This window comes from Stomoxys calcitrans, chromosome 5, assembly GCF_963082655.1.
Source record: "Stomoxys calcitrans chromosome 5, idStoCalc2.1, whole genome shotgun sequence".
In the NCBI taxonomy this organism is placed as follows: Eukaryota; Metazoa; Arthropoda; class Insecta; order Diptera; family Muscidae; genus Stomoxys; species Stomoxys calcitrans.
In genome coordinates, this window is record NC_081556.1 from 52615156 (window position 1) to 52747104 (window position 131949).

Below are 131949 nucleotides of genomic sequence, written 5' to 3' on the forward strand. Positions count from 1 at the left end.
GTCGGTCGATGGTGGGAATGACGGCTTGCCAGGATACGCCACTCAGAAGATCAGGGGATGAAAAGGAAATGTCTGGTGAGCCCTCAATCTGCTGTGCCACGCTGGTCGTTACCTAGGGGAAAATGCCATGAAGAGTGATGCGTATTAAAGTCCCCTAGAACCAGACGATTATGACCAGATAGTAACCCACTTATGTCGGGGTTGTAAGCTTGGCCATTCAACGAGACACAGCTACCAACCGGCGGTATGTACACGTTGTATATCTCTATCTCGGCAGTACCAGACCTGACTGCTACCCCCATACATTCCATGTATGGGTCACTAGCGTCAAGCGCAGGCGAGATAGGTCTATACTGCACGGAATGGAGTATAACGAAGGCCAATCCCCCACCTCCATTCCTTGAGCGATCCTTACGTAGCACATTGTAGCCGTGACAACTGTGCAAGCTGCAGGTATTAATCAGCTTTGTCTCCTGGATCGCTGTGACATATATATATATATATATATATCTTTCCGACTCATGAAATCCACAATCTCATCGATCTTGCCACGGAGTCCGTTGCAGTTTAGTTGCAAAAACGATACATTTCCCGGCACTGGTCTGGCATTATTTTGGCTGGGATGCTGCCGTTGCGTATATTGTCGTACGGGAGACGTCGGGGGGGTCCCAAAGTCCGACGACGAGGAAGCAGAAGGCGACGACGACGACGCTTGTGACACACTGCTGCCTATGTTCGCACAGCACCTTGCGACATATTCAGTATGACTATACCCGCGTAGTGAAGTGAGGCCAGAGCAAGATCGGAAATGTACCTACTCCATGCACCGGTTACACCTCACCGACACCTACCGATGATGAAGGCGGTTCTGGCAACGCGAACAGAACCAGGGTCCGGGGTTCTTTTCAATCCCGGCACGGACCAGAAGCGTGAGGATAAGGTACTCCGGGATGTCCCTCTCTGCAGCCAAAAATTTCAGCCGGACGAACATCACTAGATCGACTCAGAACGTCGAGATGATCAAGAATTCATATTCTTTATGGGGACTTAGGGGAATATTTCGAGGTGTTACAAACGGAATGACACGATTAGTATACCTCATATTATAGTGGTGGGTATAAAAAGCTTACATATACAACTCACATCTCTATACGTGTTCGGGAATTTTGAGGAATTATATGACACTTGACATTGTCCGTGAATAGTGTAGTAGATTTTAGGATCACTCAAAGAGTGTTCTTCGCAAATTCAATTTATCGTACCCAGGTATAGCTCGAAATATGTTAAGGTGCAGACATTTCTTGTTAAATTTGAAAATTAATTATTATAATATATTTGTAAAATATATCCTCACAAGAAATAGTAAAAAATCGGAACAACAATGCAATGATAAATATTCCATTAAAGTACAGTGCAAAAAAATTAAATACCTATATATTAATGGTGGGAATACAGCCATTTTATTTGCTAGACACAATTGCACGCAAATTTATTTGATTGACTGTATATATGTAAATATCAACCCTACGAGTATTTCCCTTGACCCGAAGCGCCGTTCTTTAAAATATTGTTTTCGTTCTAAGAGACTGCGACTTACAACAATCCATATGTTGCCAGTGGGAAATTTTTGCCTTTTCCTGTTACTCCTAATTTCTATTTTTATGTCTTTTTTGTTTCAGGAAAATTCTGAAAAATTATGGAAACTTTAAATCCACCTCAGCCAGATCCAGCAGCAAGTACGTCTAGCAATTTACTTTCAGCACAGTTAGAAAATTCGCCGCAGCCAACTGAAGATGTAGAGACAGAAGATTCCTGTTCAAATACACAGAACTCGACGGAAGATTTGTCTGAAGAAAATAGCAATAAAATCGAGAATGTGGAAGATAGTCAAGAAGCACAAAGTGAGACCACAATTGAGCAAAGAACTACAAACCAGCTGTCTGCTGGTGACACTGACCAGCAAGAGGAGAAAGAGGAAAAAACAAAATCATTGGATGTAAGTGGCAACGATGAGAATAATGATGACCGCATTGGGGGCGATGACACGCAACGACAGGTGGAGGCAGAAAAACCTCAAGTGTCGCATAGCCCATATGTTGAAGGGGAATCAAATCTTGTAGATCTTATAATGAAAAATGGAACAAGAAATGAAATCCAAAAATGCCACTATGATGGCGATACCGAAAAGGAAGAAGAAGAATTATTGAAATCTGATGACGACGATGAGCAAGGAAAAAATTGCAGTGTTCCGGACAAGGACGGTAACGTAGGCTTTGTGTCTATGGAGCAAGAAGAAGAATTGCTAAAAAGCGATGAAGAAACAGAAATGACCGACAAACTTGTGCCTTGTGACAAGGGCAGCTCTAGGGATAAAGAAGCCTCAAATGAGGAGATTGTGTGTAATGCAGATAGTTCTGGAAAGGAAAATGAAGCTGACTTTGAAACTAATGAGAATACAGCCCAAGAACTTGAAGTTCCCAAACATGACAATTTAGTCATAAGTATTGATGATGAAAACAGCAATGCTTGCACCAGCAAAAAAGTCAAACGACGCAAAGAGAAGAAAAACAGTGAAAATCATCGCATACTCTATCAATTTGATATCGATGATGACTCTAGCCAAGAAAGTCGGGAAAGCAAACGTCTCAAATCAGAGGAGAATAAAGCAGTGCCAATGGAAATAGATGGCAATAGAGATGAAGTACGTACGACTGAAGAAACAGCTACAGAAAAAGTGGACGGCGATGAAGGCGCAATGCCAACAAATACCCAGAATGATGATACTAAACAAAGTTTGCGAGATTACTCTTCGCCCATTAGGTCTATTCGTGAAGAGAAAAGTTCTCCTTATAAAAATGCGGAGGAAACAGCTACAGAAGAAGTCGACGGCAATGTGGACGCAATACCAACAAATTGCCGGAATGTTGATACTATTCAAAGTTTTCAAGATTACTCTCCACCCATTGGGTCTGTTCGTGAAGAGAGAAATTCTCCTAACCAAATTCAGTCAACTGAGCAAACAATCGCTGTCGCATCCTCGTTTCGGGAAGAGAAGGAGAATAGCAGAGAGAGCAGAAATCCCTCAATGCCTAGCCAGAAAAGCACTTTCGGTAACGAAGCTGATAATATGAGTGACACATCCGACCATCATAGTGTATCTGAGACAGCAGATGTGCAAGATATTAATGAAGAAGAGAACACACAAGAGGCTGAAGATAGCGAAAAAGATGATATCGCCGAAATCTCTTCCATGTCGGCAGTCAAAGAAGAGCAGGCATTGCAGGGTGACGCACAATCGACTCAAGATAAGAAATGTGCCTTGAATTTGGTTGAAATACCAAAAATTTGGAATACATTTGCAAATGTTTATCCGACGGGAGAGATCGACACTCCTATAGAGAAAACGAACGAAGAAATCGAAGAAGAGAATAATGGATCTTTTCATTCCACTAAACTTAATGGCAATCATAGTGGCAATAGCGGCTTGGATGTATATAACGAGAATAATTCGAACGAAAGTATTAGAAGCAGAACAAATCTATCCAAATCGCCAGATTTATTTTGCGCCCAAGACTCAGGCGATGCATATTTGCCCCAAAGCGAAGAGGCGAGAATAGAATTTCCAAGCGAAACCACCAGCCGAACTCCTCAAGCATCTGCGCATGCATCCTCTCAATCTTCGGAAAGTATTCAGTCTCCTTTGCGTTCACCAGCAAGTGGTGAAGCCAAAACCATTCCTCTTTCGGATACAACACCAAACAGAGAAGGTCACGTCTCGTCGCTGACGTTGGTTGAAAATAATTTGCCTCAAAACGAGGAGGCTAGAACCGCTTTTCATTTTAATGCCAGTCAGGAGGAAGGCTCCTACGAAGATTCCCCAAAGCAAACAAATGCTTTGCATACGAGTACACAACAAACGGAACGCCATGAGTTCTTTCAACATGACTCGGATAATGAGACCGAACTTAAAATTAATGAGGAAACCCAAGAAGTACATCGGAATACTAATCACTTAAATGGACCACTTGCTGGAAGTGACTTTACGCCTTTTCGCGGGAAATCTTTGCTCGATAATGTAGATGAGGCTAGCCGCACTTCAATGGCATCGGCAGCTTCCTGTTCTACCAATACTTCTTCTTCACAACAATTGGTTATCGATCATCCCTTGGAGGATGTGAAAGAGGAAAAGATTCAACCTTTGAGGATTTCATTAAAACGCAGAATCTCCCGCACCAGCGACGATGGTTTCTTAAATGGTCCTAAACAAAAACAGGTTCATTTGAATGAGGAAAATGAGGCGCCTCAAACTTTCTCGTACAAAATTACTGACAACCCCAACTATGACACCATCAGTATGTCAATGTCGAAGTCGTTGCAACAGACTCCCATTGAACCCTTCGGCCAGGAAATTCAGCGTTCCAGCAGCGTAAATATCGTTGTAAAAATGGAAACAAATGACCCTGAACAGGTATGTCTTATGATGATTGGTATTATTTTGCGCTCTCACTACATCTTTGTTTTGTTTTTGTAGACTAACCTCTCACATATGCCGCAGATGGAAATTGCAGTACCGCCACCCCCTCCAGCTTTTAAGTCATTACTGTTGCAACAGCTTGAAAGGCCCATATCTTCACCCAGTGTAACTAGAGCCCAATCATATTCACTTACCACTCAGGCATCGCTTATGCCCATGGATGTACCACCTCCATCTCAACTTCCGCCTGTCCCTATAATAAATGTACCTTTAATGCAACAGCCACCGCCACCGGCAACCATTGCTGAAATTCCTCTTCAAAGCCAATTTCACAGTCCACCTTCTCAACAGCAAATGCCTGTGACAAAGTATCTTTGTTTTAAGTGCAAGATGGGTAGCTTCGATTCCCTTGCCGCTCTCACCGAACATCAAACTGTGTGCTTGTCCTCGAATAGTTTCTTTCCATTTCATCCACCACCACCTCCGCCGCCACCACAGATTTCACCAGCGGCAGTAACGCTTCCGCCCAATTCCACCCTACCAGCGTTCTTAGAACCCAAATCTGCAGCCGCCTTACCTTTGGTGAGCGTTAAAGAAAGTGGTTCTGGTCCTGTGGTAAACAAGAAACGCTTCTACAAATGTTCCAGTTGTAGCACTTATCATGAGAACTGGAACCTTTTTCTGCACATTCACGAAATACACAACCGGCATATGTGTATGTATTGTGTCCGTTTCTTTCCGACTGCTGAAAAGCTGGCGCTGCATTTAGAAATCAAACACGATTTGGAGCAAACGCATTTCAATTCGGAGGAAGCTTTGCGTAAGAGCATACCACAAATGGAAAGTTATCCGCTTGAGGCAAGAATTCTTATGTGTTGTACGTGTGAACATTTTTTCGAGGCGAGCGAACAATTCTCGCAACATGATTGTGCGGAATACATCAAGCCTTGTGCATTGTGCGGCCAAAAGGGCCGACATACCAATCACTGCAAGGCTCATCCGGACAGTAAACGTTTTTCGAAGCTCAAAAAGAAAAAGGAAAAGACACCTAGCGCTTCCTTAGTTCCCATAGGCCAAGAAAAGTATAAAGAATACCTCCTTATATCTAAAGTATTTTCTATTTATTTTTATTTGCTTTTTTCTAGGACAATTGTGGAAAATATTCCTCCAGAATCTTTTGCTCTAGGTAAGCAACTTGCTGCAAATCCTTCTTCCTTAAATTCCAATTCCAATTTGAACTGTGATAGTGGCCGGAATGTACAACGCCCACCAACCCCAAATGCTTTGCATAGCGAAGATAGTAACAGTAGTAGTAATATGGTCATCGACGAATCCTGTAACACCAGTAGTTTACTTCCTCAAGCTGCAACTTCCCTTCCGCCTACGGCTCCGGCGGAGCCGAGCGATTCTATAGGACACCAACATTCTACTAGTGCACCTATAGAGCCCGATCTACCGCCAGATAGACCAGAACTAGAAGAGGAAGAAAATGTCATTAGAAAAGTGCCACCGTTGAGGTTGGTAGTTCCCAAGTTTTTGCTGCGAGTACCCAAGGAATTTCAAAAATCTGTGGATGATGCCCTTTCCTCCTCTGAGAGCGAAGAACCCGACGAAGAGGAAGGAAGTGAAGATCATGAAAAGAGCATTGATAATCCTAATGACTCATCGGCTACCAATGAAATCCCCACAGAGGGAAATTCAAGTGTTAGCCTCTTTGTCGAAACTACACCCGCCAATTCTCAGGACAGAGACATCGAACGAAATTCTGCCACGGAATCTGCTACTGAAGCTACAAATTCGCAAGAGGATGAAGTGGCCTGCGACGAAAGCGGCGGAAACAGCATCTACCAAAATCGCACACAATCGCAGGACGATGACGATTCGTTGGATGAGCCAAATTCGAATTTGGTTCGCATTATGCAGGAGATCGAGCGAACGAAATTAGACATAAAACGTACCAAGAAATCATCATTTCGCCACAATCACAACAAACAATTTGCTGAACCACGACAGCCTACCATCTCCCAGAGCAGCATTCGAACTACGGATCATAATTGGTCCCCAACGCCTCCTGCCTCTCCCAACTCAAGATGGTTTACACCAAGGCGACCGACTGTGTCCATATCACACAGTGAGGAATCTCTACAGCAACGACTCGCTCAAAGAGAAGAGCCTCTTATGCGCCATCTTAGCATGGAGCAAAATTCCGTAGAAAAAGAATTGCCACCACCTCCAATAGAGGCCTTGCCCGCCATGGCAGTAAGTCCTGCAAAAATTCAAGTAACTCATGAGCGCAGGGACACAATAGGTAGCGATATGATGGACATCGATGAAGCCATTACGGCCCAACCAACACAAACCATTTATGGGTGAGTTACTAAAGCACTTTGTTATGAAAAACACTTGTAATAATTTTTGTATCCCTGTTTTAACAGAGAGGAATCGCAGCGACCTCGCGGCAGCGATCATTTGAATACTTCGATTGAAAGCGTTGACAATGAACCTATGGAGACAAATCAAGCATCGGATACTGAGACTGAAATGGACCCTGGTTATACTACGACGCCAACACAACCAAGCGCTGAGGATCAAGCGCACTACCAAGAACTGCCAATATCTCAAACAACTATGTCACAAACCGATGACGATAACGATAACGAGACAACACAGGAAGACGTAAATGTTTCACTCACACAAAGCTCACAACAGAGTAATGGGCCAGAGAATACCAGTGTCCAGCTGGAGGAAGATGATGACGAAGATGTGGACGTCGATGTAGATGTTTGCGATACTAAAGAACAAAATCATTGTGAGGACAATAGTGGTAAGGGCGTTGAAAGTGCAGAGCAAATGGAAAAACTGCCACCAGCTGATGGTATTGAAGTGGCTGATGAGGACACTATTACATTGGATCTACAATTGGATCAGCCATTGGATAAATATGAAACCGTGGAATTTGTTCGCATTTGCCTGAAGACAGTCTATCCAACATGCCTGTACTGCAATCATGCCAGACGAATTGCGGTCAATGGTAAAAGTTTGGTGTTGCACATGATCGCCCAACATCGTTTCACCGCCACCGTCGACAGCATAACCGCCGAAGAATTGCAGGCCGACACCATTGTTACCAAATTGAAAAGTTTTCTGCCAGAACTAGAAGAGCATTACTTTAATGCCAACAGCTATTGCACAGTGGGCAATGGTGCGTTCACTAAAAATTACAATGAACGTATTTTCGAGTGCTTTCAGTGCCGTGTTGTAGCGGCTACCCATAAGGAACTTTATTTGCACAACCGGAAAATGCATCTTCGCACAGCCATTCTGTGTTTTATGTGTCGCGCAAACTTTTTTAGTTTCAGCGAAATTCTATGCCACATCTGTCCAGGGGCACCGAATAAGGTGTCCGTATTCGATGTCCAATTTCGTTGTTGTTTGTGCGAACTTGAAAATATACCTTCGCCGTTTCGGCTTATGGTCCATTTGCGTAAAAAGCATTTCGCTTGCGACGTTTGCCTCGAAGATTGTCGTGATCAGAGTAAATTGTCATCCCATGTCTGGAAACATAAGTTGCATCATTTGTGTTACCGTTGCGGCATAGCGTATCGCAACAAATTGGACATTACCAAACATTTGTTCTGGAAGCATGGCACAGAGAGCACCATATGTAAAAAGTGTCTGCAAAAGAAATGGCCACATGTCTATCATTTTTGCATACCCCCTCAACAATTCATCTGTGAAGTGTGTAACCTGTGCTTCTCGAAGGCCATGTATTTAAGAGTGCACAAACGCATACACTCGGGCGACTTCCGTTATCCTTGCATAGAAGACGAGTGTGAAGAGAAATTTATATCGCGTAGACTTTTACTCAAGCACGCCGCTGTGCACATGCCGCCACCCGAGAAGCTGGAAAATGTTGAGGAAAATAAAGACAATCTGGGGCAAGAAGCCAAGGAAGAGGTTAAAAATGAAAACAACGTTTCGGAAGGTTTAACACTACAGGTGGAAATTAAAAAGGAACCTTTGGATCACACCGACTTGGAGACAAATACTCTGAAAAAGGAAAAGGAAGAACAGTCACAAGAAAAAATGAAAGAGGATGAGACTGAACATTCAGGAGGAGTAAATGAGGATCCAGCAAAGACAGATGAGAAGAAACCAGCCGAGGCGCTTCGTAAAAAGCGTAAGAAGAATAAAAGACGGAAAGAATTGATTGAGGATTTAAATTTGGCTGCACCCAATCTTTCTGAAACTGACTCCAGTGGTGGCGATGACTCGGATTCCGACTCTAAAACAAGAAGTGAAATTGACGCCATGCCCAGAGTGATGCTATCACCCCCTTCGGAGGCAGAAGGCGACGAAGACGACAAAGCCATGGATAGCACAGGTGTGTCTCAACCTGGAAAAGTTTTAGCAATATGGCAAAATTTCCTCAAAATGCAACAAGCGACAACACCGGAAAGGGAAAAGTCAGTCGAACCCAAAGAGGTGAACAACATAATGTATGGCCCTGTGCATATTGCTCTATCCGACCACGATTACTACAAGCTGTATGAGCCTCCTCCACCTCCACCTCCACCACCGCCGACGGCATCCAAAGATACAACCTTCAAAAGCCCAGAAGCAGAGGTAGGGTCAACGCCCGAAACTTCGCCCGTGAAGAAGAAACAAAACAAATCACCAAGGCGTACAACGTCGCGAAGATCGGATGGTTCCTCATCATCGAGCGATTCCAGTTCTAGTTCGGACTCCAGTTGTTCCTGTGGTTCCAACTGTTCTTGTTCCTCCTCTAACACAGGATCAGGATCTTCTTCTTCATCTTCTTCCGAGGATACAGATTCATCTGCAGCCTCTAATGCGTCTGTAAGAAAGCGGCATCGCAAGAAGTCTGAACGTGATCGCATGCGTAAACGAAGTGAAAGTCTTTCTCCTCTAAAGCAGGGTCATAAGCAATCCACTTCTGAAGTAATTAATGTGGAAGATGAAGATGGCATGGGCAAATCGCAAGAGCTTAGAGCTCCTTCGCCCCCCAAGGAACCGTTGTTCTACGAAAGCGACTTGGAAACCAACGAATCCGAAACCGATGAAGAGTTCTACGATGAACATCCCCAGAAGCTTGCCAGCGAGCTGTTAGCGCAGAAAAGGGCACAATTAATGGCACAAACAAGATTGTCGCCTTCGCATAACTATGATATTGTGGAAAATAGTCGGCCCTCCACTCCCTCACTGCCTGAAGAAGTGGCTTCTAACGAAAGGCCCAAGATAAAAGTAAAAAAGAAGAAACGCGATCGCAAATCTTCATGCAAAGGACACGCACATACCATGGACCAACAACAATCACATCAACAGGAAAATGCGCCGGCGCAACAAAATCTAAGCACTCCATTGACCACTACTGCTCAAGACCACCACACATTGGTACCACCGGTTGTTTTGCCAACAGTAGCACACAGTTTGGTCAATCCCACATTGGATGGAATGCAAAATACAATGTCCTTGCAACAAGGAAATGTCTATGCCGCTCCACCACAAACAGCTCATATGCACTTTAATGAGCAACCTCTAACTCCTAGACCTATTACCATGCCACCATATGGCGGAGGTTCGCATCATCGAATTAGTGATGGCAGCAGCTGTTCCGATGCGGATGGCTCACTAAAACGTTCGAAGCGTGCAAGAAGGCCAAACAAATTCTACGGCTACACAAGCGATGACGAGAATCTATTAAAAGGACCGCCATTGATGATAGGCACGAGGGCTTTTAAGCCGCAACCACCGCCTCAGCTAACATGGCGCAAGGAGGATTTGCCTACGCCCTCGAAAAGCATACTCAATAATAAAAACAAAAGCCACAAAACATTAAAAGCTCCGGCAGGTGTAACAAACAATTTATTCAACAGTAGCATTACCACGCCCAGCGGCAAAAAGAGATCCCGCCTATCTCTGTTAGGAGGAGAAAAATCAGCGAAGAAAAGGCCTTCGAAAAAGAAAGACCCTAAGGCAAATAGTAAACTACCGCCTATACCGACGCTAAAGATAAGGCCCTCTGAGATAGGCTTAAATACTACCCGTAATCATGAGTCCCAAAAATCGGACGATCACTATAACACCACGGACACGAGCAGTGACGATGAACTAAATACTTCAACCTCACACATGCCCTCAACTTCTAAGATCTCCGCTAAGCCCATTCCCAAGAATGCCAACAACTTGAACATAGTCCTGCCCTCTCAACCACCTAGGCCTCCCACGCCCCAAACAAAAGCGTTCAATCACAAAATACCACCAGCCTTGCTTCCCAATCCCGACTTTGCAACTCTACAGTATTTTAAGGCCAACAATATTCGCTACCCCATACGGCCACCAGCCGGAGCCAGACAAGCACGAGAAGGCGAATCGGTATACTGCTATTGCCGCTGTCCCTACGACGAGGTGTCCGAAATGATAGCCTGTGACGGAGAGAACTGTCTCATTGAATGGTTTCACTTTGAGTGTGTGGGAATCATGGTGGCTCCACAGGGAAAATGGTTTTGTGCCGAATGTCGACCGAAATATTCGGAAGAGCTTTATCCTTCGACTGCACTCGGCCAGCATACCAATGTTTAGTACGCTTGGAGCCGTTATGCCCAAGATTTATGTAAATATGTATTTATGGGGATCGCTAGACATGCTCTCCCAATCTCTCTTCCTATCTTCTCTATATATATTTCACCTCTCAAACACGCACATTCACTTTGCCGTGTCTCTATGGAATTCTCTATGTAAATATTCTACGTTCCTCTTTCCTATTGTACTGTACTCCTCCTTATCGTGGTATATAACGAAATATAATCATCATGGCTCAATACACGGAAAGGAGTAAGGAAAAAAGGCTTCTACCAAGCCATCCGGCTTCTGCTCCATTTACAGGAATACTAAAATCGCCAAAATACGCTTACTACAATATGATGATAAATAAAAAAAAAAAAAAAAAAAAAACAAAAAATTAATTTGTTTACTCTCTGACTACTCTATAGATATGGTTTAGCTTAATTATTTCTTATGAATATCTAGATTTTTAAAAAATATAATGAAACCTTTCCAAAATCGTGAACGAAATTAAGTATAATAAACACACACACGCGTTTCAGCTCTGGGATATAGAAGCTCTTCTTTTCGTTATTTTTATTATTTTTTTTATCAATAACTATTATAACTGTGCTACATGTAAGAAAATTTGGAGAAAGAAACACAAAAACAAATTATTGAAATATTTTAAACATAAGCCTAGACTTACACATACATATATGGATATATTATACTTGAATAACTTTAGATACACCTAAGATCTTCTCTGTATATAGTATGTTTATTTAAACAAAGATAATATAAAATATGTATATTCTGAAACATAGGTATTACATCAAATGTAATATTGTTGTTTGATTTGTGTAACATTTTTTTAGTTTTCCCTATTGCCATTCATTTGTTTGAAGAACTTATGCAGCACTGAGAAACCTCCCAAACAAACACCATTGTAATTTTCTTATGTTCTATGTAAAAATAAATGACCGAAAATATTCAAATTATGAAAATTTCTAATACCCAAACCTAATCTACAATTACACACACACACACACCCAAAAATATAGCTATGATATATGAAATATATATTCTCTAAGTAATCCGTGTATATTTTATGCTTAAATACAACTTCAATTGCAAAATCTATGCAACAAAAGATTGAACCTGTGAATGTTTTTATGTATAATAGACTGGTTGAGCCCGGCCCGCTCTGCTGCGCCCGATAATCGTATGTTGGAGAAAAGAACTCTAAATTTGGAAATTTTTGTCTAATTTGAGTTGAGAATGTATTCCAATTTTCCTGTGGATTTTTCTGCTCTCAAATACCTCTTCTTTAAATCCCAAGTAAGTAAAAAACCTGTTTGGGGTGTGGTGGACCCCCAGAGACTTGATCCTAAAAGTGAAAGTCAATTTCGCTCGCTACTCCCAAAGACCTTTCATTTTAGATTCATACGGCTATGGTCGGTAAATATGTCCGATTTGATGGGTTTTTTGGGATACGTTTTCTACTCTCAAACACCTTTAATTTGATACCCATATTGTATAAATCCGTTTTGGTGGTGGGCGGCCCTCCTTGTCACTCACCCCAGCTTTTGATACCAAATTTTAGGTTACTGTAAGTGTTCAAACAAAATTTCCAAGATCAGGTGTTTTCGAAAATTATGGTAAGGCGATGGTGGAAAAGTTAAAAAACAAGTAAAAAGGCGTTAAATTCGGCCAGGCCGAACTTTGGATACCCACCACCTCGGGTATATGTAAACCACCTTTCATCAAAATTTGGTGAAAATTGCATACCTTATAGCAGTCCCATAGCAGTTATATCGAAATATGTTCCGATTTGGAACAAATACTAATAAGTACAAGTATAACAAAATATTGGTCTTTTTAGTAGCTGTATCTAAAAATAAACGGATCTGAACCATATACGACATGGATGTCGAAAATCCTAACATAAGTCACTGTGCCAAATTTCAGTTAAATCGGATTATAAATGCGCCTTTTTTTGGGGCCAAGACCTTAAATAGAGATAGCGGTCTTTATGGCAGCTATATGCAAATCTTGATCGATCTAGACCAAATTGCAGAAATATGTGGAGGGGCTTAACTTAACTCTCTGTCCCAAATTTCGGCGAAATCGGACAATAAATGCGCCTCTTATGACCCCAAAACATTAAATCAAGAGATCGGTCTATATGGCAGCTATATCAAAATCTGAACCGATCTGAGTCAAATTGAAGAAGGATGTTGAATGGCCTAACACAACTCACTGTCCCAAATTTCGGCCACATCGGACAATAAATGCGCTTTTTATGGCACCAAAACCTAAAACCGAGAGATCGGTCTATATGGCAGCTATATTCAAATCTAGATCGATCTGTGCCATATTGCAGAAGTATATCGAGGGGCTTAACTTAACTCACTGTCCCAAATTTCGGCGAAATCGGACAATAAATGCGCCTTTTATGGGCCCAAAACGTTAAATCGAGCGATCGGTCTATATGACAGCTATATCCAAATCTGAACCGATCGGGACCAAATTAAAGAAAGATTTCGAAGGGCCTTTGATAACTCACTGTCCCAAATTTCAGCGAAATCGGATAATAAATGTGGCTTTTATGGGCCTAAGACCCTAAATCGGAGGATCGGTCTATATGGCAGCTATATCCAAATCTGAACCGATCAAGGCCAAATTAGCAAAGGATATCGAAGGGCCTAACACACCTCACTGTCCCAAATATCAGCAAAATCGGATAATAAATGTGGCTTTGAAGGGCCTGGGACCCTAAATCAGCCGATCTGTCTATATGGGGACTATATCAAGATATAGTCCGATATAGTCCATCTTCGAACATTACCTGTTTATGGACAAAAAAAGAATCTGTGCAAGTTTCAGCTCAATATCTCTATATTTAAAGACTGTAGCGTGATTCTAACAGACAGACGGACAGACGGACGGACATGTCTAAATCGTCTTAGATTTTTACGCTGATCAAGAATATATATTGGGTCGGAAATGCAACACATCGAAATATCCATGGTCGGAAATGGATATTTCGATGTGTTACAAACGGAATGACAAAGTGAATATACCCCCATCCTTCGGTGGTGGGTATAATAATACCGCAAACAACCGCAACGAAATTTTCTTTATTTTTTTTTCGTTATTCAAAGGACCGATAGATTGTCATAACAAAGTTAAAGACTTTGTGGTCTATTTTGACCACTCTGCCCTCTTTCTGTTCATGTTGGTTTCGCTAAACTAGCGCCATGTAATGGCTGTTGGATCAACTAAATCCAATAGAAAACAGCCAGTAGATGGCACTTATTTAAATGTTAGTGCAACTACAACATAGATCCTCATGTGGTAGTTGACTTTATGACTACCTATTAAATAGTCATTATTTAGTCTTTTTTTTTAAATTAAATCACATTGCCATATTAAACGATTTTCTGTGGTAAAGATCTAATTTGCCTGTCAATATATTTGGTGCGGTGGCAATAGTTCTTACTATTAAACCATGTATAACTTTTGAACAAAAAGGTGTTGCCCAGCAGCACGTCGTTTGGTATTGTCTATCGATGAGCTAAAAATGGTTGCAAACCTTAACGTTAAGATGTTAGGGTTTACAATTCCTCCTATCACGCTGATCGCCATACCCCAAGGCCTACATTTATTTGTATCTCCCCATATTAATTAAATCACACAGTGTATTGTTAGGTCATTATGATTGATCGACAGTTTTGGAGTGAGGTGGTCCGCTAGATATATGAGCTGAATGAAGATATCAGATTCGTAGTCCACAATCTTTTACCTTTAATTTAATCCCGTATTGTCTTGATTGGTGTATACAGCCGTTTGGTGGAGGGTGTTTATGTGAGGGCTGTGCGCCACACGCCATATGCCACTTGAGCACAAATTTGAATGATCAAAAATATCTATCACTTGATTTCCCATTATATTAAACTGTCAAATAACCTATTGGAGGCGATTTTAGGAGGTAAAACACCACTTAGATTCTTGGACAAAAAGTTTAATTTTATATTCGTAATCTGCTCCTAAATGCCTTTTATTTGAGCTTCATCAAGCTATGATCGAGTAATATTTCCATTTGGAGGGCTTATCAATCACGTGGATCTCATTTTTTATGTCATATTCGTAATCTACTCTCGAATACCTTTCATTCGTGTCCTATATTGAGATGTACGTCCAATATACCTGTTTGGGATAGTTTTTGGAGCTGGGCGACGCGTTGGATACTTGAACCCAATTTTAATATCATATTCATATTCTATTCTCCAATAGCTTTCATATTGTCCCTATCGGTCTACTTTTAATTTTGGGTGGTGTTTTTGGGGTAACGGGGGAGGGTAAGATTAGAAAACGTATCTGATATCCAATTGTCGGACCAAATGTTTCGGGGCCGCCCCAACCCCCAAACCCCCCTAAACCCGACATATTTACCGACCATGGCAATATGGGACTCAGATGAAAGGTATGTGCGAGTAAAATACGAATCTGATATCTTAATTTGGGACAAACCTTCTGAGGGTGCACCCCTTCCCCAAAACACCCCTCAAACAGGACTTATTTACTGACCATGGCAATATGGGGCTTATATAAAAGGTATTTGAGTGTAGAATACGAATCTGATATCCAGATGTGGGACCACGTGTTTGAAGGGCCGCCCATCCCCGAGAACATCCCCCAAAGAAGACAAATTTACGACCATAGCAATATGGGGCTCAAATGAGAGGACTTTGTAAATATAAATGTTTAGGAAAAGTGTTTATGGGGCCACCCCACACCCATAACACCACCCAAATAGGAAGTTTTTGCTGACCATTGCAATATAAGTAGAACACGAAACTGATATATATTTCAAAGCCAAGTCACTGAACGACCGCCCCATCCCCCACAACACCCCCCAAACCGGTCATGTTTGCCGACTATGAAAAATTGACCTCAAATGAAGGGTATTTGGGAGTAGACCATGAATCTGACATCAACATTCGGGTCCAACTGTCTAGGGGACGTCCCACCACAATAACAACCCCCCACGTAGGACGTTGGGGTTGTTATGATGTCTCACCAAGACAATTTGGGTCTTCAAGACAGTGGAGCTCAATATTCATAGTTTTTAGGGCCCATACCCCAAACCGGACATATTTGCTGGCTTTTTCAATAAGGGGTTTAAGTGAATGGTATTTGAGATTAGAAAACGAATTTGATATCCAATTTTGAGGCCAATGGCAATATGGGGTTCAAATATATGAGCAATAGAGCACGTTGCTGATATATTTTCAGAGCTTAGTGATTTTCAGGGCTTAGATATTTTTTACTGATCATCGCAATATGGGGCTTAAATAAAGGTATTTGGGAGTAGAATACGGGACGGGCCAAGTGTCTGGGGGACCACCCCACCCCCGAAAACACGCCTAAATCAGACATCATGAGAATATCGGGCTGAAATAAAGTATTTTAAGAATGGAGTACAACTTACATTCAAACTTATATTCGTGGACCAATAAAGATCTTATGGGATTCAGATAATTATATTTCTAAACTGTTTGTCAAGCTATATACTATTTTCGTAGCATGGTATTTCACTAAAAGCTCTTTCATTGTCGAAAATAAATATTCCAAGGGAAATGTTGTGCCATAATAATGTTCCGGTCCAGCTAGTAATTTATATATATTCCTTATTGTCATGACATTTTACGTCGAACTAGCCATATCTGTTTGTCTGTCGAAAGCAAGCTTACTTTCGAAAGGAGTAAAGATAGCCGCTTGAAATTTTGCACAAATACTTCTTATTAGTGTAGGTCGGTTGGGATTGCAAATGGGCTATATCGGTCCACGTTTTGAAATAGCTGTCATATAAACCTATCTGGGGTCTTGGGAATTGTAAATGGGCTATATCGGTTCAAGTTTTGATATAGCTGCCAATTCTTATCCGATTTGGCGAAATTTTGCATGAGGTGTTTCATTATGGCTTCCAACAACTGTGCTGAGTATGATTGAAATCGGTCTATAACCTCATATAGCTATCTGGGTACTTGACTTCTTACGCCGCTAGAGGGCGCAGTTCCTATCTGATTTGGCTGAAATTTTGCACGACGTGTAACGTTATGATCTCCAACAACTGTGCCATATATGGTTCAAATCGATCTATAACCTGATACAGCTGCTATATAAACCGATCTGGGATCTTGACTTCTTGAGCCTCTAGAGGGCGCAATTATTATCCGATTTGGCTGAAATTTGTACAACGGCTTCTCCCATGACCTTCAACATACATGTTCAACAATTATGTCAATCGATCTATAGCCTGATACATCTCCTATATAAACCGATTTCTCTACTTTACTTCTTGAGCTCCTAAAGGGCGCTATTCTTACTCGAATTTGCTGAAATTTACACAATGACTTCTGCAATGGTCTTCAACATTCAATTCAATTATGGTCCGGATCGGACCATAACTCGATATAGCTCCAATATTAAATCAATTCTTTTTTTATCTTTTGTTTGCCTAAAAAAAGATACCGGGAAAAGAACTCGACAAATGCAAGCTACGGTGGAGGGTTTATAAGATTCGGCCCTGCCGAACTTGGCACGCTTTTAATTGTTTGATATTAAATTCCTACTCTACTCCTGAATACCTTTCATTTGAGTCCCATATTGTAACGATCGGTCCACTTTTATTATTGAGTCGTACTTTTGGGGTAAGGAGGAGGGTCCGCCCCTTTCCAATATTAACAAATTAGAAAGCCTTTACCTCCTTCCTGACCATATTCGTCCATCTACTCCCGAACACCTTTCATTCGAGTCCCATATTGTCATTATCGTCCAATAAACCTATTTTTGGAGGTTTTGGTGTCGAGGCGGCCCCCAGTTTCTTGGATCCAAATTTTGATATCAATTTTGTATTCTACCTTTTATTTGAGTCCCATATTGTCACGATCGGTCTACTTTTACGTTTGACGTAAGGGGGAGAGTCCGCACGCCTGCGATATCAGAAAATTATATAGCCTATTGCTCCTTCCGGACCACTCCCCACAATCTGTGAAAATTTTAAAGAAATCGGTTTAGCCGTTTTTGAGTATATACGGAACAAACAAATTTACAAACCCACAAACAAACACAGAAACAAACAAGTAAGCATTCCACTATCTGCAGATGGCAATCCACACGTACTCCATGAGTCATCATAGGAGTATGGCCTAATGGACCGGCGGCGTTATTATCTATGCCAATAAGCCAATGACGATTGATGAACTTCGTACGAATATCGAACGCGAAATTACAGCAGTATTGGCTTATTGGATTTATGATTGAAAACTGTTGAAAATTGGATTCATGGTGGCCATGCAAAAGAAATTGAGTTCTATACATAATGGCATCGAACGTAATGTCACAGAAATAAAGAATTTCATTGATATCTAACCGTTTTTGTTTTATTAAAAAAAAAAACTTTGTAGAGCTCTTATTGAAAAACCCGATATTTATCGACGACGGCATACCACAGCTCGCACAAATCGTAGTTCATACGGTTCTGATATTTATCATCTACGATGAGTTTTACGATGATTCTTTCACTCAAACATTCTAAATTTAGTGTCTGCTTCTAATTCGAAGTCAGCTTTTGCAAGTGCCATCAGAGTCTACTTTTGCAAAACCATGCCTGGCAGGGTAGTTAAACAGTAAACAGGTGACGTTTAATCCACTCGACACAAACCCAGATCCTTGTGGACGAACCCCATCTTAGTCCCAGAGTTTCTGGGTCTTGACACTCAACAGAATCAAGCAGACGAAAGGTAGAAAACAACAAACTACTACAACAACAACAACTATTAAACAACCCCATGGCAGCCGGTTGTGCGTAGCGAATAGACCCGATGGAGTTTTTCGTCGGCAAGGGCTGCCGCCTCAGTGTTCCTGATCGTAATTTTTTCGTCGTGGGAGAGACACATCCCGGAGTGCCTTCTCCGCACGCTTCTGGTCCGTGCTGGGATCAAAAACAAACCTGGGTCCGTTCGGTTTGCCAGAACTGCCTCCATCATCGGTTGGTGTCGGTGAGGTGTAACCGGCGCATGGAGTGGGTGCATTTCCGATCTTGCTCTGGCCTTACGTCACTATGGGAGTATAGTCGCTCTGAATATGTTGCTAGGCGCTGTGCGCACATAGACAGCAGTGGGTCACAAGCGTCGTTAAACTCTACGACCTCTTCCATGCGGCAATATAGCAACAGCAGTACCCCAGCCCCAATATTGTCGGGCCAATGCCGGTAAGTGTATCAATCTTGCAATTGAATTGCAACGGTCTCCGATCCAAGATCGACGAGATAGTAAATTTTATGAGTCGGAAGAACGTATTGTTTGCAGCGATCCAGGAGACAAAGCTGACGAACACCTCCACCCTGCACAGTTGCCACGGATACAATGTGCTACGAAAGGATCGCTTAAGGAGTGGAGGTGGGGGATTGACAATCGCGATACATCATTCCGTGCAGTACCCAGACTTAAACCGAAAAATTTAAGCTCCCCGGAATATCAAAACCAAATTTATATTTTTTAATATAACGGATACAATATTTAATAAAACAAATCAAAACCAACTTAGGTCGGCCGTTCCGAATCTTGAACACCCACCATGATGGATGCTACTAAAAATTTACAGAAATGTACATAGTTGAAGGAAACATGTGTTACTTTATGTACACAATTTGTACCAAATCAGCCACAAATTGCAGCTTCTAGAGGCCGTAGAAGACCAATCGGAAGATCAGATTATATAGAATTGGAGATTGCAGTAGCTAGGGGTCGCGGATGATCCGCCCCCTTTAGATATTAAAAAAAAATATATAGTCTATTGTTCTCTCCAGACCATATTCGGAATCTACTTCCGAATACCTTTCATTTGAGCCCCACTTTGTCCCGATCGGTCCACTTTTGTTATTGCAGTGCTTTTGAGGTCAGGGACCAAATTTTTTATGTAAAATTCGCATTCTGCTCCCAAATATCTTTTTTGAGCCCCATATTATGATGGTCAGTAAATAATTGCTGTTTGTGGGGTATTTTGGGAAAGGGGTAGACCCCCAGAACATTGGTCCCGAAAGTGGATATCACTTTCGTGCTTTACTCCCCAATACCTTTTATTTGAGCCCCCCTTTGACCTGGTCGGTAAATATGCCCAATAAAGTGGTGTTTTGGGGAGTGGGTTGGTCCCCCAAACACTTAGCACTGAAAAAATATCAGCATTGTGCTCTATTCCCTCAATCTAATATAATTTTTTTAACCCCATATTGCCATTTTCATTTAAACCCCCTATTGCAAAAGTCTGCAAATATGTCAGATTGAGGTATGGGCTCTAAAAACTTTCAATATCGACCTCCACTGTATTGAAGATCCAAATTGTCTTGGTGAGCAAGTACGTCCTATTTGGGGGTTGTAATGGTAGTGGGACGTTCGGTCCAGAAAGTTGAAATCAGATTCGTGGTCTACATTCAAATACCTTTCATTTGAGTCCCATATTTCCATAGTCGGCAAACATAACCGGCTTGGGAATTATTTTGGGGGATGGGGTGGCCACTCAGTGACTTGGCCTTGAAAATATATATTAGATTTGTGTTCTGCTCTTAAATAACCCTCATTTAAGCACCATATTGCAATGGTCAGCAAATACTTCCTATTTGGGTGGTGTTATGAAGGTGGGGTGGCCCCATAGACACTTTTTCCCGAATATTGACACCAGATTCGTGCTTAACTCCCAAAGACCTTTCATTTGAGCCTCATATTGCTATGATCATAAATGTATCCTCTTTGGGGGATGTTTTTAGGAGGGGCGGTCTATTTAGTAGGTTTTAGGTTGGGGCGGCCGCCCTAGGTACCCCATCCGAAATTTGTATACCCAATTTTTGTTTTTAGGTTACTATTTGAGACCACATAAAATTTTGCTTAAATCGCACCACCCATCTACGAGATCTGTAGTTTCTGAAAATAGGGAAAGGGGAGGGTCCGCCCTCCTTCAGATATAAAAAAAATTAAGTGCCCTATTTTCACCACGGGATCATTGTGCATTATCCGTGAAAATTTCAAGAAAATAGGTTCAGCCGTTTTTGAGTCTTTAAGGAACACACAAACAAACCGACAAACACAAATTGATTTTTATATATAAAACTAGCTGGACAGGGCCCGCTCGGCTGCGCCTTCTTTCGCTCTCTTATTTTATGAGCCCTATACGGTCACGTCAGGAAATAAGTCCTGTTCGGGGGGGCTGGTACGGCCTTTCAGATTTCTGGCGCCAATGTGCATATTATATTGGTGTTCTTCTCCCAAATACCTTTCATTGGAGCCTTATATTGCTATGGCCGGTAAATATATCCGGTATGGGGTATTTTTGGTGGTGAGGCGGATCCCCATATATCAGATTCGTGCTTTGATCTCAAATACCTTTCATTTGAGTCCTATATTGTCATTATTGGTTTATTTTTCATTGGCTGGTGGCTTTGAAGTTGGGGCGGCCCCCTAGATATCCCACTCTAAATAAGGATACAAATTTCTGTATTTAAGTTATTATAAACAAACTAAATTTCGCTTAAATCGCCCCACCAATCTCCGAGATCTGAAGTTTGTGAAAATAAGGTAAGGGCAGTGTTCGTTGATTAAAGTTTGGATGTCAGATCTACTTCATTCTCTCGCCCTGAAAGTGGATATCAGATTCATACTCCACTTCCAAAAACCACATTGGAGCTACATATTGCTATAGTCGGTATATATGTGTGGCTTAGGGGGAGTTTATGAGATAAGTCGTCCCTGAAACACTTGGCCATAAAACGGATATCAGATTTGAGCCCCTTTTTGCCATAATCCACAAATATGTCCAGTTTGCGGTGTAAGTAGGGTGGGGCGGCCCCCATGCACTTAGCCCTGAAAAAATATCATCATCTACTGTTAAATTCCTTTTTTTGAGCCGCAATTGCAATTGGTTTAGGGGGAGTTTATGGGATGAGACTCCCCCCAAACACTTGGCCTCAAAATTGGATATCATATTCGTTTTCTTCAATCAAATACCTATTATTTGAGCCCTTTATTGCCATAGTAGGCAAACATGGCCAGTTTGAAGGGACACTGAAATAATATCAGCTTCGTGCTAGAGCAAGATGTTAATTGACACCCATAATGTCAAGCATTTTGAAGGTGGCGATCAAGATATTCAGTCTCGTTCAGATCCACACTTATTATTTTTTTTTTGTTTTCGTTATTTACATTAAAGATCATATTTCAAAGCTGGCATTTGCGATACCACATTTTTAAAGATCCGTAGGTCCTCCTGTGTCTATTCCAATTTGTACCAAAGACCTTTTATTACTGTCGTATTCTATCCTGATCGGCCTTCATATATTATTTTTAATTCCTTTTCTTTGGGTAGGATAGGAGAAGGGGAAGATTGCACTCTGACACATCCCTTCATTTGTGTACAATATATTCTCAGTCGTCCTATATGACAGTTTGGTATTGATTTTATTGGGAGAGGGTCAATCCCCCATGCTAAGACCCATAAGACAATTAATTTCTGTCCTTTATTGTCGCGATATACATGTCCTGCTGAATGGCAGGACGGCTGGACGTGACCCAGATTCTTGAATCCTTATATCAACATTAGATTCGAACTCTACAGACATAGACCTTTCTTTAAATTTACAATTATACCGCTCGAACTACACGTCCTATTGAAGGTTATTTAGTTGATGTGCCAGTTCCAGACTCTATCACAAATATGTATACCAGATTCGTGATAAACTCCCAAAGACCTTTCATTTGATACCCATTTTGTGACGTTGGACATTCATGCCAGTTTAATGGATTTTGGGGTTGGGGGCCCCGTAGACACCTTGGCCAAAATTCTTATAACAGATGTGTAATCAACTTCCAAATACCTTTCATTTGATATCCATATTGTCCCAATTGGTAAATAAGCCCTGTTGGGGGTTTTTGGGGGGAGTGGAGAGGCCCCTCAGACACTAAGGAAGTACTTTGTACTCTACTTTTAAATACCTTTCATTTGATACCCATATTGCCCAAAGCGGTGAAAGAGCCCTATTGGCAGGTTTTTGGGGTAGGGGACCTCCCCCCCAAAATTTTGGTCGAAATTTGTATACCAAGTCCCTACTTTACTATTGTGCCAATCGGTAAACATGTCCGTGCGGGGGACAAACTCCAAGGAATAAATTTTTATTTACCTTTCGTTTGATACTCATATTGTGCCTATCGGTAAACATGACGTCCGTGTGGGGGGTTTTGGGTCTCGGGAGGCCCCTCAGATTCCAAGGAATATTTTTTTCAGATTTCTACTCTGCTTTTAAATACCCTTCATTTGATATCCATATTGTCCAAAGTGGTAATAGAGACCTGTTGGGGGGGTTTTTTGGGGGTGGGGGGCCCCCCCAAACACTTTGGGCGAAATTTCTTTACCAGGTTCGTACTCTACTCTTAAATACCTTTCATTTGATCCCATATTGTCCCAATCGGTAAACATGTCCGTCCGGGTGGTTTTAGGGATGGGGCGTCCCCCCATGTTATTTGAGCAAACAATTTTATACCGATTTCGTGTTTTTTGGCATACAAAAATCGGTGCATGCATCTCAGAGATCTGGCGTCTTGAAAATTGTCAATTCATTTTTATACCCTCCACTAGCTGACCCGGGCCCGGAACAAAAATTTCCTTAGAATATTTATTTTCGACAATTAAAGATCTTTTAATGAAATACCATGCTAACTTGACTAACAGTTGACCAATATAAGTGCCTTTATCTGAATCCCATATGATCTTTATTGGCCTACGAATTTAAGTTTGGATGTAAGGTGTACTCCATTCTTGAAATACTTCATTTCAGCCCGATATTCTCATGACGTCTGATTTAGTGGTGATTTCGGGGGAGAGGTGGTCCCCCAAAAAAAATATCAGCATCGTGCTCTTCTCTCAAATACCATTCATTTAAGCCCCATATTGCCATTAGCTTAAGAGAAGTTTACAGGATGAGACGTCCCCCAAACACATGGCCCCAAAATAGGTTATCAAATTAGTTTTCTAATCTCAAATACCTTTCATTAGCGCCACATATTGGCATGGTCGAAAAATTTTTTCACCTTGGGGGTGTTTTGGGAAAGGGATGATGCCCTAAATACATGGTCCTACATTTGGATATCAAATTCGTATTCTACTTCCAAATGCCTTTAATTGAGCCCCATATTGCGATGGTCACTAAAAAATTACTGTTTGTGGGGTATTTTGGGAAAGGAGTAGACCCCCAGAAAATTGGTCCCGAAAATGGTTATCAATTTTTGCTCTATCCCCCAATACCTTTCATTTAAGCTCCACATTGACATGGTCGGTAAATATGTCCGATCTAGGTGTGTTTTGGGGATTGGAGTGGTCCCCCAAACACTAAGCCCGGAAAATATATCAGCAACGTGCTCTAATCTCATATATCATTTATTTGAACCCCATTTTGCCATTGCCCTCAAAATTGGATATCCAATTCGTTTTCTAATCTCATTTAAACTCCTTATTGCAAAAGTCAGCAAATATGTCCGGTTTAGGGTATTGGCCCTAAAAACTATGAATATTTAGTTCCACTCTCTTTATGACCTAAATTGTCTTGGTGAGCAAATACGTCCTAGTTGGGGGTTGTTATGGTGGTCGGACGTCGGCTAGACAGTTGGCCCCTAATGTTGATATCAGATACGTGGTCTACTCCCACATACCTTTAATTTGAGCCCATATTTCCATAGTCGGCAACATTACCGGCTTGGGTGGTGTTTTGGGGATGGGCGGCCACTCAGTGAGTTGGCCTTGAATATACAATATATATCGGATTCGTGTTCCACTTTAAAAACCCTCTTATTTGAGCCTCATATTGCAATAGTCAGACAATACTTACTATTTGGGTGGTGTTGTGGGGGTGGGGTGGCCCCATAGACACTTTTCCCGAATATTGATATCAGATTCAAAGACCTTTCATTTGAGCCCCATATTGCTATGGTCGTAAATTTTGTCCCCTTTGGGGGATGTTTTTGGTGAGAGGCGGCTCCCAAATACTTGGTTTCATATTTGGATATCGGATTCGCATTCTACATTCAAATGCCTTTTATTTAAGCCCCATATTAGCATGGTCAGTAAATAAGTCCAGTTGTTTTGGGGAAGGGGTGGACCCCCAGAAACATGGTCCCACATTTGGATATCAGATTCGTGTTCTACTCGCAAATACCTTCCATTTGAGTCCCATATTGCCATGGTCGGTAAATATGTCCGATTTAGGGGTGTTTTGGGGCTTGGGGTGGTCCCCATAGCACTTGGTCCGAAAATTGGATATCAGATACGTTTTCTTATCCTAAATACCTTTCATTTGAGTCCCATATTGTCGTGATTGGTCTAAATATATGTTTGGTAGGCTTTAGGATGGGGCTGCCCCCCCAGGTACCCCATCCGAAATTTGGATGCCAAATTTTTATTTTTAGGGTACTATATGAGAGCACATAAAATTTCGCTTAAATCGCACCACCAATCTCCGAGATCTGGCGTTTCTGAAAATTAGGGTAAGAGGGAGGGTCCGCCCCCTTTCAGATACCAAAAAATTTAGTACCCTATTTTCACCACGGGGTCATTATGCACCATCTGTGAAAATTTCAAGAAAATCGGTTCAGCCGTTTCTGAGTTTATAAGGAACACACATACATACAAACAAACAAACAAACCTCCAAACAAACACAAATTGATTTTTATATATAAGATTGCTCCTGCCGGACCATATTCATAATCTACTCCCGAAAATCTTTTATTTGAGTCCCATACTGTCATGATCGTCCAATATGCCTATTTGAAGAAGTTTTGGGGTTGGTACTTGGTACTTGGACCCAATTTTTGATTGCAAATTTGTATTATACTCTCGAAAACCTTTCATTTGAGACTTATATTGTCCCGATCGGTCCCCTTAAATTTTTTTGGTGGAACTTTTAGAGTCTATAAGGAACAAACATACTTAAGAAAAACTAAATTCAGATTTGGGATTTGATATTAAGATCGGTGATAATTGTTTTCGTAAAATGATTTTCGACTCGAAGTTATTGTTGTAGCAGTTTGTTTATCTGCGATTAAGATGGGTCTGAGACGACTGAGTCTGGCCGGGCGTGTGGTCCCTAGTCTCAATGGGACATACATCCTGCACGTTGGCGTCAATCCTTGCTCTATAGGAATTGAGGCGGCTGCATCTGCCAGATCGCAATTGAGCCAGAACTACACTTGTTTGTCGATAGGACGGCGAAACGGTCGGTAGGACGGCGAAAAAAATGGGGGGATCCAGATCGTGACAAGACGAGGCCATTACTGAAAGGAAGTAAGAAGGAGGTCAATATAGCTATTGGAATTATAAAGGGACACACAGGACTACAAGCTCGCTTATGAAAAATCGGTGCGGCAAGTGATAGCATGTGTAAGGCATGCGGGGAAGATGATGAGACGTTGGAGCATTTCCTTTGTCATTGCCCAGCTTTCGCGTCAGACAGATACCGGCACTTAGGTGGGGACACAATACCAGACATGAACCAATTTAGAGGCGTGGCATGGAAAACAATTAAGGATTTTGTAAGTAGTACGGAATTCCTAACATCTTTTTCGAAGTTACTTTTTAGTTTTTAGAGCGCACAACAAGCCAACTACTGGCTTAGGTGTATGTCAATAGTGTCAGGGGGCAGATTAATATCTGCACTCTCTTTTCAACCTAACCCTAACCCAACCTAAGGCAGCTTTATTCTTGGGTATTTTTCGTCTTTAATGAGTTGATGCAATTTTTTAAAAGGCTAAATCGCAATGTTATTTTTTCAAAAGATACAATTTTTGTGATTGTTTTAAACAAAAAGATGTTAACATTTTCTTTAGAAAAAATCTTCATGGAATTTTTTCCAACAAATTTTTTAATGAAAATTGTTCCGAAAAACAAACATTTAACAAAATTTTTTCTGAGATATAATTCTATATGAATTTGAAACTTATCTGCAAAGAAAAATTATTTAGAAACTGTCTGTAAATGAAATATTTTGCTTGTTATTCTGAACAACTTTTCCAATGAATAACTATTTAGTTATATTTAATTGTAAGTTATTTGAATTACATCAGCAATGAAAAATTTTTAGGTAAGGTTGAAAGCGGTCCATAACCTCGTAGAGCTGCCCTATAAGCTGATCTGGGGTCTTGACTTCTTGAGCCACTAGAGGTCGCAATTCTTATCCGATTTGGCTGATATTTTGCAAAACGTCTTTTGTTCCGACTTTTAACAACTGTTTCAAATATGGTTTAAATCGGTCCCTAACCTGATATAGCTGACATATAAACCGATCTGGGATCTTGTCTCCTTCAGCCTCTTGAGGGCGCAATTATTTCTGATTTGGCTGAAGTTTTGTACAACGGATTCTCCCATGACCCTCAACATACATGTCAAATATGGTCTGAATCTGTTATAGCCAGATACACCTCCACTATAAACCAATCTCCCTACTTTACTTCTTGAGCCCCTAAAGGGCGAAATTCTTATTCGAATTTGCTGAAATTTTCCACAATAACTTCTTCTTTGGTCTCTAATATTCAATTTAATTATGGTCCGAATATTAAAGCCACCGTATTGCGTAGGTTAGCATGTTCGCTTATTACGCTGAACTCATGAGTTCGAATCCTGGCGAGAACATCAGAAACAAGTAAAAGCATGCTAAGTTCGGCCGAGCCGAAACTTATATGCCCTTCACCATTGATCGCATTTGTCGAGTTATTTTCCCGGTATCTCTTTTTAGGCAAACAAAGGATAAAAAATAAGAATTGCTATGCTATTGAACTATATCAAGTTATGGTCTGATTCGGACCATAATTGAATTGAATGTTGGAGACCATAGTAAAAGTCATTGTTTAAATTTTCAGACAATTTGAAAAAAATTGCTCCCTTTAGGGGCTCAAGAAGTAAAATTGGGAGATCGGTTAATATCGGTGCTGTTTCAGACTATAGACCGATTCAGACCATATTTGACACGCATGTTGGAGGTCATGGGAGAAAGCGTTGTACAAAATTTCCGTTTCCAAATCCGATAATAATTGCGCCCTTTAGAGGCTCAAGAAGTCAAGATCCCAGATCGGTTTATATGAAAGCTATATCAGGTTACGAACTGATTTGAACCATATTTGGTACAATTGTTGGAAATTCAAATTTCAGATTTCAGCCAGATCGGATGTGAATTGCGCCCTCTAGAGGCTCAAGAAGTAAAATAGAGAGATCGATTTATAAAGGAGCTATATCAGGCTACAGACCGAATCGGACAATATTTGACACGTAACGCTCCTGTATTGTACATCATTTCGTAGTACAATGACAGTGAGTTTCTTGGTTTTATTATTTAATTATTCCAAGAACTATGCGAATTCTAACCAAGTAAAAGTGTGCTAAGTTAGGCCGGACCGGATACTGGGAACCCACCACCATGGATTCCGCTAAAATATGGGAACTATATGTAGTTATAGACCGAATTGGGTCGTACTTGGCGCAGTTGTTCAGAGTCATAACAGAACACTATATGCAAAATTCCAGCCAAATCGGAAAGAAACCCCGACTTGTAGGGGCTCAAGAAGTCAAATCGGGAGATCGGTTAATATGGGAGCTATATCATGTTTTTGACCGATTTGAACAGTACTTTGCACAGTTGTTGGGAGTCATAACAGAACATCATGTACAAAATTTCAGCCAAATCGGATGAAAATTGCGGCTTCCAGGGGAGATCGGTTTATTTGGGATCTATATCAGGTTATACACAGATTTTAACTGTACTTGGCACAGTTGTAGCAAGTCAAAATAGGACACTATGTGAAAAATTTCAGCCAAATCGGACAAAATTTGTGGCTTCCATGGGCTCAAGAAGTCAAATCGGAAGATCGGTTCATATGAGAGCTATATCCAAATCTGAACCGATATGGCCCATTTGCAATTCCCAACGACCTACATCAATATAAAGTATAAAGTATCTCGAAAGCGTAGAGCTAGCTTTCGACCGATATCGTGATTTCGACAGACGGATGGACGGACATGGCTAATTCAAATCAGAATCTCCTATCAGAATTTTCGATCCTAGATCAATATTTCGAAGTGTTACAAACTGTATGACTACATTAGTATACACCCACCCTAAGGTGGTGGATATAAAAAATATAATTAATATTTGCCAAATATTTAAGTTGGGCTTCTTCACGCTTTTCCATACAAAACTTTACTCATTTTCAGCCTTTTAACAATTTTTGTTACGCTTTTTGCTGGTAAATTGTTGGCATCATTGCCCCCGAGGCAAGTCAAGAGGAGTACCAAATGTTTAGGGACGCGATACGACTAAACGTCACCGACCCATTCACAACCTACTCATAGAGAACGGGCTTGAAGGATATTCATTAGGTTATTGTCTTCAATACGACCTCATCGTATCATTCGAATATACTCCTTGGTGGATGTTCACCATCCACTGCAGATGATGAGACGGAACTGTCTATAAAAACCAGAGCTACTCTGGCCCAAATAAGATCCGGATGGTATAACAAACTCAAAGAGGATGACAATAGAAGAGGATTATAATTTATCTATGATTATGAATGATATTCTTAAATTTTATTTAGGTTACACTTTTCAAGCACTTATTGGTCTAAACTAAGAGTATAGATATAATTGAACGTTCGAATATATGAAACCCTTCAGAAAAGTTTATCCACATTGTTGCCGATAAAAAGATTTTAGGCTAGCATGCTGGAAAGGAAAGTGATAAATTGTTAATCGTTTCACTTGTGTACGTATAGAGCAACACTTACTCTGGCAAAAGACCATTCATTTCGACATTCATATCTGGAGGTTTGTGAGCCTTGGGGGCTCTGTCGTCGTTATTCTCCTCCAAGCTTCTTCGAGGAAATTTGTTGGCCATTTCAATAATATTTCGAGCAATGCGGTCCTGATCTATCTTACGCTGTTCAGCATCTGAGCGTTTTTCATTGTTCTCCGAAATACGACCCTGCAGATTGGAGGGCTGCAATTGTTTTGCAAACTCAAGATTATAATTGCACGCAATTAATAAGAAACTAAAGTTTGTTACTCGCACCACTTACATCTCTTTCGTCTTGAGAATCTTGGGGATTGGTCCATATCTCCGTTCCTGCTGTCTCACTCCCAGATGCCGATGATAAAGCGGGCCTGGCCGGAATCAAAGGAGAACGAACACAAACTCTTAAAAGTTTTAATACAAAAAGAGGTAAAATTAACAAAACACCAAAACACGGCTAAATAGAACTAGAGGTCTTTATTGTAAAATCCACATAAAAAAAGAGGAAAAACATCAAAAAGCAAGTTAAATCTCCATAAAAGTTTGTGTAAATTTTTCAAAAAGAAATTTAACGACATGACACCACACCAAACTGTGATACTTCTATACGAAAAATTCATTTCTATTGTGCGAGAATATTTAGATTTTGAAAAAGGGCCTTTAAAGCCCATTGCTTGCAGTTCAAATTGTTAGATTGCCACACTCATTATTCTCATTCCCGAGTCTCGATCTAAAACGAGAAAGCGATAACGGAATAATGTGTATTTTCATCGAACTTAAAAGCAAAAAGTTGTAAAATTATGGAAGGAAGGTATGCATCCAAGGAATTATGAAGCAGAAACAATCCAACATCTACTCATCAATTAAGGAAGTATAAAATTGGTAATCTGTTTGCTGTCATCGACCACACCCAGTTTCTCTGATCTTAGTTCTAGTTTCCTTCACAATTCCTTGAAAGGCTGAAAGATGAATGCAGTGACTATGACTTACTTATTAACATCCTCCAATTTTTTGAGCAATCGCTCATTCTCACGACAAACAATTTCCTGGTCTCTTAATATGGTCTCCCGTACTGTAAACAAATGATTGTTCTCCTGACGTAACGCCTCATTCTCTTGCATATATAATTTGACCAGTTCAGCTAATTCACTGCCATCCAATTCGGGCAAACGTTCCAAATTGATTTTCGGTATGGGTCCACCCTGATCTGTGGGAACTTCTACCATATTTGTATCTTCTGCATTAGTGCTGGACTCTTTAATGGTATTGTGATGATAATGTAGGGCTGCCTTGAGGTGTTCGTTTTCCATTTGCAATGCGTTTACATCTCTCTTCAGACTGAGGATCAAAGCCTCTCGGGGATCCATCATTATGACTGGTTTTGTGCGAATGCGTTTGGCCCGGGAGGCATAGCGCAGGGTGTTCAAAGTTTCAGCATAGTTGTAATTGGCTGGCGAGACACAGGCAATCATTAGGGTAACTCCGTTGCCGGCTAAACTATCGGCCAATAATTTGGTCAGTTGACTGTCTCTATAGGGTATGTGGCCAAAGCGTTTTTTGTTGTCACTCAATGAGGCAATGCAATAACCTTAATATTATGAAAGAAGAGCACATAAAAATAAAAGAAACTTTAGTTTTTGCCATAAGAACACCATACCTAAAACCATTAAACTTTTGTTAATGTTATTTGCCTCCTCCAGTGTTTTGCCCTCGCTAAGAGTCTTCTTGGTTAGCTCACTACCAGCCAAATCCACAAAATTGATTTTTCCCTGTTTTGAGAGAAATACCCCGCCATCTGTTTGCTGCTCTGATACTATGTGTACCGTAAGGATTGTATGAGATCTGGAGGAATGATCGTTCATGGCATGAGATCCGACGGCGCGATTTCGCATTCCTGCAAAACGAATTAAAGTGTTTAGTATTCAAATTTACAGAAAAACTTTAAGAGATAAAAATATAAATTTTGCCTGGCTGTGAGAACAGCACAGACTGGAACTTTGAATTCCGATCTATGTGGTGCTCATCGTTATCACGAGAAGCTTGGTGAGAAGCCACCGGGCGCTTCCACAGGTTGCGCCCTACGGAGTAGCTGCAATTGTAGTAGCGGACAATCAGCGGTATCAAGTGGAGAGTCTCAGCGAGGGGCCGGGCGGCACCGACTATACTGATAACCGTATTCACAAAACTTAATGAAGCCCTAATATAGATTTATTTGACAGTTCTATAAAGGAAATCTGTCAAATGCTCACTAGCCGAACGTGGAATATCGTTCCAAGTGCCTCGATCTTCTGCGCTCATTCTCAGAGATTTCTGATGATGATGACAAGGCGAGTTATTAGCGCCTTCAAATAACGAATGGCTAACATCAGCGTCTGTTCCCAGGTTAGAACTACTATGAGCAACAAATGAATAGTTGTTGTTGTTGTTGTTGTAGCAGTTTATTGTGTACTATCTTTCGTCTGCTTGATTCTGTTGAGTGTCAAGACCCAGGAACTCCGCGACTAAGATGGGGTGCGTCCACAGGGATCTGGGTCTAAGTCGAGTGGGTCTGGCCGGGCAGTTAAACAGGTGACGTGTATCGTGCGGTCCCTGGTTACAATCGGGACATACATCTTGCACGTCGGCACCAATCCTAGCTCTGTGGGAATTGAGGCGGCTGCATCTGCCGGAACGTAATTGAGCCAGAACCACTCTGGTTTGCCGGGGGAGGTCGATTTCTTCGGGTGCAATGGGTGGCGGTCGTTCTCCAAGGACTACATTCACCCGGTAGCCAATTAACGCGTCTGCTACCGTGTCTGCATGAATGTTGTTCAGACCTGCTTGATATGCCGCTTGATCTAGAGGTTCTCTCTTGTAGCGCTGGACCTCACGCTCTAGATCGTGTAGATCAACCTTAAGGCTTCTGGGCGGTGGGTATCTATCCACAAGATGATGATTTGGATGATTTCTGCGATAACAGCTCAAAAGGTATTGCTTAGACAGCATGTAGTTATGTCTTCGCACTGGTAGGATCTTTGTCTCCTGATGGAGGTGGTCCACATGAGAACTAAGGAGGCAGCCCGTCGCAGTTCGGAGGGCGGCATTCTGACAGATCTGAATGTTATTCCACTGCGTGTCACAAAGTTGACGTGACCACACTGGCGCTGCATAACTTACCACAGACCGGCCAATTGCTTTGTACGTGGTCAACAAGGTTTCTTTGTCTGCACCCCAAGTGCTGCCAGCGAGTGACTTGAGGACCTTGTTTCTACTTTTGACTTTATTGCAGATTGCTGTGGCATGTGGGGAGAAAGTGTAGGAGCTGTCAAATGTGACGCCAAGTATTTTGGGACACTTGATGGTCGGAATCATTTCTCCATCGACCATCACAGACAGCTCAGAATTCACCTCACGCGTATTTGTAGTGAACAGTGTGGCTGAAGATTTGGTGGCGGATATCTTCAAAATTCTTGCAGCGAAATATGAGGCAAGCTCGTTGAGGTAGACGTTCAACCTATCGCAGATGTCATCAATGGGTGGGGGGCCTGATGCCATGATCGTACAATCGTCCGCATATGATACGATCTCTATGCCGTCTGGAGGAGGTGGGATGGAGGATAGGTAGAGGTTAAACAGAGCCGGAGATATCACCCCACCTTGGGGAACTCCCTGTTTCACTCTACGGTGTTTTGACTTCTTATCCCTAAATTCCACAAATGACTGGCGGCCACACAGATAATTCGCGACCCAACGTTTCAGGCCTGGCTGGAGGGACGTGTTGGCGATGTCCTCAAATAATTTGGCATGGCTGACCGTGTCGAATGCCTTCGATAGGTCCAGTGCCACGAGGACCGTCCTATCACATGGCCTGGGTTGATTGAAGCCACGGCAAATGTGTGTGGTGATGGCATGCAAAGCTGTTGTTGTGCTGTGCAGTCTCCGAAATCCGTGTTGATGCTCGGCGAATGGAAATTCTCCTACGAGGCTCGGGAGGAGTAATGCCTCAAGCGTCTTAGCCACTGGTGAGAGAAGGGAGATCGGTCTGTACGACTCCCCCAAACTCGGGTCTTTACCAGGCTTCAGTAGTGGGATCACTCTGCCCATTTTCCAGACATCGGGAACTATAAGAGTGTTCAATGACAGGTTAAGGACAGTGGTAAGGTACTCAACTCCAGGTAAATCCAGATTCTTCAGCATCAATGTAGAGATTCCGTCGGGGCCCAACGCCTTGGAAGGTTTGGCGCCACGGATGACATTCGTAACTTCGCCCACGGTAAATTGTGGTGGCTGTTCATCGGCTCGGAGACCACGAATACGGCGAATGGCTCTCCTCCTTGCCCTGTCTCTCTCGGGATGCACAATAAATTGACGGTTGAACAACCTGGGGCATCTCTTCGGATCAGTCACGGTTAACTCGCCAAAAGTGACTGAGGTCCTGTCGTCCCGTCTACCGGGGTTCGAGAGAGACTTAACAGTGGCCCACAATTTGCCTGCACCGGTGCCTAAGTTACATTGCTCCAAGTGTTCCAGCCACAAATTCCGCTTATGTTCGTTGACTACCCTGTTTATTTCCAGATTCAGCTCGCTGATTCTGGGGTTAGCGGGGTCCATAGCACGAATCCCATCACGCTCGTCTGCGAGTACCACTGCTTGCGCCGGGAAATTGGGTCGCACTTGCGGTATTCGACCGGCTGGTATAAAGCGAGCGGCTGCTGCGTTGATGATGTCTCGGAATTTCCTCTCGGCCACAAGCACATCAGAGGGGGGTGGCAGTTCATTGAAGCGGCGATTGGTATACTCTCTGAAGCCAGTCCAATTGGCCTTCTTGTAATTGATGAACGTCCGGCGCTCAGAGGTTATGAAGTCGGGTGGTCGGTCGATGGTGAGGATTATGGGGAGGTGGTCTGACCCCAAAGAGATGACGGCTTGCCAGGATACGTCACTCACGAGATCAGGGGATGCGATTGAGATGTCTGGCGAGCTGCTGCACCTCCTCGTAATCCTAGTGGGGGCATCCTCATTCACCGTGCAAAACGTGGAGCTATCTATCTGCTCTGCCAAAGCTATGCCACGCTGGTCGTTGCCTAGGGGAGAATGCCATGACGAGTGATGTGCATTGAAATCCCCCAGAACCAGACGACTATGGCCAGATAGCAACCCACTTATGTCGGGGATGTAGGCCTGGCCATTAATCGGGACACAGCTGCCAACCGGCGGTATATACACGTTGTATATCTCTATCTCGGCAGTACCAGACCTGACTGCTACCCCCATACATTCCATTTATGGGTCACTAGCGTCAAGCGCAGGCGAGATAGGTCTATACTGCACGGAATGGTGTATAACGAAGGCCAATCCCCCACCTCCATTCCTTGAGCGATCCTTACGTAGCACATTGTAGCCGTGACAACTGTGCAGGCTGCAGGTGTTAGTCAGCTTTGTCTCCTGGATCGCTGCGACCGATATGCTCTTCCGACTCATAAAATCTACAATCTCATCAATCTTGCCTCGCAGTCCATTGCAGTTTAACTGCAAGAACGATACATTTCCCGACACTGGCCTGGCAATAGTAGGGCTAGGGTGCTGTCTTTGCATAAATTGCCGTACGGGAGAGGTCGGGGGGGTCACATAGTCCGACGACGAGGACGCCGAAGGCGACGACGGCGACGCTTGTGACCCACTGCTGGCTATGTTCGCACAGCACCTAGCGACATAGCCAGTATGACTATACTCCCGCAGCGAAGTTAGGCCAGAGCAAGAACGGAAATGTACCCACTCCAAGCACCGGTTACACCTCACCGACACTGACCGATGATGAAGGCGGTTCTGGCAAACGGAACAGAACCAGGGTCCGGGGTTCTTTTCAATCCCGGCACGGACCAGAAGCATACGGAGAAGGCACTCCGGGATGTGCATCTCCCATGACGAAAAAAGACGAACACGTACACTGAGGCGGCAGCCCTTGCCGATGAAGATTCCATCGGGTCAATCCGGTGCGTACAACCGGCTGCCATGGGATTGAATAGTAACAAGTAAGAGCGTGCCAGGTTCGGCCGGGCCGAATCTTATATACCCCCCACCATGGGTTGCATTTGTCGAGTCCTATGCCCGGTATCTCTTTTTAGGCAAACAAAGAATATTGAATAAGAACTGTTATGCTATTGGAGCTATATCAAGTTATAGTCCGGTTCGGACCATAAATGAATTGAATGCTGAACATTGTAGAAGTCATTGTGTAATATTTCAGTTCATTCGGATACGTATTGCGGCAGGAATATGGCAGCTATATCAAAACATGGACCGATGTAAACCATACTTAGCGTAGTTATTGGAAGTGATACAAAAACACTACGTGAAAAATTTCAATAAAATCGGATAAGAATTGCGCCTTCTAGAGGCTGAAAAATCAAAACCCAATATCGGTTTATATGGCAGCTATATCAAAACATGGACCGATTTGGCCCATTTACAATACCAACCGACCTACACTAATAAAAAGTATTTGTGCAACATTTCAAGCAGCTAGCTTTACTCCTTCGAAAGTTAGCGTGCTTTCGACAGACAGACGGACGGAAGGACGGACGGACGAACATGGCTAGATCGACATAAAATGACATGACGATCAAGAATATATATACTTTATGGAGTCTTAGACGCATATTTCGAGGTGTTACAAACAGAATGACGAAATTAGTATACCCCCATCCTATGGTGGAGGGTATAAAAACGGACATCCCCTAACGCAACTCACTGTCCCAAAATCGGATAATTAATGTGGCTTTTATAGGCCTAAGACCCTAAATCGGCGGATCGGTCTTTATGAGGGCTATATCAAGATATTGGCCGATATAGCCCATCTTCGAACTTGACCTCCTTACGAACAAAAAAAGAATCTGTGACGGACGGACATGGCTAGATCGACCTAGATTTTTCGCTGATCAAGAATATATTTACTTTATAGGGCCGGAAATGGATATTTCGATGTGTTGCAAACGAAATGACAAAATGAATATACCTCCATCCTTCGGTGGTGGGTATAAAAGGAAAATGATTAAAAAGCGTAACAAAATTTTTATACGAATTTTGGGTATATTTTTTTCTGCATAAAGCGACATATTTTTTTCCAGTGTACTCATCTTTACAATCTCTTCCCGAAAGTAAAATTAGCCCACTTTACCCTTTATGCAGAAATTATTGAGGTCATCCGTACACAAGGATAACTTTAGTTACACCAATGCACAAATGCCATTTATCGGTTGAAGTTTATTTAATTACATCACTGTCTAAAAGGAATTTGGAAAACGTAAGCTTCTAGTGTTTGTTGCATTTACTATATTCATTAGTGGCGCCGCAATTCGCAATTTAAGTATCTACTCATAACAAAAAGTATGTTTGTATAAAATTAGAAATTTATATCTCTTAGGTAAACTGCAGCTTGGTTCTTAATTAATTATTGCTGATAATGTTGTTTAAATTAACTATTGGGTTGCCCAAAAAGTAATTGCGGATTTTTTAAAAGAAAGTAAATGCATTTTTAATAAAACTTAGAATGAACTTTAATCAAATATACTTTTTTTACACTTTTTTTTTCTAAAGCAAGCTAAAAGTAACAGCTGATAACTGACAGAAGAAAGAATGCAATTACAGAGTCACAAGCTATATGAAAAAATCCGCAATTACTTTTTGGGCAACCCAATATTTATAAACTTTTTTCTGAGTTGAATTTTTTATATATGAGAGGCATATAAGGAAAAAATTGCATTATAAGCGCAAATCGAACGATAAATATACATGGGAGCTATATATAAAGCCTAACCGATTTTGAAGAAAGATGTGCGGATTAGTAAAACATCAATCCTCATAAAATTTCGTGAATATCGGTTGGAAATTAAAGATATTACCATTGTTATCTTTGTTAGTGCAAATCGGGCGACACTCATATCTAAAATCTATGGCTGAGCCGATTTTTAGTTGTTTGCGTAGTTATAGAGGAAAATATTGTGTAAAATCTTAAGAAGTTTGGCTGTTAATGCTTTTTCTATGTAGCTACAAAGAAAAAGAGGGCGGTACATACAGTGGTATGATAAAAATATTATTTTTCTTTAGTAACATTTACATATAAAAAATATAGAATCTAGTCATTCCGTTTGTAACACCTCAAAATATTGATCTGGGCCCCCATAAATTATATATATTCTTGATTGTCTCTACATTCTGAGTCCAACTAGCCTTGTCCGTCCGCCCATCTGTTGAAATCACGATTGCGGTCGAACGCGTAACTCTAGCCGCTTGATACTTTATATTGATGTAGGTCGTTGGGTGTTGCAAATGGGCCATATCGGTTCAGATTTGGATATAGCTCCCATATAAATCGCTCTCTGGATTAGACATCTTGAGCACCTGGAACCCGCAATTTTCGTCCGATTTGAAAATTTTGCACATAGTGTTCTGTTATGACTTCCAAAAACTGTGTCAAGTATGGTCTATATCGGTGTAGAACCTGATATAGCTCCCATATAAACCGATTTCCCGGATATACTTCTTGAGCCCCTAGATGGCTCAATTTTTATCCGATTTGGTAGAAATTTTGCACATAATATTCTGTTACGACTCCCAATTACTGTACTATGTACGGTCCAAATCGGTCAAGAACATGATATAGCTCTCATATAAACCGATCTCCCTATTTAAGTTTTTGAGCCCCTGAAAGCTACATTTTTCGTCCGATTTACCTAAAATTTTGCACATAGTGTTCTGTTATCACTTCCAGCAACTGCGGCACGTACGGTCTAAATCGGTATATATATAGCTCCAATATTTTAACTGAATCCATGGTAGTGGATTACCAAGCTTCGGCCCAACCAAATTTAGCACGCTTCTATTTGTGCAAGTAAAAGCGTGCAAATTGAAGATAACCATTGATCGCATTTGTCAAGTTCTTTAAATGACTTTTTCAAATATATATCAGCTATATCATGTTATTGACTGATACGAACCGTGCCATGGCTGTTAGAAGTCTATGAAAAACTCCACCTCCAATTTCAGGCAAATCGAGTAATAATTGCGCCCACCAGAGCATTAGAAAGTCAAATTGGAAGATTAGTTTATACGGCAGCTACAATATATCAGGCTATCAACCGACTTATACCATACTTCTTGAAACAGTTGTTGGAAGTCATACTAAAATGACATATATAAATTTTAGAGAGATTGGATAAGAATGGCGCCCTCTAGAAGCCCAAGAAGTCTAATCAGGACATCGGTTTATCTGACGGCTATATCAGGTTATGGACTAATTTATACCATTCTTGGCACAGTTATTGGAAGTCATACCAAAACGATATGTGCAAAATTTCATCCATATCGGATGAGAATTGAGCTCTCTAGAAGCTCAACAAGTCTAATCGGGAGATCGGTTTATCTGGCGGCTATATTAGGTTATGTACCGATTTAATCCATACATTGCACAATAGTTTGAAGTAATACTAAAACACCATGTGCACAATTTTAGACAAATCGGATAAGAATTGTAACCTCTAGAAGCTCAAGAAGTCAAGACCCAAGATTGGTTTATATGGCAGCTATATTAAAACATGGACCGATTATGACCATTTACAATCCGAAACGATCTAAGAAGTATTTGTGCAAAATCTCATGTTTCGACGAACAGATACGGGAAAGACGGACGGACATGGCTAGATCGACCTAATTAGTATACCCCCGTCCTATGGTGGAGAGTATAAAAAGGAAATCATAAATGAAAATGGTAATTTTTCGAAAAAAAATGGTTTTTCCTGCTAGAAAAGTTATCTTACTTTACTTTATTTTTCTTTAATTGGACCATTAACCGAACATGTAATTGCGTCCCAAGACGCTGTTATATATTAAAAAACTTTTTCGCTGGCGCATCTTCATTTACTTTGTTAACATCATCTAGCCAACGCAATTGTTGTATTTTGATACGTTAAACCATACTATCGTCACATAGTGGGCCAAATGGCGAACAAATTGGAAATTAGTCCACAACTTCTTACCTGTTGATCTGAACGGTAATAAATGTTCTAGATATTTGTAGATCAGGGTATAGACTTGGGCTATATCTTTAATAAATGGTGTCAAAATTCACAATTTTTCACTTCTTCAATCTTTTGATCTACTGAACCAATGTTCATGATTTAGAACTCTAAAGAAAAAACTTATCGAGATCTAACTAATCTATCTCTAAAAAACATATACAATGTGCTATGTCATCGTATACCGTTAATTAGATATGAATAGTTTAATTTTAAAATATCAAATTTGTGTCTTGTTTTTTTTTTCAGTGTTTTCTTAATAAGTCCGTAAATTTTTAGGCTATATACTGGAAATTTCACACAAATTGTGCCATTAAATGTATGGACAAAATAAACAAATAAAAGCGTGCTAAGTTCGGCCAGGCCGAATCGCATATTCACAGGTAAAAATAGGATAAAAGAAAAGATTTGCTCTGCTATTAGAGCGATACCAAGATATGGTCCAGTTCGGACCACAATTAAATTATATGTTGGAGACCTGTGTAAAACGTCAGCCAATTCGAATAACAACTGTGCGCTTTGTGGGCTCAAGAATTAAAAAAGAGGTGTATCACGCTATAGACCGATTCAGACCATAATAAACACGTATGTCGATGATCATGAGACGATCCGTCGTACAGGCGAATCGGATAATAATCGCGGCTACTAGAGGCTCAAGAAGTCAAGATCCCAGATCGGTTTATATGGCAGCTATATCAGGTTATGAACCGATTTAAACCTTATTTGATACAGTTGTTAAAAGTCATAATTAAATACGTCATGCAAAATTTTAGACAAATCGGATAAAAATTGCGCCCTCTAGAAGCTCAAGAAGTCAAGTCCCCAGATCCGTTTATATGACAGCTATATCAGGTTATGAACCGATTTGAGCCATACTTGGCACAGTATTTGGATATGATAGCAAAATACTTCGTGCAAAAATTTCATTCAAATCGGATAAGAATTGCACCCTCCAGTGGCTCAAGAAGTCAAGATTCAAGATCGGTTTATATGGCAGCTATATCAGGTTCTATACGGGTTTACGCCATACTTAGCACAGTTATTGGAAGTCAAGATCCAAGATTGGTTTATATGACAGCTATACCAGATTATGAATTGCTCTTAATCATACTTGGCAAAGTTGTTGGAAGTGATACCAAAACACCACGTGCAAAATTTCAATCATATCAGACGAGAATTGCGCCCTCTAGAGGCTCAAGAAGTCAAGACCCAAGATCGGTTTATATGGCAGCTATATCAAAACATGGTCCGATTTGGCCCATTTACAATACCAACCGATCTACACCAACAAAAAATATTTGTGCGAAATTTCAAGCGGCTAGCTTTACGCCTTCGTTAGCGTGCTTTCGACAGACAGACGGACGGACATGGCTAGATCGACTTAAAATGTCATGACGATCAAGATATCCATTGATAAGTATATCGATCGACTCAGAATCACCTTCTGATTCGATTTAGCCATGTCCGTCTGTGAGTCCATTTATTCTTGTAATCAAGTGCTGGTCGTATTTGTTGTCCAATCATCACGAAATTTTGCATATATCGCTTTTTTGGTCCAAGGACGAACGCCATTGATTTTGGTAAAAATCGGCTCAGATTTGGACATAGCTCCCATATATATGTATCGCCCGATTTGTACTTAAATGGCCGTAGTAGCTACAATTTTCAACCGATCTGCACAAAATTTGGCACGGATTGTTTTGTTACCGATCTTAACATATCTACGAGATTTCACTAAAATCGGTTCAGATTTGGATATATATCTATATGTATCACCCGATTTACACTTATAAGGCTGTAATAAATATAATTTGTAACCGATCTTCACAAAATTTGGCACGGATTGGTTTGTTACTGATCTTAACATATCTGAGAGATTTCATTAAATTGGCTCAAATTTGGATGTAGCACCCATACATATTTACCGCCGGATTTTCACTTTCATAACAATTTTCAAACGATCTGTTTGAAAGTCGGTTCAGATTTAGATATAGCCCTCATATACATGTATAATTATATATTGCCCGAATTTATAATTGTAGGGTAGGTGTAGGGTATTATTTATTCGGCACCGCCCGACTTTTTCCTTTCCTTACTGGTTTACATTACAACAATGCATAATATGCACAGTTAGATCTCTGCGCTCATTCTACGTAAAATCTTGCAGCTGTTGGGGTTTTTAACTTTGCAGTGAAGTAAAAAGTAAGCACTGCCGATAATATTTTATTGTGCCAAAAAAAAAACTTTCCAACATGAAATAAACCTGAGGATACGCGATATTTCATTAGAATTTCATAATCTAACAACACATCTTCACATTTTTAGGAGCATCACGAACTAACTATCGCCTATATGAGGAATTGAAGCGTAAAAAACTTAGTACATAATTTGCAAAGTGAAGCCATGGAAACTAAATATCCAACCTTTAGTTTTATTTTTCTTTTTATACCCTCCACCATAGGATGGGGGGTATACTAATTTCGTCATTCCGTTTGTAACACCTCGAAATATGCGTCTAAGAGCACATAAAGTACGTATATTCTTGATCGTCTGTCGAAAGCACGTTAACTTTCGAGGGAGTAAAGATAGACGCTTAAAATTTTGCACAAATATATTTTATTAATGTCGTTATATCTTATAAATGATGTGATATAGCTGCCATATAAACCGATCTGGGGTCTTTACTTCTTGAGCATCTAGAGGTTGCCATTCTTATCAGATTTGGCGGAAAATTTCCACGTGATGTTTTGTGACAAGTATGGTTGAAATCTGTTTATAACCTGATATAGCTGTCATATAAACCTATCTGGGATCTTGACTTCTTGAGCCACTAGAGGGCGCAATCCTCATCCAATTTGGCTGAAATTGTGCATTAGATGTTAAGTTATGACTTCGTATTACTGTGCTATGTATGGTTCAAATCAGCCCACAACCTGATATAGCTGCCATATAAACCGATCTGGGATCTTGACTTCTTAATTTCTTGAGCCACTAGAGGGCACAATTCTCATCCGATTTGACTGAAATTTAGCATGATGTGTTCTGTTGTAACTTCCAACAACTGTGTCAAGTATGGTTCAAATCGGTCGATAACCTGATAAAGCTGCATATATATACCGATCTTGAACCGATGGAGGGAGCAGTTTTCATCCAATTTGGCTAAAATTTTGTATAAAGTTATTTATTATGACTTCCAACAACTGTGCAAAGTATGGTTCAAATCGGTACATAACCTGACATAGCTGTCATATTAACCGATCGGATATCTTGACTTCTTAAGCCCCTAGAAGCCGCAATTCTTATCCGATTTTGCTGAAATTTTGTACAACGGCTTCTCCCATGACCTTCAACATACTTGTCCAATATGGTCTTAATCAATTTATAGCCTGATACAGCTCCCATATGAACCAATCTGCCGATTATGCTTCTTGAGCACCTACAAGCCGCAATTCGTATCCGAATGGCTGGAATACTACCCAATGACTACTACTGTGGTCTTCAACATTCAATTAACCTATGGTCCGAGTCGGACTATTACTTGATATATCTTAAATAGCATAACAATTCTTATCCTTTTTTCTTTGTTTGCCTAAAAAGAGATACCGCGCAAAGAACTCGACAAATGCGAATGCCCGGCCGAACTTAGCACGTTCTTACTTTTTTATAAATGTAATGAAACATTTTATAAACAGTAAAACAGGGTTCCATGAGTATAATAAATATTATTATAAATTTTATGAAATTTTTTTCTTAAATGATATGAAAAATACTCATAAATCTTATGACAACTTTTAATAAACTATATGTTTGATTTTAATAAATATTGGGTTGCCTAAAAAGTAATTGCGGATTTTTTAAAAGAAGGTAAATGCATATTTAATAGAACTTAGAATGAACTTTAATCAAATATATAATTGCCATTTTGTTCGATAACCTTTTGCCATTTTCCTGGCAAATTTAGTATTCCACGCTCATAGACCTTCTGGCCTTTATCTGCAAAAAACTGAACCAAGTGCGATTTTATAGCCTCATCATTGCCGAAAGTTTTACCATTTAAGGAGTTCTGCAAAGATCGAAATAAATGGTAGTCTGATGGTGCAAGGTCAGGGCTATATGGTGGATGCATCAAAAGTTCCCAGCCAAGCTCACTCAGTTTTTGGCGAGTGACCAAAGATGTGTGCGGTCTAGCGTTGTCCTGGTGGAATATGACACCTTTACGATTGACCAATTCTGGTCGCTTCTCCTTGATGGCTGTATTCAATTTGTCCAAATGTTGACAGTAAACATCCGAATTAATCGTTTGGTTCCTTGGAAGCAGCTCAAAATATACCACACCCTTCCAATCCCACCAAACAGACAGCATAACCTTCTTTTGATGGATATCAGCCTTTAAAGTGGTTTGAGCTGGTTCACCATGCTTGGACCACGATCGTTTTCGACTAACGTTGTTGTAAACAATCCATTTTTCATCTCCTATGATTCGTTTTAAAAACGGATCGAATTCATTGCGTTTAAGGTCAATATCACAAGCGTTGATTCGGTTTGTTAAATGAATTTCTTTCAATACATGTGGTACCCAAATATCAAGCTTTTTCACCAGTCCAAGACTTTTTATGTGATAATGAACAGTTGAACGCTCAGTTACATGACGATCCAATTCGATTAATGCTTAAAATTTGTCAACGCCGACTATATGAAAAATCAGCAATTACTTTTTGGGCAACCCAATATTATGACATGTTTCATTAAATTAAGAAATATGAAACGAGTTTTATAAATGTTATGAAGAGTTTCATTGAGACGTATTTAAACATTTTTTTTCATAAATGTTATGACAAAATCATTAATATCATGCACATATTTTTTTCTGTGCATAAAATTCACCAGTAACCTCAAGGGTCGTAAGAGAATCCAAACTTTGAGAAAATAAGTTGGAAATTGACCACTTTATTTCAAAAAGGATCAAAACTGCGTACACGCATTAACAGGCATTAACAGGATTGACGGACATTTGCTAAAGGAAATCAGTTGAAACAAGTAAAAGCGTGATAAGTTCGGCCGGGCCGAATCTTATATACCTTCCACCATGGATCAAATTTGTCGAGTTCTTTTCCCGGTATCTCTGTTGTGCTATTTCAGGCTATAGACCGATGCTGTTTCAGGCTATAGACCGATTCAGACCATATTTGACACGCATGTTGAAGGTCATTGGAGAAGTCGTTGTGCAAAATTTCAGTTAAATCGAATAATAATTGCGCCCTCTAAGGGCTCAAGAAGTCAAGATCCCAGATCGGTTTATATGACAGCTATATCAGGTTATGGACCGATTTGCACCATACTTATTACAGTTGTTGGAAGTCACAACAAAACACTTCATGCCAAATTTCAGTCAAATCGGATGGGAATCACGCCCTCTAGAGGCTCAAGAGGTAAAATAGAGAGTTGGGTTTGTATGGGAGCTGCATCAGGCTATAGACCTTTTCGGACCGCACGTTGGAGGTTATGGGAGAAGCCGTTGTTTAAAATTTCAGCCAAATTGGATAATAATTATGCCTTCTAAAGGCTCAAGAAGTCAATATCCCAGATCGGTTTATATGACAGCTATATCAGGTTATAAATCGATTTCGACCATACTAAGCACAGTTGTGGGAAGTCATACCGAAACACGTCATGCAAAATTTCAGCCATATCGGATAGTAATTGCGCCCTCTAGAGGCTCAAGAAATCAAGATCCAATATCGGTTTATATGGGAGCTAAATCAGGCTATCGACCGATTCGGACCGTACGTTGGAGGTTGTGGGAGAAGCCGTTATCCAAAATCTCTGACAAATTGGATAATAACTACGCTTTCTAGATGCTCAAGAAGTCAAGATCCCAGATCGGTTTATATGACAGCTATATCAGGTGATGTACCGATTTCCACCATACTAAGTACAGTTGTTGGAAGTCATACCGAAACACGTCATGCCAAATTTAAGCCAAATCGGGTAAGAATAGCGCCCTCTAGAGGCTCAAGAACTCAAGACGAGAGCGATAGGACCCATTTACAATCCCAACCGACCTACACTAATAAGAAGTATTTGGCTTTACTCCTTCGAAAGTTAGCGTGCATTCGGCAGACAGGCGGACCGACGGACAGACGGACGGACGATCAAGAATATATATACTTTATGGGGTCTTAGACAAATATTTCTAGGAGTTACAAACAGAATGACGAAATTAGTATACCCACATCCTATGGTGGATGGTATAAAAAAGTCAATCGGTGTACTTAACAGTAGGTTCATCTCTTCTGCTTTCAAAAGTTTCAAACAAACTCACTAAGCTTTAATACCCTGTATCATAGAAGTAGTGCAGGGTATAAAAAGTTAATGCGTAAAAAACAATAGAACCTTATTGGTATGTATGGAAAGTTACTAGGTTTTTTTTATTTAGATGCCCTGACTAAAGACAAATGCTAGTCCATTCGTCATATAATGTAGCAAACACAAATAAAGTAAAACAAATTGTTGAACTAACAAAGACAACAGATACAAATAAGGGCAATGTGACCAATTAAACACTTGAATCGTATTTTAAAATGCAAAATAAACCGTCAGGTACAGTAATTTGTTCGATTTTTATTTTAATGAACGTAAAAATACTTTACGCTCATGAAAATAATTCATTTAAAGCCATAGAAAGGAATTGACATAGCAAATTAAGTTCGACCAATCAGAATCTTAGTATATACATTTAGCATCCTCCATTTGGAGGCCTTGATAACCTCCGGAATTTGACTTCATGTATTCACGCTATTCAAAATGGGATGCAAAATTACAAATTTTCCCCATGAACATTCCACTAAGGAACAGGAGCAAACTCCTCACATATCAATGAGTGCAGCCCGATTCATGTTTAAGCTCACAGTGCGACACCTCCTTGGAGAGAAGTTTTACATGGCATAGTACCTCACAAATGTTGCCAGCATTAGGAGGGGAAAACCTCCGCTGAAAAATTTTTCTGATGGTCTAGCCAGGATTCGAACCCAGACGTTCAGCGTCATAGGCGGACATGCTAACCTCTGCGCTACGGTGGCCTCCAAAATGGTATGAACTTTTAACTGAATCGAATAAAAGAGGCTCCAGAAGTACAATCCATAGATCAGTTAATATCGTTATAGACATTTGTCCTATTCACAATCTCAAACGAACAACATCATCAAACTCTACACTTGGATGGACTTCTGCTAAACACTACACAATGGAGTCCTGTATTTTCATTCCACTCTTCATGTTTGAGTTAGGTTAGTAGCTTAGGTAAGAGTGTCAGTCCTTTACCGACACACTTGGACAATTTTAAGTTCATTGCGATACCACAGTAGCGACAGACCAAGGCTTCTGGCTGGAATCGAACCAACTCGGCTATCGGTGCGCCCTGGGTTAAAACCTACAATTTCTTAATACTTACCTTCCTCTAACACTGCTAGTAGATCATCCAATTCCTCACAGTCGACCGTAAAAAGATTTTCAACAAAAAATCCACCAGATTTCTTTGACCATCGTACAGATAAAGGCTTGCGCTGAGAGCCAGGATTCAATAAATCAATAACCTGTCAAAGAGAAAAAATATCAAAAAGGAAATGCATAGAAATAGTAAGACATAATAAAAACTGGATATTTCTTAATGTGAAAATTTAGCAGCAACATTTATAGAAAAATCGATTTATGGAGAATTCATGACACCAAAGGCGAAATAACGCAAATTTAATTGAATTGGCCCCATTAACCCAATAAAGTGTATTTCCGTTTCCCTGTCGTGCAAATGTCGACAGACATGTCAGCCATGACTGTTGCATTTCTAAGGTAATGTGCATAACAACAGTTTTTATTTGCTCCATTTTTTTTGTTGTCTGCTGACTTTGCTTTGACGTGAAACGTGTAAATATGCACCGACATATGGGGATTGGAAGGGCGTGTCGAAGAAATGCAAACAAAAGTCGGTTCATTTAAAATGCCACGCGAAATCTTTTGTACTACTCTGGTCATTACGGCAATCGCATTGGACATTCAATTATGGAAAGGATTGCATTAGGTTGATAGGTGTTGTTAACTTAAATTTCGTTGAAGGTTGAAATAGCTAATTAATACTAACAAACGAAAATCAATTCGAATATTTGCTTAGAATTTTCAGAAGTTGAAAAAAAAAACAATTAAAAAAGTGTATGGATACCCACCACCCCTGGATATATTAATCATCCAAGTTTATTTGAACTCCAAAAACATGTCCTTATATGGGCTGGTCTGGATGATATTTGATTAAGATCCCGCGAACTCTTACAGTTACAGCGAAATCGGGCAATAATCCACTTTTTATGGGATTAAGACCCTAAATTCGAAGACGGGTCTAAAGGGCAGCTAGTACCAAATATCCGGACCGATTTTAAATATCCGGATAAGGATTACAAAAGAAAACTTACTGTTTAAAATTTCAGCGAAATCGAATAATAAATGCGGCTTTAGACGTAGCGCAGAGGTTAGCATATCCGCCTATGACGCTGAATGCCTGGGTTCGAATCCTGGCGAGACCATCAGAAAAAATTTTCAGCGGTGGTTTTCCCCTCCTAATGCTGGCAACATTTGTAAGGTAGTATGCCATGTAAAACTTTTTTACATATTTTTCTTTCTTACATATTCCAGGGAAACTGGAATCTGTGCGTATGCCTCTAGCGACATGTAAGCTAAGTGTTTAAAACCCGGCCCGAAGGACAACGAATGATAGATGGCCACAAAGAGGGGCTGTGAGCAGTCCAAGACTATGTGGCCTATATCTAGACTTGAAGAGGTCTACCGCTTTGCTGTCACTGGCAGTCATTGCTGACAGACTGAAGTTTGCCAGAAACGACTTCTGCAGAAGTTGGGAGGACATCGAAAAAGGAGGGAAAATAAAACACCTTCTGTGTGTGTGTCCCGCATTGGCAGTCAGAAGTAGTTCCACTTTAGGTTCGAATTTCTTTGAGAACCTGTCTGATTTAGCGGATGTGGACATTCACAAGTTGTTGGGCTGTTTAAAGCAATCTGGATGGTTCAACGGTAGAAACTAGAAGGCATCTTCCTTCTTCTGTTCCTGTGTTCACAAATGTCTAAGTGAGTCTGATGGCAGACTGCCACTTAAACCTAACCTAACCTAAATCGAATGGTACTTATATATGGGAGCTATATCAAAATTTGAACCGATTTCTATGAAATTTACAAGTAATCTCAACGCAAAGATAATCCTATGTGCGAAATTTCGTGAAGAAACCAAATGAACGATTTATCACAATATTAGTCAAAATCGGACGAACATATATATGGGAGTTATATCTAAATCTGAACCAATTTCATAAAAAAATTATTTAAAATTTGTATTTCATTAGTGCCCCTACAACAAGGCTAATATCTTAAACTAGGTTTTACACTGATCAATAGAACTTCTTTTAATGGCTCAATCATCTATTTCCCCTTTATAAAATGAGCTGACAAGAGCCCTAAATCCGGTTTTAGTGAGCAGTGTAAACGTCCGTCTGTCTATGGAAATCACAATTGCGGCCCAACACGTAAAACTAGGTGCACGTTGGGTATTGTAAATGGGCCATAACGGTTCAGATTTGGATGTAGCCTTCATATAAACGCATCCCCAATTTTGATTTCTTGAGCTCCTAAAGGCCTCAATTATGACTTGCAACATCCGTGCTAAGTAATAACAAAATGGGTCTAAAAACTGATAGAGCGCCTGAAGTCCTCAATTTTCACCTGATTGTCCGAAATTTTGCAGATTTACAACATTCGTTCCGAGTACGATCCGAATCGGTTAATAAACTGATATACTTACTTTACTTGGCTAATTGGCTACGACATAATATTTGTTCCACTAGCCGAACGTACAATAGCGTTCCAAGCGCCTCGATCTTCTGCGCTCATTCTAAAATCTCTGACACCAAGTTTCGAGGTGTCTCCCACAACTTGATCTTTCCATCGGGCTTTTGGTCTTCCCGGTTTGCGTGTACCACCGTGTTTGCCTTCTTCATCCATTCTGACAACATGACCTAGCCAACGCAGCCGTTGTATTTTGATACGTGTAACTATGCTATCGTCGTCATACAGCTCGTGGTTCATACGTCACCTTTATTCTCCGTTAACGCAAATTGGTCCATATATTTTACGAAGAATCTTTCTCTTAAAGCATGAGTACTGCTTTCACAAGTACTCATGCTTCAGAACCATATAACAGCACGGGTAGTATCAGTGTCTTGTATAGTGTAATCTTCGTCTGTCGAGAGGTGGCCTTGTTTCTAAACTGCTTACTTAGTCCAAAGTAGCATCTGTTTGCCAGTATTATTCTTCGCTTAATTTCAAAACTGGTGTCATTCGTTTCGGTTACGGCGGTTCCGAGGTAGATAAAGTTACTGACTGTCTCAAAGTTGTGGTTCCCAACTTTCTCCATTTTCTTTATCTGCTCGGTTGTGCAAGGCTTTTTGGGAGTTGAAACCATCCATTTCGTCTTATCTCCATTTACTGCCAGACCCATTTTCACTTACTCTCTTTCGATTCTTTCAAAGGCTGCAGTTACTACTTCCGGTGACCGACCTATGATATCGATGTCGTCGGCATAGGCGAGTAGCATGTGTTCTCTTGTGATTAGTGTGCCATATCTATTCACATTTGCATCTCGTATAATCTTCTCCAGCAGAATGTTAAAGAGATCACACGATAGGCTGTCTCCTTGTCTGAAACCTCGTTTGGTATTAAATGGTTCGGAGAGATTCTTTCCTATTCTTACTGAGGAACGCGTATCAGCAAGCGTCATCCTGCAGAGTCTTATTAATTTTACAGGGCTCCAAACTCATACATGGCTTGAAATACCTTTGAACGTAAAGGAGTATCGAAGGCGGCTTTGTAGTCAACGAAGAGATGGTAGGTGTTGATTTGTCCTTCTCGGGTCTTTTCCAGGATTTGGCGCAGTGTGAATATCTGGTCTAGGGTGGATTTGACAGGTCTAAAGCCGCATTGATAGGGCCCAATTATCTCGGCTCCTGCTGCCTTGTTGTTCTTCAGTCGGGTCACTGCTACTTGGACCTCATTCTGACTAGGAGGTAAACATTCTATACCATCATCAGGAATTGGTTCTGCGGTATTCTCTTCGCCGCCAACATCGGACACTAGCAGTTGGGTAAAATGTTCTTTCCATATCCTCAGCATGTTATCTGTGTCAGTTACCAGATTTCCTTCTTTGCCTCTGCAGGAGGATGTGCCTGCACCAAAGCCATCGGTTTGGTGTTTAATTCTTTGGTAGAACTTCCGAACTTCATTCGGACTCCTGTACATCTCAATTCGCTCACACTCACGTCTTTCCATTTCCTTTTTCTTTCTGCGGAATAGACGTTTCTCCTCTCTCCTTTTCTCGCGATATCTCTCCTTCATCTGGCGCGTTGCTACTGATAGCAGGGTTGCTCTATATGTCGCATTCTTGGCTTCAGCAGCATCTCGACACTCTTGGTCGTACCATGGGTTTCTTGGAGGAGGCCTCCGGTACCCAGATACGTATTGTGTCAGATCGTACTTTCCTCGCCATGTTCAAACGGGTGCGAACCTTTGCTGCAACGAGGTAATGATCCGAATCTATATTCGCTCCACGGATCGATCGTACATCTAACACGCTGGATGAATGCCTTCCATCTATCACAACGTGATCAATTTGGTTTCTCGTGTTTTGATCGGGTGACAGCCATGGGCTTTGTGAATATTTTTATGTTGAAATCTGGTGCTACTAACTACCATGTTTTTTGCCGCGGTGAAATCTATCAGGCTCAACCCATTACTGGACGTTATCTCGTGGAGGCTTAACTTTCCGACTGTGGGACCAAAAATGTCTTCCTTCCCTATTTTCGCATTAAAATCTCTCGGAACGATTTTAATATCATGGGCGGGGCAGCGGTCATATTCTCTCTCTAGGCACTCGTAGAAAATATCCTTGGTTTGCTCGTCTTTGTCTTCCGTCGGGCCATGGGCATAAATAAGGCTGATGGTCCTTTTTTCGTTTGCGTGGGTCGTCAATGTTGAGGGGATCCGTTTTTACTATTCCTTTGTTTCTCATAGTAGTTCTCAGTTTTCCGGGGGCGGGTTACTGGCCCAGCGCTCCAACCGCATGGGTTTTGTGGGATTGCACTCGTATCCCTCATTGTGGCGAGCCGCTTGGACCAAGATCCGACGCTCGCCGCCAGCCGCCCCTAACCTGGGAACAGACGCTGATGTTGGCCATTGGTTATTTGAAGGCGCCAATAACTCGCCTTGTCATCTCGAGTATCATTGGCACTCAGTATTTAATTAAGACCCAGGCCCCCTGACTCCTCACTGGGACTCTCCTCTCGAAAATCTATTTTTGATACACTAAAACTACTTTTCTTATATCAAGGAGTGCAGTCCGATTAATGTTTAAGCTCAATGACAAAGTGTCTCATTTTTATTGCATAGTCCGAACGGCGTGCTGCATAGCAACACCAGAAGGTATAGAAGTTTTAACATGGCAGGATACTTCACAATTGTAGCGAGCATTAGTAAGGAGGAAACCACCGCCAGCAATCAGAAAATTTCAACGGTTTCCCTCAAAGCTTAATCGTATGTATCGGCTACGGCGGCCACCGTAGAGCACAGGTAAGCATGTTCGCCAATGACGCTGAACTCCTGAATTCGAATCCTGGCGAGGTTATCGGAGAAAAATTTTAGGCGGTGGTTCTGCCCTCCTAATGCTGGCAACATTCATGAAGTACAATGCCATGTAAACACTTCTCCGCAAATAGGTGTCACAGGTGTTGTGGCACGCTGTTCGGACTCGACTTTAAAAAGAAAGATCCTTATCATTGAGCTAAAACATGAATCGGACATCACTTAGTGATATGTGAGAAGTTTGCCTCTATTCCTTAGTGAAATGTTCATGGAAAGATTTGCATTTCCAACTGCAAACTTATATTTCTGTGTTTAGATAACTAAATTCTATGAGTCTCTTATCAGATATAGTTATACCTTCCAACCAAAAAGCGGCACTGACATGTTGTAATACAAATTGTCTGAAATATCTTATATATGGGAGCTACATCTTAAATTGAATCGATTTTCATATTCCTTGTGTAAAGTTTCTTCTTAATTTATATTTCGTTGATACATATTTTAAACATAAAATTATTTATTATTAATTTGATTGCATGCATTAGAAATGAGAAGTCTTACCCGTTCATTATAGATTTCCATAAATGAGGCCTTTAATACGAATGATATATCCTTACGGTTTTTGATCAATTGGAAGAGGTACACAAACGAGCGGAAGATGAGACCATGACGCGGATCTTTATGATTAGGTTTTCCAATAAACTGCAATTAAGAGTATAAAAAAGATTATTGTGAACAAAATCACTCTGCTCTATAAAATATCTTGATGATATAAAAAAATTCATTATTACTTCTGAAATTAATCAAACTAATGAGTACACTGAAAAAAATTTGTCCTCATTTTAAGGATTCGAGCCAAAGATTAGCAAACTTAATTAAAAGATGACCAATTTTCCAATTTTTTAAGAAAACATTCCATTTGGTGAAAAATATTTTCCTTTATATTAAAGATTTTTAATTATAAATGGTAGGTTAACAAATCCTTAACTTTGCGTCTTGTTATTCAAAACAAAAGTTTTAAATGGAAATTGAATTTGGGACAAGATAACAGTGAACCGTAGTTAAAGATGCAAAATAGCCTTACAAATAGAATCGTCTTTAATTTTTTAATTAAAAAAAAAGTTTAAAAAAAGAATTTTTGAAAAAAAAAATGGAAGTCATCTTTGAAGTAAAATAAGAATCAAACAGCGATCAAAATTTGAAACGGAAGGTAATCTCCGTTAGTAAATAGGAAATTAAATTTAAAGATAGTATCTTTATTTTAAAGTTTTGGTTCTTTGGCTCGTTTTCATTGCTAAAATCCTACGAAAACTGAAAAATCTTAAATTTTGGGCCAACTTTTTTTTTTCAGAGTATAATAGATTGAATGACATTTTTTATTGGCAAAACTATCGAAGAAGGTAAGAAAATTACTTACCAAGTCTGGTGGTCCGGTTAAGGTATGAGTCTTACCCGAACCCGTTTGGCCATAACAGAATGCTGTACAACTAAAACCCTCGATTCCCATCTCAATTATTCGTTTTATACCGGAGTAATCTAGAATATCGTCTTGGGTGGCTCCGGGCTCAAAGACCACATTGTAAGTAAATACACGAACATTTTCACGATTTCGACTTTTGGCTGAACTGTTGGCTTCAATCTAGTTTATCAAAAAAGAGAATTTCATTAATACTAACCTACTTTAAAACATAAAAATAGTTTTTTAGAACTCACAATTATTTGGCCGTTTCCCGGGAATTGCAGAATAGAGCCATGTCTGTCTCTCTTCTCCTTCTCATTCAGTGGTCTCACACGTACCACCACATTTATATTGTCCTCTGGCGTGGAAGGTTCACTGCCACTTCCTGCAGATTTCGATGCCACAATTTCCGAAGTGTCCGCACTGCCAATTCTGTAAGAGAGAAACCCGTAATTGTAACCTTGAAGAGGAAGTTTGACAAACGTTGAGTCACTAATGTTTAGCTTGAACTTGAGTTTTGCGCCAGCTTGAAAGTATGGGTATGGGTTTTGGCAAGACATATACAGTGGTGGCCAAACATATGCAACAAGCATGTCATTTATAACAAATGGTGGATAACAATCTTCTGGAATTAATACAAAAATCTGCTCGCTATGGTTGCCGATTAGGCTGGTCAATGATTTCATTCATCTTTCATTTAGCTCCCAAAGGATTATTCACAGGATTATCAAACAGGACATTTCTTTTCTCTTGGCAATTTCTTTTCTGTAATCAGTAAAACTTTTCACTCCAGTGATATTCATTCTCATAGTCAAATAGACCGCAGCTCTCCCCTTTGGGAGATTAAGGCAATAAAAAACAAATAAAAGCGTGCTAAGTGTGGCCGGGCCGAATCTTGGATTCTGCTAAAAATTTATACAAAATAAATGTAGTTCATTTCATTCTACATACCAAACTTCTGTCAAACCATCAAAAATTAAAGCTTCTAGGAACCGAACAAGGATGATCGAGATACCGGTTTACATAAGAGCTATATCAGGTAATAGACTGATTTGGACCGTACTAGACACAGTTGTTGAAAGTCATAACAGAACAAATTTTCAGCCAAATCGGACAAAAATTGCGGCTTGTAAGAACTTAAGAAGCCAAATCGGAAGTTCCGTTTATATACGAGCTTTATCAGGTTATAGACCGTACTTAGCACGATTTAGACCGTACTTAGCACGATTTAGACCGTACTTAGCACGGTTTATATGGGAGCTCTTTTAGGTTATACAGATTCGGACCGTTGTTATCACAGTTGTTGGAAGTCATAACAGAACACTACATGCAAAATTTCAGCCAAATCGGACAAAAATTGCGTCTTGTAAGGGCTCAAGAACCCAAATCGGGAGATCGGTTTATATGGGTTGTTGTCACGGTTGTTGGAAGTCAAATCGAACAAAAATTTCGACTTGAAGGGCTTAAGACTCAAATAAGGAGATCGGGTTATATGGGAACTATATCGGATTATATACCGATCCCGACAGTTGTTGAAAGTCATAACAGAACACTACATTCAAAATTTCAGCCTAATCGGACAAAAATTGCGACTTGTAAGGGCTCAAGAACTCAAATCAGGAGATCGGATTATATGAGAGCTATATCAGGTTATGAACCGATTTATACCGTTCTTGACACAGTTATTGGTCATCATAACAGAACACTACATGTTATATACCGATCCCGACAGTTGTTGAAAGTCATAACAGAACACTACATTCAAAATTTCAGCCAAATCAGACAAAAATTGCGGCTTCCAGTGGCTCAAGGAGTTGAATCGGGAGATCGGTTTATATGGGAGCTATATCTAAATCTGAACCGATATGGCCCATTTGCAATCCCCAACGACTTACGTCACAATTAAGTATCTGTCAAAATTTTAAGCGGCTAGATTTATGCGCTCGACCGCTATCGTGATTTCGACAGACGGACGAACGGACATGGCAGGACTGTCTCAGAACGTCGAGACTATCAAGAATATGTATACTTTATGGGGTCTTAGATGAATATTTCGAGGTGTTACAAACGAAATGACTGGATTTGTAGACTCTTGGATAAAAGTTAACTGAGAATAGCAAACACTGTCTGCTGAATATTAATAGTAAATTTTGCTACTATTGTGCTATTCTGCTATTACAGCAGTTGTACTGCAATTTTAGAGTAGCAGGCTGACTGCTGAAAAGTCTGTTGTTTGTTGAAAATGACTGCTGCTTAATTATGAAGGGAATGTTAGAGAAATAACTTTTTTTCTCTAATTTAAGATACAAAAGGTCATGCCAGTGATGTGCACTTTAGTAGAGCAACAACAAAAAATGAGAGCTAGCTCAGCCACATTTCGAAATGTATACCAATGGATGGATAAGGAAGCTTCTTTAAAGTAATATTCCACAAACTAAAATCAACTCTTCCAACAAAATTTCTAAAAAAATCTAAAAAATACCTAAAGTAATTAAAACAAGTAAAAGCGTGCTATGGTCGGCCGGACCGAATCTTGGGAACCCACCTTTTGTCAAACCGAAAAAAATTAAAGCTTCTAGGAACTGAACAAGGATGATCGAAAGACCGGTTTACATGGGAGCAATATCAGGTTATATACCGATTCGGACCGTACTTAGCACAGTTGTTAAAAGTCATAACAGAACACAACGTTCAAAATTTCAGCCAAATCGGACAAACATTGCGGATCAAAGGGCTCAAGAAGTCAAATCGGGAGATTCGATTCGGACCATACATGAACTGAATGTTGGAGACCATAGTAGAAGTCATTGTGTAAAATGTCAGCCAATTCGAATAAGAATTGCGCCCTATAGGGGCTCCAGAAGTAAAATCGGGGAATCGGGTCATATGGGAGTTGTATCAGGCTACAGACCGATTCAGACTATATTTGACACATATGTTGAAGGTCATGGTAGAAGCCGTTGTACAAAATTTCAGCCAAAGCGCTTTCTAGATGTTTAAGCAGTAAAATAGGGAGATCGGTTTATATGGGAGCTGTATCAGGTTGTATCATGCAAAATTTCAGCCAAATCGGATAAAAATTGCGCCCCCAGGGGCTCAAGAAATCAAAGTTTACATATTTGTGTCTTCAGTTGAAACCAGACCAGTTGCATATGTTTTGGCCACCACTGTAAGTAATATGCAACGAGAAAATTTCTTCTTACCCTGATAGCTACAAAGTTAGTCAAGAAAGTTTGTCTCGGAAATGGTGGCGTGGTTTTTCGTCTTTTATTCATAGTGGGTCTGTTTGCTTAATCATATTTAATTGTTCGTGTGAAATTCATAGGAGAAATCAAGTTAGAAGTTGAAGAAATTTTGTGTGAGCACAGTGTAACTAGTGTGAAAATTTAGTTAAGGAGTATAATCCTATCAATAAAGGAATTTAGTAATAGAATACTTAACATATTATAGTATAATAAATGGAGATGTTAAGATCATAAGATCGGAGGCCAGCTTAGCGCAGAGGTTTGCATATCCGCCTATGACGCTAAATGTCTGGGTTCGAATCCTGGCGAGACCAGCTGAAAAAACTTTCAGCGGTGGTTTTCCCCTCCTAATGCTGACAACAATTGTGAGGTACTATGCCATGCAAAACTTCTCTCGAAAGAGGGTCGCACTGTGGCACACCGTTCGGACTCGGCTATAAAAAGGAGGCTTTCTATCATTGAGCTTAAACTTGAATCGGACTGCACTCATTGATATGTGAGAAGTTTGCCCCTGTTCCTTAGTGGAATGTTCATGGCCAAAATTTGCATTTGCAAGATCATAGTTGTTACATATTCTAACCACCTTTAAGGCCAAAACATAATCAGCGCGTTGAGCTTTGTTTTGTGAACGTTGCGTCGAAAACTGCAATTCTGCGAAAAACTTACACAAAAGCAACACACAGAAATTAAAGAATAAAGAATGGAGTAATAAATGGGTCTTATATAGATTCAAAACCGTATATATGGCAACTATACATATCCAAATATGAGCCGATCTGCATAATAATAGGTAATAAATACGCTATTTATGAATGAAGACCTTCATTCAGGAGATCGGTCTATATGGGGGCTATACCCAAAAAATGGCCCGATCTAAACCATACTCGGCATGGAGGCCTAACAAAGCTCACTGTGTCAAATTTAAGTGAAATCGGGAAATAAGTCCTTCTTTCATGGACTTCAGACCTTAAATCGGAAGATCGGTGTATATGGGGGCTTTATTAAGATATAGTCATCTTCGACCTTAACCTGCTTATGGACAAAAAAGGAATCTGTGCAGAATTTTAGCTCAATATTTTATTTTTTAGAGACTGTAGCGCGATTTAAGTAGATACAGGGACGGACATGGATAGATCGTCTTTTTACGACGACAAAGAATATACATTAGACTGTCCCACTGTCTCACTTATACAGTGGGACAGTCTAATGTATATTCTTTATAATGTCCCACTACAAATAAATTCACCTTTTATATGAATAGAAACCTTAAATCGGGAGATAGGTATATATAGCAGCTATATCCAAATCTGAACCCATTTGAATTGAATGAATAATAAATGCGCCTTTTATGGGCCAAAGACCCAAAATCGAGAGATCGGTCTATATGGCAGCTATATCTAAATCTGGACCGATCAAGACCATATTAAACAAGGATGTAAATAAATGTGGCTTTTATGGGCCTTAGACCTTTAATCGGCAGATCGGTATATATGGGGGTTTTTTATAGTTTTTATAGTTTTTAGAGCGCACAACAAGCCGATTACTGGCTTAGATGTATGTCTATAGTGGCATGGGGCGGATTAATATCTGCACCCTCTTTTCAACCTAACCAAACCTAACCATATGAAAGAAAGAGATGGAACTATTTCCATCTCTTTGGATAAGTTCCAATGAACTAGTTCAATCCGGAACTACCCAACTCTACACCTAAGCCAGTAAGCTGTATGTTTTAAAGTATGTATGTATGTTACTTTTTGAGACCCTAAAAAACTGAAACTAACCCAGATTTGAAATCTTCAAATTGAAATTAAAATTTTAAATATATGATGTTAAGTTGCTGTAAGATGAAGATGGTTGATGGATGGTGAATTTCAAATTTATAGCAGAATCCGTGGTATTTGGTATCAAGAAGGAGTCGGGCCCTTTTACTCTTTTCATACAAAAATATTTTTGTCACGAGAAAACCAATTTGTGAACACTGTGAGAAATCAGAGGAGGGAATTTTATACTCTTGTTTGTCATCGCCATAGCTATTCTTAGTTATATACTTAAGTCACCATTACCTTTAAGTAAGCCCAATAATAAATGAATGCTTCAAACAACACGCACATTTCCCTTCAAACAACAAGCACATTTCCCTCCAGTAGCCAAAGGTCAATATCAACAAACTTGAGTTTACTCCAGAAGGTTATATTTCGCAAAAAAGAAACAATAGAAAATGGCAGTGGGAGAAAAAGCGGGTAGCAATGAAAATTTTTCTCTCCTGGTGTAATTTTTGAATGCTTTCAATCTGCGAGTTTTGTTACTTTTTTTCCACCAAACACTTTTTCATGGCAGCCATGGCAAAGTCCTTAAGGCAGATCTAATCTTTTATCATAAATACAAACAAATGGTCTATCGATGTAAAAGCAGTACGCAACAAAGTCTGAGGCATAGTAAAGTGGCAGCAAGACATGCGATACCCGGGGCATGTGCATGTTACAACCTAAAAGGTGTAAATATTGTATTATAGGGAATTCCTCGCTTATCCTTTATGAAGTCTTCTTTATGCTGGACAGACATTAAGGTGAAAGAATAGTTTGAGTTCGAAAGAAATAGCGATTCAAAATTTGAGCAACACAAGTCCTGGTTGAAATATTTTAACTATGAATTCAAGCAAACAATTTCATTTATTATTAATCAATTTCTTAGACACAAGCAGCAAAAGGTAGTATCCAATAAATACAAACAAAAAGGTCGTTAACATGGTATACCCTCATTACCAAAGTAGAGGGGTATAAAGATAACAAAAACCAATAGTGAAATGAAAACAAGTAAAAGTGTGCTAGGTTCGATCATTTTTGTCATTTGTCAAGTTCTTTAAATGACTTTTTCGAATAGAAAACCTGTAAGGAATGCCAAAAGTCGGGCGGAGCCGACTATATAATACCCTACACCACCGAGTATACATAATACTTTTAATAGATAGCACATATATCCAAATTTAGTCAGACTTTAATTTTGCATACCTATTGAAATATCGAATAGAACCTTATACGATTTTCTTACGATGGTACGAAAATTGTGGCTTCAACAGCCTTAAAAGTCGAAACGCATAAAAGATACATAGGAGAGTTTTATCTAAATCGATTTTGATGAAAGTTTGCACACATATTGGGATGTCAATTAAACCATCTTATGAAAAATTTTGTAGAGATCGGACCAAAATTGTGGCTTCTACAGCCTTAAAAGGCCACATTGGATGAAAAATATATATGGGAACGATATCTAAATCTGAACCGATTTTTATGAAAATTTGCACACATATGAGGACGTTGAATAAAACGTACGTTGAATAAAGATCGGACCAAAATTGTGGCTTCTACAGCCTTAAAAGGCCATATCGGATGAAATATATATATGGAAACTATATCTAAATCTGAACCGATTTTTACGAAAATTTACACACATATGAGGATGTTGAATAAAACGGCCCATGCGAAATATTGTAAAGATCGGATCAAAATTGTGGTTTCTACAGCCTTTAAAGTCCATATCGGATGAAAAATATGTATGGGAGCTATATCTAAATCTGGACCGATTTTTATGAAAATTTGAACACATATGAGGACGTTGAATGAAACATGCCAAATTTTGTAAAGATCGGACCAAAATTGTGTCTGCTACAGCCTTAAAAGACCATATAGGATGAAAGATATATATGGGAGCTATATATAAATCCGATCAAATTATGATGAAATTTTGCACACATATTGGGACGTTACAAAATGCACTTCGTGCCAAATTTAATAAAGATAGGAACAAAATTGTACCTTCTACAGCCTTAATAGGTCAAATCGAACGAAATATAACTTTCGTTAAGGGAGCTATATCTAAATCTGAACCGATTTAGATGTAATTTTGCACACATATTGCGACTCCAAAATAAGCACTTCGTGCCCAATTTTGTAGAGATTTCACCAAAATAGTGGTCCTACAGCTTTAAAGGGGCACATCGGATGAAAGATATAAATGGGAGCTATATCTAAATCTGGAGCGATTTTTTTCAAAATCAGTAGCGTTCGTCCATGGACCAAAAAAGACACTTATGCAAAATTTTGTGAAAATCGGACAACAAATGCGACCTATACCTTGATTACAAGAATACATGGACAGACAGACAGACGGACAGACTGACATAGCTAAATCGAATCAGAAAGTGATTCTAAGCCTATCCGTCTACTTATCGATGGGTCTAGCCCTCCTCCTCCTTAGCGTTGCAAATAAATGCACAAATCTATAATACCCTGTACCACAGTAGTGGTGTAGGTTATAAACACCGGCCATAGAAAAACACTGCCTCCAAAATATCAGGCATATCGAGTAATAATTGCGCCATCCAGAGGCTCAAAAAGTCAAACTGGAAAATCGGTTTATACTGCAGTTATATTAGGTTATATACCGATTTAGACCATACATAGAACAATTGTTGGAAGTACAAATTTCAGCCAAATCGGATAATAATTTCGCCCTCTAGAAGCTCATAAAGTCAAGACCAAAGATCGGTTTATATGGCAGCTATATCAAATTTCGAGCCTATTTGTTAACATTTTAACAACTACGGCTCTATAAGTTCAAATAGGACATTGTATGTGTGTATATCTTGCAAAGAGTAGTCTAAAAGTTTTTTCTGCCGTCGCAAAGCACAGAAGATTCAGTAGTTGCCAGTCTTAAAATTTATAGGTCTCATTACTGGCTGGCTTCCCTATATATGTCGTACGATTCGGAGATGCCGCCTTCAAGCCTTAAGTTGCTGGTAGAAACCCGCTTCTGCAGGGAAAAATATCCTCATTGTAGGAAGTGATGCTAATGCAAATCCCATGGCAGCCGGTTGTACGTACCGGATTGACCCGATGGAGTGCTCCATGAGGGTGGGCTGCCGCCTCAGTGCACAACACACTGCTACAACAACAACAACCAGTTATGGAGTAGTTCTAATATCAAAGAAAGGGTTAAGCTGCTTATCGAATCTATTATATAGGGTGATTTTTTACCTATTATCTTTTTGACAACACAGGTTTAAACAACCCACGCACGTTTCGTGTTTTGTTTCATTGTCAAACATTTTCAGTTTGGTCTATAATTTAACCATGAATCGTCTCACAAACGAACAACCCTTGCAAATTATTGCATTTTATTATCAAAGTGCGTTCTCTGTTAAGAAAGTTCATCGCTCGCTTCTTCCATTTTATGGACGAAGCTCATTTTTGGCTTAATGGGTACGTAAGTAAGCAGAATTGTCGATTTTGGAGTGAAGATCAGCCAAAAGCATTGCAAGAGCTAACAATGCATCCAGAAAAAGTCATAGTTTGGTACGGTTTATGGGCTGGTGGCATCATTGGTACTTCTGCGAATCGTAACGTAACTGTGAATGGTGAATGCTTTCGTGAGATGATATCCAACTTTTTTTGACCAAAATGCAAGAGCTTGACTTGCATGACATGCGGTTGCAACAAGACGGTGCCACATGCCATACAGCACGCGTAACAATGAACTTATTGAGAGGCAAGTATTTCACGTTCGAGACCGGTAGATCGTGCGATTTAATGCTTTTGTACTATTTTTTATGGGTCTATGTTAAGGCTCATGTCTATACAGACAAACCCGCTTCAGTTGACATATTGGAAGACAATGTTAGAAAGAGTATGCCAAAATTGGACTAAGGGGATGGACCATTTGGACCCTCCCCCATACCCCCATTTTCAAAAACACCAGATTTCGGAGAGGGGTGCACCGATTTAAGCGAAATTTTGCATGACACCTTATGGTACCCCAAAAACACGAAATTGTTGCAATTTTGGGGTCAAACAACCTGGGGGACGCCCCATACCATAACCTACCCGATTGGGTATCAAATGAAAGGTATTCAAGAGTAGAGTACGAACTTGACATTAAAATGTCACCATAAGTGTCGAGGGGTCCCCCACCTCTAAAAACAACACCCAACAGGACACTTTTATCCCTTTGGGCAAATGAAAGGTATTTAAAAGTAGAGTACAAATTTGACAAAAAAAAATTTAAGTTTGGATGTAAGGTGGACTCCATTCTTAAAATACTTTATTTCAGCCCGCTACTCTCATGATATCTGATTTAGGGGTGTTTTCTTGGTCCTGAAAAAATATCAGCATCGTGCTCTTCTTTCAAAAACCATTTATTTAAACCCCATATTGCTAGGGGAGTTTACACGATGAGGCGTCCCCCAAACACATGGCCGAAAATAGGTTATCAAATTCGCTTTCTAATCTTAAATACCACATATTGGCATGGTCGAAAAATTTTTACCCTTTGCGGGTTGTTTTGGGGAAGGGGTGATTCCCTAAATACATGGTCCTACATTTGGATATCAAATTCGTAATTTACTCCCAAATACCTTTATATGAGCCTCATTTTGAGATGGTAACTGAAAAATTGCTGTTTGTGGGGTATTTTGGGAAAGGGGTTGACCACCAGAAAATTGGTCCCGAAAGTGGGTATCAATTCTTGCTCTACCCCCAATACCTTTCATTTAAGCTCCACATTGACATGGTCGGTATATATGGCCTATTAAGGGGTGTTTTGGGGTGGTCGCCCAAACACTAAGCCCGGAAAATATATCAGCAACGTGCTCTATTCTCATATATATATATATCATTTATTTGAACCCCATATTGCCATTTACCTCAAAATTGGATATCAAATTCGTTTTCAAATCTCATTTGAACTCCTTATTGCAAAAGTCATAAAAACTATAGATATTTAGTTGCACTCTCTTTACGACCCAAATTGTCTTGGTGAGCAAATACGTCCTATTTGGGGGTTGTTATGGTGGTGGGACGTCCCCTAGACAGTAGGTCCCTAATGTTGATATCAGAAACATTGCCTACTCCCAAATACCTTTAATTTGAGCCCCATATTTTCATAGTCGGCAAACGTTCCGGCTTGGGGGTGTTTTGGGGGATAGGCCAATAAGTGAGTTGGCCTTGAGAATATATATCGGATTCGTGTTCCCTCTATAAACCCTCTTATTTGAGCCTCATATAGCAAAAGTCAGTAAATACTTACTATTTGGTTGGTGTTGTGGGGGTGGTGATGTGGGGGTGGTGTGGCCCTATAGACACTTTTCCCAAATATTGATATCACATTCGTGCTTTACTCCCAAAGACCTTTCATTTGAGCCCCATATGGTTATGGTCGTAAATTTCCCCATTGGGGAGAGGCGGCCCCACAAACACTTGGTCCCACTTGGTCCCAAACACTTTTAAGCCCCATATTCCCATGGTCAGTAAATATTGGGTTGCCCAAAAAGTAATTGCGGATTTTTCATATAGTCGGCGTTGACAAATTTTTTCACAGCTTGTGACTCTGTAATTGCATTCTTTCTTCTATCAGTTATCAGCTGTTACTTTTAGCTTGCTTTAGAAAAAAGTGTAAAAAAAGTATATTTGATTAAAGTTTATTCTAAGTTTTATTAAAAATGCATTTGCTTTCTTTTAAAAAATCCGCAATTACTTTTTGGGCAACCCAATAAGTCCAGTTTGGGGGGTGTTTTGGGGAAGGGGTGGACCCCCAGAAACGTGATCCCACATTTGGATATCAGATTCGTATTCTAGCGCAAATACCTTTCATTTGAGTCCCATATTGCCATGATCGGTAAATATGTCCGATTTAGGGGTGTTTTGGGGTTGGGTGGTGTTGTGGGGGTGGGGTGGCCCCATAGGCACTTTTCCCGAATATTGATATCAGATTTGTGCTTTACTCCCAAAGACCTCTCATATGAACCCCATGTGGCTATGGTCGAAAATGTGTCCCCTTTGGGGGAGGTTTTTGGGGAGAGGCGGCCCCCAAACACTTGGTCTCATATTTGGATATCAGATTCTAATTCTACACTCAAATACCTTTTATTTAAGCCCCATATTCCCATGGTCAGTAAATAAGTCCTGTTTGGGGGGTGTTTTGGAGAAGGGGTGGACCCCCAACGTGGTCCTACATTTGGATATCAGATTCGTATTCTACTCGAAAATACCTTTCGTTTGAGTCCCATATTGCCATAGTCGGTAAATAAGTTCGATTTAGGGGTGTTTGGGGGGTTGGGGTGGTCCCCCTAGCACTTGATTCGACAATTGGATATCAGATACGTTTTCTTATCCTAAATACCTTTCATTTGAGTCCCACATTGTCGTGATTGGTCTAAATATATGTTTGGTACGTTTAAGGGTGGGCCGCCCCCTCTAGGTACCCCATCCTAAATTTGGATACCAAATTTTTATTTTTATGGTACTATATGAGAGCACACAAAATTTCGCTTAAATCGCACCACTTATCTCCGAGAGCTGGCGTTTCTGAAAATTATGGTAAGGGGGAGGGTCCGACCCCCCCTTCAGATATCAAAAAATGTAGTACCCTATTTTCACCACGGGGTCATTATGCACCATCTGTGAAAATTTCAAGAAAATCGGTTCAGCCGTTTCTGAGTCTATAAGGTACACACATACATACAAACAAACACAAATTGATTTTTATATATAAGATATTTTATTAAGAATCTTTCTCTCAAATACTCCAAGCACTGCCTCATCTGCTTTCACAATTACCCATGCTTCGGAACCATATAACAGCACGGGTAGTATCCTTTGTTTCTCATAGTAGTTCTTATAGTTTTGGGGGGCGGGTTACTGGCCCAGCGCCCCAACCGCATGGGTTTTGTGGGATTGCACGTGTTTCCCTCGTTGTGGCGAGCCGCTCGCCTCCAGCCGGCCCTAACCTGGGAACAGACGCTGATGTTGGCCATTGGTTAATTGAAGGCGCCAATAACTCGCCTTGGCATCTCGAGTATCATTGGCACTCAATGTTTAATTAAGAGCCAGTGCCACCTGACTCCTCACTGAGACACTCCTCTCGAAAATCGCTGACTACCCGCGGCCGCACATGCAGCTACTCCGCTACTCTTACAAGGGTATACTAATTTGGGATATTGTATTCTCAAATAAAATAAAAAAGAATTAAAACAATAACTGAAGTACTTTTGCTTCTATTGACCTTTAAAGTTAGTAAGATTATCTGACGCACAACAAGCCGATCAGTGGCGTAGGTGTATTTCAAAGTGGCATGGGTCGGATTAATATCCGCGATTTTGGAATATTAGGTGCTACCTTACATACTCCAAGGGAATTGGAATCCGTGGGTACGCCTCTAGTGACATGTAAGCTAAGAATTCAGCATTATGCCCGAAAGGTAACGAATGACAAATGTTCAATAAGTGCGGGATTTGAACGCTTCAAAATTATGTGGCTCAATTTAGACTTGGAGAAGTGTATCCCTTTGCTGTCATCCGCTAGAGTAGAAGTCTCACTCATCGTGAAAACATGTTGATACAATAAAGGTTGCAAGAAACGATTTTCGCTTAAGTTGTGAGAACGTTAAGGAAGAAGAGAATTTTGAAAATCTGCTGTGGATGACCCTTAATGTCAAGCAGAAGCAGTTCCTCTTTGCTTCTGTCTGAATTAGCGGATGTGAACATTCGCCATTCGAACAGGCCACCTTAGCGCAGAGGTTAGCATGTCCGCCTATGACGCTTAACGCTTGAGTTCGAATCCTGGCGAGACCATTAGAAAAAATTTTCAGCGGTGGTTTTCCCCTCCTAATGCTGGCGACATTTGTGAGGCACTATGCCATGTAAAACTTCTCTCCAAAGAGGTGTCGCTCTGTGGCACTCCGTTCGGACTCGGCTATAAAAAGGAGGCCCCTTATCATTGAGCTTAAACTTGAATCGGACAGCACTCATTAATATGTGAGAAGTTTGCCCCTATTCCTTAGTGGAATGTTCATGGGCAAAACTTGCAATTTTTGAACATTCGCATGTCGTTAGGCTTTGAAAAGCCGTCTGGCTGGTTCAGCAGTAAGAACTACAATAGATGGCATCTTCTTTTTCCTGTTCCTGTGGTTTCACAATGGACTAAAATACATTTCGAGTCTCACAACCTAACCTCACCGTTTGGCACAAATTAATTCAATCGGAATTACAAAAATGATTTCAAATTGTGAACATATTAAACTTTTTATTGATACAATTTCATTCAACTTTTTTATTATATACAAAATTTTTTACTGAATGTCTGTCATTATCTCATTGTTGTTTTTTTAGAATTCTACAGCTATTGTCCCAATAAAATTTTACTGCCCTTTCAATATAATTAGGATTTTTCCTAATCACTGTGAAGGCTAAAGTGACTGTATGTGGGTAAATAAAACACTTCATGTCAGAGTGCAGCAACTTTTGTTCAAATGAAGTGATTTATAAATGAAATTTGTCAAAGTAATGGAAAAGTCGTTAAAAGTCGAAAGTTTTTGGAAAGGTTCGCTGTTGTTCATACTTGTACAAATATGCAATTCCTCTACTAAGAGACTAAAACCGAAATGTATGGTATGTGTGTGGGAACTAATTATTTTCACTCTTTACCCCATATATATATATATATATATATGTATTTATATCAAAACACCAATTTATAACAATGGTGGCAACGATAATAAACTAGACTTTTGTGGACAAAGGACTCGAAATTTCCCTTAAATTATAGATGTCCGAAATTAGCATATGTCCAAATTGGGTGTGGATGTGTATGTATTTGTACTGAATGTTTTACATAGACTTCAAGGCAACAATCAGTGAAAGTCTATGATGACATAGCAATCAACTGCTGCTAATGCTAACAATTTAAGGACATATGAGTAAATACATTCAAAGTATTGTCAATCAATGTTTATTTGCTGTTAATTGTATAAAAAATTATCTAAATATCATCAGTTTTCGCAGAAAGTCGGATTTTTGCTTCAAAGTTGGGTATGTAGATCGTAAGCAATGGAAATTTTTCACAAAACCTTATTTGACTTCCATGAGTTAATTTCTAATTTTTATCTCAAAAAGCGTTATTTGCAAAAAATTTCAGCCAAATCTAGTCAGAATTGCGCACTTTAGGGGCTGAAGAAGAGATCGGTTTATATGGGAGCTATATTAGGCTATAAACCGATTCAGACCATATTCGACTCGTATGTTAAAGGTCATGGGAGAAGCCGTTGTACAAAATTTCAGCTAAATCGGATAATAATTGCGCCCTCTAGTGGTTCAAGAAGTCAAGATCCCTGATCGGTTTATATCGCAGCTATATCAGGTTATGGACCAATTTGAACCATTCGTAAGACAGTTGTTGGAAGTCATAACAAAACACTATGTGCAAAATTTCAGCCAAATCGGATTGGAATTGCTCCCTGTAGAGGCTCAAGAAGTCAAGCCCCAGATCGGATTATATGGCACCTATTTCAGATTATGAGCCGATTTGAAACATACTTAGCACAGCTGCTGAAAGTCATAACAAAACACCTCATGCAAAATTTCAGCTGAAACGGATAATAATTGCGCCCTCTAGTAGCTCAAAAAGTCAAGACCCCAGATCGATTTATATGGCAGCTATATCAGGTTATGAACCGATGTTCACCATACTTAGCAAAGTTGTTCGAACTCGTAACAAAACACGTCATGCAAAATTTTAGCAAGATCGGATAAGAATTCCGCCTTCTAGTGGCTCAAGAAGTCTAAATCCAAGATCGGTTTATATGGCAGCTATATCAAAAAATGGACCTATATAGCCCATTTACAATCCCAACCGACCTACACGTATAGGAAATATTTGTGCAAAATTTCAAGCGGCTACTTTACTCCTTCGAAAGTTAGCATGCTTTCGACAGACGGACGGACGGCCATCGGCCTTCTCTGGCAAACCAATAAGCTCTTTAAGAGATTGGAATAATAAGAAGCGCATCGTTCTCAGCTACACGGTTAGATTCGGAAACTGCACCACAGTCAGCCAAAAGGCTGCGCTCACCTGGGGGTATCCCAAGCGTAAAAGAACTAAGGCGAATAATAGTTATATGGGTACAAGAACCTATGCTAATGTCGCTAGGGACAGTTTGGGGATGGCAGTTGTCGACAAGGGAGAACTGCATATCTAGGGACAATTGGAGTGGGATAGTCAATGGACTGTCATCAGTATACTCCGATGTCCTTGCGGAATAACCTGGGCCTCCTCCAGTCTGGGACGATGCAGGCTGGTATCGGGGCCGATACAAACTTTAGCTGAAGGTCTAAAGACGCGGTGGGATTGGAGAATCAGGAGATGAATCAAAAGTTGTTGCTGAACACTTGCCTTAGGAACTATCGACCACATCTCTAAAGTCTGGAAGATTGCAGGAGACTGGAAGTCCCCCTGCCACGATCGGAGGAGGAGATGAAGGCATCGGTTTGATTGGGCTCAAGGTATGCGCCAGCGGGGAAGGACAGAACTCAAAAGGTTATTCGACAGCAGCAGCTAGTGATGTATCTAAGGAGGAATCGTACACGCCGCAAGTGTCCGGTGTCCAGAGGAGGAGTGGATTCACTACTATCTCAACTGCACCTGGATGCATAAGGAACTCATCATGATATGATCGAACGAATCTTGTGAGGATGAACTCCTGGCGGACTCAGAAGACGAGGCTTAAGCAACAGTGGTGAAAATTCTGAATCCTGACCATGGTCCGGGTTTGCAGACAAAACTCCACCATTTTAAGGCAGCACTAAAGGTTCTTCTGATGGCGGGAGGATTTAACGTGGTTCGTAGACTAAGAATTCCTCGATTTAAACTACTCAAGGTTACGGGGCATGGGAGACGCAGAGCTTGTATTCTAAGCAATGAAGACTCAATAGAAGACAGCCTTGAAATAAATAAGTCTCATTACTGGCTGGCCTCAATGGAAATGGTCCTCGGCTTAAAAGAAGAAAGACGAATTGGTATAGATTTCGGCACACTCTCTGTACGACTTTCCCTTCTAGACCAGAAAAGGAAGTGGAAACTACGGAGGATATAGACATAACGGTCAAGCGGATCAAAAAGACTTCAATGACTCGCTTGTGTCAGCATGTCCTAGCTTGTGTCAGCATGTCAAGAGGCAAAAAGCGACCGCAGTGGTAATCGCTAGAACGGGTTGGTCTAAGGAAGGCCTGAAGAAAACTCTTCAACAGGCCGAAAGCCACAAGGGCACCACGCTATTGGACGTCTGTAAGGCTGAGTTAAGAAAATATAGGGGCGACCTGAAAAATGCTCAGAACAAATCCTGGGTAGAATTCTGCAGCTCCGTGGAGGATACATCTGAGGCCTCTAGACTAAGGACGATTCTGTCCTCAAGATCTATTACGGAGGGGTATATTCAGAAGTCAGAGAACGCATGGACAATGTCTAGTGAGAAAACACTAGAACTACTCGTTGACACACACTTCCCGGGAAACTCTCAAACAAAAAATTTGGCTCTAGAAGGGGTTGCCACTGGTATTCATTCATCGGAGGTTATTGAGGAAATTGTATCTGAGTCGCAAATCCTTTGGACGATAAAAAGTTTCGACTCCTTTAAGTCGCCAGGCCCTGATGATGAATTACCGGTTGAATTGCAGGCTGTGTCCTATAGACTGGCTCCTTGGCTTAGAGAGATAAACTCTGCTCTATTCCCAAAGCAGGAAAACCGCACCATACGAAAGCGAAGATCCCTGGAGATCGCCTGTCACGGTAACAGCATGCATATGGTAAAGGCAAGTCCACTGAAACAGCCCTTCACGACCTAATCGGCTACATACGCTGTCAAGGAATATACAATGGTAGTCAGAAGGAGTTCCACTTTAGGTTCTCATTTTTTTGGAACTTGTCTGATGTAGCGGATGTGAATATTCGCAAGTTGTTGGGATTATCTGCGATCTAGATGGTTTAACGGTAGGAATCTTGTAGTGCCTTCTAGCTTCTTCCTTCTCCTGTTTCTGTGGGTATCATATTGGACGAAAGCGCCTAAGTGACTGTTATGGCAGACTGCCACTTTAACCTAACCAAACCTATGGATGGCTAGTGTGGCACCTGGCTGTCTGGTTTGGTACATTTTCGAGCCATTGCACCTGAATGTTTGGAGCGCCCGGCTCTCCTTTGGCGTATTATACGTATCAGACGTAATTTTCCAGAGATGGGATCTCTGTTCTGGGGGTACACCGGAACTTACTGTATGCATGGAGGGATCTAAGTATAAGTCTTCATTGAATTCCTCGGAATAAGGAAATCACATAGGCTTCTGGATGGTGGAGACCATCGCTGCCCTGAAGGAATTGGAGAAGATTTCGATTCGAACGAAATCTGGTTAGAAGATATAATAAGCTTCTTCGAAGCATGCGAAGACCATCTAGGTGCGACGAGGCACAAGGCGGCCGTCGAGCTGGCCAAGAAAGAATGGCCATTTGGCGCAAATTGTGCTACGAAATAATTGATCTCTGATGAAACAGGACTTCAGACAGCTGATAGGATTCCTGACTGGTCTTTGACGTCGCTCAGGATGCAGGGAGAGGCAAACTTCTGCAGGTGATGTAATGACGAGAAGGGGTTGGAGATGGTCTAGCACCTTTTGCCCCGCAATTGTGAGGAGAAAACATAGGATATTGTGTAAACAGCTTTTTCCGTGCCTGGATTCCCTGAAGACGCTTTGTCCTTTTGACGTTCTGGGGTTCTGTAGAGGTATGAACTGGTTGACTGGACCATACTCTCACCCGTGAAAGTTTCTTCTCAATTCGCCTGGTTCCCTAAAATTTTTTCTCTGTGTTGGTTTTGTTTTTATGTCGTTTCAATTATCTTGCAGCGCTCATATTCCAACCTAATCCGGACTTACTCCTTCGACGTTCTCGCACTTTCTGCAGACAGGCCTGAAGCAGAGACCCGAATGTACATGGACACGATGAATGAGACTTCTGTGATTGACAACAACTGCGAACAGTGGATTTCTTCAGGTATTTCACTTAAGTCTTATCCGCCGATACCAGTTCCACTGGAGGGTGTAAGGTAGTTTCTGGTCTTGCAAGGTCGCTTGCTCTACAATTCTCTTGAATATTTCCTGTATTTTACGCCCGCAAAACAGGCGAGTTTTTACTTTTTAGCCATCTCAGTCCCGTGATTCCTTGGAGGTTTTTGTCCCATTGACAAATATTTACCAGCTCTGCGGATTTTATAACATCTGTTCGATATTGATGTATATAAGGTTTTCAAGAAATGTTCACAGATGGTAGAATTTGATCCCCCGATGGATATAGGCTACCTGATTTTCAAAAACCCCCAACTTTCAAAAACCCCAGATCTCGGAGATGGGTCAATCGATTTAAGCGAAATTTTGAAGGCTCCATTATGGAACCCAAAAACATAAAATTTTGCTAAATTTGGGGCAATATGGGTACCAAATGAAAGGTAATTGAAAGTAGAATACGTACTCCAATCAAAAAACAACACCCAAACGAACATGTAGGCTGATAGGGACAGAGATGGCCTGTCAGAAACAGTGACGTATATGACATACGTTTCCGACGTATATTACATACGTCGAAAACGTCGTAAACCTAGCCAAAAAACTAGGTTTCTGACAGAAAAAAAAATTCGAACGAAAATATGTCGAATTTTTGATCTGATTAACTAAAAATTTTGGCATAAGTATTAACACTCCATGTACCATTTCACTTGACACTTCCTCAGATGTCATGCATTTTTAACATATGTCGTTTACAACAGCTTTCAAAAAGCAAATTAAAACGGGAGAAGCAAATAATTTTGCAAAAGGATACAAAATAATTGCAATTTCTAAATATAATTGATGAAAACTAATAATTTATTGATTTTTTGCTTCACAAAAAAATCCTTAAACGTTACTTTATAAATTGACTTGAAATTTGCGTATATTTCCAATTTATTATGTGAAAAATGTAAATGCAAAAATTAAAAAAAAAACTTAATATTTCTTTTATTGCGAAATTTTTTTACATATAAACTCTTCTATATACAACAAATAAGTGACAATAATATTTGTTAAAAATCAAACTTTTACACTGAGTTATTAAGGTTTATGACGTTTGCGACTTTTTCTACGTTTTATACAAGTATGCGACGTTTTCGACTTTTACAACTTTTTGACAGTCGGAAACCTAAAAAATCGTCTTACGGACCATCTCTGGATAGGGACAATATGGGATTCAACGAAAGTTATTGAGGGTAGAATACGAAACTTTCTAACAATTTTGGGTTTACTTCCAGGAGGGTCGCCCCAACCAAAAATTATGCTCCAAATGGACATGTACACCGAACGGTACAATATACGAATATAAATTATTTTCAAATTTGGACCATTTCGAAAGAGGGCCGCAAAGGCTTAAGGATGTAGCGAAGCAGTTAGTGTTATAGTTAGTCCAAGATAAATATATTGCAGATATGTATCAGCTAAAAAACATTACAATTGGTCTAAAAACGGCATATCAAGTACACGCCATCTCAAATAATGATTTTCAAATTTTCCTTTGCATTCATTCATTCATTCTATGGGATCGGATAATGACAAATTCACATCTCTTGTTGTATTTTTACCTTCTTATTTAAACCGACTTTTTGGACAGCCATAATGAAAACTATTTATACGTACGTATATGCAATTAAATCTAGATACATATGTCAATCAAGTGAAATTAAGGACACAATTAATGAAAATTCCAAGAATGGACAAAGTCGATAAGAAAGCAAGCAAGAAAATTATGGTTATCATAAAACTTAACGAATTTAGCAGCATGTACAACTTGCATAGGACAATGTGTCACCAAAGAACAATAGTCGTTAACGAAAATTCTAAACCATTAATAAGAAACCAATAAACCAATAGGTGTGCTTTGCAAAGCTATGAGAGCTCCAAGGTATGTACATATATTAAGTACCCAGTTGGAAAATGGGGAAAACATTACATTTGGAACATATGAAATAAATAATTTGACGTTTTATAAGATATCTCAAAGCATATATGGGCTAATTTTATTTGGTAAAAATGGGCACATTGATTACCGAATTCTTTACCATATCAAATGAAGATGGAATGAAATGTGTTTGCACCATTTTTTATATGACTACAGAGGATTGAAATAACAGAGAAATTTTTGTGCTCTCAAAATTTTACAGCAAATGTCAAGCTTATAGGTGTCGTCAATTATTTTATTTTTCTTCAAAGCAAGCAGCACTGCCGAAAAAATAAATAAAAATCAAATTTACAGCAAAAAGAAGATACATAAATAAAAAAAGGAAGATACACATATTGGAAGCTAAGACTGCCGAAACCCTATATATGTACGTGCATTATGCCATAGATTCCTTCACGAAAAAGAAACTAATGCATATTTAGAAATGCAAACGACGCAAATTTTATGCCTATGACAGCAGAATTCTGCTTGCGGCATCTTCTTAGATCATTATTAGTTATCTATAGTCACAAGCACCACCAACCAGTATATGTGCTAAGTTCAAATTCTTTATCTACATATAACTAGCTAACCCGGGCCCGCTCCGCTGCGCCTTCTTTTTCTTTATATGGAACAAAAGTTTCCTTGGAATATTTGTTTGCGACAATTAAAGATTTTTTTTTATGAAATACCATGCTAACTTGACAAACCGCTTAGCAATATAAATGCCTTTATATGAATCCCATATGATCCTACGAATTTAAGTTTGGATGTAAGGTGTACTCCATTCTTGAAATACTTCGATATTCTCATGATATCTGATTTAGTGGTGTTTTCGGGGGAGAGGTGATCCCCCAGATACTTGGCCCTGAAAAAAATATCAGAATAGTGCTCTTCTCTCAAATACCATTTAATTATACCCCATATTGCCATTGGCTTAAGAGGAGTTTACAGGATGAGGCGCCCTCCAAACACATGGCCCCAAAATAGGTTATCAAATTCGTTTTCTAATCTCAAATACCTTTCATTTGAGCCACATATTGGCATGGCCGAAAAATTTTTTCCCATTGGGGGTGTATTGGGAAAGGGGTGATGCCCTAAATACATGGTCCTACATTTGGATATCAAATTCGTATTCTACTCCCAAATACCTTTATTCGAGCCCCATATTGCGATGGTCACTAAAAATTGCTGTTTGTGGGGTATTTTGGGAAAGGAGTAGTCCCCCAGAATATTGGTCCCGAAAATAGGTATCAATTCTTGCTCTTTACCCCAATATCAGCAACGTGCTCTATATCAGCAACGTGCTATATTCTCATATATCTATATATCATTTATTTGAACCCCATATTGCTATTGCCCTCAAAATTGGATATCAAATTCGTTTTCTAAATTAGTTTTTTTCATTTAAACTCCTTATTGCAGAAGTCAGCAAATATTTCCGGTTTGGGGTATTGGCCCTAAAAACTATGAATAAACCAGTTCCACTCTCTTTAAGACCCAAATTGTTTTGGTGAGCAAATACGTCCTATTTGAGGGTTGTTAGGGTGGTGGGACGTCCGTTAGACAGTTGGCCCCTAATGTTGATATCAGATACGTGGTCTACTCCCACAAACCTTTAATTTGAGTCCCATATTTCCATAGTCGGCAAACATGACCAGCTTGGGAGGTGTTTTGGGAAATGGGCGGCCACTCAGTGAGTTGGCCTTGAAAAAATACATCGGATTCGTGTTCCACTTTAAAAACCCTCTCATTTGAGCCTCATAGTCAATCAAAAGTCAGAAAATACTTACTATTTGGGTAGTGTTGTGGTGGTGGCGTGGCCCCATAGACACTTTTCCCGAATATTGATATCAAATTCGTGCTTTACTCCCAAAGACCTTTCATTTGAGCCCCATATTGCTATGGTAGTAAATTTGTCCCTTTTGGGGGATGTTTTTGGTGAGAGATGGCCCCCCAAACACTTGGTCCCATATTTGGATATCAGATTCGTATTCTTCATTCAATTACCTTTAATTAAGCCCCATATACCCATGGTCAGTAAATAAGTCCTGTTTGGGGGGTGTTTTGGGAAAGGGGTGGACCCCCAGAAACGTGTTCCCACATTTGGATATGAGATTCGTATTCTACTCGCAAAAACCTTTCGTTTGAGTCCCATGTTGCCATGGTCGGTAAATATGTCCGATTTAGGGGTGTTTTGGGATATGGGGTGGTCCCCTAGCACTTGGTCCGACAATTGAATATCAGATACGTTTTCTTATCCTAAATACCTTTCATTTGAGTCCCATATTGTCGTGATTGGTCTAAATACATGTTTGCTAGGTTTTAGGGTGGGGCGGCCCCCCTAGGTACCCCATCCGAAATTTGGATACCAAATTTTTATTTTTAGAGTACTTTATGAGAGCACACAAAATTTCGCTTAAATCGCACCACCCATCTCCGAGATCTGGCGTTTTTGAAAATTATGGTAAGGGGGAGGGTCCGCCCCCTTCAGATATCAAAAAATGTAGTACCCTATTTTCACCACGGGGTCATTATGCACTATCTGTGAAAATTTCAAGAAAAACCGGTTCATCCGTTTCTGAGTCTATAAGAAACACACAAACATACAAACAAACAAACCCACAAACAAAGACAAATTAATTTTTAAACCCTCCACCATAAGATGGGGGGTATACTAATTTCGTCATTCTGTTTGTAACTACTCGAAATATTCGTCTGAGACCCCATAAAGTATATATATTCTTGATCGTCGCGACATTTTATGTCGATCTAGCCATGTCCGTCCGTCTGTCCGTCCGTCTGTCTGTCGAAAGCACGCTAACTTCCGAAGGAGTAAAGCTAGCCGCTTGAAATTTTGCACAAATACTTCTTATTAGTGTAGGTCGGTTGGTATTGTAAATGGGCCATATCGGTCCATGTTTTGATATAGCTGCCATATAAACCGATCATGGGTCTTGACTTCTTGAGCCTCTAGAGTGCGCAATTCTTATCCGATTGAAATGAAATGCACGACGTGTTTTGTTGTTATATCCAACAACTGTGCCAAGTATGGTTCAAATCGGTCCATAACCTGATATAGCTGCCATATAATCCGATCTTGGGTCTTGACTTCTTGAGCCTTTAGAGGGCACAATTCTTATCCGATTTGAATGAATTTTTGAACGAAGTATTTCGTTATGATATCCAACAACTGTGCCAAGTATGGTTGAAATCGGTCAATAACCTGATATAGCTGTCATATAAACAGATCTGGGGATTTGACTTCTTGAGCTTCTAGAGGGCGCAATTTCTATCCGATTTCACTGGAATTTCGCAAGACGTTTTTTATTGTTACTTTCAACAACTATGTCAAATAAAGTACAAGTCAGTTCATAACCTGATATAGCTGCCATATAAACCGATCTGAGATCTTGACTTCTTGAACCTCTAGAGGTCGCAATTATTATCCGATTTGCCTGAAATTTTGTACGACGGATTCTCTCATGACCATTAACATACCTGTTTATTATGGTCTGAATCGGTCTATAGCCCGATACAGCTCCCATATAAATCGATCTCTCTATTTTACTTCTTGAGCCCACAAAGGCCGCAATTCTTATTCGAATTGGCTGACATTTTACACAGGTCTCCAACATATAATTTAATTGTGGTCCAAACCGGACCATATCTTGATATCGCTCTAATAGCAGAGCAAATCTTTTCTTATATCCTTTTTTTTGCCTTAGAAGAGATGCCGAGAAAAGAACTCGACAAATGCGATCCATGGTGGAGGGTATATAAGATTCGGCCCGGCCGAACTTAGCACGGTTTTACTTGTTATATATAAGATTTATCTATGTATGACATAGCCAGCATTAGAGGGGTAACCGCAGCTGAAAAATTTTTATTATGTTTACGCCATGCTAACGTCTGCGTTTCTGCGTCCTTCAGTAAGAAGGACATTTTTGTTCTTATGAATTATTTTTCTCTTAAATTGTTTAGCCCCGTTTATTTTGCTTTTATTAAATTAACTCCAAAAATACACCTCTAATATCATATATCGTTAATTTTGATTATTTTTATAAGATTGATTTTTTGCTTAATACTTTTTATTCTAAGAATGAATTGTAATTCTAATTATTTTTGTTTGTGGTTGTTTTTCATAAATTGAATAAAAAACAGGTAAAAATGTGCTAAGTTTGTCCGGGTCGAATCTTTGGAAACCACCACCATTTATGGGAGCTATATCAGGTCATTCCCTGATTTGGACCGTACTTGTCACAGTTGTTGGAAGTGGTTATGCTACCACTACTACTACGTGCACAGTATCAGCCAAATCGGACAAAAACTGCGGCTTCCAAGGGTTCAAGAAGTCAAATCGGGACATCGATTTATATGGGAGCTATATCAGGTTATAGACCGATTTGGATCGTAATTTCAGCGAAAGTGGTTAATTAATTCACCCTTTATAGGCCTAAAACCTTAAATCGGGATCTCGGTATATATAGCAGCTACATCCAAATCTAAAACGATCAGGGCCCTTTAAACAGGAATGTTGAAGGGCTTAACACAACTCGCTATCCCTAATTTCAGCGAAATCGGACAATAAGTTCGCGTTTATTGGGCTTACGAACTTAAAACGAGAGATCGGTCCATATGGCAGTTATATTCAAATCTTGAACGATCTGGACCAAATTAAACACGAACGTCGAGAGTCCTAACACTACTCACTGTCCCAAATTTCATCAAAATCGGACAATAAATACGCCTTAAATGAGCCAAGAGTCCTCATACAACACACTGTCACAAATTTCATCGTAATAGGACAATAAATGCACGTATTATGGGCCCAAGACCTTAAATTGAGAGATACATAGGTCTGTATGGCAGTTTTATCCAAATAAAGGTTTGACCATACTGGGTACGAATAGCGAGAGGCCTGACACAACTCATTGTGCTAAATTTCAGTAAAATAGGTTATTAAATTCACCATTTATGGACCTAAAACCTTATATCGGGAGAGCGGTATATACGGCAGCCATATCCAAATCTGGACCGATCTGGGCCGCATTGTACAGGGATATTGAAGCACAACTCTCTATTCCAAATTTCAGCGAAATCGGACAATAAATTCGCCTTTTATGGGCCCAAGACTTCAAAACGGGAGATCGGTCTATATGGCAGCTATATCCAAATCTGGACCGATCTGGGCCAAATTGAAGAACGATGTCGAGGAGCCTAACACAATTCACTGTCCCAAATTTCGGCGACATCGGACAATAAATTCGACTTTTAATGGCCCAAAACCTTAAATCGAGAGATTGGTCTATTGTATTGGGTTGCCCAAAAAGTAATTGCGGATTATTTAAAAGAAAGTAAATGCATTTTTAATAAAACTTAGAATGAACTTTAATCAAATATACTTTTTTACACTTTTTTTCTAAAGCAAGCTAAAAGTAACAGCTGATAACTGAGAGAAGAAAGAGTGCAATTACAGAGTCACAAGCTGTGAAAAAATTTGTCAACGCCGACTATATGAAAAATCCTCAATTACTTTTTGGGCAACCCAATATATGGCAGCTATATCCAAATTTAGGCCTATCTGGACCAAATTGAAGAAGGATATCGAGGGGCCTAACGCAACTCACTGTCCCAAGTTTTGGCAAAATCGGACAACAAATGCGCGAGATCGGTCTATATGGTAGCTATATCCGAATATGGACCGATCGGGGCCAAATTGATAAAGGATGTCAAGTGGCCCGACATAACCCACTGTACCAAATTTCAAAAATCGAACAATAAATGCGCCTTTTATGGGTTCAAGGCCTTAAATACGCGGATTGGTCTATATAGGGACTCTACCAAGATATAGTCGAATTTAACCTGCCTATGGACAAAAAAGGAAAATAAGCATAGTTTCAGCCCAATATCTATATTTTTAAAGACTGCAGCGTGATTCTAACAAACAGATGGACGGACAGACGGACGGATAAGGCTAGATCGTCTTATATTTTTATGACGATCAAGAATATATATACTTTATAAGGTCGGAAATGGATATTTCGATGTGGTTTTAAAAATGCCTAAAGTAATCAAAACAAGTAACAGGCAAACATAAACGAACAAAATAACATTTTTTCAACAGAATTTTGTACTAACAGCAGATTTTATTTGCTTCACTTGGACTTATTGAGAGTCGATTTCGGTGAACATTTTATTTCACGCGATTTTACACCTTTAGACAAATTTTTGTTGGGCTATGTTAAAGCCCATGTCTATACAGACAAGCACGCTTCAATTTAAGGCAAACATTGAAGCATTTATCGTGAAATACCGGCCGAAATGTTGGAAAGAGTATGCCAAAATTTAACTAAGCGGATGGACCATTTGGGGCGCAGTCACGGTCAATATTTGCGTGAAGTAACCATCAAACATTAAATTATATGGATCGTACTATCGATTCCAATAAAGATTTCATGCATTTTTTATACCCAACACCATAGGATAAGGGGGTGTACTAATTTCGTCATTCTGTTTGTAACACCTTGAAATATGCGTCTAAGACCCCATAAAGTGTATATATTCTTGATCGTCATGTCATTTTAAGTCGATCTAGCCATGTCCGTCCGTCTGTCTGTCGAAAGCACGCTAACTTTCGAAGGAGTAAAGCTAGCCGCTTGAAATTTTGTACAAATACTTTTTATTAGTGTAGGTCAGTTGGGATTGTAAATGGGTCAAATCGGTCCATGTATTGATATAGCTGCCATATAAACCAATCTTGGGTCTTGACTTCTTGAGCCTCTAGAGGGCGCAATTCTCATCCAATTTTACTGAAATTTTTCACATGGTGTATTGGTATAACTTCCAACAACTGTGCTAAGTATGATTCATAATCTGGTATAGCTGTCATATAAACCGATCTTGGATCTTGACTTCTTGAGCCAATAGAGGGCACAATTCCCATCCGATTTGGCTGAAATTTTGTTCAACGGCTTCTTTCCCGACCTATGGTCTGAATCGATCAATAGCTTGATACAGCTCCCATATAAACCTATCTCCCGATTTTGCTTCTTGAGCCTCTACAAGGCGCAATTCTTATCTGAGTGAACTCAAATATTTCACAATGACTTCTACAAGGTTCAGCATTCATTTATGATCCGAATCGGACTATAACTTGATATCGTTCCAATAGCATACGAGTTCTTATTCAATATTCTTTGTTTGCCTAAAAAAAGATGGTAACTGGCGAATTAAAAATGTATTTCAAATTCCTAAAGATGGTCCCAAAGTTTTGGTTCTAGTTGAATTCTTGAACCATGTGTTGCCGAAACCTTTTGCATAAGCAAGTTTTACTTTAGTTGTTCATGTTCCACAACTGAGGACTTTGTACGATTACTTCAAAATGTGGAAACGATTCGATTCTGGCTTCCCAATTTAAATTTCCCAAAGCAGTTGGAAGGCTTACACGCCGTAAGTACACCCATCAACTACTTTTTCGCTTGTCAATGGAATTAGTTCATGTCAATATTGCCTTGTATTATTGGGAATAAATATCCTGCGCAAACAATGCCTACAAAGGACCACTATAAATAATTGGAATAGGTCGCCAACCATTCCTGCAGGAATCACTAATGACCGGTTAGTTATCGCCGAAAAGTATTTGGTATAAATGTGGGTTAAACAAACATGAAAGGGTAGGCATACGAGTATCTGTGGCATTCACACGCAACAGCTTAAGTCGACTTGGTCTATTTAATTTAACCTTTAGATAACAATGTCCATAACTATTTCTAACGTTAGGATGTGGCTGTCGCGCTTCTAAACACGTACTAGACGAAGCAATTATTTTTTCTATTTTACTTTTTAAATTGACCTAAACAGGTCCTCGGTTAAACAAGATGTGAGGATTGCACTAACAATGCAAAAAATAACGGCGATAGCTCTTCAGACAAGCCTTTGCATCTGAGGTATCCTCTGAATCGTAAACCCTAACATTCTATAATCCTTCAGCTTTGCCTTGTTGAATCCATAGGATTTAACTCCTTTAGACTTGTTAATTTATTCAATGGTGTCGGAGTTTAATTCGAATTCTGCAAATCTGCGTTCCCATCAGACTCATTCAATCTTCAAATTGGTAGTTGAAAGAGAGGGTTACAGATTCCAAGAGTGGGTTCTGAAAAATTTTTTGCAAGAAACGAGGAAAACAGTCCTGCTCCTAGTCAAATTGCTAAACGTCAACTTAATGTTGATCCGCAACCGGATTTAGTTCAAATCGGTCTCGATACCAGTCTGCACCGCTACAATCTGGAGGATATCCTGGAAATTTACGTAAGAACGTTGAAGTATACAAATAACTGTCCAATAGCTGACATCAAGCTGTATTTAATGACATTAGCAAAGGTTCTAAGACTCTTGGGATGTTTGAGGTTTCCACCAAAGCTTTCAATAAATTTAAAAGGGCAGAATCCGGTATTTCTCCCTTTTGAGGGACGGGTGTGTTTCCAGAGAAGGCCAATGACCTAGGCGAATGACAGGCATGCGAAGATGAGATGGGGTCGGTATTGTTTTCTCAAACCCCGAATCTAGGTTTATTTTCAATGAAAATTCAAATGAAAATAAAATCGTTTTAGTTTAAATAAGTAAAAGCGTGCTAAGTTCGGCCGAGCCGAATCTTGGGAACTCACCACCATAGATTCTGCTAAAAATATATAGAAAATAAATTTAGTTGAAGGGCATAATTTTGTTCTACATACCAAATTCTGTCAAACCAGGAAAAATTAAAGCTTAAGGAACCGAACAACGATGAACGAGAGACTGGTTTACATGGGAGCTATATCAGGTTATAGCATGATTTGGACCGTATTTGGCACAGTTGTTGGAAAGCGTAACAGAACACGGCATGTAACAGAACACGGCATTTCAGCGAAATCGGACAAAAATTGCGGTTTGTAAGAACTCAAGAAGTCTGAATGAAAGATCGGTTTATATGGGAGCTACATCAGGTTAGAGACCGATTTGGACCATACTTAGCATAGTTGTTGAAAGTCATAACAAAGTACTAATGCTCAATGGGAGCTATATCAGGTTATATACCGGACCGTACTTGGCACAGTTGTTGGGAGTCTTAACAGAACACTATTTGCAGCGAAAATCGGACAAAAATTACGGCTTATAAGGGCTCAAGAATTCAAATCGGAAGATCGGTTTATATGGGAGCTATATCAGGTTATAGACCGATTACGATCGTACTTGACACAGTTGTTGGAAATTATAACAGAACACTACATGCAAAATTTCAGCCAAATCGGACTAAAATTACGGCTTCCAGGGGCTCAAGAAATCAAATCTGGAGATCGGTTTATATGGGAGCTATATTTAAATCTGAACCGATATGGTCCATTTGCAATGGCCAACGACCCACACATCGTTTCGGCATTCAGTGTCTTTCTAGCAATGTCCGTCCGTCTGTTGAAATCATGATAGCCATCGAACGCGTAAAGCTAGCCGTCTAAAATTTTACACAGATACTTATAATTGACGCAGGTCGTTGGGGATTGCAAATTGGCTATATCGGTAAGATTTGGATACAGCCCCCATATAAATCGATCCCCGGATTTGACTTCTTGAGCCCTCAGAAACATCAATTTTCATACGATTTGGCTGAAATTTGGAGCAAAGACTTTAGTTATGTCTTCCAACATCCATGTCAATTATGATCCGAATGGGCCAATAAATAGATATAGTCCTTACATAAACCGATCGGCGGATTTGACTTCTTGAGCCCTTAGAAGCCTCAATTTTCATCCGATTTGCTGAAATTTGGAACGAAGACTTGAGTTATGACTTTCAACATCCATGCCAAGTGTGACCCAGATATAGCCTCCATATAAACCGATCTCTGGATTTGACTTCTTCAGCCCTTTGAAGCATAATTTTTCACCTGATTAGGCTGAGATTTGGCAAAAAAAACCTATCTTATGACTTACAACATCAGTGCCAAGTTTTATCCGAATGGGTCACTATGGTATAGGCCTACTTATCGATATTCCGATATGAATTCTTGAAACCAAAATAATTCAATTACAAACTCTGTTAATAAGGGTACATTTTTAACGGGATTCATGGTGGTGGGTACCCACGCTTTTGCTTGTTTCAGTTACAGTCGTGATTGAAATTTTTGCCATTTTAAATTGAAAAATTAATAGATCCAATTAATTTTTTAATTGAATCTGCAAATTTTTCAAACGCAAACGAAAATTTTGTTATTTTTAATTAAAAAAATAAATTTATTGATATGTAATTTCCAACGACTTACGTTAATAAGAAGTATTTGTGCAAAATTTCAATCGGCGTAAGGCTAGCCGATTCTACCCCTGTCGCAATTTCAACAGACGGACGGACGTAGAGACGGACAAACATGGCTAGATCAACTCAGAATGTCGAGACGATCAATAATATATATGTATACTTTATGGGTTTGCAGATCAATAGTTCAAGGTATTACAAGCGCAATGACTATATTACAATAGTATATCCCCATCCTATAGTGCTGGGTATAAAAAATTGTGCAGAGTTACTGCGAAAATCAACATTTCCAATTGTCAAATGTCTTTTTGCAATTGTCGGGCTTGTTAAAAAGGTAATAAATCATCATTACCCGATATTTTTTTATACCCACCACCATAGGATAGGTGGTATGTTCATTTAGTCATTCCGTTGGCAACACATCGAAATATCAATTTCCGACCCTACAAAGTGTATATATTGGGTTGCCCAAAAAGTAATTGCGGATTTTTTAAAAGAAGTAAATGCATTTTTAATAAAACTTAGAATGAACTTTAATCAAATGTATTTTTTACACTTTTTTTTTCTAAAGCAAGCTAAAAGTAACAGCTGATAACTGACAGAAGAAAGAATGCAATTACAGAGTCACAAGCTGTGAAAAAATTTGTCAACGCCGACTATATGAAAAATCGGCAATTACTTTTTGGGCAACCAATATTTCGAATCGTCGTAAAATTCTAAAGCGATTTAACGATGTTCGTGTGTCTGTCCGTCCCTCTGTTGTTATCACTCTACAGACTTCGAAAATTGATATATTTAGCTGAAATTTGGCACAGACACGTCTTTTTATTTCACGCAGGTAAAGTTCTTGAACGGGCCTAATCGGAACAATTTTTGGATATAGCTGCCATATGGACCGATGTTGCAATTAAGGGACTTACTCCCACAAAATTCGGATTTATTGCCTGTTTTCGCTGAAATTGTTACTTGTATAAGAGTTCTCGGGACCTGAATATATTAAGATATAACTATGGATATGGTAGTGGAGTTGTAATAAAAGAGGATGATTAATATAGTCATGGTGGTGGGTATTCAAAGTTCGGCAAGGCCGAACTTGACACGTTTTTTGTTTATTTTACAGTTGCATTTCCTTGAGTTTTTTGCATTAAAACTATTTAGCTCGTGTGACTAACTTGATGTGGATTATATTCTATATTTTAACAGTGTATGACAGAAGCAAACGCAAACTTTAAAACAAAAACATTCCATACGATTTTATTATTTTTTTTTTTTCATTTAAAGGGCTGATGGCCGTTCATTATCGTCTGTGGGAATTGTTTTTGTTTGACTTAAAAATTCGCTCAAATTAATGTTGTTGAGTTAAAAATTATATAAAATCGCGTGTCTTTCACTCATAATATTTACATTTGTCTTAGCAAATATCGATTTTTATTCACCACGTTGTTTTGGAAATTGTGTTGGTTAAAAGTATTCACGTGTTGATTTCGCAACACGGCCTCACATTAATACTATAGGGATACAAGCAGTTATTGCCTAATATATGTACATACACTAACACGTATCAGAAAATTGTTGACACTTTTTTGTGTAATTTTCACGCAAACATATTTTTAGATTCGAAAAAAGAAATTTGGAGAATTTATTAATGGCAATTGTACCAATAAAGATACATATATCAAACACCCATTCACTTGGCAAATAGACTTTTCTTGAAAAAGTTGATTTTTATACCCACCGCCATAGGATGGGGGTATACTAATTCGTCTAAGACCCCATGAAGTATATATATTCTTGATCGTCTCGATGTTCTGAGTCGATCTAGCCAAGTCCGTCCGTTCGTTCACGCTATGTCGAAATCACGCGTAAAGCTAGCCACTTGAAAATTTGCACAGATACTTAATATTGATGTAGCTCGTTGGGGATTGCAAATGCTTCATATCGGTTCAAATTTGGATGTAGCTCCCATATAAACCGATCTCCCGATTTGGCTTCTTGAGCCAAAAGATAAAAAGATTTTTTGAAATTTTATTTTTGGTTCAAAAAATGTTTCAATAATAACTCATTTGTATATCCTTCACCATAGGATCGGGGTATACTAATTTCGTCATTCTATTTGTTACACCTCGAAATATGCGTCTGAGACCCCATAAAGTATACATATTGTTGATCTTCATCTCATTTTAAGTCGATCTAGCCATGTCCGTGCGTCTGTCCGTCATTCTGTCGAAAGCACGCTAACTTTCGAAGGAGTAAAGCTAGCCGCTTGAAATATTGCACAAATATTTTTTATTAGTGTAGGTATGTTGGGATTGTAAATGGGCCAAATCGGCTCATGTTTTGATATAGCTACCATATAAACCGATCTTGGGTCTTGACTTTTTGAGCCTCTAGAGGGCGCAATTCTCGTTCGATTTGACTGACGTAGTGTTTTGCACGTAGTGTTTTGGTATCTATTCCAATGACTGTGTTAAGTATGGCGCAAATCGGTACATATCCTGATATAGCTGCCATATAAACCGATCTGGGATCTTGACTTCAAAAGCCTCTAGAGGGCGCAATTCGCATCCGATATGGAAGAAATTTTGTACAACGGCTTCTCTCATGTCTAATATGGTCTGAATCGATCAATAGCTTGATACAGCTCGCATATAAACCTATATCCCGACTTTGCTTCTTGTGCCCTTACTAGCCGCAATTCTTATCCGAATGGACTGAAATGTTCAGCATTTATTTATGATCCGAATTGACTATAACTTGATATACAATAGCTCCAATAGCATAACAGTTCTTATTCAATATTCATTGTTTGCCTAAACAGAGAAACCGCGCAAAGAACTCGACAAATGAGATCAATAGTGCAGGGTATATAAGATACGGCCCGGTCGAACTTAGCACGCTCTTACTTGATTCCATATCTTGAAAATTAATCAAGATATGGAATCTATATCAGATTATAGACCGATTTGGAATATACTTGGCATGGATGTTGGCTTGAGCTCACCCCCCAGAATTTTATTGTTTTTGCAAAATTTGCTCATTTTAATGCTTTTTAAAGGGCACGGCCAAACTAATGACATTCTTACTTGTTTTATATGGAGTTTTACTATGAAATCTGAACTTAAGCTTAATGAAAAGGGACCTTTTTTGTATACCCACCACCATAGGATATGGGGTATATTCATTTAGTCATTTCATTTGCAACACATCGAAATATCAATTTCCGACCCTACAAAGCATATTTTTGATCGTCGTAAAATTCTAAGGCGATTTAATAATGTCCGTGTGTCTGTCCGTCTGTCTGTCTGTCCGTCTGTGGTAAACACACTACAGTCCTCAAAAATTGAGATATTGAGCTGAAATTTGGCACAGATACGTCTTTTTGGTGCACGCAGATTAAGTTCTTGGACGATCCAAATCGGACCATAATTGGATATAGCTGGTATATAGACCGATCTGCAGATATAGGATGTACAGTCCATAAAAGCTTTATTTATTACCCAATTTTGCTGAAATTTGAAACGGTGAGTTTTTTTTAGCCTCCCGCCATCTGACCCATATATGGTAAAGATCGGACTATATTTAGATATAGCTGTCATATAGACCGACCTGCCAATTTAGGGCCTGAAATCCATACAAGTTGCATTTACTACCCGATTTCGCTGAAATTTGAATCAATAAGTTGTATTAAGACTCCCGAACTCTGAACCAAATATGGTTCAGATCGACCTATATTTAGATATAGCTGCCATATAGACCGACCTGCCGATTAAGGTTCTGAATCCCATTAACGCTGCTTTTATTATGCGATTTCGCTGAAATTTTAAATTGTGATGTGCTTTAAGCCTCCCGACATTCGATTCACTTATGGTTCATATCGGATTATATTTTGCTATATTGGCCATATACACCGATTTGCCGAATTAGGGTGTGAAACCCATAAAAGCTGCATTTATTACCCGATTTCAGTGAAATTTGAAACATTTATTTGTTTTGAGCTTCTCAACATCCGACCTACATATGGCTAAGATCGGATGATATTTAGATATAGATACCATGTATACCGATCTGCCGTTTAAGGGTCTAAAGTCCTTAAAAGTTTTATTAATTACCCGATTTCGTTGAAATTTGAAATAGCGTGTTGTTTTGAGCCTCCCGACATACTACCCACATATGATCCAGATTGGTATACATAGATATAGCTGCCACATATACCGATCTTTCAATTTAGGCCCTTAAATTTCAATTCAATTCTGTGAAATCTCACAATGTATCCAACAGTGTTGCTAATTTGTTTAATTGTAATTTAACTTTTTTATTTGGCGTGTAAAACGTTGTTTTGGTAGAAAAAACTGTTGTATGTTGACATCATTGTTATCATATGACTGTCAACCAAGCTAAAAACAAAATTTTCTACAAACTGGTAGTTTTAAGTACAAAGAAATCCGTGTAGATGTCTACGCTACTTTTATTATCAGAGATATTGTAGTTCCAATAGATTCTATCAGGAATACAATACAGTACTTTTTATCAATATGCGACTCAGGCAGAATGCTTGAGAAATCGGGTTTTGTATCAAAAATAACACAGTGTCCATAGGCGCCGCATGACCAAAGGGAAAGCTTCATTAACTTCACAACAGTAGTCGCAGCAATTTGTCTAGCCACGATGTTCAAAGGCATTGAAGCGCGCATCCAACAGACCACAACACCATATAACATTATAGGTCTGACAACTGCAGTATATACCCAGTGCATGACACGCGGTTTAAACCCCCAACTTTTGGCAAAAGCCCTCTTGCGGGGGTATAGGGCAAGTGTTGACTTTGTTGGCTTTTCCAAAATGTTGGATTTGAAGTTAAATTTCCTGTCTAGCCAAAAACTCAGGTATTTTGCGTTTTCAGTAAGTGAAACATTCTCTCCTCCTAGGGAGACAGATGCCACTGTAAGTAACTTGTATCTCCTGCTGAAAAGACCTACTTCTGTGATGCACGGGTTTACTCCTACGCCACTATCAATAGCCGCACGTAGAGCTTCCTGAAGTATATCTCTAAGAGTGCTGGGAAACTTCCCCTAAACGCAATTGCCACGTCATCAGCATACGCGACCACTTTTACGCCTTTTTCTTCTAGAGACAATAATATATTGTTAATGGTATTTTTCCAAAGAAGAGGAGACGGTACACCTCTTTGAGGTGTTCCTCTGCTGACCCATGTTTATAGAACCACAGACCCTAAGCCTGTCGTAATCCATGTTTTAGTAAGTAAGTTATTAATAAACGTAGTCCGCAGATTGTTAAACGCCCCTGGATGTCAATGCATACCGCCAGGGTGTAGGTTTTGGATTCTTCTATTTTATGCACAACCTCGAACAGGGCAGTCTCCACCGACCTTCACTTGACATAGGCATGCTGTTTGTATTTGAGCAGTTCACTGGAAGTCCTACTCTTTATCATGGTGTCCATAATGCGTTTCATGGTTTTGAGTAGAAAGGACGTAAGGCTTATAGGCCTGTAGACCTTTGGTGTCGCATAACTTGCCTTTGCCGGGCTTGGGTATAAATACCACCCTTGGCTCCTGCCAGGATTTCGGAGTATATAAGTTCCAGGCACGCTGTGAGTAAGTAAGTTATTAATAAACTTTCTTACGATAGTATTGAGAAAGCAGTATTGTGGCGGTGCTGATATAGGGTGCGACGAGGAGTGCTCTAAGAGAACCACTGAATGCAATACTTGATCTGAGACCTTTGCACTTCCACGTGGAGGGCGTTGTGTTGAGTTCAGTCTTCTGACCGAGAGTGTCAGAAACTCGCGCTCTTCGGATTTCGGGCATTCGTTTGTTCTGCGATAGGCCGATGGCTTCGTGGAGTGATTACATGGCATTGGCGTTGCCAAAATGATCTTTCGTAGATGGCGACTTGGAGTTTGTCTTCTCGGAGAGGAAGCTGGTGGCGCTCCGAACTTCTCTGGTCCCTCTATATAAACGCATTGGTCCAATATGAATGAGGGCACTGGAGCAGAGGTTTTTATTAAATTCGTAGGGATTGGGGAGTCACATAGACTTCTGGTCAGGTGTAGTGTCTTTCATATCTCTACACAAAATAAAAGACAACATTTCTTAAAAATTTTAAACCAATAATTTTCGTAAACAGATGATTTATTTTGTTCGCTGCATTTTATGACATGTATATTTAAAATCTACGAAATTTGACAGTATTGCTAGCAACATGTTGAAATCATTATGTAAAAAGAACTTAATACTGCTTATTTGAAAAAATTTCGTAGTCATTTCACAAAAGTTTTTTTATAGTGCGTTTTGACAACTGTTCGAGCGAAAACTCGAAGTACTAGGCTTTACCTATCAAATGTTTTTAATTTCAACATCTGTACTGTCGTTCTACATTAAATTACAGCTAATGTGGTAATTTTATGACGTGACTAGCGTCTAATTCGAATGGTCGACATGAAATGATGCGTATGTTTCCACCTCTTAAAATTATAGTATGGAAAGTGACCTTTAAGTGGTGATTAATACTATGTACTTTAAGCAATTATTGGTTATCTTCTATCACCAAACCTGTCAATGTAGTTCTATTTGTTTTAATAATGTATTTTTGCTTTGTTATATGCATGATACCTTTGTATTTTATGTACATATGTTTAACCTTAGTTTAAACTGCGTATTTACGCAGGACTCGTTTGATGTAAACAAGCAGGAAATATTTGTTAAAATGTTCAACTCAATATCTTCATTTGGATGGGATTTTTACGAAGATTAACAATATACTCTGTCACCTTGTTTGGAGGACAATGTTACCTCAAAATTGTCAAATTTCTTTTCTCCATATGGACCGTACTATCGATTCAAATAAAGATTTCATGCATTTTTATTAATTTTATGCGTTTTTTATAGCCTCCACAACACCTTGAAATATGCGTCTAAGACGCCATCAAGTATATATTGGGTTACCCATAAAGTAATGCGGATTTTTCATATAGTCGGCGTTGACAAATTTTTTCACAGCTTGTGACTCTGTAATTGCATTCTTTCTTCTGTCAGTTATCAGCTGTTACTTTAAGATTGCTTTAAAAAAAAGTGTAAAAAAAAGTATATTTGATTAAAGTTCATTCTAAGTTTTATTAAAAATGCATTTACTTTCTTTTAAAAAATCCGCAATTACTTTTTGGGCAACCCAATATATTCTTGATCGTCATTTTAAGTCGATCTAGCCATGTCCGTCCGTCTGTCGAAAGGACGCTAACTTTCGAAGGAGTAAAGCTAGGCGCTTGAAACTTTGCACAAATACTTTTTATTAGTCTAGGTCAGTTGGGATTGTAAATGGGCCATATCGGTCTATGTTTTGATATAGCTGCCTTATAAACCGATCTTGGGTCTTGACTTCTTGACTTCTTGAGCTTCTAGAGGGCGCAATTCTTATCTGATTTGGCTGAAATTTTGAACGTAGTGTTATGGTATCACTTCCAAAAGCTGTGCTAAGTATGGCCTAAATCGGTTGGCCCAATTCTTATCCGATTTGTCTGAAATTTTGCACGTAGTGTTTTGGTATCCCTCCCAACAACTATGCTAAGTATGGTCTAAGTTAGTTCATAACCTGATATAGCCGCCAGAGCGGCAAAACGTGCCTCCTGGAAGCTTTTATGCGAACAGGCCGAACAAGCGTTAATGACGCCGCCAAGATAAAAAAGTATCTCTCAAAAACCCATGTCCAAACTGAAGCTTTAGTAGACGACATGGAAGTGAGACCAGAGACAAAGGAGGACATGTTGAGGCTTTTGATGAAAACCCATTTTGCACAGGATACGAAGGGACTAACGGAGACACCGGAATCTTGAAATAATGACGTTGATCGAAGGTTTGTAATTACGGAATTTATGGTGACGGAATCCTTGAGGAGCTTCAAACCATTTAAGTCAACCGGACCTGATGGAATATTTCCGGCGTTACTGCAGAAAGAGGCAGACTATCTGGCGCCTCGAAAGTGGGACAGGGCACGCCACAGGGGGACACTTTATTGCCGCTTCTATGGGTGACCACCATAAATGACCTATTACGGATGCTGACTGCGGAGGGATTTGAACCCGTATGTTACGCAGACGATGTTATAATACTTCTAAGGGGCAAGACCCAGAGGTCTCAATGTTAACCAAGAGAAGACTGAAATATGCCTGTTCACGAGGAAGACGAAGGTGGGCCAATTAAACGCACCACGTTTCCTCAACGAAACGATTTCGATATCTAACAAAGTCAAATACTTAGGTGTGATCTTTGACAGGAAACTGAATTGGAAATGTCACATTCAGGAGCGTACTGAGAAGGCTCACAGATGTTGGGCACTATGTAGACGGGCCATAGGCTCGAAATGGGGCCTGAATTCGAGGATAGTCCACCGACTCTACAGGAGCGTGATTAGACCAATACTTACTTACGCCTCAGTAGTTTGGTGAACTGCTATGGAGAAAAAGTGCAACATAAGGACCATACTACAGGTTCAAAGAACATGTTGTCTTGGCTTAGACGGAGCGATGAGGATCACGCCCACTAGAGCACTGGAGACTATTCTAGATATCCGACCCATTGACATACAGATAAAGTGTGAGGCAGCCACTGCGGCTATGAGACAATGGGAGAATGAATTGAGGATGGGAGCGGCTCATACCATCGCGTTATAATCGAGGCGACGATAGGAAACCTGGAAGGAAGGGAAGAGGTTTCCGATCGGATACCTGAGATTAACCTTGAAGTCGAGTGCGAGGCACTGCTGCCATCGGTACAGTCTTGGATTGACGGAACCCTAGTATTGCCATCTGGAAAATCATGTTACACGGATAGATCAAAGCTAGAGGACAGAGTGGGCCAGGGGGTTTACATTGAGAACCCAGGTACTGAGATCTGGTTTAGACTGCCTTACCATAATACGGTCCTGCAGGCGGAGATCCGGGCCATTACGGAATGCGTGAAGTGGTGTGGTGCTAACGCGAGGAAGTCGAGTGTGAACATCTTTATCAACAGAAAAATTGCCATAAGGGCAATAACAATCAGGACGGTAAGTTCACGAATAGTCTTGCAATGTAAGAAGGATATTAACGCCTTCTCTGAGGATGGCAAAATCCGCATCGTTTGGGTGCCAGGCCATAACGTAAGGGGAAATGAAAGGGTAGACGATTTGGCGGTGAAGGCCAGGGGACTGCCGTCAATAAACTTGGTTAACCCAAATCTTTTCAGGTCGACGCAGTCCGAGTTAAGGGAGTGGGCGACGAATGCGCATGCAACATTGTGGAAAAGCGAAACGGTCGGTAGGACGGCGAAAATCCTATGAGAGGGGGGATCCAGATCGTGAGAAGACGATGCAATTACTGAAAGGAAAAAAGAAGGAGGTCAGTATAGCTATTGGTATCATAACGGGACACATAGAACTTGGAGCTCACTTATGTAAAATCGCCGCGGCAAGTGATATCATGTGTAGTGCATGCGAGGAAGATGTTGAGACGTTGGAGCATTTCCTTTGTCATTGCGCTGCTTTCGCGTCCAACAGATACCGGCACTTAGGTGGGGACACAATACCAGACATGAACCAACTTAGGGGAGTGGTATTGAATACAATTTAGGACATTGTAAGTAGCACGGAATTCCTCACTTAAAATTTTCTTTTTAGAGGTTACTTAATAGTTTTTAGAGAGCACAACAAGCCGATTACTGGCTTAGGTGTATGTCCATAGTGGCGTGGGGCGGATTAATATCTGCACCCTCTTTTCAACCTAACCTATCTTAGCCGCCATAAAAACCAATCTCCCGATTACACTTCTTAAGCCTCTAGAGAGCGCCGTTCCTATCCAATTTGTCTGAAATTTTGCATGACGTGTTTCGTTATGACTTCCAACAACTGCGCTAAGAATGGTTCAAGTCAGTCTATAACTTGATATAGCTGCTATATAAGCTGATCATGGGTCTTGACTTCTTGAGCTTCTAGAGGGCGTAATTCTTATCCGATTTGGCCGAAATTGTGCATGAAAAGTTTTATTTTTACTTTCAACAACTGTATCAAGTATGGTCTCCATTAGTCCATATCCTAATATAGCCGCCATATAAACCGATCTCCCGATTAGACTTCTTGGGCTTCTAGAGGCCGCAATTCTTATCCAATATGGTTGAAATTTTGCATATGTCGTTTTAGTATGACTTCCAACAACTGTACCAAGTATAGTCTAAATCAGTACATAACCTGATACCATGAGCTTAAAATTGAATCGGACAGCACTCATTGGTTTGTGAGAAGTTTGCCCCAGTTCCTTAATGGAATGTTCATGGGCAAATTTGCAATTTCCAACCTGATATAGCTGCCATATAAACCGATCTCCCAGTTTGACTTTTTGAGCCTCTCAAATATTCAGTGAAACTTTCTCTAAAATATGTTTCTATCAACCTCTCTAGAGTCGTCAGCATAAAGAATTGACAGACCAATAGAACGAAATCTTTCGCGTTCGTGTGGTATGGTTTTCCTGATTTTGGAATAACCAGTAAGGAAAGGCAAAATTCGGGCGGTGCCGACTGTATAATACCCTACACCTACCCTGTAAATACAATGTGGGTCCAATATCCAATTCTGAACCAATTTTGATGCACCTCGGCGAGCAACTATGTTCAAACAGTAAAAACTACAGTTGACAGATGACAACATTATGGCAAATTACCCAAAATCTGACGAACATATATATGTGAGCTATATCTACTTCTGAACCGATTTCGTGAAAAACTTTTCAGATAATGTAGTAGTCGTCGAGGAAAGCGTTGTGCAAAACTTTAGCAAGATTGGTCAAACAATGCGCTTGCAGTGGCTCTTGGGGTGAAAATCTGGCCATATACATATATGACAGCTATATCTAAATCTGGGCCGATTTCTATAAAATTCACCACTTATTTTGAGAGTCATAACAAAATCCTTCCTGCAAAATTTCGACAGAATTGGTTAACAAATGAGCACTTTTTTGCAATATTTCTCAAAATCGGACGAACACATATATGAGAGCTATACCTAAATCTGAACCGATTTCCAGCAAACTCCTCAGATACTGTGGCAGTCGTCGTGGAAAGCGTTTTGCAAAATTTTGGCAGATGGGTCAATAAATGCGCTCGCTGTGACTCTAGAAATTAAAATTAGGCGATATATATATGTGAAAGCTATATCTAAATCTGAACCGATCCATCCATAAAATTCACCAGTAATGTTCAAAGTCAAGAGAAAATCCCTCCTGCCAAATTTAGAGAAAATCGGTTTAAAAATGACCGTTTTATTGCATTATAACTGAAAATCGGACGAACATATATATGTGAGCTATATCTAAATCTGAACCGATTTTGACCACACTCTATTTATATTGTGGTAGTCGTCGAGGAAAGCGTTGTGCATTATTTTGGGCAAAATTAGTCAATAAATGTGCTTGCGATGAAAATCGGGCGATATATATATATATATATGAGAGCTATATCTAAATCTGAACCGATTTCCATAAAATTCGCCAATAATGTCGAGAGTCGTAAACAATCCTTCCTGCCAAATTTCGAGAGAATCGGTTAACAAATGACCATTTTATTGCATTATTACTGAAAATCGGACGAACATATATATGGGAGCTATATTCAGATCTGAACCGATTTTTTTCCAATTTCAATAGGTTTCGTCTCTAGGCCGAAAAACAAGCCTGTACCAAATTTTAAGACGATCGGATGAAAACTACGATCTGTACTTTGTACACAAATTAACATGGACAGACAGACGGACATAGCTAAATCGAATCAGAAAGTTATTCTGAGTCGATCGGTATACTTATCAATGGGAATATCTCTCATCCTTTTGGCTGTTACAAACTTATTCACTAAGTTATAATACCCTGTACCACAGTAGTGGTGTAGGGTATAAAAATAACCTATGTGTCCCTCCATCCCCTAAGCCAAGGAGCCATTATGTCTGCTATTCAACCGGTGATACATCATCAGGGCTTGGCGACTTAAAAGAGTTGAAACTTTCTATCGCCCAAAGGATTTTCGACTCGGACAAAATTTCTCCAACAACCTCCAACAATGCATATCAGTGAAAATCTCTACTGGAGATTCCTAGGAAATGTGTATCGTCGAGAAGTTCTAGTGTTTCCTCACTAGGCATTGACATTCTCTAACTTCTGAATATATCCCACCGTAATAGGTTCCGAGGATAGGATTTTCCTTAGCATAAAGGCCTCAGATGTATCCTCCATGGAGCCGCAGAATTCAAGCTAAGATTTGTTCTGAACCATTTTTAGCTGACCCTTGTATATTCCTAGCTCAGCCTTATAGATGTGTGATGCCCTTGTGACTTTCGATTTGCTAAAGAGCCCTCTGCAACCCTACCGTAGGCAAACCATGGCGCTCGTTGTTTGCATCTTGGTTTTGCTGTAGGAAATGCTGATGCAAGATAGTCGTTCAGAGCATTTGTGGTCCAATTGACCATTATCATTATGTCTATATCCCCTGCAGTTTCCACTTCCTTTTATGGTCTGGAGGAGCTAGTCGTGTGAAAGTGTGTCGCTATTTATCCCAATCCACCTTTCTTCTGTTTAGCCATGGAACCACTTCTGAAGTATTTTCTCCAAAGGCTGAAACTAATTTAACGATGATTAAAGAAGCTGTGGTCATCCAACACTTCCCAGTCACATATCCTTCAGCTGATATTCTCTGGTAATAAAGATTGGTTTATTTCCTTTATTACAAATCGCCAGATTGCAACTTAAAATATATTCGATAAGCAGCTCAAACCTATTTCATACCTATATGTTGACACATATGTGATTTTTGGTGTTAACCATTCTGAAGTGAAACTGGCAACCGTTATTTTGCACTGTTCCAATAAATGAGAAATTTCTTCAATTGAGCTTGCGGAAAATTATTCGATTATTTGTTTAGTTGAGGAAAAAAATTTACGATTTTGACGATTTTTTTACTCAATTTGGACGATTTTTTCACGAAAAAGACGTGGCAGCACTGATTACGATAACGATTTTTCTTAGTGTACGATGATTAGTATAAATAATGTCTCCTCGATATACATATATAAGTATTTAGTATGACAATTAAAACTCTTCCTTGAATGGATTTTTTTTTTGACTTTCGAATTTACTTGGCTTTTTGCGTGTGTACCACATTAAATTAAATATTTTGAATAGCAGTGCGGTAGACAAAAATAAAACCTGTCAATTCCTTGATTCATTGAGCAATAGATTTGTTCAACAAACTTTGTTTTTAGTATAGGACACTTATTTTTGGAACGTGTTGACTTTTAGTCGATTGCAGGGCTAGAGTCCTTAGTAGCCACTATTGAGCACTGGCCAAGCAGTTACAATATGATTAGCAATGCGTTTCCACAGTAATTGCTTAATGGCCACCATTTTCCAGGGAAATACGTCCTTAAATACAAATTGTTTACTTTCCTTTTTTTAATTTAATGACTTGGTGTGTTAGCAAAGCGGTCAACTTATGATTGAGTAGTTAAAATATTTGTATGGTGAGTTTCCTTTAACCATCTGTAAGAAATTGTATGCAACCCCAAACTTAGAAGTTGAAATTTCACACATATGTGCTCTTATGCTCCTACAGGTCTATTTTGTACATTATACAGGTAAGTAATTATTGAGGGCTGCTGGCATGGCTTACATAAATAATTTAAAAATTCAGCTTTTTAACACGTTTCAGAAAGATTCGTTTTACTGAAATATATATGGTGCAGATCATGTCATAGATGTTGAAAGTCATAACAAAAGATTAGGTGCAAAATGTTAGCCAAATCTGGGTAACAACTTGCGTCTGGGGACGGACTCAAGAATTCAAATCGGGAGGTCAGATTATAGACGATTTGAACCGTACACAAAAACAAGTAAAAGCGTGCTTAGTTTGGCAGGGCCGAATCTTGGGATCTTGGGAAGGAAAATTGCGGCTTCCGGGGGTCAAGAAGTCAAATCGGGAGAGTGGTTTATATGGCATCTATATCAGGTTATACACAGATTTGAACCGTACTTGGCATAGTTATTGGAAGTCAAAATAAAACACCATATGCAAAATTTCAGCCAAATCGGATGAAAATTGCGGCTTCCAGGGGTTCAGGAAGCCAAATCAGGTTTATATGGCATCTATATCAGGTTATTGGTATATATGGGAGCTATGTCAGGTTATAGACCAATCTCGACCGTACTTGTCTCCGCCATTGGGAGTCATAACAGAATACTTTGTGCAAAATTTCAGCCAAATCGGATGAAAATTTAGGCTTCCAACGGCTCAAGAAGTCAAATCGGGAGATCGGTTTATATGGGAGCTATATCAGGTTATAGACCGATTCCGACCGTACTTGGCACAGTTATTGAAAGTCATAAAAGAACACTATGTGCAATATTTCAACCAAATCAGAGACAAAATTGCGGCTTGTAACGACTCAAGAAGTGAAATCAGTAGATCGGTTTATATGAAAGCTACATCAGGTTCTTGACCGATTTAGACCGTACTTAGCACAGTTGTTGGAAGTCATAACAGAACACTATGTGCAACATTTCAGCCAAATCGGACAAAAATTGTGGCTTACATGGTCGTAAGAACTCAAATCGGAAGATCGGCGATGGCAGCGATGGAAGATGGCAGCTATATCCAAATCTGAAGCGATATGGCCCATTTGCAAACTCCAATGACCTACATCAATATAGAGTATGTGTGCAAATTTTCAAGTGGCTAGCTCTACGCGTTATCGTGATTTCGACAGACGGACGGTCAAACGGACATGGCTAGTTTGAATCGAAATTTCGAGAATTGGTTCCTAGATCAATATTTCGAGGTGTTACAAACGGAATGACTAGATTCGTATACCCCCATCCTGGATATAAAAAAGTTGACCGAAAATTTAAGATTTTTCCTTGTTCGTAGCATTTTACCAATGAAAACGAGCTAAAGAACCTAAAATTTTAAACAAAGATGCTGTCTATAAATTTTATTTCCTATTTACTAACGGACGCGACCATCCGTTCCATAGGAAATGCCACCCTAAAAAGATGGATAATCCGCCATCTTTAAATTTAATAATCTTTGGCACGAATCTTAAAATTAGGACAAATATTTTTTTAGTGTACGTGTCATGGATGTTGAACGTCATAGCGGAACGAATTTGCAGCCATATCGGATAATGATTGCATCATATGGGTGCTGAAGAAGCGAAGTGTCGAAATCGATATAAATGGGAGCTATATATTATCATAGACCAATTTGGTTGAATTTACAATCCCAACCTGTCTACATCAATAAGAAGTATTTTTGTGTAATTACGAAGGGCCAGTTTACAGTTTTGAGGTGTAGCGTGCTTTCCTCAGACAAAGAAGTATATATCAACTTTTTAGGATCTTAGATCAATATTTCGAGATGTTACAAACAGAATGACGTTGTTAGTAAACCCCTCCTATAGTGGAGGGTGTAAAAATTGAGATATTGTGCTGAAATTTGGGATAGAATCTAATTTTGCCCAAGTTAAGTTCTTGAATGGTTCAAATAGGCCAGATTTAAATATAGCTCCTGCGTAGACCCGTTTCCTGACTTAACGCCTCGAAGACATAAGAGCCGTATCGGTCAATTTCGCTGAATTTTCGTAAGATTTGCTTTAACCAGACATGCAGAGATGCTGTCAGATCGAAAGAGGTGGCATTCAGGAATTGGCGTTTGGATAAAAATGCCAATACTGACAGACAAGATCTTCGTAGGCCAATGTGCTTAGGCGCGAAAAATTTCTTTATGAACAGCGTCTGCGTACTAAGGTTCTTGCTTCTACACGAGGAACTAAGAGCTTTTGGTCGTTCGTAAAAAGAGTAAAGGGTAGTTCTTCATTTATTTCTACTCTTGTTAAGGACGATCAAAAGTTTACTGACCCGGTTGATAAGGCTAACCTATAGGCTGATATATTTGCCGGATAGCAATCAACCACTTTCCTCAATCGAAAATGTATCTGGCGTCATGCCCCAAATATTTTTTCCAACTCGTGAAGTTAAAAGGGTTCTTGAAAATCTAGACGTAAAAAATCCCCGGCCCCGGATGGCATATCAACACTTGTCTTACGCAAGTGTTCTTCGACGCTCGCTCGTCCATTACGCAACCTTTTCAACCTTGCCCACCGTGCGGGTGTCTTCCCTGCGCGTTGGAATACCCTAGAAGAGTGGGACAAACAACCCTGCGAATTATCGGCCAATTGCGATATGCGCCGCTCTCTCCAAGGTCATGGAAAGCATGGTTAATCACCGTCTTATGAGGTATTTAGAGTCTAATGGCCTTCGTAGCGACCATCAGTATGGGTTCCTCAGAAATCGCTCTATGGACGACTCATGGCACTTCTGTCGGAGCGTTGGAGTCGCTCAATCATTCGACCATAGGCCGAGTCTTCGAGTGATTGAGGACAATAGACGGATTATGGACGATACACTCTGCCAGGATTTGCTGGCCATTTCTGAGTAGGGTCGAATGAATGGAGTAGATTTTTGCCACACAAACAATTCGCTAATCCATTACGCTCATCTTTGTCTATCAACGGTGTAAATGTTGAGCAATCAGAAGCTCTTGATGTTCTGGGCATGAAAATACAAGGTGATGTCCGTTGGGCTTAGCATGTATTTGAAGTGTCGAAAGAAGCATTTAAGTGTTTAGGCTTCCTTAAACGGTGTAAGAATTACTTCACTCCGACTGATCTTTTTAACATCTACACCACTTTCATAAGGCCGAAAATGGAGTACAACTCACATGTATGGGCTGGAGCTTCAAAATCATCCCTGGAACTACTGGACCGTGTTCAGAGGAGAGCGATGGCGTTGATTGGGGACAGTGGGGTATCCAACTCTTTTGCGTCCCTTCATAATCGTCGCAATGTGGGTTGTTTGGCGCTGTTCTATCGGTACTTTCATGGTGTGTGTTCGTCTGATATTAGTCTTCTTATTCCTGATATAAGGGTGTATGTCTAGGATACTAGACATTCCAGGAACTCACACCCGTTTGTAATTGATTGGCCAGCGGACCGCACAATCATTATAGAGAGAATTCTTATTTCGCCCGAACCGTTCGTATGTGGAATCGACTTCCGGCTAATGTTTTTCCCACCAACTTTGACATCCAACGATTTAAGACAAATGTCAATAAGCACTATATATTTGACATGTTTTTAGCTTATTCGTTTTTATACCCACCACCGAAGGATGGTGGTATATTCATTTTGTCATTCCGTTTGCAACACATCGAAATATCCATTTCCGACCCTATAAAGTATATATATTCTTGATCAGCGTAAAAATCTAAGACGATCTAGCCATGTCCGTCTGTCTGTCTGTTGAAATCACGCTACTGTCTTCAAAAATAGAGATATTGAGCTGAAACTTTGCACAGATTCTTTTTTTGTCCATAAGCAGGTTAAGTTCGAAGAAGGGCTAAATCGGACTATATCTTGATATAGCACCCATATAGACCGATCCGCCGATTTAGGGTCTTAGGCCCATAAAAGCCACATTTATTATCCGATTTTGCTAAAACTTGGGACAGTGAGTTGTGTTAGGCCCTTCGACATTCTTCGTCAATTTGGCCCAGATCGGTCCAGATTTGGATATAGCTGCCATATAGACCGATCCTCCGATTTAGGGTCTTAGGCCCATAAAAGCCACATTTAATATTCGATTTTGCTGATATTTGGGACAGTGAGTTGTGTTAGGCCCTTCGATATGCTTCGTCAATTTGGCTCAGATCGGTCCAGATTTGGATATAGCTGCCATATAGACCGATCCTCCGATTTAGGGTATTGGGCCCAAAAGAGCCACATTTAGTATCCGATTTTGATGAAATTTGGGACAGTGAGTTGTGCCAAGCCCTTCGACTTCCTTCGTAAATTTGGTCCAGATGGGTCGAGATTCGGAATGAAAGGTGGTATACAAATATATCTGAGGTGGTGGGTATCCAAAGTTCGGCCCGGCCGAACTTAACGCCTTTTTACTTGTTTTTATATGGATTTTGACAGATTTCCTCATGGAACAGAATACTAACCCTAAGATAAGATACCAAGTTTTGTATTCACAGAAAATGGTACCCAAGAACCCACCCACAGCATAAAAGTTTTATGAGTAAAGTTTGAATTGTGTTTAAACTTTTTTATAGCTACTACATGCATACCCCATGAGGATATACATATATGAAATTATGAATATTTAATACAGAATGCCTTGAATTTGACTTTGAAATTCGTTTCTTCTAATTGTTTGTTTTATAATACAACATTACACGCTGCTACAAGATTCCGATTAATCACAATGTTTCCCGATTAAGAAAAACAAACAATTAATTTTTTTTTGCTTGTTAGGGCGAGATCATTAAATTTTTCAATTTTTTTTTGTTTCTCTTTCGAGACGAGCTGAATGATCGAAGATGCAAATGGAAAAGGAAAGCCAAAGGTAGCAAAATGATTAAAAATCGAGAGACATATTTTGTCTGATAACGGCAGTTGGTGATGATATTTGATACTTCTCAATTTGCATTTTGAAGAAATAACCAGTAAGGAAAGGCAAAAGTCGGGCGGAGCCGACTATATAATACCGTAAAGTTACCCTACAATTAGCATTTCCTTTGTCATTGCCCGGCTTTCGCGTCTAACAGATACCGGCACTTAGGTGAAGACACAATACCAGACATAAACCAACTTAGGGGAGTGATATTAAAAACAATTAAAGATATTTTAAGTAGCACGGAATTTCTTAATTAAAATTTTCTTTTTAGAGGTTACTTTATAGTTTTTAGAGCGCACAACAAGCCGTTTACTGGCTTAGGTGTATGTTCATAGTGGCATGGGACGGATTAATATCTGCACCCTCTTTTCGACCTTACCTAACCTACAATTATAATTTCGATAGATATATGTATAAGAGAGCAATATCTAAATCTGAACCGACTTTTTCGAACAGATCGTTTGAAAAATGTTGTTACTACGGCCACATAAGTGCAAATCCAGCGATAAACATTTATATAAGAAATATATCCAAAACTGAAGCGATTTTTATGAAATCTTGCCAAAATCAATAACAAAACAATCGATGCCAAATTTTTTGCAGATCGGTTGAAAATTGTAGTTACTACAGCCATTTGAGTGCAAATCGGACGATACATATATATGGGAGCTGTATCTAAATCTGAACCGATTTTTACCGAAATCAATAGCTTTTGTCCTTGAGAGAAAAAAGTGACATGTGCAAAATTTATGGACTCAAAGACGGACGGACGGACATGGCTAAATCGGATCAGAAAGTAATTCTGAGCTGATCGGTATACTTATCAATGGGTCTAGCTCTTCTCTGGTGTAGGGTATAATAAAAGCTTATGTCAGAATAAGGTTAAGTTAGGTTAGCTTAAAGTGGCAGTCTGCCATCAGACTCACTTAGACGTTTTCGTTCATTGTGATACCACAGGAACAGAAGATGGAAGATGCCTTCTACTTCCTACCGTTGAACCATCCAGATCGCTTTAAAAAGCCCAATAACTTGCGAATGTTCACACCCGCTAAATCAGACATCTTCTCAAAGAAATGAGAACCTAAAGTGGAACTCCTTCTGACTGCTAGTGCGGGACACACACACACACAGAAGGTGTTCTATAGTATCTTCTTCTTCAATGTCCTCACAGCTTCTGCAAAAGTCGTTGCTGCCAAACTTTTTTCTGTCAGTATGTTTTCCGATTAGACAGTGATCTGTCATGACAGACATAATGACTGAGACGTCTGTCCTATTGAATGACAGCAAAGCAGTAGACCTCTTCATGTCCAGATTAGGCAACATAGTTTTGGAATGTTCACAGCCTCTTATTTGTGACCATCTATCATTCGTTGTCCTTCGGGCCTGGTCCTGAAAACTTAGCTTACATGTCGCAGTAGGCATACCCACAGATTCCAGTATCCCTGTCTTGGACGTATTTATACCCAGACCACATTCTGCTGGGAAACTTTCCCCTAACCGCAATTGCCACGTCATCAACATACACGGTTACTTTACGCCTTTTTCTTCCAGAGGCAATAAAATATTATTAATTGATATATTCCAAAGTAGAGGAGACAGTACACCTCCTTAAGGTGTTCCTCTGCTGACCCATCTTTTTAGATCCATAGATCCCACGCCTGCAGTAATGCATCTTTTAGTAAGTATGTTATTAACATACTTTCATTCGGTAGAGTTGATGCCTAGAAACTACTTCCTTCATTATTGACGTCGATTTTACATTACTGAAAGCACCTTCAATGTCAAGAAATGCTACCATTGTATATTCCTTGACAGCGAGAGAACCATCTATGTAGCGGACTAGGTCGTGAAGGGCTGTTTCAGTGGATTTACCTTTACTATATGCATGCTGTTGCCGCGACAGGCGATCTCCAGGGATCTTTGCCCTAAGATATGTTTCTATCAACCTCTCAAGAGTCTTGAGCATAGAGAATGACAGACTAATAGGACGAAAATCTTTCTCCTCCGTGTGGTAGGGTTTTCCTGCTTTCGGAATGAAAATGACGTTCGTGCCCCTCCATCCCTCAGGTATATATGACATTCTGATACGAGCAGAGTGTATCTCCCTAAGCCAAGGAACCAGTCCATCAGACACAGCTTGTAATTCTACCGGTGATATATCACCAGGGCCTGGCGACTTAAGGGAGTCGAAAGTTCTTTTCGCCCAAAGGATTTTCAGCTCAGACATAATTTCCCTAAAAGCCTCCGACGAATGCATACCATTGACAACCGCTTTTGGCGACACGTTGTCCGTTGGAGAATTTCCCGGCAAATGTGTATCAACGATTAGTTCTAGTGTTTCCTCACTAGACATTGTCCATATATTCTCTGACTTCTGAATATAAACCACCGTAATAGGTACCGTGGATAGAATCTTCCTTAGCCTAGAGGCCCCAGATGTATCCTCCACGGAGCTGCAGAATTCTACCCAGGATTTGTTCTGAGCCTTTCTCAGCTCAGCCTTATAGATGTCATTTATTCGTGAGATACCGGCCGAAATTTTGGAAAGAGTATGCCAAAATTGGAATTGAGGCACAGTCACGGTAAACATTTGCATGAAATAATCTTCAGACATTTAATTATATGGACCGTACTATCGGTTCAAATAAAGATTTCATGAATTTTTCTAAATTTTATGTGTGTTGTAATGTAAGAATGAGATTAACGCTTTCTCTAAGGATTGCACGATCCGCATCGTTTGAGTGCCGGGCCATAGCGGAGTAACTGGGAATGAGAAAGCAGACGATTTAGCAGTGAAGGCCAAATAACTGCTGTCAATAAACTTGGTAAACTCGAAGCCTTTTGGGTCGACACAGTCCGAGTAAAGGGCGTGTACGACGAATGCGCATGCAACCCTGTGGAACTGCCGGTAGGACGGCGAAAATCCTATGGGAATATCCAGATCGTAAGAAGGCGAGGCTATTACTGAAAGGAAGTAAGAAGAAGGTCAGTATAGCTCTCGTGCTCACTTATGTAAAATCGATGCGGCAAGTTATAGCATGTGTAGGACATGCGGGGAAGATGATGAGACGTTGGAGCATTTCCTATGTCATTGCCTGTCTTTCGCGGCTAACAGATACCGACACTTAGGTGGGGATACAATACCAGACATTAACCAACTAAGGGGCGCGGCATGGAAAACAAGTAAGGATTTTGTAAGTAGCACTGGCTTAGGTGTATGTACATAGTGACATGGGGCGGATATTAATCCGCCCCATGTAATATAATTTCAACCTAATCTAACCTATGTGTGTGTTTTTTTTTTTGTTTGAAAAACGTTCCTATAGCTCTTAAAAAATCACCTTTTATGATATCCATATCAAAAGATATGCTGGTTGGAAATCAAAATATTTAAAAAAAAGTTTTGTTGTGTGTGTAATGTTTTGCATTCACATTGGGCAGCGATAGGAAAAAAATTGGATAGGGGTATACTCATCTAGGATGGGGCTATACTAATCTATCCACTGATCTGCGAATCCATAAAGTAGATATATATTGTTGATTGTCTTGCCATTTTAAGTCGATCTAGCCATGTCCGTGCCTCTGTCGAAATCCCGATAGCGGTCGAAAGAATGCACTCACAGGCACATTTTACTGATTGGGAAATGCAAATGCTCCCATATAAAGCGTTCCTTCGATGCTGTCAGATTAATTTAACTTCTTCATCACAAAAATCGTTGCCCGATATAGCTGGTATTTTGTATGTAAAGTACGATTATACTCGTACTCTGCAATTACCACAATAGAGGGATTTATTGGTCCATAAATAGATATGTAATCCCATCCCCCGATCTGACTTTCTAAGTCTCTAGAAGCTTCAATTTTTGTCAGATTCGACTGAATTTCGGTATGTGAAGTAAGTTTATATCTTTGTAGGAGATTCAGAGAATGATTCATCTTAGGATGAATTTACCAACAAGGAAGAGATTTTCACACAATCCGCTGGATTGCAATGTCTTGTCTTAACAAAATTCCAAACGTTGTTCTTTATCCGTGCAAACATTTGAAAATTTTCAACACATGCCATCTTAGTTTGCAAGCAGATAGCATTTCTCAAGGGCTTAACACACATTGCAGTTTCCTATTGCCCTTCAAAAGCTGAAAACTCAATGCAGGTCTTTACTTAAATGTGATAGGTGTAGTTTGAACCGAATTAATTCGTGGGTAGAGCAACATCGAATTCTGAACGATTACCAGGCAGGTATCTTTAACCTTACGAGCATAGTTTACTTGAACTGGAAGAGTAGTAAAAAAACGTTCGCATTCTTTGTTGACTTTTCTGCTGCCTTTGACATGGTTCCTCGAAACTCCCTGTTTTATAAATTGGCCACATTGGGTCTCTCTACAAAGATTATTAGTATACTGCGTCTGATTAATTGTGACACCACAAGTCAAGTATGGGATGGTTCAACCCTATCTACACATTTTAAGGTTACTCAGGGAGTCCGTCAAGGCTGTTTACTGAGCCCAATACTCCCTTTGCATTTAAATGATTTACATAATGTTCTATCCGCTGGTGTACGCATTGGGGAGGTCGAGATTAGTGTGCATATGTATGCAAACGATATTGTACTGCTTTGGGACTCACCGACGAAACTTCAGTCGATGATTGATACTCTATAGGCATGTTGCTCTTAATCCAGAATTAAGAATTAGCTTTTCGAATAAGATGACGATATTTAATACTGCTACCAAGTCTATATTGTTTTACAACTCTCAGGTGTGGGGACATGTTAGCTATGAGCAAGTAGAGAAACTATTCAGGTTCTTCATAAAAAACTTTACTTACCAAGCAATACGCCTAACTATATGTTGCATATCGAAACGGGCATAACAAGCATGTTTTTTGAGACCCTCAGGCAGCACTTTAATTATATTAGCAAGGTACTTGCAATGGCTTGTGATATATTACCCCGACTGCTGGCTAAGGAGACTATAGATGCCGGGGTTTACTGGACAAAAAGCTGGCTAGATTTAGGTGCTGAACTAAGCATTGACGTTGATTTTAGTCTTAGAGGTCGGGATCTAGTGTTAATGCACGATAGTATTTTATGCGACCTTATGGGACGTGAAATGGTCTTGAATGAGAACAGGGCTCTGGCATCACAATACCACGACCCTTACCCACATCTTTAGTACGATATCCCCCTATACTTTCGAGATGGCATCTCCCAGCAATTTATAAGTTTAGTTTTTCGAGCCAGAGGTGGTCTGCTTTACCTCAATTCCAGAGACTTTAGAAATGATACAAACGGTAATTGTTCTATTTGTAACCTACAAGTTTCTGAAACCACTTTTCATTTTATAGGGGTATGCCCTATATATGCTTACGAGAGAAGACGATGTTTTGGAAAAAGCTCATTGACTTTAAATGAGTTCTATACAATATTAAATGGAAATAACTTTGCACCCCTCGGGAATTATCTAGTTAAATCTTTGAACTACCGAAAGTTTATTCTAAATGAATTTAATCAATAAAAACAAGTAAAAAGGTGGTAAGTTCGGCCGCGCCGTACTTTGGATACCCACCACCTCGGGTATATATGTAAATCACCTTTCGTCATAATCCGCTGAAAAATGCATACCTTATGCCCCATAGCAGCTATATCGAAATATGGTCCGATATGGACAAAATTCGACACGGATATTGAGTGGTCTAATAACTACAAATCATTGTTCAATTTTGTAGAACAAAGTATTGGTCTTTTTTGGTAGCCATATCTAAGTATAGACCGATCTGAACCATATACGACACGGATGTCGAAAAGCCTAACATAAGTCACTGTGTCTAATTTCAGCGAAATCAGATCATGAATGTTCCTTTTATGGGGCCAAGACTTTTAATCGAGAGATCGGTCTATATGTCAGCTATATTCAAATCTGAACCTATTGTATTTGGGCCAAATTGAAGAATGATGATATGGGCCTAACACAATTTACTGCCCCAAATTTCTGCAAAATCGGACAATAAATTCACCTTTTATGGTCCCAAGACCTTAAATCGTGAGATTGGTTTATATGGCGGCTACATCCAAATCTGAACCGATCTGGACCAAATTGAGGAAGGATGTCGAGGGGCCTAACACAACTCACTGTCTTAAAATACAGCAAAATCGGATAATTAAGTCGCTTTTATGGGCCTAAATCAGCGGATCGGTCTATATGGGGGCTATATCATGATATGGTCCGATAAAGCCCATCTTCGAACTTTACCTGCTTATGGACAAAAAAAAAGAAGCTGTGCAAAGTTTTAGCTCAATATCTCTTTTTTTAAAGACTGTAGCATGATTTCAACAGACCGTCCGTCTGTCTGTGGCTAGATCGTCTAAGGTTCTTACGGTGGTCAAGAATATATATACTTTATAGGGTCAGAAATGGATATTTCGATGTATTGCAAACGTAATGACAAAATGAATATACCCCCATCCTTCGGTGGTAGGCATAAAAAAAATAATAATAAAAGTAAAACAAAACGTGAAGCAAAGCAGTGATAATTTATTACTCTACATTTTAGTAATTTTAATTTTTTGTTTTGTATGCCAGTCGTCATTCTGTTTGTACCACCTCGAAATATGCGTCTGAGACCCCATAAAGTATATTCTTGTTCGTTATGTCATTTTATGTCGATCTAGCCATGTCCGTCCGTCTGCCTGTCGAAAGCACGCTACCTTTCGAAGGAGTAAAGCTAGCATCTTGAAATTTTGCATAAATACTTTTTATTAGTGCAGGTCGGTTGGGATTGTAAATGGGCCAAATCGGCCCATGTAGCTGCCATATAAACCAATCTTGGGTTCTTGAGCTTCTAGAAAGCGCAATTCTCGTCCGATATGACTTAAATTTTTCACATGATGTTTTGGTATCACTCCCAACAACTGCGCTTAATATGGTTCAAATTGGTCCTTGTTTTGATATAGCTGCCATATAAACCGAACTCGGGTCTTGACTTCTTGAGCCTCTAGAGGGCGCAATTCTTACCCGATTTCACTGAAATTTTGCACTTAATGTTTTGTTATGACTTCCAACAACTGTGCTATGTATAATTCAAATCGTTTCATAATCGGGTATAGCTGTCATATAAACCGATCTTGAATCTTGATTTCTTGAGCCAATAAAGCTCGCAATTCTCATCCGATTTGGCTGAAATTTAGCATGAGGTGTTTTGTTAGGACTTTCAACAACTGTTCTAAGTATGGCGCAAATCGATACATAACCTGATATAGCTGCCATATAAACCGTTCCGGGATCATGACTTCTTGAGCCTCTAGAGGGCGCAATTCTCATCCGATTTGGAAAAAATTTTGTACAACGGCTTCTCTCATGACTTTTAACATACGTGTCTAATATGGTCTGAATCGATCAATAGCTCGATTTTGCTTCTTGAGTCCCTACAAGAGTCCCGAATGAACTGAAATATTACACAATGACTTCTATAATGTTCGGCATTAATTTATGGTCCGAAACGGACTTTAACTTGCTATAGCTTCAATAGCATAACAGTTCTTATTCAATATTCTTTGTTTGCCTAAAAAGAGATACCGCGCATAGAACTCGACAAATGCGATCCATGGTGGAGGGTATATAAGATTCGGCCGGGCGGAACTTATCACGCCCTTACTTGTCTAATCTAATCTAATCTAAATGTGAATTTTATGTATACTGAATTAGTATTTTAAACAAATTCCCAAAATCTACTTCAATCTGTAAAATGAAATAAGCCTCCAAAAAATATTGGGGGTTATTTCATATTCTATTTGGGGATTTATTTCATTTACTGGGGAATTATTTCCCAATTTTGAGGATTTATTTCATTTTCAGTTTTAGGTGTTATTTCGTAGCGCCAAGTTGAATGTCAAATAGTGTAATACCAAACTTGTAATACTTTTAAAGACTGTAACTGATTGAGGTGATGGTCAAGGTTTTGTTCTTTAAAAATTGAAAGACGTTTTTCCCTTACGTGGGGGCAGAGTTTATTGACCACACAAAAACAAAGGACGATAAGTTTCTCATGGCTACGTTTGTGGAAAATTCGTTGGCCACGCTATAAATAGAAAATGCCCCAAACATTCATTTATTCATATAACTTAGTGTTCTCTTTTGTTAAGTACAAAAAAAAATTAATTCCTCTCGACAATGGTTTAGGGCTATTTGCCATACGTATTAATTACGGTGCGTGTTTTCATTTTATAAGGAACCCTTGAAAGTTCTTAGCAAAAAAAAAACGCAAATATGCATGAATGGCGGAACTTACTCATTTTCACGCGAACGTAGGAAAACCGGAGTATTTCTGGAGCTAGAACTGCCGCCTGTGGACTTTTGCGGACTGACTCGTCTCATGCCATTGATAAGGCTGCGAGAACGGGGTAAATAGGCGGCAGCAGGGTGCTGTTGATGATCCCTACCCGTGGGGGTAACTGATTTACCACCTGTGGAACGACGCGTTTTGGCATTAGAAACTCTGCCACGACTTCCATTGGAGCCTCTATAACTGCCGCTGCTACTGCCACCGCTGCTATTGTTCAACTGTGGTACACTGGAGGCGCGCGTAACCATTTTCGGTGAATTTACTCTCGGTATTCACTTTTCATTTACATTTAGCGCATATTTTTCACAATTATTTAATCTTAGCATCGATTTGCCTGCATTTTGCCTCAATTTGCAAAAATTAACTTTGTTAGAGTGTTGTATATTTTTTAATATTTTATAACAATTACACATGGGCCACGTATTGATTGATTGACGCATGCCACCACCACCACCGGGGATAATTACGCGACGTGACGTAAATTTCTTTTAACATTTAATATGCATCATTTCTTGGAAAGACGACACCGTATGTAACAGCATGCACAGGCCAATTATTTTTCCTCGTCGTTATATCATTAAAAATTATTAATTGCGTTTTGGGTTAGCACTTTCAAATCCATTTAGCCGTTGGTAATTTGTTTCTTTTTCAATTTTTCCGTTTCCGTTGTGTACTTAACAAAATTTCAACTCTCACTAAATTTCCCGCTACAAATGGCCAACCAACCACGAAGCACAAAGTTCTGTTGTCCATTCGCTCATTCAAATTGAAATGTCCCTTTCGTCCACATAAGATTTATGGTAATTTACCTGTTTGTAATGTTCTCCTGAACACCTAGTAAATAAATGATGGGGGTTCATCCACCGCTGACCACTCACTCATGCACTAATGCTCAGTACTAATACTCATCTACTAGGTCTCATACTCAATATCCTGTGCACTCTTGTGGTTAATTACATACACATCTACATGCATTTATTTACCAAAGAGTGCCAGGATTTGGTTATTGTGTATAGCACGCTTTAATAGAGAGTTTAGTTGTGCTCTCTTTCAAATCAAATGCTTCTCCAATAGGACATTAATAACCTTGTCCCATGACATGCCTCCGCATGTAAAACATTATTCATCCTTACTAACTGTTAGCAATAATGGTTCAATGGTTTACGAAAGTGGTATGGTAATTCTCGTTTTTTGCACCTATTGGAGGAACATATTTAGTTTTGAAACTGCATTTCAGTCAAATCGAGTAAAATTAGCAATCCATCGGATTCTGCTGCTTTGTTGTTCCTCAGCCGGTTTACTTTTATGTAGATCCCATTGCCTTTTTATACCCTCCACCATAGGATAAGGGGGTGTACTAATTTCGTCATTCTGTTTGTAACACTTCGAAATATGCATCTAAGACCCCACAAAGTATACATATTCTCGATCGTCATGTCATTTTAAGTCGAACTAGCCATGTCCGTCCATCTGTCTGTCGAAAGCACTCTTACTTTCGAAGGAGTAAAGCTATGCGCTTAAAATTTTACACAAATACTTTTATTAGTGTAGATCGGTTGGGATTGTAAATGGGTCAAATCGGTCCATATTTTGATGTAGCTTCCATATAAACCGATCTTGGGTTTTGACTTCTTGAGCCTCTAGAGAGCGCAATTCTCGTCCGATTTGACTGAAATTTTGAACGTGGTGTTTTGGTATCACTTCCAACAACTGTGTTATGTATGGTTTAAATCGGTTCATAACCTGATATAGCTGCCATATAAACCGATCTGGGGTCTTGACTTCTTCAACTTTAAGGGGGCACAATTTGTATCCGACTTGGCTGTAATTTTGCACGTGGTGTTTTGGTATCACTTCTAACAACTGTGCTACGTATGATTCAAATCGATTTATAACCTGGTATAGATGCCATATACATCGATCTGGGATCTTGACTTCTTGAGCCTCTAGAGGGCACAATTCTCATCCGATTTGGCAGAAATTTTGTACAACGGCTTCTCACGTGACCTTCAACATACGTGTTCAATATGGTGTGAATCGAGATATAGCATGATACAGCTCCCATATAAACCGATCTCCCGATTTTGCTTCTTGAGCTTCTTCATACAAGGCGCAATTTTTATCTGAATGAACTGAAATATTACACAATGACTTCTACAATGTTCAGCATTCATTCATTTATGGTGGAGGGTATATAAGATTCGGTCCGGCCCGCACGGTCTTACTTGTTTGTTCTAGCCACATTCGCTGTAAATATACAAATTGATTCATTCATTCTGATCCGCTAACTGTCTCAAGATCTAGCTCCAGGAATCTGGCCGCTTCAGTTTGAGGGATCCATAGTGATTCTTCTGTCAAATTGCTAGAGTTTTCCGGGCATACAAATAGGTGGTTGATGTCATTCTGACTAAGCGGTTTACATTCTATACCAATATTCTATATTCGTCAAGGATTGTGTCTGTGGGCTAGGAAAATTTTCTTTTCATATTCTTTTCATATTCTCCGTATCTATTACCCAATTTCCTTATATTTGCAGGAGGTTGGGACGGTACCGAAACCATCGGTTTAATGTTTAATTCTTTAGTAGAATATTCGGAATTCACTCTGACTCCTGAACATCTCGATTCGCTCACAGCGCGTGTTTCCATTATTATCTTTGTTCTGCAGAATAAATGCTTCTCTTCGCTCCTTTTCTAGCGATAACTACTACTTGGAAGGGCTGTTTATACCCGAGAACGGATTTCGCAACATTTTCTTTGGGGACGCCGCTACATCTTTGGGGACGCCGCTTCCATCAAGCAATGGGGTCACTTGATTGAAGTATGCCATTGATGGCAACGTAAATTGATGTTGCGTTTGATTTTCGACGTCCAGCTTCCGATTATTATCAGATCATACGTTAACTGCTACGCTTAGACGGGAGAGCGAAGTTTTCATTCAACAAGGTAATAATCAAAATCAATGTATGCTCCTCGGATCGCTAGTACGTTAAATACGATGAATAAATAGGGCTGGCAAAATATCGATGGCACTATCGATACTATCGATATTTTATTTTTTGTCTAAATATCAATTGATATTTTTCCTATCGATACTTTCAGCAAAGTTAGCTTAGGTTAGGTTGAAAAGAGGGGGCAGATATTAATCCGCCCCATGCCACTATGGACATACATCTGAGCCAGTAATCGGCTTGTTGTGCCCTCTAAAAACTATAAAGTAACCTCTAAAAAGAAAAAAAAGTTAGGAATCCCGTGGTACTTAAAAAAAAAAACCTGAATTGTTTTCAATACCACTCCTCTAAGTTGTTCATGTCCGATATTGTGTCTCCACCTAAGTGCAGGTATCTGTTGGACGCGAAAGCCGGGCAATGACAAAGGAAAGGCTCCAACGTCTCATTGTCTTCCCCGCATGCCCTACACATGCTATCACTTGCCGCATCGATTTTACATAAGTGAGCTCGTAGTCCTATGTGTCCCTTTATGATACCAACAGCTATACTGACCTCTAGCTTCTTTTCAGTAATAGCCTCGTCTTCTCACGATCTGGATACCCCCATAGGATTTTCGCCGTCCTACCGACCGTTTCGCTGTTCCCCAATGTTGCATGCGCATTCGTCGCCCACTCTCTTAACTCGGTCTGGGTCGACAAGAAAGGCTTCGGGTTAACCAAGTTTATTGACGGCAGTCCTCTGGCCTTCACCGCCAAATCGTCTGCCCTTTCATTTCCCCTTACTCCGTTGTGGCCCGGCACCCAAACGATGCGGATTTTTCCATCCTCAGAGAAGGTCTATTAGACATAATCAATTATCGGATGTTTTCTCGTGAAGTGGAGGAATGATCCTACATAACAAGGGCATGGAGGAAGGTCAGGTTGGTCTTTATCCCCAAGGCAGGAAAACTAAACCACAGCACTACGAAGGATTTTAGGCCCATTAGATTGTCAAAACACTAAAAAGAATGATAGACCTGAAGGTGAGAGAGGAATTGACGCCGGAGAACTTCAGTGGGGAACAACACGCATACCTCAAAGGTCCGAGAGGTCTAGACGTCCATCTGGCAGAAGCAATACACAATAACGGCCTTCGTAGATTGTAAGGGGCCTTAAAACACGTGGAGATAGGATCAATAGTAGGGCACCGTAGCGCAGAGGTTACCATGTCCGACTAAGACGCTGAACGCCTGGGTTCGAATCCTGGCGAGACCATCAGAAAAAATTTTCAGCTGTGGCTTTCCCCTCCTAATGCTGGCAATATTTGTGAGGTACTATGCCATGTAAAACTTCTCTCTCCTCCTATAAAAAGGAGGACCCTTATTATTGAGCTTAAACTTGAATCGGACTGCACTCATTGATATGTGAGAAGTTTGCTCCTGTTACTTAGTGGAATGTTCATTGGCAATTTTCGATCAATAGTCGCCGTACTGGACCGCACGGCAATCCACCTTATTATCTGCCAGTGGACTAATAATATGCTTTGTGCGGGATGCACGCCTGGGAGATAGTTTGGTCAGGAATCGGGCGCCAAGGAAGCGGGAACACCCCAGCAAAAGGGTGTTTTCGCCAATTCTAAGGAATTTCGTGATGCTTTCGTCCGCTTATGCGGACGAAATCATCTTGCTAGTCCAAGCAGGTTGCTGTCGACAATTAGCGAGACAATTCACTGAGAAGATTGTGGCGATGGGATACCAGAAAAGGGTTGAGTGCCAACCCAAGGAAGACGGAACAGGTACTCTTCAATCGTAGATACAAGATGCCGTAGTTTAGACTCCCGTCCTTTGATTGAGTCATCCTGCAGCTTTCGAAGAGAGCGAAATACCTTGATAGCGCCATAAGGCATCGTGTTCCTTTACTCCTGCAGGAGGATGTTCGGTAGGAAATGGGGGTAACCCTCAAGATGATTTATTGGAAGTATGCGGCCATTGTGAGACTAGTACTGATCTATACAGCACTGGTATGGTGTAGGGCCGTGAATAAGAGGACTCGTACGAGGGAGTTCGAGAAGGACCAGACACTGGACTGTATTGGAGCCACAAGGGCACCAAGATCCACACAACAAACAGCTCTGGAGGCAATGCTGGATATGCAACGACTTAAGGCCTAGAACTGCGCCGCCAAGATCGCGCTTCGGCTGAGGGAGCTTGGCATGTTAAAGGAGGACGGGTGTGGCCAGAGTTCCATTTTGGATGCTATTCATACGGAAGGGAGACTTAGGAGGATCAACGACTATCTGTCACCGGTACCGAATGGCATTTTGCCGCGATGGATAAAAGGAGTTCGAATACTGTGCTTAAGGTGGATAAGATCTCGATCTTCACTGATGGTTTCAAAATGGAGTCAGGGACTGGAATAGAGTATTCCCCGACGCGCTCAACTACCAAACGAGTGTACGGCCTTTCAGATAGAGGCCTGTGTAATGACACAGGAGAAATTCGAGTAGGGGATCTACCGCCATCAAAACTCAGGATTTATGTGGACAGTATGACGGCTCTCAAGGCATTAGGTTCGAGGACGGTATGGTCGAGGTGTGTGGCGCATTGTTTGAAATCCTTGGATAGGCGCCAGATCCACGATGTGATGGTGATATGGGTCCCCGAATATGAAGGGTTTCCAGGGAATGAATGGGCGGACAGAATGCGCCACGAGGGATGCGTCTGCTACAGGCAAACCAGTCACCGGTCATGCCTACGTGACATTTGTCAAGCTACTCAACATAGTAGATAAGATAGCCAGAGCGGGGTGGTTAGCGAAATGGGACTCTGCAGGTGGTTGCCAGACCGCTAAGGCGCTCTGACCTGTCATCAACCGGAGGAGGACAATGGAGATACTGGCGTTCGATAAGGGTTCGTTGAGTACATTGACAGGGGTCATAACCGGACACTGTGTCATATGCCGCATGGCGCCGCCAATGGAAATACCTCACAATGACTTCTGCAGGAGTTGTTAGATGAGAATGAGGAGAAGACTAGTGAGCACTTGTTCTGACCTGTTTCTTTAATTTTTGAATAACCTCTGGATATGGTCCAAGGTCTCACATCTTCCTTGCCTTTCTTACTAACGGTTCCGACCGTTTGCACCAAGGTATTTTACCATTCTCCCTTGGCATTAAAGACTCCTATGACGATTTTATTGTCAAGTGCGGGGTAGCGTTTCTATATTCTCCCTAGAACCTGATAAATTATATCCTTGGTCTTTTCATCCTTTCCTTTGGCGGGTCATGGCAGAGACAAGAGTTGTATGAAAGAAAATGTTTTTTGGACAGATTGTTACTAGTCTCTCATACAAAATGTTTCAGTCTCCGACTAACCAAAAATTCTCAGCCAAGCTCACGACTCGTATCATGCCTGCTATAGTATAATGCATCAACTTTCTGTATGGCCGTTTTCAATCCATCGCAGTTCAAATAAGGTACACTCATAGTTTGCTGAGTGGATATTTGTTATCTCCGCTGAATGTATACTTTCCATAATAATTTTTCTTTAAATTTAGATACAAAAGACCATGCCTGACATGTACACATTAGTAGAGCAATAACAAAAAATCCGATCGAGCTCAGCCACATTTCGAAATGTATACCAATGGATGAGAAATCATGTGTACAAGGAATAAAAATCATCTTTTCAACTAAATTTCTAAAAAAAAAAACAAGTAAAATGGGATTAAGTTCAGTTGGGCCGAACTTTGGATACCCACCACCTCGGGTATATACGTAAATCCCATTTCGTCACAATCCGGTGAAAATTGGATAACTTAAGCACCCAAATTCGGCACGAACATTGAGTGGTCTAATATATATGTCACTATTCAATTTTGTAGAACAAAATATTGGTCTCTTTGGCAGATATATATTCAATTATCAACCGATCTGAACCATATTAAGGTCAAATATCGTAAGGCTCAGAAAAACTCACTGTTTCAGGGAAATCGGGCAATAAATAAAGCTTTTATTGGCTTCAGTTCCCTTATCGGTAGATCAGTCTATATGGCATTTATATCTAAATATAGTCCGATCTGAACCATATTTAGGTCGGGTATCAGGAGGCTAAAAATAACTCGCTGTTTCAAATTTTAGCGAAATCGGTTAAAAAAACAAAGCTTTTATAAGCTTCAGACCCTTTATCGGGAGATCGGTCTATATGACAGCTATATCTAAATATGGACCGATCTAATCCATATTTAGGTCAGATGTTGGGAGATTAAAATAACCCACTGTTGCAAATTTCAGCGAAATCGCGTAATAAATAAAGCTTTTATGGGCCTCAGACCCTTTTTCGGGAGATCGGTCTATATGGCAGCTATATTTAAATATGGACCTATCTAATCCACAGACTGATAGACGTACAGACGGACAGACACACGGATATCGTTCAATCATCTTCGAATTTTACGACGAGTCGAAATATATTGTATATACTTTTTAGGGTCGGAAATTGATATTTCGATGTGTTGCACACGGAATGACCAAATGAATATACCTGTTATCCTACGGTGGTGGGTATAAAAAATGCATAAAGTAATCAAAAAAAGTAACAGGCAAATATAAAAAATAGCATAACAAAATTTTCAGCAATTTTTTGTACTTAAAATAGCAGATTTTATTTGCTGATTTAGCTGACCGAAATGTTTGCTTGATCTTTACCGAAACAGCAGTAATGTCAGCTTTCCCATTTTCAGCAGACAAAAACTGCTGTTTCAGCAAACATATTTGCTGTTTTGAATAACAAATTTGGTTGAGTATAAAAGAGACATATGTTACTACACTCATAGAAATTTGTTAGTAACAACAGCAAAAATGTTTGCTGAAACAGCAGAAAGGCTGCTGAAAATAGGGCAGCAGTAATTTCTTGCTAAAACAGCAAACATTTTCTGCTGTTTTCAAATTCAAAAACATAAAAAAATTTCAAAAATATCGCAAATATTTCAAAAAATTTTATATTCCTTCTTGTTTTTGAATTTTACAAGCATATAATTTAAAATTTTTTTAAAATTTTGTACAATTTGATAATTTTTGATCGAAGTTAAATAACAGCAAGCAAAATAACTACTGCTATTATATTTATGCTTTTAAACAAAAAAATGTACGCCTAAAATAGGGAATTTTCTTTATTAATATATAGCAAATGACTCAATGGTTGTTTAGAAGTTTAGAAAATTTTTAAGGAATTTACTCAAAAGTTTAAAATTTTTAATTTAATACCAGCAGACAGTGTTTGCTGATATCAGCAGACAAATTTTTCTAGGTATACAGGGTGGCGTCGATTATCCGGGATGATCGGGATTGCAAGCGATCCGGATAATCGATTTTCTCGGTTAGAAGAGTTTAAGTTTTTACTCGTTTTTGCATAGATACCTATTTTTATACCCACCACCGTAGGATAGGGGGTATATTCATTCCTTTTGCAACATATCGAAATATCAATTTCCGACCCTACAAAGCTCCCAATATCCAAGCTTAATATGGTTGAGGTTGGACTATATTTAGATATAGCTGCCATATAGACCGATCTGCTGATAAAGGGTCTGAAGCCAATAAAAGCTTTATTTTTTATCCGATTTCACTGAAATTTGAAACAGTGGTTATTTTAAGGTCTCCCGACATCCGTCCCAAATATGGTTTGGATCGGACTATATTGAGATATCACTGTCATTTAGACCGATATGCCGATGAAGGGTCGGAAACTAATAAAAGCTTTATTTATTTCCCAATTTTGTTGAAATTTGAGTTTGGGTGCCTAATTTATCCCATTTTCACCGGAATGTGACGAAAGGAGATTTACATATATACCTGAGATGGTGGGTATCCAAAGTTCGGCCCGGCCGAACTTAATGCCTTCTTACTTGTTTTTATTTAATATGCACACTTAGAAAATATCATACCTATATAAAGTTATTTTAAAGTGGTTTATCCTTTTTCTTTAAACTTTTGTTTCATCACTCTATGCGCAATATTTTAATATTTTGTCTTTGCCATTCAATAAATCATAAACTCTTTGCTTTCCAATACCATATTTATGTGATAATATTTTGAACTGAAACCTTTTTTGGAATATTCGTTGACCTAGGCCAAAACAGAATGAGCGCGTTGAGCTTTGTTTTTTAGCGTCGCGATGCAAAAATGCAACTCTTCACACAAATTCCACAAAAGCAACGCAGAAAAGGTAAAAAAATTTAATTTTAACGCTTGCCACACTTACTGCCAAAAATTACTTATCTTTTGCGAATAGATTTTTTGAAATTTGTTTGCAAAGTTGCATTTTTCAACACGACATTCCTCAATGCGCACATTCCGTTTAGGCCTTTAGTGTTGCAAACACATAAAAGCAACATCACAGGTTATTCCCCTAGTTCGCTTTAAACACATGTTGGAGTTAGCGACGCTAACACAATATAGACTCGTGTTTTGCAATCCCGCATAATCGAGGTACTCAGGTTAATCAAATCAAATAAAAAATTGTTTTTCTTTCGTAATCGATCTCGTATAATTGATGTTCCCGGTTAATCGAGTCTCGGATAACCGAAGCCACACTGTACTTTATATGGTAAGCTTTCTTACGTGACGATGGAAGGCCATATGTTCTATAGAATACGTAGACTACTACTAGGTAGCTCATTAGATAAGATACCATTCCCATTATATACAAAATTAAGGGGACTCGAATTAAGAGACAACCTTATACACACAACAGGTCTGTTCGCGTACTTTTCCAGTAAAAATTTTCAGGAGAGTAAGGACAGCCTTTAGTTTTTTTTGCTATTTATTTGAATAAAACAGCTGGCTTTCAAACACCATCGATGCTGCAAATTGCTGCTGGGAAAAAACCTCCAGCAGAAATTTCCAAACTCTCTATTACCAAACATTTGCTTGCTCTCACACACTCTTCTGCTGCCAAATAAAGTACGCGAATGACTTTGAGTTACAATTTGTGCAAATTTGCACAAGTTTTGAGTACACGAATACACCCAATGCCCATGGATTTTATGACTTAAACAAATGGATAAACATTATTAACGCCACCTAATTAACAACAAATCCTTAATAAAATAGGTTAGAAGAATTAATTCGTTGTGATCAATTTGAAATTCTATTTAATCAAATTGTTTCTTACTATTGTTGTCCAGTCACGAAGAAGACAATTATTTAATGGATTATTATTTACACGCCTTCTGTGAGTCGGCCATAATTTAATTGTGGCAGTGTTTACATTGAGGTGCGTTACTTTTGGAAATGGACGCTGCATTTCCGCTTTTGGACAATTATAAGTGCAATTATAGGCTTTTGTACAAACATACATACATATGTACCCAAATATCTTTGTCACTTGTATATCACACGTACGTACACTTGCCAATACTAAATACCATCCCCTAACACTACAAACATAAATATATACAGTGCTGGACAAAATTGAAGTAATATTGTAAACATGGCTTATGTTCATGGTGTGACAAATAATCTGGGAACCTGGAGACTGAAAATTTTATTTCCATTCACAGCTTTTAAAATCATTAAAATTCTCTTCTTTAAATTCGACCGAATACATATATCTACCCCATTCGGTTTGTGTTAATCTTATACATTTTACGATGACAATGTACTGTAAGCATCGGTCGTTAAAATCGTGCATATTTTAAAACTGAAATTCTAAAAACTAAAATAAATAATACATGGGACCCTTCAAAATAAAAATGTCAAAAGACACACAAAACACCATTACTCTAAGTTAAAGTTTTTATCCTCGGTCTAAGGTTTTCAGTAATGATAACAGATCCTACTTTTATACCCTCCCATACGATGGGGGTATACTAATTTCGCCATTCCTTTTGTAACACATCAAAATATTGATCTGAGACCCAACGAAGTATATATTGGGTTGCCCAAAAAGTAATTGCGGATTTTTTATATAGTCGGCGTTGACAAATTTTTTCACAGCTTGTGACTCTGTAATTGCAATTTTTCTTCTGTCAGTTATCAGCTGTTACTTTTAGCTTGCTTTAGAAAAAAAGTGTAAAAAAGTATATTTTATTAAAGTTCATTCTAAGTTTTATTAAAAATGCATTTACTTTCTTTTAAAAAATCCGCAATTACTTTTTGGGAAACCCAATATATTTTTGATCGTCTAGACATTTCAAGTCGATTGTCGGTCCGTCTGTCAAATGCACGCTTACTTTCGAAGGAGTAAGGCACTTGAAATTTTAGCCTAAACTTCCTACTAGTGTAGTTCGTTTGGGATTGCAAATGGGTCATATCGGTCCATTTTATTTTTGGATAAAGCTGCTATATAAACCGAACTCAGATCTTGACTTTTTGAGCCTTTAGATATTGCAATTACGACTCAATTTAGCTGATATCTTGCGCATTGTGTTTTGTTTTGATTTCCAACAACTATGCTTAGGTTTGCGCCGTCTAAAGGCTCAAAAAGTCACATTGGGCGACTGGTTTATATGGGAGATATATCACGTTATGAACCGACCATACTTGGCGCAGTTGTTGGGAATTGAAACAAAATATATTGTGCAAAATTAAAGCCAAATCAGATAAGAATTGCGCCCTCTAGAGGGTTAAGAAGTCAAGGGGTGACGCCTCAGTGTACAACTAAAGCTGGCAAACTATCGATAATCGCAACATTCGATTTTTTTTCAATAACAAATATCGATAGTATCGATACTATCGTTAATTTCCCACCACCTATATTTCAGACGAAAATAAGAAGCAAAAATTAGGAGATCGATCGTGGTATGTAACTCCAGCTTTAGAGTTGGTTAACTTATTCCGTCAGATGCGTGCGTGCTTTTGTTGTGTAACTCACACAATACAAACCAACCTATTTTAATTTTTTCTGACATGCAAGTACTGCGCGAGGTACATATGTAACTCCACCTTTAAGGCCTTAACAGAATAAGCTCGTTGAGGAGTATCGCGTGGAAAAATGCTACATTTTTGAGTACGCTAACACTTTAATTGGTGATTTCTGCGTTATGTTGCCATATCTTCTAAATTACCTTGTAAGTGCACAAGGTCAAAACTAATTTTTTTGAAGGAGGTTTCATGACATAATTACCAGGTAGTGTACCGTAAACAGCTGAGTACAATTTTTTCTCGCGAGTGTACTATCTGTCAACAAGTTTGGGTTGTGTATGAGTATTATAGTTGAGAACCATAACACACACAAACAACGAAAAATGGCGCGAACTAGTACATACACAAAATCAGGATTACACTAATCACTGATTTTGACAGATAGTGCACTCAATATTTTGTTATTGTGCACTACCTGGAAATGAATATATCTTAGGAGGTTTATCCCCACGATAAATTAATGTTCCAGTTAGCTCACACGAACTTAATTTTTTCTAACAGAAACTCGATATTGGGTATTTGAGTTTGAAAAATAAAAGTGCCGACTACTGGTACATGCCGATCTTAGGAGCACTTACCCTACAACTCTTGAATTATCAGCTATTGGAAAAATGTACTGTTCGTGAAGTAGCGTTCGTCACATAGGGTTCACGCCTTTAGACAAAAAATTCTAAAATTTTTGTTAAAACACAGAATTAAAATTGTGGTTTGTTTGACTTTAAATCCTAGAAAAGGATTTTGAGGTTAACTACGCAAATGACCTAAATATGCACTAAAGGCCAAAACAGAATGACGTTGAGGTTTGGTTTTGGGCGACGCGTTGCAAAAATGTAACTCTGCATACAAATTCATCAAAAGCAACGCGGAAGAGTTAAACAATTTTCAACTTTGACGCTTGATAGCGAGCGTCATTCTGTGTTGCCACACGTGAAGTAGAGTTTTTGGTTGTCAAAGTTAAAATAGTTTAACTTTTGCGAGTTGTTTTGTAAACATTTGTTTGTAGAGTTGCATTTTTCAACGCGACGCTCCTCAAAGCGTTTAACCTCGAAAGACACTTCCATTTTATGTAGCGGCGTCACACAACTTTGTGACCATTTTTTTACAATATTTGGGAAAACATTTTTTATACTCACCACCATAGGATAGATGGTATATTCATTTAGTCATTCCGTTTTCAACGCATCGAAATATCAATTTCCGACCCTACAAAGTATATACATTTCGGATCGTCGTAAAATTTTAAGACGATTTAACCATGTCCGTGTGTCTATCCGTCCGTCTGTTGTAATCATCCTAAAACCTGCAAAAATTGAGATATTGAGCTGAAATTAGACACAGATACGTCTTTTGATGCATGCTGGTTAAGTTCTTGAACGGGCCAAATCGGACCATATTTGGATACATAGCTGCTATAAGGATCGATTTAGCCGATAAAGGGTCTAATGCCCTTAAATGCTTTAATTTTTATCCGATTTCTGTGAAATTTGAAACAGTGAGTAGTTTGAAGCCTCCCAACATCTGACCCAAATATGGTTCAAGTCGGACTATATTTAGATATAGCTCCCATATAGACCGATCTGCCGAAAAAGGGCCTGAAGTCCATAAAAGCTTTATTTTTTATCCTATTTCATGGAAATTTGAAACAGTGAGTTGTTTCAGATCGAACTATATTTAGATATAGCTGCTATATAGACCGATCTGCCGTTTAAGGGTCTGGAACCCATAAAAGCTGCATTTATTACCCAATTTCTCTGACATTTGAATCAGTGAGTTGTTTTAAGCCACCCGCCATCTGACCCAAATATGGTAAAAATCCGACAGTATTTAAATATAGTTGTCATATAGACCAATATGCCGATAAAGGGTCTGAAGCTCATAAAAGCTTTTTTCTTACCCGATTTCGTTGAAATTTGAAATAGTGAGTTTTTTTCTGCCTCCCGATCTTCCAATTTAGGATCTTGATCCATTAAAAAGCAAATTTATTGTCTAAAAATGTTACTTGTATGAGTTCTCGGGACCTGAATAAAATATGATCGAGACCAGAGCCTATTAAGTTATAACTACGGCGAAGCCTTCAAACAATTTTTCAGCGGCGGTTTCCCCTCCTATTGCTGGAAACGTTTGTGAGGTACTATGCCATGTAAAACTTCTCTCCAAAGAGGTGTCGTACCGCGGCACGCCCTACGGATTCGGCTATAAAAAGGATGTTCCTTATCATTGAGCTTAAGCTTGAATCGGACATCACTCATTGATACGTGAGAAGTTTGCCCCTGTTCCTTAGTGGAATGTTCATGGGCAAAATTTGCATTTGCATAGTAGTGGAGTTATAATAAAATGGGGGCATTATTATATCCTTGTTTAATTTGGTTCAGATTGGTCTACATTAGGTTATAGATGCCATATGGAACGATATCTCGATTTAAAGTCTTGGCCCTATAAAAAGCGCATTTATTATCCGATTTCGTTGAAATTTGACGCAGTGACTTATGTTAGGTTTTTCGAGGTCCGTGTCCTATATAGATCAGATCGGTTTATATTTGGATATAGCTGCCAAAAAGACCAATATTTTGTCCTAAAAAATTGACCAGTGACTTATATTTATTAGACCACTCAATGTCCGTGCCGAATTTGAGTGAATAAGTTATCCAATTTTCACCGGATTGTGACGAAAGTGGGTTTACATATATACCCGAGGTGGTGGGTATCCAAAGTTCAGCCCGGCCGAACTTTATGCCTTTTTACTTGTTTTCTTTCGAAATTATTTGCAATCCCTTAATTTACTATAAGTATATTTAAGAAATTTTTCTTCACATCACAAATAAAATCATATATTTTATTTAAAAATTGAGTAAGCATTCGTCACGCAGGATTCACCCATATGTTTCCTATTATTAATTTAGGTGAAATCATGTTCTTCATATCGTATTGCAGGTTTGTCCGACACTGTATGTATAAGAAGTAGACAAATTATCTACATTTCTGACACATGCACAAAAGAAATGATTTGATTAATATTTGATACGATTAAGAATGTTTTTCCTACATCAAGGACTGTGACACATCTAAACAAAGGAACAAAGGTGAGGTTTTGTAGCGGCTCTGCTATACCACTGTCACATGCTAAAATTAGGGTCAATACTATGTTTACTATACGGGGGTGGATTAAAATATGTAAGAACAATGAAAAAAGTACTATGTTAGGTTAGGAGCAATAAAGTAACCGTTGAGTGGTTCGGACGTGTTTTCACATCGCTCCTCAAGCGAAACATATTTGTATCTCAGAATAGGAACTACCTATTACGCAAAAATTTTTAAGCCTTTCAGGCTCAAAATGGACTCCTTTAAGTAAAGGTGGTGTTTCCGATTCAGATAGCGACAGTGCCAATGAAACAGTAATCATAGCCGAAACGAGAAATGAGCCCAGCGGGATGTTGGCAGTAGTGAGTGAGGGCTTCGCTAAGCTCATGTATGCACCGGAAGCGCAATCGGGCGAAAGAGCATGATGCTGGTAGTGATAGAACTGACATTCCAAATACTTCTACGGCTAAAACGTTGAAAAAGAAAAAGAGCTTCCCGCGTTCAAGTACCCTGGGAGACCAAGCCAGCCCAAGAAACTCCAGACACTGTACTATGGAGGGAAACAAAGTCGGAACAGGAGTGAAGGAATCGCGCACGGCCCCTGAGTCTTCATGGAGAACTGTGACTTTTAATACGACGCCACATCCATCACGAAGGGGAAATATGCTGAAAAAAGTGAACAGCAGCACTTTTACGCCATGAAGCACAAAAGAGAAGAGCTGATATGTGCAGTAATCGATATCAGCAGAGCTTCCGGCAGGATTTCACCATATCATCGCTCGATTTGGTTAATGAGCGGATTTTGGAGCATATGTTGAACTCTGAAATGGGTCCAATTGCAAATTTTGCCCATGAACATTCCACTAAGGAACAGGGGCAACTTCTCACACATCAATGAGTGCAGTCCGATTCAAGTTTAAGCTCAACGATAAGTATGGTGGAAATCGGTCCTTAACCTGATATAGCTGTCATATAAACCGATCTAGGATCTTGACTTCTTGAGCCTCTAGAAGGCGTAATTATTATCCAATTTGGCTGAAATTTTGACAACGGCTTCTCCCATAACCTCCATCGTACGTTTCAAATGCGGTCAAAATCGGTCTATAGCCTGATACAGCTCCCATATAAACCGATCTCCCTATTTTACTTCTTGAGCCTCTAGAGAGCGCAATTCCCATCCCATTTGGCTGAAATTTGGCTTGACGTGTTTTGTTATGACTTTTAACAACTGTACTAAGTATGGTTCAAATCGGTCCATAACTTGATATAGCTGTCATATAAACCGTTCTGGGATTTTGACTTCTTGAGCCTCTAGAAGACCCAATTCATCTGATTTGGCTGAAATTTTGTGCAACGGTTTCTTCCATGACCTTCGACATACGTGTCAAATATGGTCTGAATCGGTCTATAGCCTGAAATAGCATCGGTCTATAGCCTGAAACATCACAACAGAGATACTGGGAATAGAACTCGACAAATTTGATCCATGGTGGAGGGTATATAAGATTCGGCCCGGCCGAACGCATTCGAACCCAGGCATTTAGCGTCATAGGCGGACATGCTAACCTCTGCGCTACGGTGGCCTCCAAGTGGGTCTATCCATACAAACAATGAGCTGCGAGTATGGAGGGGATAACTTAATGCAGCGCCTCGTTAAAAGTATCCACGTGCCTGGAAGGGCGCAATGCTTGTGAGAAAGATGGACATTCCCCAGCTCAATAAGGCGACGGTCTTCATCAAGGGGTTGGAATAGCAAGTTCGCGACGGTAAGCATGGTGAGAGGCATGAGCAAGCAAAACCAAAGTTAGGTCGCGAAGAAATGGGAGGTCTTGTTCAGGGAGGAGGAGGAAGAAGTAACTCACCTTGTTTTGGGCCTTGGACAAGTTTGGCCAAGACTAAAGGCACGGCGTTCAACGGGATCTATGTAGTCTTTTACAAGATTGGAAAGACTAGGATAGAAAAAGATCTTCATATTGAGACATCACGCAGAGCAATAACAGGCGACTCAATACCGTCCAAAGATCGGGGGGCCGACGACGAGACCATCACCGACTTTCTCAATATAGGGAAGACTATGACAAGCAAATATCCTAATATTAAATTATGAGAAAGTGCAGGGACAAGAGACTAAGGATTGGAAACTCGAAACTTTATGAAGTGCAGTAACAGTGCAACCTAACAAAGATGGGGCCGACGAGGTCCACACACGTTCAGATGGGGAAAATCAGCAAGGGCAAGATTCATATTGCCTTAATTCAGGAGCCGGAACAAAATTTCTGGACCGATCAACTACCAATTATTCTATGCTAACGCGGGAATTCGGCCATGGACCTACTTTATATGACATAAAAATTTCAACTATATATTTTCCCCAGAGTTGCCAACGTTGGATACAACAGTGCTAAGACAGGGAGGCATCCTTCCATCACTTTATCTTTCTTTCGGTTCTCCGACACATCCTGCCACGACGGAGCTGCAACAACTGTTGAGAAAGGCCAATCAAACACGAAATGAGGTACTAATAGATTGCGATGCTGACTATCACCACATTACGTGGGATAGTACCAACATAAATAAACGAGGCAAGCCCTGACAGAATTCTTTAATACTAACGACCTAATTACATTTAATATTGGTTGGGAGGAGGTTTTTGATGTAACGATATGTGCGGAAAATCTATTCGATGAGGTTCAGGATTGGAGAGTCGCCTTCTCTGAAAGCTTCCGGAATAAGTTGAAAACCAACTGGATACCATTTTTCCAAATGGTATCTGTTGGAAGAAGAAGAAGACGAAGACTTGGGCAAGATAATTTAGGTTGTCCAAGCATAGAATACATTGACTATAATGTCAACAGGAATACGACTGGAATAGTGAGGTCTTTTGGAGATATTCCTTCTCTTTGAGAAGGAAAATCAACCCAAGAAAAACTCTGGATGACCAGGGAGATTCGCAACATTGGGAAAGAGGTCCGCAGACTTTATAACAGATCACGTCTTAAAAAAGCAGAAGTTTATTCGGGTGTGTATAACACTGGAAGATTTTCTGCGAACAGGTCGATAGCGCTAATGACGCCGCTAAGAGGAAAACGTTTCTCTCAAAAACCCATGTCCAAACTGAAACTTTTGTAGACGAAGTGAGAACAGAGACAACGGAGGACATGAGTCTTTTGATGAAAACGCATTTTTCACAGAATACTTCGAGACTCACGGAGACACTGGAATCTTGGAATAATGAGGTTGATAGGCTTATCATAACAGAATTTATGATGGTAAAGGAAGCCTTGAGAAGATTCAAACCATTTAAGTCACCTGGACCTGATGGAATATTTCAGCCGTTACTACAAAATGGGCACCATATAGTCCGAAAGAATGGCAGGAGGCAAAGGTGGTATTTATACCCAATGGCGAAGAACTGCAACATAAAGACCATACAACAGGTTCAAAGAACATGTTGTCTTGGCATAGGAGGAGCGATTAGGACCACGCCCACTGGGGCACTGGAGACTATTCTAGATATCCGACCCATAGACATAATGATTAAATGTGCGGAGAATGGATCGCGGTATAATCGAGACGACGACAGGAAACCTGGAAGGAATGGACGAGGTTCCCGATCGGATATCTGAGACGATACTTGATGTCAAATACGACGCATTGCTACACCGACACCGACATGAACCGACTTAGCGGCGTGGTATGGAAAACAATTAGGGATTTTTTTAGTAGCATAGAATTTCTCTCTTTTTTATTTTTCGAGGTTACTTTTTAGTATTTAGAGCGCACAACGAGCTGATGACTGGCTAAGGTGCTTGTCCATATTTGTATGGGCGATATTCACACCCTCTTTTTTAGATAACCTAACCTATGAGCGATAGGTACATACATATGTGGTTTTAAATGTATAAAATTCGATCAGATGACCAAATTTAATTTTTAATTATACGAATTTAATTGTTATTTAACAGAATAAATTGTGTATTGACCAAGATTATATTGTGTTCCCTTTCACACATAAGAAATGCGAAAAGAAGTCCGAATGAGTCAAATACAAATACATAATTACCAGGTAGTGTACTCTAAACAAGTGAGTACAATTTTTTCTCGCAAAGTGCACTAACTTTCAACGAGTTTTTGTTGTGTGTGTATTATAGTTAAGAACCATAACACACACTAATACCGAAAAATTGCGCAAACTAGTAACATCTGAGTATGTTACCAATCCTCGCAATTCAGAGTTGCACTAATCCCAGATTTTGACAGATAGTGCATTCAATATTTTGTTGTTGGGCAACTGCCACTACCTGAATGAATATATCTTGAATCAAAGATATGTCTAGTTTCTATCACAGACAGACACAGTGTCGTGGCTAGACAAAAAAAAATATATAAAGAAAATTAAAATGTGTTTTTTATCTCTCCATAAAAAGTATTTGTTTTTGTTCTAATTTTAAAGTTAAACAACTTTATTGTGAAAAATTTTGAGCTAAAATAGCGTAATGCAGAGAAATGACGTTTGTAAAGAAAAAGAATGGATAAATGCCAAACGAAACAAATTGGAGGACATTGTAGAATGTTAACATGGCGTTTACAAATACATATTATTAATACTATCATATTTTAATATTTTATTTTTTTCATATTTAGATTATATTGACTTGGGAGCTGTGGATGGAAGATAACACACATGGATCTAAGTTTCGTGGCATTCCACGCAAAATGCTAAGATTGGTATTACTATCGATTCATTTTAAATATTTAAATTATATTGTTTATAACATTCTGTACAGACGTTGTCGCCGACAACGATGCGAGGCTCAACATGGAATCGACAATTTTTCTTTTTATTTAGAAACCTAAGACCATTAAGAAAAATATAAATATTGGGTTGCCCAAAAAATAATTGCGGATTTTTTAAAAAAAAGTAAATGCATTTTTAGTAGAACTTGGAATGAACTTTAATCAAATATACTTTGCGGCAAATATAATTGCGGATTTTTCATATAATCGGCGTTGACAAATTTTTTCACAGCTTGTGACTCTGTAATTGCATTTTTTCTTCTGTCAGTTATCAGCTGTTACTCTTAGCTTGCTTTAGAAAAAAAGTGTAAAAAAAGTATATTTGATCAAAGTTCATTCTAAGTTTTATTAAAAATGCATTTACTTTCTTTTAAAAAATCCGCAATTACTTTTTGGGCAACCCAATAATTGAATGTACATATTTCTTAATTGAATATAGTTTTTAACATGACATAATTACTAGGTAGGGTACCGTATACAGCAGAGTAACATTTTTTCTCGCGAAGTGCAATATCTTTCAACATATTTTGGGTGTGTGTGTGTGTGTGTATTAAAGTTGAGAACTATAACTCACACAAACAACGAAAAATGGCGTGAGCTATTGTAGTAACATACTGAAAATCAGAGTTGCACTAATCACTAATTTTGACAGATAGTGCACTCTATATTTTGTTGTTGGGCAACTAACACCACCTGTAAATAAATATATATTGACATAATTACTAGGTAGGGTACCGTATACAGCAGAGTAACATTTTTTCTCGCGAAGTGCAATATCTTTCAACATATTTTGGGTGTGTGTGTGTGTGTGTATTAAAGTTGAGAACTATAACTCACACAAACAACGAAAAATGGCGTG

General features: G+C 39.6%; 2 protein-coding genes across 4 annotated transcripts in view; one reads left to right on the top strand and one right to left on the bottom strand.

Annotated features, from left to right (window-relative positions):
- Positions 1-12198, top strand: part of LOC106087482 (uncharacterized) — a 22333-nt gene extending 10135 nt beyond the window's left edge. The window contains exons 2-5 of the mRNA XM_013252533.2: positions 1680-4468; positions 4532-5556; positions 5620-6843; positions 6910-12198. Coding sequence (XP_013107987.2) covers positions 1697-4468; positions 4532-5556; positions 5620-6843; positions 6910-11077 — 9189 coding nt within the window. The 5' untranslated portion in view covers positions 1680-1696 and the 3' untranslated portion in view covers positions 11078-12198. The remainder of the gene's footprint in view (positions 1-1679; positions 4469-4531; positions 5557-5619; positions 6844-6909) is intronic.
- A 17483-nt stretch (positions 12199-29681) lies between these two features.
- On the bottom strand, positions 29682-112076 carry LOC106091628 (kinesin-like protein KIF12). 3 transcript variants are annotated; one of them, XM_013258208.2, is made up of 10 exons: positions 111311-112073; positions 54372-54549; positions 54076-54297; positions 53220-53360; positions 47425-47566; positions 31580-31816; positions 30913-31510; positions 30209-30293; positions 29918-30129; positions 29682-29855 (listed from the first exon to the last, which is right to left on the bottom strand). In XM_013258208.2, the coding sequence occupies exons 1-10, from the start codon at positions 111610-111612 to the stop codon at positions 29843-29845; spliced, it is 2130 nt and encodes a 709-aa protein (XP_013113662.1). In that variant the 5' UTR covers positions 111613-112073; the 3' UTR covers positions 29682-29842. The 3 variants fall into 3 exon arrangements, with proteins under 3 accessions (XP_013113662.1, XP_013113661.1, XP_013113663.1); XM_013258207.2 differs by having other exon boundaries at positions 30209-30326; XM_013258209.2 differs by lacking the exons at positions 29682-29855; positions 29918-30129; positions 30209-30293 and adding an exon at positions 30359-30652 and having other exon boundaries at positions 111311-112076.
- Between the last annotated feature and the right edge of the window lie 19873 nt (positions 112077-131949).

Bases quoted from the DNA above. Each gene is read 5' to 3' on its own strand.
- LOC106091628 (XM_013258207.2), bottom strand. From the start codon at position 111,612: ATGGTTACGCGCGCCTCCAGTGTACCACAGTTGAACAATAGCAGCGGT. The intron at 54,550-111,310 runs GTAAGTTCCGCC...TCTCTCTTACAG, and splicing joins CTACGTTCGCGTGAAAATGA to AATTGGCAGTGCGGACACTT. The intron at 54,298-54,371 runs GTGAGTTCTAAA...TTGATAAACTAG, and splicing joins CGGGAAACGGCCAAATAATT to ATTGAAGCCAACAGTTCAGC.